General features: G+C 44.6%; 2 protein-coding genes across 2 annotated transcripts; both read right to left on the bottom strand.

The window, feature by feature from the left end:
• Nucleotides 1–7,026: 7,026 nt before the first annotated feature.
• Nucleotides 7,027–8,597, bottom strand: LOC119657282 (COP9 signalosome complex subunit 6). Its single transcript, XM_038064129.1, has 6 exons — nt 8,263–8,597; nt 8,056–8,187; nt 7,845–7,996; nt 7,618–7,783; nt 7,356–7,549; nt 7,027–7,285 (listed from the first exon to the last, which is right to left on the bottom strand). The coding sequence occupies exons 1-6, from the start codon at nt 8,498–8,500 to the stop codon at nt 7,145–7,147; spliced, it is 1,023 nt and encodes a 340-aa protein (XP_037920057.1). The 5' UTR covers nt 8,501–8,597; the 3' UTR covers nt 7,027–7,144.
• A 12,030-nt stretch (nt 8,598–20,627) lies between these two features.
• On the bottom strand, nt 20,628–129,199 carry LOC119647224 (tyrosine-protein kinase receptor torso). The gene is made up of 16 exons (XM_038048056.1): nt 128,481–129,199; nt 73,802–74,110; nt 61,755–61,992; nt 61,619–61,686; nt 55,997–56,171; nt 55,653–55,822; nt 44,980–45,112; nt 37,076–37,215; nt 36,162–36,423; nt 35,867–36,038; nt 29,907–30,519; nt 21,605–21,699; nt 21,379–21,498; nt 21,175–21,312; nt 20,915–21,061; nt 20,628–20,855 (listed from the first exon to the last, which is right to left on the bottom strand). Exons 1-16 carry the CDS (start codon nt 128,637–128,639, stop codon nt 20,813–20,815), a joined length of 2,982 nt encoding a protein of 993 aa, XP_037903984.1. The 5' UTR covers nt 128,640–129,199; the 3' UTR covers nt 20,628–20,812.
• Between the last annotated feature and the right edge of the window lie 12,706 nt (nt 129,200–141,905).

Below are 141,905 nucleotides of genomic sequence, written 5' to 3'. Positions count from 1 at the left end.
GTGATTAACTTGGACCACCTCACTCACTGACGGCGTGATGGCCGACGGGGTAGAGCGTCAGCCTCTCAGTCTCGCTGCTCTTGGTTCAAATCCCAGTCAACAAGTCCGTCCTGTGACTGTCTCGCTGCTGTGAACTTGTCACTTGTCCAGCCTTAAGTGTAACGATAGCGAAACTAAAGCACAGCCTGACACTATGGATGCCTAATACTCCAGTAGAGAAGTGAACAAGAAACGCTAACTTCACTCACGGACAGGCGTTTAATGCACTGCTCCTTCAGCCTCTGCGACGCTGGCTTGAACGAATCATGCTTCAAGCTGGCGGAACCATGTTGCCGGGTTCAGATGCCAAAACGGCGCCACTCACACTGAGGCTTCTGCCACCATTCTGTTCGTGGACAGTTCTTCAGGCAAGGCGATGTAACCCGCAAGGACAACCGACACACGAGAGAAACAAAGACTGGAGAGAGTGAAGGAAACGATCCATTTCGCCGCCTCTTGCGGTGTTTTTTTTTAGTTAAACCATTCAAATGAACTCTGTCAACTTGTCCAAAAATGGAATGATCAGCTCATGTAACACGATCTCAGACGGAATCTGAATAAAACTGAATTTTTAACGACCGATCCCCATGAAACAGGCACAATCACTGTCAATGGCAATAACCTGCTCAGAGCTGAGCGATTTAAATATCTCGGATCAATGCTATCAACCAAAACTCCACCATACTATTAACATAGTATGCTAGCCCAAAACCCAGGTAAACGAGGAGGGTTTGGGGCAACGTACTTTGTACTATCCTCAGTAAAACAAAAATAAAATGCTGAAATCAGGGAAAGAGATAAATGAAGAATACCCGGACTTATTCCACTTTGCTAAATCCTACCTGATCTCTCTTGGTGACAGGTCACGCGATAGGCCGACCAAGAAAATGCATCCAATGTAGTTAGAAACAAAATGATCGGAACGAGTAACAAGCCTCTGAGAAGTGCTAGGACATCCACCTCAGTCGACGCGACAGAACGGACCCCGGTCCTGTCAAGAAATGGGCAAGGGTTCTTGACGTATGGACGGCGTCAGGATGTAGGTAAGTAAGTCCGAACAAAACAAATACGTGTCTGCACGCTAAATGTTGGCACCTTAACTGGAAAGACCGAACCCTTCAGAAAAGGCGCATTGATATATGCGCTCTAGAAGAAACTCGATGGTTTGGCGCCAAAAACTCCGACTTAGAACCCGAACGCGATAAAAATGGCTATAAACTTCTCTATTTGGTAGCCCACACACTCAATATGGTGTTGGCATTGCCATCTTAGAGGGTTGCCGTAATGCCATTAAAGAAGTTGAACGATTTGATGATCGGCTGATGAAGCTCTCCATTATATGAGCTGATCGCACTATTCGCTTCTTCGCCGCATACTCACCAGAGGCAGACCGACCTGATGCGGAGAAAGATGCGTTCTGGGAACTTCTCAATGAAAAGACCTGGAAGGGTTTTGGGGCGCATAATGAGGGTGGCGAGCGTATAATCGATTTTGCGGACACCCATGACCTTGCACTTATGATTCATCAAACGATTGTCCCATCTTCTTACATTTTATAGTGGGAACAGTAAAACGCAAATCGACAATATTCTCATTTTACCATCGTCACTGATTGCAAAGCCGTTCTCTATGAGACCATCGCACCTCAACATCGGCCATTGATTGTCGTCCTGCGAATGAAGCCACCGATAAAACAGGGTGAGGAACGCACTGGCGAGCCGGGCATTAAATGTTGGCGATTTCGTGAGAAGAAAGAAGATTATCAACCGTTGTGAATGTGGAAGAATCGTGGAACGAAATGAAAAGAACAAAGCCGCCTCTGCAACCCTCGGAGTCACCAAACCAGGTAAGCGGCACGTCAACCGAGATACTTGGCTTTGGAATGACGATGTTGAAATGAAGGTCCGTGAACAGAAACGCCTCTATCACAAATTTCTCGACGTTAAAATACTGGCCAACTGCCAAATTTATAAGAATGCCAACCGTGAAGCAAAGAAAGCGATCGCTGTTACCCGAGCGGACCATTACAAAAATCCTTACGATAAACTGGACAGTCGTCATGGCAAGAGAGATCTGTATCGACTTGCCAAAGCTGACACGGACGCATGCCGGATATCGAACACTTCTATTGCGTTAATGATAGTACTTTGCTTACTAACCGTCAAACTACGACGGATAAATGGCGAAAATATTTCCAGCAGATTTCAACTGAAGAATTTGCTCATCCTCCACTTCCACAATCATTGCCGACATTTGGAGTATTTCCACCTGTCAGCGGAACTGAGGTCGAGGAGGCAATAAAACCAATGAAATCGGGGAAAGCCACAAGACTTGACGACATTGCATCTTCTTTGACAAGGATCCGCTTTAGCTTTAAGGTTGACTCAAGAGAGTTGCTCTCTTCGTAAAAGCGTCTCCATGATTATTGTTTGGCCGACCTTATGTTCTTCTTTAGAGCTTTTTGGGCCTCTTTGTACCGAATCCAGCCAACGGCTACATCAGACTTTCGAATTCGGTTGAGGAGCACCCTTGTCGTTCTCCACTGTTACGCCAAATGCAAGTTTCACCATCATGTTTTACCCTTCTTTGGTATCATGAGTGGACAGTCTCCACGAAAGCTTCTTTCATGCTAGTTGTGATCATTTGGATTGTTTTCTCAATTCCAGCTATGGATTTGATGCGTCTCCGAGAGATCGTAACTCGGGCGCTGAGTTCTGTTTTGTACGTCGCCTAATCTGTCTTATGTGGATTCCAGAATGGAGTGAGTGGAGGTGGATCCACGCCCATTATTAAATCAATACGGTTCTTTTCGACTGGAGGGAAGGAGTTCAAAGTGAAACCCTACCATTTTTACATGAAAAATAGTCTCATTTTTAAATGGGGCCCCTTTTTATTGCATACTTTCTCCCCTTAACGGGGTAAGGTTGAAAATTCGAAATTCACCCTACTTTTTGCCAATTAAATGTTGATGATGATCCCAAAATACCTCCATATTTGGAGTGTCATAACTTTTTAAGGGGGAGGAGTGAACGCCGCGGTTTTCAACCGAAATTTAAGAGACAGAATCTCCTTATTTCCTTCTATACCCGCTGCTGGACTAGGGTTCAAAATTAAACTCGTCCGTTTTGACATGAAAATGGCGCCATTTTGAAGCAGCCTGGATTTTAAAGAGGGATTGAAAAGGCGGACTTCTTCTTTCTTCTACATATCCTCCCCATTTCCTCCCACTCACGAAATAGGTATGAAAATTCAAATTTTAACGATCATATCCATAGAATTGTAATGAACTTAACGGAAATAGGAGGACCAGACGATCATCCTATCCAAGAAACTTAAAAAGTTTGCGAAATTGAACGTGAAGGTCCGCCCGCAAAGACTGAAGCTCCATGAAAGTGCTCGGTCGACACGTTCTTGCACGCCTCTGTGCTAGCCAGGCCCAAGAATGTGGGGGGGGGGAGGGGGTCCTTTGAGCGCTTTGATCCCTCACGTATCATTAATACAAAATTAACGTGTCTATACCGATACATGGATCCGCGCTGGATTTCAAATAGACTACAAACAAAGAAATTCGCGACGGCCTAACGATGAAACCAGAACGCGAGCTAAAACTGGAAAATAAAAAAAACGGCTCTACCCCGCGCATGGAGCCGTAGCTTTCTGGACCCGAGTGTCGCGATCAAGAGGGAAGATCCACGACGGATCACAGTCCCGATTATGGTTTCTTCTGCCTCAGATATTTATTAAGGCGCGGCCCCTGAGGTTCCCTCCCATCTTTGGCATCTTCAGGCCATTATTTAAAGGATGTCCCTAAGAAGGTTTTGCGGGGTCAAGGAGGAAGAGAGAGGGAGGAAGTCCTCAAATCAAAAAAAAATTATTCACAATTCATGATATATTCATCCACTCTAAACAAAAAAAAAATATGTACATAAAAGTAAAAGGAAATTAAAAAGTAAAAATATATAAACGAAAAGAAAAATTTAATTAAATCAAAAAAAGAAAAGAAAAGGAATGAGATCCAAAACAAAAACAAAACACTTACGCGTTGATTCACTCCGAGCTCGGCATGGCGTGTATTTATGGTTGTCCTGTTTCTGTTTCTGGATAAAAATATTTAGACCATTAAAATACGAATTGCCTAGTTACATAATCTACTAATTTAGTTTCTTCGAGATACCAAAACTTGTTCGAATTTTCCTCTCAAAAACACTTTGAAAGTTCGTGGTTTCTTCTAAGATTGGTTTTCGATGCGTCGCGTTGCGTACGGTTAGTAATGAACCACGCTTTTTGCACTACCAAATTTTTAACTCTCCAAAACGAACACAAATCCACCTCTTTAGAATCACTGGCTGTTCCGCGGAACGAGCACAGATCAAAATCGCTTCAGCTCTCTTCTCGCTCCAGCCTTAGCCTTCACACCTGCTCTGCCAGCTTTTTGGATGCGCACTGTGATTTTCTCAAGATCGGGCTGCGAAAACGACACTTTTGGTTTGCATTGTGATATCACCTGAATAATTATAACCCGAGAATGTCCACCGATCACCGGAATATCAACGGTATTCATATCAGCTTTACATGAATCAGAAAGGAATTTACGAGCAAGGACAAAAATTGAAACACCGAAGAGACGGCAGGATAGTACAGGGTGCGGCAGTATAACTTCCTTTTTTCAAAACTCAATAAAAACTATTGTATGCATCGGAAAATATTTATTTATTTTTTAAAATGTAGGTACATGTCTAAAGTTTTTATTTACATTGTTTTGAAGATCAAATCTATGAGGAGACGTCCCCCATTCTCCATACATTGCGTAAACCGATTTCTGGCGTTTGTCATGACTCTTGTTAGCATAGCAGGTGTTATGTTGGCAATTTCTTCTTGGACGTTGGTCTTCAAATCTTGTAGGGTTCTTGGACGGTTCACATAAACACGGGATTTCAAAAAACCCCATAGAAAAAAATCACAAGGGGACAGATCGGGAGAGCGTGCCGGCTATTACAAATCGCCAAATGTTCCCTCAAAACAGCCATCGATGCTCTTGAAGTGTGTGCTGTTGCACCGTCTTGTTGGAACCAAGTGTCCCCCAAATCCAAATTTTCTAGTCGTGGGAAAAAAAAATTCTGTAGCATGTTTACATACCGGTCCGAATTCACTGTCACTGTAACCTCATTTTCCTCAAAAAACCAGGGACCAATAATTCCAGCTGAGGAAATTGCACACCACACTGTGACTTTGGGTGAATGCAAAGGCTTTTGATGCAATTCTCGAGGGTTGGTGTCAGCCCAGTAGTGCATGTTTTGTTTGTTAACCGACTCACACAAATGAAAATGGGCTTCATGGCTAAAAAAAATAATAGCACCCTCGGGAACGACATCAAGAAGAAGCTCACACGCGTTCATCCGAGAATTGAAGTCACGTTCTGAAAGTTCCTGCACTATCGCCATCTTATAGGGATGAAAATGAAGGTCATCACGAAGAATTTTTCTCACAAAACGATCGGATAGTCCAAGGGCAGAAGCGTGTTTGCGCGCAGAACGCCGCGGCGACGCTCTCACTGCTTCAATGTTCTCAGGTGATCTAACGGGCCGAGGGACTCCAGTTCTTCCTTCTGTCGCACTTGCAGTTTGTCTGAATGTAGTGACCCATGTAACAATTGATTTGCGGTCTGGGACGGGAGCCAACGGGGTTAAATTAAAGCGATTCCGAAATGCACGCTGTGTTGCAATAACCGAACATCCACTTGAAAAGTAAACCTCAACGGCAAAGGCACGCTCCTCACTATTCCAACGCATGATGGCGACTGAACCGTGTCGGGACAAAACTTTACAGTATCCCCTCTTGAACGAGACCACTAGCGCTCCGCTATGACATCAACTAACTGAGTGGCGCGCATTTTAAAAAAGGAAGTTATGCTGCCGCACCCTGTACTTTCCTTTGGATTTTAGAACCTCTGCGGCAATTGGTACATACGAGTTCACAGGATTTGTAATAATCACAATTAAAGCCTTTGGACAATTGTCCGCAATGGCAGAAATCAAATCGCGAACGATACCAGCATTGTGTTGAACAAATCATCTCGGGTCATTCGAGATTTACGTGCCACGCCCGCTGGGATAACAACCCAATCGGTGCCTTTAAAACAATCAGCAACTTGCTCTGCTCCAATGTATCCCTTTACACTCCTGGCTGTGTCAATGTCTATCCCAATCTTTTTCCTATTTCACCGGCCAGTCCAGCTGTTCACTCCCGAACCGGTTCCCATGCCGCTTCGCTCGCCTTGAACTCGATTGAACCCCGAGAGTTCATGTTGCAGGAACATGCGCGTGCGCCTATGGATGCGGCAAGTCATTTCCCTCTGTAAAGATCAATTCACGTATCCATTAACAATGTGAACATTAGGGTAATTGCACATTATAAATGTATTATTTCAGAAAGAGGCGAATGAGATTCTGCTCCCGTCGCGAAGCGGCGGTCACTACAGAACCCAAATTTTAGGGGCCATAACCTTTTTAAGGGAGAGCTGACCGCCACGAGTTTTTATCGGGGGTGAACAGAAGGGATCTTCTCTCCCCTCCGGGATGGAGTTGAAAATTGAACCTTTATCAAAAAAGTTGCAATGGTACAGGTTTGCCGAATGACAGCCCAAGTGCGGCTTGTACCCCCAGGAGAGCCTTAGACGAAATACGAGCTTTTACGGTAATGAGTAACGTTGCAGTAGGAATCATTAAGATGGCACCTGGAAACCATTGTAAGGGAAGTTAGTAGCAAATCTCATATGTGAAAACAGTTCGGCCCATCCACAGGATATTTGGTCTCAAAAAATGGACCCAGGGAAATCACTGAGACTAAATTTAATTATATCGAAGTCGCGATTACACAGGGTTATTTCAAGCGCCTGCACACGGTCGCACACCATGCTTAGGTGCTTAAGTTCTCCTACTTTTAGATAGGGTAAGCCTAGAGGCAGAGAAAAAACAACAAACGCCATCGTAAAGCAAAAATTAGAGTTTTATTTTTTTTATAGGAAATCCTCTTTTTTCCGGTTTATAACATTGCTTCCACAAACATCGCTCCTTCCTGCTCTACACTCCCGCTAACAATCCACACCCTAAAAGAACAATCCGCGCATTCTGCGGCCCATTCCTTGCCGATCGTAGAGAACATTGAATTTATTGACGAATTGATTCATATCGTTGCATCCCTTGGTTAACGCTCCCAAATACGTGATGAGGCCGACATCGTTCGATTGCTGAAACGAGGAGAAAACACCATGACCATGTCAAATCGAGCGAGAACTGATGCTCCCATTTGGAACTTACCGTGTAGAATTCTTCCCTAAATCTGGGGCCTTGGACGACAGGTAATCTATGACTAAGTGAGTAAGCGTCGCGCAGAATCTCCTGATTGGGAGGCAGCTGGCCAGCAGCGACTCCCTTGACATACGACAGAACCATTTTAACTCGAGAGTGCAACATTTTGATGGCACTGTGCTGAGCGATTAGATGTTCCGCCACTGGAAGGGATGCGTGAAATAGTTTTTATCTCTTTGCCTTCAGTTAACTGAGAAATTCAACGTCTTACCCACTGACTTCTCCCCCATGTCATTGGTGGACATGCGAGCTACGTGGTCCACTCCGATGCGCTCCGCCTCTTCCGTGGCTAGGGTGTACGTCAACGGCACGAACAGCATGGTAGCCTCTCCTTGCACGATATCGATGACGGATTCGAACAGTCTAACTGGCAATTGCTGCGGGAGAAACGAACCAATTAAAATCCAACCTATCGCCACCCTCGTCCTGGAAACTTACATCTACGTTTCTCGACAAAGCGTTCAGTTGCAGCATAATCGGACACTCGTTGATCTCGCAAATCTGCTTGTGTATTTTGATGTCCTTTTCGGTGGGGTTCTCGCCAGTCGTGTACCATCCAATAAAGTCCAAGTCGCTGAACACTTGCTTGTCTGGGGAAAGTCATTTTCCGATATAAAACTCTGTGGAAGGCCCCAAACCTCATACTCACATTGTTGTTCTTTGGCGTTGTAGTAATCTCGATTAATGACCACGTCGTCGTCCACCACCTCCGTCTTCAGCTCGAACGAATTCATGACTTCGATGTTGCGCCCCTTCTGCTTCCCAATCAGCGCGCCAAACACTAAACAATGAAAACCAATTAGTTCTGGTTAGACGGATCCTAACCCCTACGCAGATTGTTCTATCGACACCTTACCTTGTTTTATCACACCCGCCTGGGCGCGGATTCGTGTCCAGTGCTCGGAAATATTCATAATCACAAGCGGGTGCAAGGACACCGTCACAGAAGGAACCGTCGCTGACCCGGCCATCACATTTGTAGCGCTCGTCCCTGAAGCGCCCGCAACCGCCTTTTCGGGGGATTTGTCACTGGTGCTCGCTCCGGGCTGGTCGATATCCACGTCCATATTTTCAACTGGCTTGTTAGAACTCATTGTAGACGGTTTAGAATATTGAATTACACTAAGCTAAGAGAACGAAAACAAATCCCACTTTGTCAAACAAGCGGTATCACGAACTTCTTCTTCTTTGAAGTCTTTGTCAAGCACGGAATTGGAGAGAAGAGTGGCAGCTTTTTGGAATGGTATGCTTTCGTGGTGGGTGCGTTCGATGGAAGAAACGCACAACGTCGTAGGGCGGAATGAAGTGCTTTGATACTAATTAAAATACAGTTTCTTCGAATAAACCAATGTCCTGTTGATTTAATTAAAATATATTTGGTATAATAATATGCATTTTTTACACACCAGATTTCTAGTAGATGTTTTGAGGTTAAAATGAAGATCGCAACCGGGGAATTACCACTTTCGTTGAGGGGAAACCCCTTTGTTCTTCTATATCCTTAACTGGGAAACGGCATAGGAGGTTTTTGGGACCGATTTTTCTTTTATTGAATGGATTATTAAGTGGAGCTATACACTTAGAACTTTCCAGAAAATCATTTTTTTAATCGATAGTACTATAATCGAAGAATATTTCCGCACAATTTCAAAGCGAAATTCGTAAAATTATAAAAGTTACAGCTTTGTGAACACTGCGCCTCAATGCCCAAATTTAGACCGCTCCGGTCTCTGTAGAAAACGCAGGGAAACAGGTATACGGGGAAGTTTCTTTCTTATTTCACTGATCGGATTCTGAAAGCAGATATACACTCAGCCAGACATAAAATAGAGAGAGGAGGTGTACGTTATAGTGTAGCTACAACCGAAGTCAATAGAAAAAGAAAAGAACCGCGCGCTTCGAAAGACAGAAATAAGTCCGCCGGAGATACCGCAAATAATGCTACTTCCAGAAAACTATTCATCGCAAATAGTGAGGATATGCTGTGTAATCCTAATCCACACATGCCGGCTTATCAATTTTTCACGGTATTCACAGCACTCTCAAATCTTGTTATTTGTCGAGAGTGTAAACAGACAGTTAAATTTTTAGAGAGTGCAAATCGAGGCCTAGGATTTAAGCTTGTTTTGATGTGCCACTGCGGTCGCCGTGAAATAAATTCAGTTCCGTTTATAAACACTGGCTATGAAGTAAGCCGTAGAATAGTGTTTTTTATGCGTATGCCAGGTATTGGCATCTTCTTCTTTTTCTTTAGCCTTTGTCCCGTTCATAAGCGGGGTCGGCTCGTTGTGATCGGTTTCGCCATTTGACTCTATCGAATGCCTGATCTGGATGCAATCTCGAAGCTTATCAAGCGTATCAAGCCAAGCGAAGCGTTTACCATCGATTTTGATGTCCATATCAATCTTGACAGTTAAGTTAAGTCCTTGAGGGTTTAACGTGAGCACCTGTTTTGCGACTTAATCCCACGGTCTTCTTAAGACACGGATTGATTTTGGGACCACAATCAGAGCCCCACTGAGACAAGCAACAACGGTACCAGTCTATACCAAGTGCATGGCTTAGCATTCATACTGGTGGATGCAAGACATACCTAAATCTCTACCGAACTAAGGAGTACGGCACCCGTGTTGATACGCAACACCACGTCGAGGCCCGAAGGTCTCTTCTCGCTTGAGCACAACCACAACCACCATGAAACTCCCACTAGGGGGGCCAACCGCAAATAACCGAGCTGTCCTCACATACAACAGGAGTTCACCCGAAGTATGAGAGTCCAGGAGCTATCCCGGTTCCTATGGTACCAGTATACCCCTGGTAAGGTTTTGTGACCAAATTGCCACTTCAGATGAGTCCCCGTGCAGACTCGGGTCTGATTGCCCTGATTAGGTCTTTGGAGTATTCGTCTACTGCATCACGGCCGGGAAGTTAAAGTGAGTACAGCGTCTCCCAGTGCTACCACTATGGAGGTTCTCCTCGGCCACTTGGCTTTGGTTTGGCCGACAGGATTACCGCCCCGTCTTCCTCATAGCCACCTCTGAGCACCAGATCAATCTCGACAAGTGAATTCGCGTTGGGGCGAATTACGTGACCATACTATTGAAGACGCCTCATACCTCATTTCGGATCTGATCAAAACGTGTCACGCCACTCGTCTCGTGTTCGTCTCCATTATCGCAAGACGCCGTTCATTGTCTTTTACAGTCAGCCAATACTCAGAACCATAGAGAGCGGGAGGACGGAGGGCATTGTGGTAAATTTTAGATTTGAGACACTCGTTGTTACGTCGATCACAAAGAACACCAGTTGTGGACCACCACTTCATCCAGGCTGCGTTAATGCGTGAAGCAATTTTATAACGCAGTTCTCCATCGGCTGATAGCGTTGACCCGAGGTATTTAAATCGCTCAGTTCTGAGCAGGTCACTGCCGCTGACAGAGATTGTGTCTGTTCCACGGGGATTGGTCGTCAAAAATTCAGTTTTGTTTAGATTCAATCTGAGACCGTGTTGCATGAGGCGATCATTCCATTTTTGGACAAGTTGCTCGAGATCATTTTTGCTATAAGACGCTAGGAAAACATCATCTGCATAAGGTAGTGTATAGGGCGCTGGACGTTAGATGTTCCGTGTGACGGTGTCCATAACAAGAACAAAGAGGAGTGGTGAGAGGGCGCTTCCTTGATGAATACCAACAGAGACACGAAGCGGTTTTGATACACCCGCCATACTTTGAACTTTACTTCGCGGATCGTGGTAGAGCAATTGAACCCAGCGCACGAGTTCTTCCGGCACTAAGTGTTGTTGTAAAGCATGCCAGATAAGCTCGTGTGGCACACTGTCAAACGCTTTCTCTAGATCCAGAAATGTAATGTAAAGGAGGCGATGCTTCTCACGGTGTTTCTCCATGAGTAACCGTGCAGCGTGTATTGCGTCAGTAGTTCCGTAGTTCTTGACAAATCCGGGTTGATTCACAATTATTTCAATGATTTTGCGAATACGCAAGAATGCGTTCAAAAATCTTCATGGTATGCGACAGTAACTGGATCGGCATTTGTAGTATTTGAACAGATCCTGTTGCATTCCCTCATTTCATTCGTTTTATTGCTTTCTCGACTTTAGTCGCACAGACAGATGCTTGTGGAATTGGTAAAGCCAAGTATCTCCGTTGATGTATCACTTACCTGGCTTGGTGACCCCAAGGGTTGCAGAAGCCACTTTGTGGAACGTGTCTGTAATTTGGTTCCACGATTCTTTCACATTCGTAATGGTTGGTAATCGCGTAAGTCAGATGATTTCTTCTTTCTTCTCACGAAGTCCCCACTAATTAATGCGCGGCGGGCCAGTGCGTTTCACACGCAAGTTATGGCCCCTCAAAGGGGGTTGTTTTATATAATCATGGTTAAATTTGAATCTTCAACTCTACTCCGTCAAAAAGAGACCATGCGGTGGATACATAAACGAAATACTCGTATATGTAGGAGGAAGAAAAAGGTTCATCCTTATTAAAACCCGTAATGGTCGTCACACCTTAAGACGCTAGGATGCTCCGAAATGGGGCTACTTTCGTATCATTGATAAGCTCTCTGGCGAATCAAACTTTGTTATGATGGTATGAAAATATTCATGTTTTACAATGGTGATCTAAAAGGGTGTAGGCGACCTCTTGCTTTCATCAAGCAAATAGGATTGGTTGATAGACCAGTAGCTTATACCAAACTACAATTTTATTTTATTATGTATATATATATTTCGGGAGCAACTTACTCCCTTCATCAGTACAAAGCTAGCTAGCTCCCGAAATATATATATACATAATAAAATAAAATTATAGTTTGGAGCAAGCTACTGGTCTATCAACCTCGATATTCATCATTAATATAATTTGCAACATATTAGAGGGATGGGTTGAGTACTTTGATTAACTGCTTAACAATCAAAATATCAGCGTCTGATGACTGACAATTAGGTATTATCTACCTCAGACATAAAAAGGGACATGTCACGCAGTGTAGTAATTATAGAGAAGTACCATCTATAAGATATACTCCGCCATCTTTCTGGCTATGAGTAGCCTTCAAATTGCTTCGCTTGAGTACAGCTCAGCATCCTCGACATGCTTTACAACCACAACCTGTGCCATATCGCCGGCGTAACTCACCACCGTGGCCTCCTCCGGAACGGGAAGGTTAAGTACATCATTATGCATGATGCTCCACAGTAGTGGTCCCAGTACAGAGCCCTGTGGAACACCCGCAGAGATAATATACTCTTTGAGTCCATTATCGGTCTTATACCAGAGCATCCGCTCTGGCAAGTAGCTATCGATAATAGCGGCGAGGTAGGCGGGAACACCAATCGTCACCAGGGACTTTCGTATAAGGTCCTAATTGGCCGAGTTGAATGCATTCCTGACATCCAGGGTCACCCTCATACAATATTTGCTGGTACAACTCCTTCCGTGAATTCCATTTTCAGCTAAGCCAGTAATAATTTTGAAGGCCCCCCTTGGCTCTCGACGACTAAGAGTAATCTATTATAAATTACCCACTCTAACATTTTCCTCAAAGAAGACATATGGCTTTATAGGAGGACGGTTCCCCTGGAGGTTTCCCAGTCTGCCTGTTGCATGGTGCAGGGAAAATACCCTTGGATATGCAAGTTTCGAACAGTTCCGCGAACATATTCGGTCTACATTTAACGGCAAGTTTGAGGGCTTTATTCGGTATGCAGTCCAGACCCGGGGCTTTACTGTCGCCACTGGGCCTACTGAGCCGTGCGTCTGGCTCTGTGGCAAATCGATCGAAGGCTGACAAGTTCACTATTCCACCAATAATTCGGTCTTCTAGTGGGGAATGAGCATTTCTTAGGCATCGACTCGTCACATGCTTCAGAGTGTGATATGAAGAGTTCGATTCCTGGAAGTTCTTGCTTCGATAGGCAAGTCTAACCACATCAGCATGAATGTTTGCTCATCCATTGCTTTCGCAGACCATCCTGGTGTTCTGTGGATTTCGGCTTCCGGGGTGCGGGTCTCCTGCCTTGTGGCTCTGTTCTTATTTCAAAGGTGATTGCTTGGCAGCCACTCTATGCGAATTCTGCGTTAACTTGCAAGGACATATCACGTGTCAGCGCAGGGCTAACAAAAGTCAGATCTACAATTGAACCAGATCATCCTTTCCGATAAGTGTTTACATCACCTTCCTTGGCCAAAACTACATCCAACTGGGCGAATGCTTCTGATAAGCAACGTTGATCTCTTTACTGCCCCACACCTCATTTTTTCACTGCAGTTAACGCCTTGCTAAATTCCGGGCATTTACCACTTCTGGCAATATGCTAGTTATCCCGTCCCTCCTTTCCTCCGCACAAAATGCATTTGGGGTCTCTAGTGCACTTCTTGGCAATATGTCCTTTCTCCCCACACCTTCGACTAGCACTAGTGCATGCCTTCGCGAAGTGACCAAATCTATTCCCTTAATCGGTAATCAACCCATCCAACCAGAACCTTCCCCATGGCCAACAACTTCTGCGCTGCCTCCACTGGCAGTCGTATTGTGGTCGTTTAAGTACCACCATAGGCTTTTCCTAAGTTCACGATAAATGCTTCCCTGAATTCCTCCAACTTGAATTGTTGCTTCAAGGTAGTGAAGATCTCTTCTCTTGATGTTACCTCATCGAGATCCTTGCACTGTATATACATCTCATGTTTTTGGGAACGAACCGTGACATTCTCCCCAAGTTTATAACTTGGTTACGAAAGCCGTCAGTTTTTCCTACGCTGGATTTTTTTAGCTTAAACATGAGATCCCCTTTCTGGGTCCTCCGGATTTTGATGACATTTTCGTCTATATCTTTTAGATCCGGGTCAAATTTTACCTTTTTCAGTATCTCCGCATACGTTAGGTTTCCTTTGCTGAAGATTGCAATTGCTAATTCATGACCTTAGTCCAACCGCCGTTATCATTTTCCTTCGGTTTCATTTCGCTAGCCGACACTCCTACTTTGACCACTTTAGGTCCTTATGAGTTTTTCGTTCCGTTTGTTGGACTGGTCAAGAGACCTTTTTTTCTTTTTGGTAGCTGTTGATTCCCTAAAGCTTTCCCCTCTTTGCTTTGCACATTTTTACTTGAATGAAGGTCGATGACCTTGTGCTTTGGTGTCACTTGGGTCGCCTGTGAAACTGGTAGGATTGGGATGTCCGGCTTTTCCTTAGGCTTTCTTTCTTCTTCCTGGAACCTATTGTAAAGTACCCTGATGGCTCTCACCATGTTCTTAACGGCTTGGTGCATGTTGCGCTTTTCCTTGATGAATTCGGACAGCTCAAATATTTTAGTCTCAAGCTGCATAAAAGGTTGTTCTCCTGGGTCAGGGTTTGGTTATCGGTGAGTCTTGGCCAGATTAGTCCTTTTACAGACCCTTTCACCTTTTTCAATTGCTTTTTCTTTTGCCGGCTTTGACGTAGGAGGAGATCGTGAAATTGATGAGCTTCTCCTAAATGGATCTATTTACTGCAGCTGGAGGACCTGTTGATCAGGTCCAATGGGTGTCGAAATCGCCTTTTTGACCAGCTATCTCCTTTTAGCCCATCATTCTTTGGCTTTGTAATTGTTGTTGTTGGCAGAGCTGAGCCTCGTTTGAACAAATCCTTCTCCAAATCTAAAACATTTGTATCATTAGATACCGCGGTGACCAAGTTGTCCACCACTGCGGTCGAGGGATATCGACGACCGGGAGCCCACTAGTTCCCTCCCAAAAGCCGCCGGTACTGGGGTTCTGAGCCCCCGCACCGTAACTCCTTCTCAATTCGCCCATATTGGTTTTATTTTCTGGGTATCCTTCCCATAGCCATTTTGGTCCACGCATCAGAGATAAACAAACAGTAGCCCATGCGCAATCAGAAAATAAAATTGCATGAACACGTATTTACACATCAATAGGCATGTCCCAATTCACCAGCTGGAGCCACGCCACTCCCCATACATGCAAAAGGGTGGTGTAAATTTTTTTCACTAAATGTAGGCATGTGTGGTATTAAATGAAAGGTCTCAGTTAGTACTTTCCGAAATCGGTCTCAATTTTTACATTTGCTTGAAAGGTGGGGAGTACAGAGAGTCGAAAGTGATCATTTCTTTAACCGACCCATTCTCATAAACTACCCAGCCGAAAAATCTAAAAAAAATCAAGAGACGCCCACTATATGTTATGTCGCGTAGGCTCCGAAATACTTTCCATGCCGATATATGTTCAAATAAAGTTAATAATAGTAGATTAATATAATGTTTAGTACTTTTTTTTTATGGATGGAGGTGGAAATCTTAGAAAGACGCTGCTGCGCCAGGTTGCAGCAGTGTGTGGGATTCGCCTCCACTAAAACCACCCCCACTCTTCCGCCCCTCCCCGCGGGACCACCGTGAAGTATTACTTCGCGGGGGAGGTTCTGGTTCGCTATACCAGCTCGTCCATGTCGCGTCTCTGTCGCGCCGCCTTCCGAGCTCGATCCAACTCCAGGAGTTTTGTCTGCATCACGGCTACTGCCTCATTTACCGCCATCCAGTTTTCCTCCGACTTCAGCATCTCTTCCACCAGGTTGGAGGGCTCGATGTCCGCCCCAAAGATGCTGTTCAACCTCCTTTTCTGCTGCAGAAATCTGGGACAATGGAACATAACGTGCTCCGGGTCCTCGGGTGTAGCATCGCATTCAGGACAGTTGGGAGACTCGTCCAACTCGAAGCGATGCAAGTACTTCCTATAGCCACCGTGTCCCGTAAGGAACTGTATCAGGTGGTAATTCAATTCTCCGTGCTTTCGGTTGACCCATTTCTCGATACACGGGATCAATGTATGGGTCCACCTGCCTTGTCGGAGTTATCCCATCGTTGTTGCCACTTGCCACACAACTTTCTCCTGATGGCTTTCCGGAAATCCGCATTCACCTCGGCTGGATTTGCCTTCCGTTTTTCGTAGAGCCAGTGTGCCTCGCCCGCTAGAAGATCTATAGGGATCATTCCTGTGATGACACACACTGCCTCCGTCGACGCCGTCCTAAATGCGCTGCACACCGTTAGCGCAATTGGCCGGTATGCCGAACTTATCTTCCTCCGGTTGACAGCGTGGTTCAACGCTCTCGCCCAGGCAGGGGCCGCGTATAGCAGGATCGACCTCACCACTCCCGCGATGAGTAGCCTGCGACTATACTTCGGCCCTCCCACGTTAGGCATCATCCTTGCAAGGGATGAGCTGGCATTTGCTGCCTTCTCTCGCGCATAATCCAAGTGTCCCTTGAAACTCAGCTTGGCATCGATCATCACCCCCAGGTATTTGACAACCGATTTTGAGACGACCTCACGATTACCAACCTGGATGCTAACCGTGTTGTTCTTCCTACGGTCCTTTCGTCCGCCAGGTCCTGCTTGGCCATTCGTAACCATGACTTGATGGTATGAATGGCTTCATTTGCATAAAGCTCCACGTCCTCGGGATGCTTTGCAATTGCAACTACCACTAGGTCGTCCGCAAAACCAATCAGCGTTGTCTCCTCCGGCATGCGAAAACCAAGCACTCCGTCGTACATTGTGTTCCACAGCAGCAGTCCCAATACAGAACCTTGAGGCACACCTGCTGTCACAATGTACTCCTTCGGCCCGTCGTCCGTCTCGTACCAGAGAAGTCTGTCCGAAAAGTAACTCTCGATGAGCAGAACCAAGTAGCTAGGAACACCCAGTTTGGCCAAAGCGCCCTTAATCCAGCCCCAGTTGGCTGAGTTAAAAGCATTTTTGACGTCCAGCGTCACTAGAGCACAGCATTTGCCCATGGTCATTGCATTTCGAGCCAATTCCACGACCTTTGCTATTGCATCGACCGTTGAACGGGCTCGCCGAAACCCATATTGCCGCTTTGAAAGACCACCCGCAAGCTCGATGAACGGGAGCAGCCTGTTGTATATCACCCTCTCCAACATCTTCCCCCTGGTGTCTAAGAGACAAATAGCGCGATATGAAGAGGACACGCCGGGTGGTTTTCGGGGCTCCGGTAGCAACACCAGCTTCTGCCGCTTCCACTGCGCGGAAACACTCCTCCGCCATGCACGATTCGAATGTGCTTGTGAACCACCTTGGTCTGGCCTTGACCGCCACCTTCAGAGCCCTGCTTGGAATTCCATCCAATCCCGGAGCCTTGCTGTCGCCAATACGTCTGCAGATTTCCCAAAGTTTCTCTTCGGTAACATCAGGGATCGAGAAGACGTCCTGCTGAGCTGCCAGTTGGGGTTCTTTTTCGTCCTGATCCTGTTGCGGGAAAAGATCTGTAATTATTTGCAACAAGAGCCGTGGGCATGTTACTTGAGGTGATTTTCGCCCGCGGATCTTCTTCATTACAACTTGGTAGGCTGTACCCCACGGATTCGTATTAGCCTCCATGCAGAGCTTCTGTTAGCATTTCCGCTTGCTTCTCCGAATGGCCTTCTTAAGGTTGCTTCGCAGATCCCTGTATTCCTCCTCACGCTCCTGGTGCTCCGGCCTTCCCCTTGTCCTGTGGGAAAGTCTCTTCGCTCGGAGACAAGAGGATCTCAAGGCAGCGATCTCCGTGTTCCACCAGTAGTTTGGCCTCTAGCCGTGGTGCAAACGTCGTCGTGGCATCGTAGCGTCGCATGCTTCGGTTACACGGTGAGACAGCTGCGTGACCCTTTCCACCGCTGTTCCATCCGGATCATGGGCTCCCTCCAATGCGGCCAGGAATGTCTCCTCGTCGAAAGCTCCGATAGACCAGCCAACCGCCTTAGCCTTTCCACCTCCAGAGCGTCGTTGACTGCTTCCCCGGTTCCCAATGCGGAGGAAGATGGCCCGGTGGTCACTGTGGGTGTAGTGCTCACTCACTTGCCTAGCCATCTCTCTCACCAGTGAAGTGCTAACAAATGTCAGGTCAACGATCGAACCCGACCCTCTTCCTCGAAAGGTGGGCACGCATCCAACATTGGCCAGCACGATGTTCAGCTCCGCAAATGACTCCAACAGAATTTGACCTCTGGTGTTCGTCGATCGGCTTCCCCACTCTAGGGCCCACGCGTTGAAATCGCTCGCAATGATTTTAGGGCTGCGGTCTCTAGCGTTCAACACCAGACTGTCTAACATCTCCTCATATTGTGCTAAGGTTGCACTAGGAGGAGCGTAGCAGCTGTAAATATGGCCACCGGTGACCTTCGCCCTTATAAAACCGGCTGCCGGGGGGGCCATGACTTCTTGAATGGCCTGTCTTCCGCACGCCCAGATTGCGGCGTTGCCAGACGTATCCACCGCCCAAGTCGGACCGCCGTGGTTTCTGTACGGCTCGCAAATAACCGCGACATCGACATTCCACTCTCGAATGGTTTGCGAGAGCAGGTCCTGAGCTGCCTCATAGTGATTGAGATTGATTTGTATCAATCTCATTTGCCTGTGCGGTTCAGCTCCCTCCTATATACCGGACATCTGCTGGTTCCCGCAACATGCCAGTCGTCCAGGCGTTCTTTCCCACTACATAGCATACACCGTGGATCTTCGGTGCAATCTTTGATGAGGTAGCCCTCTTCCCCACACTTCCTGCAACTTCTCGACCTATCATGCTGGCTAGTGCATGCCGCCGCAAAATGGCCGAAATCGAGGCAACTGAAGCATCTCTTTAGAGATATTTGCTCTCTGAGCCTGCACACGACCCAACCTACTCTTACCTTGCCCGCGGTAATTAACTGAATGCCGCCATATGCCTTCTTCATCCTTTTTATGGCACTCTGGTCTATATCGCTAAGGGTGAACTGTTGCTTTAGCGCAGCACAGATGTCCTCCCGTGAGGTGACCTCATCTAGGTCCTTGCATTCAACCACTATCTCCTGTTTCCGAGCTCTTACCTCAGCTTCCTCTCCTAGTACACTTTCCAACTTCCCACGGAAGTTATCGGCCGACTTGTCGGCGGATCTACTTAACTCCAGCATCAGATCCCCTCTCTGTGTTCGCCTGATACGGCTCACACTATCCCCCAAATCATTCAATTCCGGGTCTGACTTCACCTTTCGGAAGATGTCGGCTTAGGACATATTTCCCTTCTTGGAAATAATTATTATTTCCGGGCGGAGCTTCTTTTTGTCCTTTTTCCTCTTGTTGCTCACCTTAGTCCATTGTTCGGGCCTCCGGGCGTTGGTTTCTTCCACTTTTGTAGGTGTTCTGGCTGCAATCGTGAGATTACCGACTTTCGCGGGTACTCTCGCCGGATCCGCCTTCTTTGGTGAAGAGGCTTTTTTCTTCTTCGGGACTTGCTGTGGTCCAAGAAGCTCGCTGGTACCGTCTCTAGCCCGTTTTCCTGTCTTCCCGCCTGCTTTATCACAGGGAGGTGTCACCTGCGTTTCCCTTGTGACCTTGCCAACTTGATATAAGACAATTTAATGCCTCTTATCAAGGCTCGAATATTTTGGTGGATATTCCGCCTCATCTTGATGAACTCGGACAGTTCATTTATTCGTTCCCCGAGTGTAACGAACGCCATTCCGGTATGTTCCCGTTTGCTTTCGCGCCTTGCGCCACAAGGAATGATGTCGATTAAGGGACTATTCGTGTTTTTTTCAGAGTCCCGCGACGAATCTCGACTACCAAAAAGAACCATTGTTCTCGGTGGTGATCTCCCAAGCTTCGAACTCCTCCTAAAAGGATCCGGTGTGGACCTAATTTTCACTCCACCATTATCTCTTGTAGCATTAGATGCCACAGTAGCCAAGTTTCCCACTACTGAGGCACTGCGATCGTTGGATATCGACGGCCGGGAGCCCGCTTGCTCACTTCCAAAAACCGCCGGCATCGGGGATTTCCGAAGCCCTGCACCGTAAACAAACTACTTTTCTCCATTTCCATATTTGGTTTAATTTCTGGGTGTCCTTCCCATAGCCAATTTTGATCCACGGGTGGGCGTTTACTTCCCACCTACCCGGCCTGCGCATAAGCATGCCCATGACACATTCGCCGAGCATTTCCTTATCCGCACGAAGGGACGCGCCTGATGGGAGATTTGGCAACTCCGCACAGGAATGTTTAGTACTTTACCCTTTACAAAACCACGGAATTTTGCAGTAATGTAGGGTAGACATAGACCATGATTCCATCAAGTTTGGTGGAAATCGCGCTATTGATAACAAAGTTAGTTTCCCCACTTGTTCTTATCTTCGCTTCCAATATTCTATGATGTACCAATAAAAATCCAAATTATTACAAGATCTTCCTTATTTTATTTAACTATTAAATAGGAAACAGGTAATTAGCCTTTTTGTCATTATTATAAAAATGATATTTTTCTTCCAAACAAAAAGTTTCGTAAAGGACACGTATAAAAACCTTAACTAAGCCTAAGAAATCAAATCAAGAAAATATAAAAAAAAAAACTCTTAATGCTAAATGGGCTTTAAATAAGATTCCTCGGACGATGATTTCGATCTGAAATTCGGAAATGAACTGAATTAAAAACTCCACAAACTTATTCCTTTCAGGACTACCTTTTGGCGACGTGTTCTGTTAGGCTAAGATTTATTGTTTCATCTTCGGGTGAATGCATAAGTAACTCGTCCAAACTTCGACAAACTTCAGTGAAAGTTGGTCTTTCCGTGGGTTTTGTACGCCAACACGAGCGCATAAGGTCATATCTGCGGAAAGGAAAGTAAAGTTCGGAACAATATCAATTGAGAATTCGCGGGAAGAATGTTTTTTGGAGCTAATTTTAGAGTTGCTGGTCTGATGTTGGCAAGGAGTTACTTACAGAGCTTCACTGCAGTTTTTGGGCTTTTCCATCCGGTAGCCAGCCTTCAGTAGTTTTAGGAGGCGATTAGTTGGTATGAGGGGGTATGGGGTACCGCCAAGGGTCACTATTTCGTATAATAGCACTCCATAGGACCATCTGGGAAAGAAAAGTTTAGTAAAGTTAGTGGGTGGTCAGTGGGGCCAAGGTCGTTTGTGGACTTACACATCACTTTGGCTAGTGTACACCTGATGGGTCATAGATTCCAGCGCCAGCCATTTGATAGGTAACTTCCCATTTCCAGTCTTCTTGTAGATGTTCTCCTGATATATGTCGCGGCTCAAGCTGGAGGTAGAGTCAAATTTGATGTTTATGAAGTCAAAAGTACTCAGCGAACAAGTGAAAGTACTCGGCGTACTACGCTTACTCACTCACATATTTGTGTACTCACCCGAAATCTGCGATTTTAACGCTTTTATCCTCGCTCACTAGCACGTTTCTGGCTGCCAGGTCCCTGTGTACAACTTTGTTCTTCGATAAGAATTCCTGGAAGAGAATCAAATATCCTTTGAATATAAATCCTCTCATCGCATGATACAATGGAATCTCTGCCTGGATCAAGTTGCGTGAATATAAGTGCCTAATCTACATTTTTTATTTCAATCTGCGACGAAAACTTTCGTTGTCGATACATCTTTAAATCCTTGAAATATTCTTCCTCAATTGAATATAACCAGAGGATTGAGGTTTGTTGATTTTCTAGGAATGGATATTCGTATCAGAAAAGGACTCGAAAAACGGATTGGCACATTGGCAGAATTATTTCGTTGCTATCCTGATTGCCTTCTTCCCAGAAATTATTTTGTGACATGCGTTAGGATACTTGGATGTTGATTTAATCCTTATCCAAACTCAAAAGAAGGTAAGGAAAGCACATTCTGGACAAGATACGAGGGTGAAGATAGGTCGAAAGATAAGTTCTGTGGTGTGGCGTTTAGCATGGATGAATGGTCATGATATGTCCTAGAATTGCAACCTTGAAGATAGGATGTGGCTGGATCCTACATCGATATCTATTTAAAAAAAATCTTATCACGCCTATGGATAGCTATTAAGAAAATGGTTTGTGGGTCAAGGTGGCTCTTAGCTGGGATTTGGCCTCAGTGCAGAATTGAAAGCTATTTATGATGATGGTGTTGGAGAAATCTCAGAACATATGAATTCCCTTTATATGTAGGTATTAGCTCAGCTTTAGTAAGAGTATAGTGGAAAAACCTGTAGTGGGCCATTGTGTAAACCTACAAAGGTCCAACAAAAATTACACAAATGTACTGTAGCAGAAAAGTCGATTATTAGGTATGACCGGATTAGTCAGGCAATAGTGGATTCACAAAAGAAAAGATACTTCCTATAAGAAACCGGACAAAAGGAAGAGAATTATCAAGTCCCTTAAGGAGCTTTCAACACTTTGAAACTGGGAAAATCTTGTTAAATTTAAAATAATAATAATAAACCGCCGTAGCCGGTCCCAAGCCCGGTTGTGAAAGGAGGAGGGATGGATAGCTTCAGTCTGAATGGCTTTACGCCACCGCAGCGTCTCAGGAGGTAGGTGAGAAAAGTGCAGGAATTTTGCAGTCTTGTAAATTACTCACTGAGCTATCCCCACACCTGGCAGTTAGGTATAAAATGCAAAATTCATATATGAGAAGAAGAAGACATTTGAGGTCCGGCATGGATAACCGGCGGGAGTCGTTTGACTTGGTGACTGGGTCAGGCTCCCGTAATGCCGCTAATTGCGGGGCGGTTCGGCGTCTAGGCGTCACGACGACCAGGAGCATTACTCTGCCTGCTGCAGTTGTTTCGTCACAATCTGTGGCGACTACTGCAGCAGGTTCGCGTAGGCAGCGGATGAAATGGACTGAAGAAATGAATGTCTTATCATCCGTTCCTACTACGAAATAACGTCGGGGGCGGGTAAAACATCTTGCCGCTCTTTGTTGCACCAGAGATTCGTCGAGCGTTTTCCGCAATTCGCGCACGTGACTGTGCAGCGAGTCGCGGACCAGTACCGCTTTATTACTCCCCGTGACACAATCCCGGCCACCATCAGGGAGAGTGTTCGACTTGAGGTCATCGGGGAAACTGGTGACCGAGAGTCAATGGCGAGAGCTGAGGTTTCCACTGAGGTGTATAGAATTCTTGGATATGGATCCTTTGCTTCTCTTTCTTCTTTTTCTTCAGCCTTTGTCCGGTTCACAAGCGGGGTTGGCTCGTCGTGATCGGTTTGGCTCTATCGAATGCCTGATCTGCGGGTAATTTCGAGGCTTTTAAATCCCCATCCAGCGTATCAAGCCACCGTTGTTTAGGCCTGCCTTTGGTCGTTTACCATCGAATTCAATGTTCAGACCAATCTTGGCAAGTGAATTCTCGTTGGCACGAATTGCGTGACCATACCATCGAAGGCGCCTCTCTCGCAAATTTTCCACGATCGGTGCAACCCCATAACGATCGCGGATGTCCTCATTTTGGATGCTATCAAAACGTGTCACGCCACTAGTCCAACGTAACATTTTCGTCTCCATTACCGCAAGACGCCGCTCATTGCCTTTTATAGTTGGCCAACACTCAGAGCCATAGAGAGCAACAGGACGGACAACATTGCGGTAAATTTTAGATTTGAGACGTTCGTTGATACGTCAATCACAAAGAACACCAGTTGTGGAACGCCACTTCATCCAGGTTGCGTTAATGCGTGAATCAATTTCATAACGCAGTTCTTCATTGGCTGATAGCGTCGACCCGAGATATTTAAATCGCTCAGTTCTGGACAGATCACTGCCGCTGACAGTGATTGTGCCTGTTTCATGGGGATCGGTCGTCAAAAATTCAGTTTTGTTTAGATTCAACCTGAGACCGTGTTGCATGAGGCGATCATTCCATTTTTGGACAAGTGCTCGAAATCTTTTTTGCTATCAGATGCGAGGAAAACATCATCTGTATAAAGCAGTGTGTAGGGCGCTGGACGTTGGATATCCCGTGTGACGGTGTCCATAACAAGAACAAAGAGGAGTAGTGAGAGGGCGCTTTCTTGATGAACACCAACAGAGATACGAAGAGATATTATAATTCCGCAGTTTTTGGCAAGTCCTGCTTGATTCACGGTTATTTCAACGATTCCGCGAATACGGTTGTCAAGAATGCGTTCAAAAATCTTCATGGTATGGGAAAGTAATCGGATCGGACGGTAATTTGAATATTTTGCTGGACTACCTTTCTTTTCCATATTGCAACAGTGGTACTTTCTTGCCAGTCAGATGGTGTTCTTCCTTCCTGAATAACCCGATTAAAGAATTCACTGAGCGACAATGTTGGCTCCCAGCTCTTCGCTTTCCAGAGTTCAGATGCGATGTCGTCAGGTCCTGTGGCTTTCCCCGATTTCATTCTTTTTATTGCCTCCTCGATTTCAGTTGCGCTGACAGGTGGAACTGGTCCAAATGTCGGCAATGATTGTGGAATTGGAGGATGAGCAAATTCCTTTGCATAGACCAGGTATTACCAGGCTCCATGCATCTCCAGCAACTCCGGGAATTCTATCTTAAATCAGTGATGAGATTGCATCTCGGCTGTGTGCTGATATGTCGCCGCTGCAACTACAATCACTTGTGTATTGTAGTGCAGTTGCGGCTATCAGATTGCACGGTCAGAAGATTCGCTTTCATCTGATTGGTTTGAGTGACCAAAGAGATCCACCATGGAAAATTCGTCTGGAACGTCGGCGGGATTCACTAAGGCAGGACATTGCTAGACTGATTCAGATCAGCACTGGCAATGCCAGCAGACGAGTGAAGAATAAAGTGCAGAGGGTTTACCGGAACTATGCCGTGCCCAGTGAGACACCTGTAGTTGAAATTCTGGACACACTAAAGCAGAAACTTTCTGTGATATGCAGTCGGTTACGACGGGGATGGCGAAAGTCATTCTAGACGTGTCCAGAATGCAACATACGCGAGGAACTAGCGGAACTTTTCCAGATCTCTCAACGAATCCTAATAGAGCGTCCAGACAGTGCAGTTTTCAGTAACGGAAGCGAAAGAATATTGTCGTGGACTTTCGGGGTTACTCACCCAGCATGCTGAGCATGCTGAGTGGATCACCGCCGAAGGTACCTACCATGTCAATACGCCTAGCATAAATTTTGCGGATGTTACTGAAGAGGAAATTCGTCGAGTCATAAACAGCTCGAAAAACTGGAGGGTCGAGGTCTGGATCGAGTGCAGAATTTCTGCTATAAGAAATTTATCAGCGTACACAGTCGGTTGGTATACAGCATAAATGACGTCATGAGTCGGCCGGAGGAATTTGCACCCTTCCTCACTGCGGGGATTACCTACCTTATCCCTAAGAAGGACACGGTGCAGGACCCCGCAGATACAAGACCGATTATTTGCTTACCAACCCTCTACAAATTCATAACGTCTATTATTAGTGGAAGGGTCAATGCGCACCCCGAGACCAATAACATTCTGTCCGAGGAGCAGAAGGGCTGCCGAGTTGGGTCAAGGGGTTGCAAAGAGCAACTCATTATCGACTTGGTAATTGTAGGACAAGCAACTAAAGGCTAAAGAAACCTCTTTAGTTGCTATATCGATTATGCCAAGGCTTTTGATAGTGTCCCGCATACCTGGCTAATCGATGTCCTACATCTGTATCGCATTGATCCGAAACTAATAAAGTTTTTGGCGACAGTCATGGAAGGGTGGCATACCTCCTTATCAGTGCGTATATCTGAGGGTGCTAATACCTCAGAGCTCATCCGTATACGGAGGGGTATCTTCCAGGGGGATTCATTGAGTCCCCTTTGTTTTTGTATGGCACTGAACCGCATTTCATGGTTACTGAATGAAGCTAGAGGGCCTGGTTTTGCAATATAGTATGGCCTAGGGGCTAAGTGCGAACTGACACACTTGATGTACTTAGATGACATCAAACTGTATGCTGGTACTGACGACCATCTTAGAAGTCTGTTGCGAATAATAGATATGTTCAGCCGTGATATTCGGATGGAGTTTGGATTAAACAAGTGTCGAATCCAAGCTATCCGCAAAGGTCACCACGAGCCGCATGCTGGACATAGCATTGGTGATCTCCACATCGAAGCTATGAGTGGGTCAGACTTCTACAAGTACCTAGGAATTCTGCAAGGAACCGATGCTTGAGTTGGTGATCTGAACGGTGCTCTGAAGGGTCAATCAGCGTACTGAGTGAAGTTAATCATTGTGATGTTGAACTTTAATAGATCGTGATGTGGCAATGCGCAATTTATAATTAATCCAATAACCGGCTACACAAGAGAGCGGGTCTAGTAAGGAATTAATTCCTGACGGGATTCTGACTGCAAAATTCCGCTCCAGGTTAAGGATCATCACAATTTTACAGCGCTATGAAACACAGGCACAAATATTAGTAGTTATAAAAGGACTCTTCACACAGAAGAGTGCACGACTGCAAGAAGCGATCTTGGTTGGATTATTGTCATAACAGCGAATCCGGTACTCTGGTACTCTAGGGACTCAGTAAGATGTAGGTTCAAGGGACATAGGAGCCCATCGTTTCCCAAGAAGTCGGAAGGTTCCTAGACGGAATTTTCTGGTGAGGCCTCGAAAACTGCTAGTTCAGACGCACTTCCCCGCCGGCGAGGAGGACTGTGAGTCGGAGCTTCGCTAGGAGAGTATACAGTCTCAATTGTGTGGACTTATCAAATCGGTGATTACCGAGGATAAAAGTAGCTGCGAATCTCCGGGTTCATAGATTTATCGGAGCTGCGTTATTTCGGGTACCTAACAAATTTTAGGAGAGGCGCGATTAAAGATGATTATGGAGAGAACGCCTGTCTCCAAGTGTACTCCTGCATTAAAGGCTAATCCACAGGAACCGCTATTCTTGAGGTAATTAGCACGGTTGAGCGGTCGCTACACTACAAGCAGTATACTCTAGCTGTCTTCCTGGATATCGAGGGAGCATTCAACAACGTTAGTATCAAAGCCATCAAGGTAGCTCTAATCAAAATAGGATTGGACAGATGGCTTACGCAATGGATAGTATCCATGATAATAACTAGGATAATCTAGGATAGCAACTTGACCAGAGCCATGAGCGGAGGTACGCCTCAAGGTGGCGCCATTTCTTCGGTGCTCTGGTTAATGGTGATCAACGAAATCTTACGCATAATGGACAGGAACATGGTGAAGGTGGTGGCGTATGTCAGGACTTGGTGATATTGGTGTCAGAGATATTTCCCTCGGTTATGAATGAAATCGTAAAGGGGGCGTTGGGAAAAGTGTGCCTTCAGGTTGCAAGATGCAGAGTCGGCGTAAATCCGACCAAAACGGAGCTGACTATATTCACTACCACGACAAGGGTGCTCCAATTCCAACTCCCGCGGCTAAATAAGTAAAGATTGATTCCAACCTCCAAAGTAAAGTGTGATCCTGGATCTTAAGTTATATTCGAGACTGAAAATAGGACTGAGGGTTAAGAAGACCTTCATAGTCTTCAATGCCTGCACCTTTGTGAGGAAATGGAGTCCCCCTCCAAGGATGGTTCTCTGGATGTACACAGTCGTGATTCGTCCCACTCCATCGTATGGTTCTATTATGTAGCGTACAGTGCTGTTAGACTACGTGACTCCGCATGTTGGACAGCGAAGTCCTGTTGCCTATATTGCAGGTATTGAAGCCGGAGCGTATGGTCAGCCAACGTTGCAGTTTGTGACCGTTATTATTGAAGTAGTGTTCAACTAGGAGATGTGTCTGGGATCAGGATCGGATAGGATCAAAGTGTTGGTTGGAATAATAAAGGGAAAGGGTAGAGGGAGGGAACGGGCACAGGTAGTTTCGATTGAAGCAATGGTAACCTCTAGCGATTTTAGGGTTGCGAGAAATTTATGGTAAACCAGTGTTCCGGTGCCTCTGACGAGGTATGAAGGTGTTTGTTAGGATGGCATCCGTTTGTGTGGAAATTTGGAAAAGTGGGTTTGTACCGGTTTTGCAACCTGGGTTCAAATAGCTGGATTGGGTTGTAGCCCATAGAGCAGCGTTTCTATTCATTTCCTGGCGAACTCATCCGCTGCCCCATTGCCTTTTGATTTAGTACAGCGTATTATTGTATGAGCCAAATGTACTTAATTTTTACAGGCATTTCCAATCTATTCTTTAGTTCCAATGGGTGAAACTAAGTGCCATGATAACCACCTAGTTAGGGTTGTGAGGTTCTGTCTTCTAAAGTTCGCTTGTAGGTTAAAGTAGGTACAGCTATCTATGGCGTATAATTCCCACTGAAAAATATTGGTACGTTTACTCATTGGCCGAAAGTACTTTTTCTCGGACTATTGAATTTTGCCCCTGCTCCCTCTATTACGTGCGACCTGTCGGTGTACTAAGTAATCAGTTCTTGGTTCAAGCCGTAGGTCACTGCTTAGAATACGGCTGTCAATTTTTTTATCGAAATAAACCTTCATTGTCATGGAATCTTTCGATCCCAGTAATTTGGAACACTGCCTAGGAAGAAGGTCAACTTCCTTCCCATCCCATCCCATTTTCATTTAGTAATTATTCCATTACTTAAATTATTGACCGGAACATTTTTCTTCTAATTGCATTCCATCGGACGCATTTAGCGTAACGGCTCGATACAGGTAATAGAGAATTTTTTGCCTAAGCACGGGGAGAATGAAGTGGTCAGGGGAAAATGGTTCATGAAAAGGCTTCATGGCTCTGTATGGCTCTAATTCCGGTGTTTGAGAAGGGTTTTGACTTTTAGCACTTTTGCGGTCATGAAAACAGTTTTAAATATATGAGAATAATACTGTTATTCTATTGACAGTGAATTTTGTAGTTCTTTCGTAATTTTAGTGTCTTTCGGTATTTGAGTTTAGTTTTTCAATATGAAATTAAGCAAAATATGAAAAAAAAAAGTATAATCTCCAAGATTTGTCTGTGCTCTAGTGGAGTTCTTGGGGTTGTAGTGGATGACAAATGATGTTGAAATTGTTGAGGCGTGGGGTTGTTTTGCAGTCAGTTAATCAAGAGCTTATGAAGCATATCCAGAATTTTAAATCACAAATGGAGACACTCCTGGCTTCATGCGGGGAAGCCTAGGAAAGTAAAGAATAATCGACTATTTGTGTTAAAAAGCCGTGATTCGAATTCAATGCACGATTCATCTGGTCCGGTGATAGCAATTTGTTAGTGAAATGCCTTTACTTTGGTATTCCTGTAGTGAACGCCACATATTTGTTGATATTATTCTTTTCCTTTTTGAAGCAAAATATGAAAGGCGGAGTAGTCGGCATTGGGATCCTTAACTGATGATCCCTTTATAAAGCCCGAATATACATTATGCAATTGAAACATTTCTGATGTGAATGCTCTAAGGACAAGACGCACTTATTGCACGTTAATATATCAGAGTTCGAATTATTTCTGGAAGAAAAACCGGTACTCGTTTGATCACTGAAGTTAAGCACTATTGGGTGCAGTTAGTATTAAGATGGGGGACCAAATTATCTTTATTTCGATTTTTGAGCTAATTGTGGACTAGATTTAGATTTGTGTAAACTAAAAATTTTCATTGCGAATGTGATGATGAGAGTGATATCTCGAAGGTTTTAAAGATATTTCCCATACAGAGAGAGGTCGGTTGGAAAATTAGCTAAAAATAACAATAATAATAACTTCCTTCCAAATTAAACTTACCATTCCAAGTGCTATCTGTTTCGCCATCTGCAATAAATCACCACTAGTAAGTCGGTCATTTTTCCCCCCACCTCCCCCATCAACAATTGGCTTTCCTTCTTCCCCGGTATGTATATTGTCTAATATTTTCGGAGTAATTAATTTATAATATCCGTGATTTTCGATTGCAATTGGTGAGCCGCTTTCATTAACGGCCAGCATTCGAATTCTACATTTGCAGCCTTTTATCTCAATTTTATTATTGTATTTAGTCTCGAATTCATTCGTTTTAAGGCACTCATTTTTCGGTATGATATCGACTTGGCATTTACAAGAACTTGTGCATTTCGTAGTCAGTTCGTAGGCGTTATTTACAACAATATTTGTGGGGTAGGCGCTATCGTCATGATGTTCCTTTTCGCTGATTCCGGATGGGGATGCTAATATGTGAGGTGACGATTCGTTAGTGTTTTGGTTGCTGATATTTTTGTAGCTTATAGATATTTTATCGATGAAGGATGTATCGAAGTTGAAGATTGATTCGGGTTGTTTGTCATCCATTAATTTCGCTATGCAACAATCCTCAATATCGTTTTGCACAAGTTGTTTGCTTTGATGGTAGTGCCATTCGGATCTGTGAAATAATAGTGAAAAAAATCAGCTGCAGTAAATAGGATCTAAAAACATTTAAAGTGAGTTCACTGTATGGTTTCAAACAATTTAAATTTTAAGATTTGAAAAGAAAAGACTAGCGGCATGGTACTCTTCAGATTGTATTGATACACTTCCATCTAATCAGTTGGGTTTCCACCATGAATCCAAACAAGGATGAGAACCCCTATGGATTGTGTTGTCCTGTACCGAAAGGACAATAAATGCAAAAGCTTAAAAAACATGGTCAAAAGGGCTGAAGAAAGTACTGCCAGTTTCAATGAAGGGTGAATTTCAACTGGTGGGGAAAATCAGGTGTCGTTCGGCTTCAGGCGGAATGGAGTTCCAGATTGAGGTGTTGTATGTTTCGTCCATTGTCCGGGTAGCTTCGATGTTCCCAGTTCTACAGCGAGCGTCTACATGATCCAGCTGTCATTCTAAAGTGAAAAAAACTATTTTATTGATCGGACGTCGGATGCTGTGGATAGTCCGCTTGAGAATGTTGATGAATATGGGGGGGGGTCACTAAAAATTCTTTTCTCTTAGGTACTACTCAGGTAGTCCATACGTGCAGAACTGCTACTTCCATTTATATTAAAATAAAATGGCATATGGGTCGGCGGACCTAAAATTTGGGAAAATGGCTGGAAAATAAAAAATCTTTTGAAAAACTTTGAACGTTAGTTTCGAGGAGGAAAAGACCTGTATCGGTGTGTGGACTGGAGGGTCTGGAAGCTAGTAAATCGGTTGGGGGACCAAGAATCTGGGACAACGGCTCAAAAAATGAATCCGCCAGAGGTATATAAGCTGGTATTGCAACGTCAGCAAGACTTGCTGTTCAGCGCATTCAACGCTTGTCTGAAAGAGGACGTTTCTTATTGCTGCTAGAAGAGCGGGGAGGCTTGCGCTGATCAGGGGGGAAAGGCGACTTTGCAGTGTCATCTGCATACCGATTACTTTGGCCAAGAAAGTACTCAAAAAGCTCATCAGAAGTAGACTGCCGGAGATTTTTCTCCAAAATAGTTCGACTTCAGAGTAGGGAGACCCACAAGGGAAGACGAGCGGTCATTCTCGGGCTTAATGTCAGAAATGCCTTTAATTGCAGAAGATGGAAAGATATTCTAGGCACACTAGCCATTCTTACGGAATATCAGAGGAACCGCTCCTTGGTTTATGAGACCTATAGGGTTAGAGGAGGATAGGGATAACCATCCTAGGGCCAGACCTCCGCAACATTTCCAACGACAGTCTGCTGAGATTCAACATGCCAGAAGTGTCGGGCCTGGACGATTATGCAGGTGATGTGGGGGTACTTATTGTCAGATGCACTGTTGAACAAGTGAAAAGCAGATTTGGCATATTGATGTAACTGGTAAACGGATTGACGACTGTGATTGGTTTCAGCTTTCCGCTGGAAAAAAAACCAACGTAGTCATCCTGACTAAAAAGAGAATCTCCACCCTACGGGGCAAGTTGACAAGTCAATAATCGAGTCCAAAACCACCGGAGGTGTGGGCTGGTGGTTTTGGCTGGCAAGTATATCGAAAACGTCTTGCGCAAGTACAGAGGCGGAGAGCTTTGCGGGTGCGTTTGCCTATCCCAAAATCTCTGAACAGGCCATAATGATGATCGCGGGAGTGATTCCCGTTACCCTTCTTGTTAAGGAGTGTAAAAGCATATACGTCAGCAAGGGAGAAGGCTCAAGTGTGATGATTGCTACTGAAGAACGGCATAACAAGGAATTGAATGACTGGCAACACTCATTGCAAAACGAGATAAGATGTAGACGCAACATAGGTGCGTGGATGAATCGAAAGCATGATAAGACTCACTATTTCCGGTACGGTGGATATGGAAGATTTCAGCCTTATCTGCACAAGATTGGGAAGGCACCATCTCCTATGTACTTTATAATGGGGTTGTGGACGACGCCGATCACAGCTTTTTCTTGTGGGATTCGTCAATAACTTTATTTAAATACGGGGGAACTCTCTCCAGGCAACATTATCGAGGAGATGCTGAGGTGCTTTGTAAGGTGGAGCCGCGATTAGCATCACGTTCGGCTTCTCCTTGCTGTTAGGAAGATAGAGCTCGACTGGTGGAGGACCCGGATTGCTGGGGGTTCATTGAACTAACAGTTTCCTACTTCCCCTTCCTTCTCGTTGGGGAAAGGAATTCCTTGACTTGAAGGCTCCGCAAGATGGGAGGGCTAGCTGGAAGCAATGTGATAAACGGTTCCAGTCCAGTTCTCAGATGACGAGGAGGTGTTTAGTTGGAAGTCCGTGGGGTACCCTTGCGGGAGTCCAACACTCTATGCGTAAACGCCAGCACCTGCCTTATCACAAAGAGAAAACTTGCTTCAATCGCAGTTCCTTAATTATTTTCCTCCCCCATGTGTTGTTGATGTTCTTGGACTTGGCAATGTTATTTTCCCTGATGGCGTGTGCTGTTGCAGTCCTGATCCGTTTGTAGTATCCTCGGCTTTGCGACGTGGGCAGTATTTCATTAAAAAATTTTGAATGTTGCAAGCATAAAATTAAGAGAGCAAATCGTTCTTTGACCTTTCTGTCTGCTCATAAACTTGCCCTGATTATATATTATTAAATGCAGGGAAAGCGATTGTGCGAATGTGTATGCCGTTGGAAATGCAATTTGGTTTAATTCTTGCCTTTGCTGCACCGACTTTGAATTTTGAAGTTCAAGATCGTGGTCAGCAAGGGATTAGCGAAACCGAGACCGAGTGATAATGTTGGAGTTTTGATCAGCTGAATTCGGCGCGGAGATTCTTCTTGCCTATGGAGGAGTGGAGTTCTGGTGGCAGGGGTAGATTTCTGGTGGTTGGAGTGATTGTGTTATAGCTGTAGCAGCGACATATCGGCACTCAGCCGAGATTTAAGATAGAATTCTCGGAGTAACTGGAGATGTATAGAGGATAGGAATACCTGGTCTATGCATAGGATTCATTTCCGAGAATTCTATAAACGCTCTTTGGAATTCGTCCTGAATCTCAGCGGAGACTTCAACTGGACGGTGAAGGAGAATGCTTTACCGAGTACTGAAACTGTTGCCTGCAGTGTGGCGCGGTGTTGTTGATACGGTCGTCTCTGCTTCCATTGACTTTTGGTCATCAGTTTCCGCGGGGGGCGCTCAGAGGTGGCGGTGAGGAAAACGGGGCGGCAACCCTGTCGGTTGAGGAGAAGCTCCATAGTGGTGGCACCGAGAGCTGCTGTATTCACTTTGGCTTGCCGGCCGTGATGCAGTAGGTGAATGCTCCAAAGGCCTAATCAGGGCGATCAAACCCGAGTCTGCACGGGGACTCATCTGACGTGGCAATTTGGTCACGAAACCTCACCAGGGGTATACCGGTACCATGGGAATCGGGATAGCCTCTGGACTCTCATACTTCGGGTGAACTCCCGTTGTATGTGAGTACAGCTCGGTTGTTTGCGGTTGGCCCCCTAGTGGGAGCTTCATGGGGGTTGTTGGTTATGCTCAAGCGAAAAGAGATCTTCGGGCCTCGGCGTGGTGTTGCTTTTCAACACGGGTGCCGTATTTTTTAGGTCGGTAGAGATTTACGTATGTTTTGTGTCCACCAGTATGAATGCTAAGCCATGCACTTGGTATAGACTGGTACCGTTGTTGCTTGTCACAGCGGGGCTCTGATTGTGGTCACAAAATCAATCCGTGTCTTAAGAAAACCGTGGGATTAAGTCTCCACGACAGGTACCCACGTAAAACACTGAAGGACTCACCAGTTTCCGCGATGACCTAATGTCGAACACGTTCCCTGATGATGGCCGGGACTGTGTCGCTGCGAGCTATAAGGCGGTACTGATCTGTGACTGGTTGCACAGTCACGTGTGCGAATTGCGGGAAACGCTCGATGCATCTCTGGTGCAACAAGGGGAAGTAAGATGTTATACCTGCCCTTGCCGTTATTTCGTAGAAGGAGCGGATGATGAAGAGGTTCATCTCCTCAGTTCATTCCATCTGCTGCCTACGCGAACCGCTGAAGTGGTCGCCACAGATTGTGACGAAATAGCTGCAGCAGGCGGAGCAATACTCCTGGTTATGGTGGCACCTAGACGTCGAACCGCCCCATGATTAACGGTTTTGACACCGTGCTGTCCATTACGAGAGCTCGAATCAGTCACCAAGTCAGACGACTCCCGTCGGTTATCCGTACCGGACCTTAAGCAGGAATGAGAAACCATCTTCTCGTAGATTGACTTGCATTTTACATCTAACTGTCAAGCGTGATGATAGCTTTCTCAGTGAGTAATCTGCAAGACCACAAAGTGAAGGAAACTTTCCTCACCGACCCGTTGCGTACAGCCATTCGGAAGCTATCTATCCCTCCTCCTTCTCTCACAGCCGGACTTAGGACCGGCTATTTTATTTATAATTTAATATTTCAGCATTTCTTTTTCAATTACTATTGTATTTGTCGAGCCATTATTTTTTTATTTTCATCTTTCAGTTTTAGCTCGCGTTGGTAGGTTCGCGCGAATCCCCCTTTTTGAGGAATTTTCAGGATCTGGTGCGGACCTATGGACAGATTAAAAGGACAGGTGAATTTTTGTAAGATGACACGTGTGGGATCAAAGTGCTCAAGGGACACTCTCCATATTCCCGAGCCTGGCTAGCATAGGGATATGGCAACACGTGCCGATGGAACACTTCGATAGAGTTTCAAGATTTGCGGATGGACTTTCACTGTCAATTTCGCCAGCTTTTTAGGTTTTTGGGATAGTTCTCCTTCTTGGTCATCGCCGGCCACTCAAGATGGTCATCGGACCATCGCAATCTCATTTTGTCATTACAATGCTCTGTAGTCATAAGCAATATGGAGGTGAAAGCAATGATTCCCGCTTCCATGTTGGTTCCATCCGCGAGACGGGTACTTAGGGGGAAGATGTCAATATGGATTGGAGCACCCGTCCGATCTTATATTTCTTTCCTCATTCGAATCCTTAGGAGGGTGACCAATATTCGCCCAAATTGGCATCGTACGGACGATAGAAGGAAACTCACCGATGAAAAGCAAAAGATGAGAAATTATTTTCAGGTACGGAGAGTTGGGACTGTTCAATCTAGAGCTTTCCTTATTCATTCTCCAACGTTTATTAAGTCGATACTAATTAACCGCGCTCTAGAACTTGGCCTACATTTCTATTATTCTCTAGAACAACCTAGCAACAAGGAGCAATTCAATTAGTCCTAATAGTATCTAGTATTTTGCCCCCTCACAGTGGTGGCTTGAAATTTATTTTGGCATTTCCGTAATTGCCTCTTTTAGTTGTTCAAATCACGCTTCCTGCCACACTTACCTTAGGTAATCTAGCAAATTTCCTCGACTACAATACTCCGTGAGTAGGAGCATCTCCTTAATATTCTTCGTGCAATGGCCAATTATCCCGACAATATTTGGATGGTCGCCCACGAACTTCATCACATCGATTTCCCGCCGAAATTCTTTGATGTCTTCAATAGAAGGATTATCTGAAACATGAAGGATTGTATGCATATTTAACGAACGATTAGAGTCAATTAGATAGAATTTTCCGGGAATACTTTTAATAGCAAATTCAAAGATAGCTTTGGACCAATATACGAGTAACATACCTTTCAGCATTTTCACAGCGACGTCGCACTCTTTGCCAGTGTTGAGTTTTGCAATGCCTTTCCGCACTAGACCAAACGCTCCTTCGCCAAGGACCTCGTCAAGGAGCACAACATTGTCCCGGTCGATTTCCATAACATCATTGATGTAGAGCTTGTTCTCGAGTTGTTGTTGCAAAAGGTTGAGACGTTCGTTTGACGGCATAGTTTTCACAGGAAACTCAAAATTTGAGTTGGGATCAACAGGTGCTTTCTTCTCCAGCTCCTGTTCATGGAGAAAATCAATAGATTTGATTTAGGGATGCCAACGAATGGAAAGAGGAAGCAATTCTGAGTACGAAAGTAGCAGATTCTTTCGTCGACGAAGAGTTACTAAGCAATCGATTTTCCATTTGGAATTTTCCGTACAACTGAGGAACAGGGGAACTATTTCAAAAGGAACTTCATCAAGTCGTTGAAAGGGGATCTTTGAAAAAATGCGCATAGATTGTTTTACAGCTTCAGCGAAGAGTTTATGTTGTTCGATAGTAGACAAAGTTCAACAAGGATGGAAGAAAGGAACATAGGTACTGGGAAATATTTCTCTTTTTGTTTACGCTGAAACTTCATCAACGTAACTTGCTTCGTCTGAGTTTCAAGCAAGGGTGCTGAAAAAACAACTGTTGCCACTTGGTTTTCCCTCTAAAATAAACTAAGGGTAATGTATAGCATCAGGAAATTTCCTTTGGAATTCTAAAGTATGTAATTCGAAGAACTTTTGATACCGGAATGGTACTAAACAATGATCCAACTTCGATCCTTGGGCCAAGCACATGTACAAAGGGTTGTTCATTATGGGTAAAGAGGGTGCTAGCTCAGTTAACTTGGAACACTTTGGATATATTAAATGGCTGGTTACTGGCACACAATACACTTACCTCAAAGTACTTACAACGCTCCTGGTAGCGTTTCAGCTTGGCTCGTCGATTGCATACCAATATCATCACAAGAGCAGCAAATATTATGAACAGGATGGGAATCATGATGCTCGAGACTAGCTTCAAAGCGTAACTCTTTCCTGTAATGGATTCTGGATATGTTATAATTAAAACGCGGCGCAAATTAATTTCATCTTCAAACAAGTAATTAGAGTTCATTGTTTTGTTAATGATGGGGTTTGTCTGAGGGTACAGTCATTTCTGGGTCTTGGTCTAGACGGAAGCCATGCATTCTTCTTCTCAACGGAAGGCATTCATGAATCTCTAATTTGTATGGATAAAGATAGTAAGATTTGAAATCCGGAATCACCGCATGGAAACGGAAAAATTGATGAATGAGATGTGAAAAAACCGCAAAAAAAAAAAACGAAGGGTTGGAGAGCTTTCTGCAAGGCAAATTGTTAACCATAATATGTTTAGTCCAACGGGTTTAAGTTATAGAGCTGGTGGTTTCCACCCCATTATACCAAAGTTGGAAAGGGACTTTCATACAATCAAAAGTGAATCTTAAAGGATCAATAGAAACGACCCGGAAATAAATTTTGGGATATTTGGTTTAATCCTGAAATGTATCGTCTTTATGCATGGAAGATTCTGCTAAATCAGGTCATACAACAGGAACAAAAAACAAGTTTGGAACGGAAGGGCCAGTTTTTCAGGTACAAAAGATTTGTGGCTTTTTTATGAGAGAAGCATTTGGCGCACAATTTGTACGTATCTAGAAATTCGATTTCGTCCTCTTTTCCGCTCCAACTTCTTACAGCTCCTAAGCAGGAGTCAACTGTCAAAATTTGACTAGGAATAGTGCGATTTCCACTAAACTTGGAAGTATCATGCTCTACATTGTGTTTCAATGGTGAACTTAAGGGGATTTTTAAGATAATTTCTAAAAGCAATAGCCATCATCACCATCATCAACGGCGCAACAACCGGTATCCGGTCTAGGCCTGCCTTAATAAGGAACCCCAGACATCCCGGTTTTGCGCCGAGGTCCACCAATTCGATATCCCTAAAATCTATCTGGCATCCTGATCTACACCATCGCTCTATCTCAGGCAAGGTCTGCCTCGTCTTCTTTTTCTACCATAGATATTACCCTTATGTAAGACTTTCCGGGCTGGATCATCCTCATCCTTACGGATTAAGTGATCCGCCCACCGTAACCTATTGAGCCGGATTTTATCCACAACCGGACGGTCATGGTATCGTTCATAGATTTCGTCGTTATGTAGGCTACGGAACCGTTCATCCTCATGTAGGAGGCTAACAATTCTTCGAAGGATTCTTTTCTCGAACACGGCCAAGAGTTCGTAATTTTTCTAGCTAAGAACCCAAGTCTCCGAGGAATACATAAGGACCGGCAAGTAAGAACTTTGACCCTATGGTGAGACGTTTTGAACGGAACAGTCTTTGTAAGCTGAAATAGGCTCTGTTGGCTGCCAACAACCGTACGCGGATTTCATCATCGTAGCTGTTGTCGGTTGTGATTTTCGACCCTAAATAGAAGAAATTATCAATGGTCTCAAAGTTGTAGTCTCCTATCTTTATTCTTCCCGTTTGACCAGCGCAGTTTGATGTTGTTGGTTGGTTGGTTTTTGGTGCTGACGTTGCCACCATGTATTTTGTCTTGCCTTCATCGATGTCCAGCCCAAGATCTCCCGCCGCCTGCTCGATCTGGATGAAGGCAGTTTGTACGTCTTGGATTGTTCTTCCCATGATGTCGATATCGTCAGCATAGGCATTGGTAGTTGGGTGGACTTAAAGAGGATCTTGCATTTACCTCAGCATCATGGATCACTTTCTCCAGGGTCAGATTAAACAGGACGCATGATAGGGCATCCCCTCGTCGTATGCCCTTGTTGATGTCGAATGGTCTTGAGAATGATCCTGCTGCTTTTATCTGGCCTCGCACATTGGTTAGGGTCAGCCTACTTAGTCTTATCAATTTCGTCGGGATACCGAATTCTCTCATGGCCGTGTACAATTTTACCCTGGCTATGCTATCATAGGCGGCTTTAAAGTCGATGAATAGATGGTGCAACATATTTCAACAATTTTTCCATCGCTTGCCGCACAGAGAAAATTTGATCTATTGCTGATTTGCCTGGAGCGAAGTCTCTTTGGTATGGCCCAATGTAGTTGACATATGGGCCTATCCGGCCTAGCAGGATAGCGGAGAATATCTTATAGACGGTGCTCAGCAATGTGATACCTCTATAATTACTGCACTGTGTGATATCTCCCTTTTTATGTATGAGACAGATAATGTCTCTTTACCAGTCGTCAGGCATTGATTCGCTGTCCCACACCTTGAACTCAAGTTGATGAACCACTTGGTATAATTGGTCGCCTCCATATTTAACTAATTTGGCTGTAATTCCATTGGCTCCTGGCGACTTAGGTGATTGTGATTCTTTGAGAGCCAACGTATCGCCTGGATATGGGTTCCTTCCCTACTTGGTTGTTTAAATCCCCAAGTAAGGTTTTGATATCATATCTGGGACAGGCTTCCAGGGTTCGTTCTACTGTTTCGTAGAAAATATCCGTCTCCGACTCTGCAGTCTCCTCTGTAGGGGCGTGAACGCTTCTGAGGCTTATATTTCTAAATTTTCCTCAGAAGCGCAGGATGCATAGCCATCCGCTTATGTTTTCAAAGCCGATAACAGCAGGTTTCATTTTTTGGCTGACTAAGAAACGTACTCCTATAGTAATTTACCATTACTAATTTTATTTGAGCGGATATCGATATGGAAGGTATTTCGAATCCTAGACATTATATGTATAGTGGCAGCTTTGCGATTTTTTGTTAGATCTTTTTCCGGTTGGGTAGCTTGTGAGAATGGAATAATCACTTTCCAGCCCCTACAACCCTCCCTTTTGCGTAAAATATCAGAACTAAAGCCAGCTTTGGAAAATACTAATCGAGACTTTTCATGTAGGGTCATCGTTTGTACCATTGTAAGTTGATCATGTCAGATAGTATCGATGTCGTCGTAGGCTTCCTCGTTAACTCCAAATACAGATGTCAGTACCTTCCCCAGTAATCTTCTTTGGAACCTAGTTGGTATACTCAGAAGCTTGTCAATCTTGCGAGAAAGATCTCTTTGCTTGAAGGACGGGTTGTCTGACTTAACGCTTCAGTGTCGGAACACATCTTTCTTGTCATGTCAAGCACTTCTATATCCTGATGGTCTTTCAACATAGCATTAATTGTAAAGCTGACCTGACTTCCTTTGATTCGGCTTCAAGTTGAACCTGCCAGCTTTCAGAAGATTAATCATTTGGTCGATAAACATAGCCTTTGTCTCAGCTCCGTTTAATAAATTATCAACCAAAAAATCTTTCATCCATTTTTTCACTTCACTGCCTATCCCCTTCATCTATTGCCAGCTAATACATAGCCCTTACTGAGAGGAATGTGGCAGAAGTTAAGTTTCACCAAATGAAACTGTTGTGAGAACGTACTCCAGAACCGATCTAGCCTCTGATGATCTATTTAGTATCCGGTGGAAATTCCAATGACATGGCTTCATGTTAATCCAGTGGAACATCTTCACGATATCCGATGAAAATCCATCCTTGTATTTCCTTCACCTCAACATTATCTCCCCACGTACTCGAGGAGGGCGATCAGACCCGAGTCTGCAAGGGACTCATCTGAAGTGGCTCTGCCACGAAGCCTCACCCGAGGTTATCTGGTACCATGGGTACCGGGATGGCCTTCTGAGAGCATATGCTCCAGGAGAATTCCTGGAGGATGTGTTCTCGGCCCGGTTATTTGCGGTTGGCCGCCTGGTGGGAGTTTCATGGTGGTTGTGGTTATTCCTACATCGCGCTCCTCGGAGCTCAAGCGTGGAGTTGCGCTGTACAACTCGGGTGCCATACCCCTTAGTTGACTTTCATCTCAACATTATCGTGGCCAAGTAATCTTGCAGCTTGGGCCCTGTATGAAGTCAAAATGATTTCAGAAGAAGTCTTCATCAGAGCATCGAACACTGTTCGGACCTTGGGTGTAGTACTTTCCTTTTTGACGACTGGGTGATGGGCAAGCTAGTATACATCCTTATCCTCTCCTATGAAGGGGCTTGCCGATTTCATATGTCCTAAGTCTAGGTATTCTTACATCGCCTTGTCGTATGCTATTTGCAACTCCTCGTCCTTATCAAGCCGTTTCTCTAGGTGTCTAAAACGTATCAGCACCCCATTTGTAGAGTTTCTTAGTGGAGGAATGCTAGCATCCTTGCATCGTAGATTAGCCGTATATCTTTCATCTGTTTCACGGCTAACCGTAATTTCATAAATGATCTCGCACTTGTTAGGAGACAGCGTATCATTTGGAACTTGTTCCGATTCGAAGAAACGTTTAAGGGCGGAATGGAATTCTACCGTAGATATGCTGGAGACTGACGTTGAATTTTCCCTTCCCTTAATAGAAACCAGTCCAATGTTGCCTTCTACGCAAGTAAAGGTCTTCTTGAAGGCTTCAGCACCTAAAATTAGATCTACGCCCGATTTGATGTTATAAGTGGGGTCTGCAAGTTGTAACCTCTTCGTCCATTCAGGTTGGTAAATTGGCTTAGATTCTCACTTGGTAGGAATGTTGTCAGCGCTTCTAAAATGAATGCCTCGATAGTAAGTCCGGATGGTAGTAGCAGGAACGTTACTGAAGCCTGATATCGAAGCCAAGATATTCCTTTTTTCAAGGCCCAACTTATACGTGTGCGAGGAACCAACATTTTTCCCGACGGACCTATGCCTTGACAAGTGCTGTTCCAAGTAAAACAGTATGCAGATTAGACATTCCGTGTTGACTGGCAGTATTAGTGGTTAATTCCTTTTGGAAATCGAGCAGTCATTATCCTTCAATATCGTGAAACAGGTTTGAGGTTGAATTGTCAAAAACAGCTTGAATCTCTTTAGAGGTAAGTCACAAAATTTGTCGGCGAAATATAGAGGAAACTGGATACTACAAACTGATCCTCCTCCCTCCGTTGTGTTGTGGAATCCGAGGTATCTCATAGAAGGAATTTACCTTTGATAGTATTTCGTTGATGGTGCTAACGATTACCTCCACTGTCGCCGTCAAATATGTAGATACGATCCGAACGATCAGCGATTCTGCCGGAATTACTAAGGTTGTGGTCAAGGAACATTGGGGCCCAACCCGTTCTTAAAAAGTTGGAGAGCCTTGTAATCTTCTGGTGAGACCCTGGCACTATTAATTTGGGCCCGCCAGTGAGGAGGATTGCAGGTCAGAACCCCGCTTGGAGCGTACGCAGTCCTAGTCGTTATCCTGAGGATAACATCAGCTAAGCTATAACATAACAGCTTCCCCGTTTACAAAGCTTCGAGCCTGGGCGCAATAGTGTCAGTCATGTTTCAAAAGCAACAAGAAAGGATTTTGTTATGGCTTATAGAAATTTATGGAGCTGTATTTCATTTGGGCACGTGCGACTTGAGGACTTTCGCACGTGATTGTTGTACCAATAGTGTGTCGGGGTCATGAATTCATAAAGGACTCTCGCCCAATGAGCCTCAACTCTTTAGTGTTGCCTACCCAAAGAGAAATCCACAGAGACCACTCTTCACAAAGTAATTAGCGCTTTTGGGCGGTCGTTACACTACAAGCAGCACATCTAGCTGCCCTTTTAGATATAGAGGGAACAAGAACTTGAGTACAAAAGCCATCGAAGAGGCTCTAATCAGAATAGGAATTGAGGAATCGTTTTGTAATGAATAGCATCCATGCTGTAGGTCAGGATGATCCAGTCTGATGTGGAAGGTTACCGCTTGACCCCAGGATGACGCCATCTCTCCGGCGTTTTGGCTGATAATGATGGAATAAATTTTATGGGTATTGGACATGAGCGGGCTGAAGATGGTGGCGTATGCTAACAACTTGGCGTTATCAGTGTAAGAGATGTTTCCTTCCGTTATGGGTGAAATTATAGTGGGCGCTGCAAGATGCAGACTCGGCATTAATCTAACCAAAATGGAGCTAACCCTACTTAAAACCAATACAAGGGTACTAGTATTCTATCTATCTACCGGGGTTAAATAGAGAAAGATCGGTTATTTCTTCCAATGTAAAATGCAAGGTATCTGGGTGTAATCCTGGGTCTAGAATTAAATGCATGTATGATTTTTGAGGGAGGGTTTGGTATGCTTGTGGCGCGGCAGGATCCGCAGCATTTGAAATTTATTTCAGATGTTGCCGATGCGGACGGGTAGATGGCGCACTCACTTTAGAACCCGCCACTCATTTAGAACACGAGGGTGGAGGATTAGCGGTGAGAAAGTGCCGTTGGTTGGGACAGAAAGGACCGCATGGAAATAAGCCGGTCTCTTCTGCCTCCAATCGTGACATAGAACACATCGGGCCTGTGTGAATTCATTTTGTTTCAAGTAATTTAGCGTCTTATAATTTGTGTTAATAGGCTTATTGACGCAGTGAGTGTAATTTGTAATAAGAAACTGTGATTGAACAAACCGAACGATAAAGAATAATTAAGGAAAGTCATAAAGAATTGATCATTCCAAAATTGTTGTAAATGGAGTGAAATATTCCGCATGGAAAATACAGCAGGCTCTAGTCCGGCTCCGGTAATTGCTGGGAGAATAGTAGACTATCCGACCTTTGGTCGGCGGGCTACTGCGCCAAACAAGATACTCAGAGAATAGAAGAAGAGCTTATCATGTGGTGAACCTTAAACTAGATGTTGAGTGAAGCAATAGGAACTGCTTCCGATAACTCTATGTAGAAGCGGGAAAGTGTCTATATGGATTTAATAGCGAAATTTAGAGGTAATGCATCTCCTCGAATCTCTCTCGATGACCATTCAAGGGCTATTTTCCAAGGGTGGCAGTTTGAAGTACACCCGCCCAGAACCGCTTGTTCATGTTGCGTACCTATAGGTAATTCATCTGTTATGGGGTTCCCCGCCGTCGAGACGTTATTTCGCTGTTCTCTAGGGAGTTGGCAGATGTGGGATGGGACGCTATAGTTCCAGTTTAGTTCCCTTACTTTAAGGGTGTGACAGTGCTCTAGACTGACTTCCTTGTCACTTTTGGACTTAAGCGCAAAGGACCTATCATTGTTTGGCTGGACAAGAATGGTATCCCTATGACTTGTCGGACTTCACTGACGGATGGTGGTAAATTTTATCTTATTTAAGGCCGTTATGTCCTTGTTGGGCAGTCTCTCTTCCTCCACCTTCGTCTTCCGGATTTATGCGGACACGGCAATGTTTGATGAATAATTTAAGGCATGATTTTATAGAAAAGCACCATCATGATTTTGGGTCCTAATTCTCTTACCCTCCAGCTGATATTGATAGTTTAACATGTATGGGGAATTGTTTCCGAGTAAACTGGGTGTGACAGACAGACAAACAGACATTGATACGATTGTAATAAGCTTCTGTTTTGCAAACAACCTTAAAAAAACATTAAGATAATTTATGGAGAGCACGGGAGCACGGACTAGTTATGGCCAATTTGGAAAAGCAGTTCACATATAGGAAAAATCTGATGAACGCAGATGTCAGACTGAAACAGGGGGATATGCTGCCTTGTTCAATATAGTGATGCAGCCCCTTATACTATATCCTGCTGCTTGAATGTGCGAAAGGGACAGTGTCATTTAAGGGCGAGACTATTGAAAGTAAACGGACTCGGAAGGGCGAAAATTAAAATGGGCTCCAGCAACGACAAGCCTTTTGCGAAGGTCTGAAATAGGTTATAGCATCTCGATGACAACAAAGCTTCAACAAGGACTTTTAAAATGTAAAAATAACTATTCAAAACAATGAATTCTATAGCGTTAGATGATCCATTTATATCACCTGCTATGTGTAGCACGTCGATTGTTTTCCCCAGCATAGTTGAAGACTTTCCTCCTTCTGAAACGGCGATTAGATGAACTTCATACTCAAAACCATTTATAGTTATGCTTGGAATGTACTGAGAAGTTTGATCCTGAAAAAAATAAGAAAAGACATCATAAAATTTATCTATTTGCGTAAATCAACACATTTAACATTAATCTTGACTGTGACAAAGGGGGCGTACGCCATTATTTCATCAGGAAGATATCTTTGTTGAGGATGCTGGGAGTCCTGAGCCCGCATCCACTTTATGACAGACCGGACCACTTGGGAAGCAACTAACTTCCTCTCTTGTGGTCCACGGACTCCTTTTTTTTGAGTTTAACATCCAAGTGTGTCAGAAAAAGCGACTGAAGGTTTCGTTTCTTTGGTTTCTTTGATCTTTTACTGCATTTTGTATTTACTATTATTAATCCTCTCTTTATCGGTGACATCATTCATTCTGTCTTAGCTGGAGAACATGGACTAGTTCAATGGGCTACCTTTCCTTTCTTCAATCCATCGGGCCATTGATTTTGGTCGAATGGCTCCAGATTGAGTGAGTGAGGCCTGCAGAGTTTGATTGAACATAAAAACCAACAAAACCCAGGGGTTTTATACAGTGGACTGTAGGTTAAATTGGTGCAGAACATAACTCCCTGGCCGGCAAAACTTATCCCTCTCAAAGGAAGGGAGAGGGGTTGAGATGTGGCCTCCAAGACTAAGCCCCCGGTTGCATAGATTGTCAGTGCATGATGGTAGGCACATCCTTCACGAGGGGCTGTCAACAAAAAGATGCGGATCTAGACTGCGAAACTGAAGAACACCCCCCTCAATGTAGAGCGTGAACTTTGCTCATTGGATAGTTTACAGTCAGTTACCACTGCAACGAAAAAGAGAATTGGGTTCACTGGATTGTGGCGCGTCTAGTAAAAGCGTTGCACATACTACGCGTTGAGGGCGGTATGCATCCTACAAATTAACATACCGGAACAAAGGCTCAGCTTCATGGCATTCCGACTTACGGGCCGATATTCGACTTCGGTTCCTGCCCAAGGCTGAGGGAATGGCTTTATCTGGACTTGGTCTTTAGGGAAAAAGTTTTTTAACCTTTACCTAACGCAAAATGAGACGATGCAGGCTCGATGCTCTGCAGGTCGCTGTTTTGGGAACGGAGGGTGACTTTAATGCTAGGACCCTTGACTAGAGCATGCTCCACCCAGACTCTAGGGTGAAACGGATCCTGAAAATCGCGGAGAGAACCGGGCTTGTAGTTGTAAACACCGAATCCACGGCGGGGTTCCGGTGCCCAGGCAACGAAGAAGCATCCCTGACATAACTTTGCATCGGAATCACTGGCAATGTCGGTGGACGAGTAGCGAATTATAGCAGAATTCTTGGCAAGTGATCATCAGTAAATAGCTTTCGAAATGGTGCTCTCCGGGTGAGTGGGAGATTAGTCGACGCTCTTGGAACCGGCAGAGTGGCGCTGAAGGGTACTTTGGGGGGTGGTATCGTTGGAGCTGACATTGTTATAAAGTAAATGATGAACCTGGTAGCGGCACCCTGTGAAGTTTCCATGTCTTGAATGGGCTCCAGCCGTGACGAACTTTCTAAGTACTAGCGGACGGTGGTAATTATTGACCTACGGGAGGAGTCCCATAAGCTCCGCTGTTTGGCACAACGTTTACATACACGAGAGGAGGCATGCGCTAAAATCGCTGAATGCAGATCAGCTGAAAGCAAAACACGCGGCATGTAGAAACTTTTCAACGAGGTAAGTGGGGATCCGTGGGAAAGTTAATGGCAAAAGAGCGGAAGCCGTCGAGTACTGCCCCCTTATCAATTTGAAAAAGCTCCAAGTGGCAGTTCTCACTATGAAATACAAAAAGACACAAGGTCCTGATGGTATCCTAACGGAAGTTTAAAAACTGGTGTTTCGCCAACGGCCAGACCTACTGATCGGGGAATTTTTCCTTGTCGCTGGAAGGTGACGAGGCTCACGCTAATCAGCAAAGGAAATGGAAACTATGAGTTGTTGTGAGCTACCGACCGCTGTGTATACACGGCCAGGAAAGTGCTCGAAAAGCTCATCAGTAGTAGACTCACTGAAGCGATATGTGCGACAAAGACCTCAAGGATCCTCAGGGTAGTTCGGATTCAAAACAGGGCGATCCAAGGTGGATTGGTCATTGAGGTCGTGGATGCAGTTCATCGAGCCAAGGCACACACCGGCCTTTCTCGACGGATAGAACTCCTCACAACGCTTGTTATCAGAAATGCCAGGTACATTAGAAAACTTATTCCACGTGCCGAGCTATCTCTTGCGGATATTTATGGATTAGAGAGGGAGACCACTTCATGCTCTATAAGACGGTAGACGAAGATGGAGATCATGTCGGAAATAGCACAGGGATCCATTCTAGGATTGGACCTCTGAAATGCTTCCTACGATAGTTTGCTACGATCAACATGTCAGAAGCGTCGCACCTGGTGGGTTATGCAGACGACGTGACGGCACTTGTTGTTTGATACATTGTTGAACAGGTGTAAAATAGAGATTGCATACTGATGCGACGGATGCGCGATTCCAAGATGAGTTCCTTCGAGCAAATCAAAGCAGCAGCGGACGGGGCTGTAGCGGGAGTCCCGGTCTTGAGTCGGCTAATGACGAATGTTGGGGCTCCTATATCTACTAGGAGACGTTTGCTTGTAGGAGTAAAACAGATGGTTCTGCTCTATGGCACAGAGATATGGGCTGATGCCTTTGGCAAGAATGTGTATCGTAAGCGCCTTGTCCAAGTGCAGAGATGAGGAGTAATGCGAGTGGGGTATGCCGCTTGCACTGCTATGGTGCAGGTCCTGATGGTGGACGCGGAGGATCACCCCCGCTGTCCTTCCTGCTAAGGAACGTAAACCCATATACAGCCACAGGGACGAAGACTTGAGAGAGGTGGTTGCCGGTGTAGAACCACAGCGTGCACCAACCGATTGGAAACTCTCTTTGCAAAATCGGTCAAGAGGCATACGGACTGTGCGGCTCACTGGCGATTTAGATCCGTGGCTGAATCGAAAGCATGGTCAAGTTGACTGTTTTCTTGCCCAACTTTTAAGCTAGCATGATGGTCTTCAGTCTTACTGCACAAGATTGGAAACGAAGGATCTCCTGATTGTTTGTTTGTTTCTTGTAGAAAGTGGGACGAGCTCTCTCCAGACAACCTTTTCAGAGAGATGATGGGGAGCATTGCTAACTGGAGTCATGTTGGGCATTACGTTTGGGTTCTTCTTGTTGCAAAAAAGATTGGGCTCGATCGGTGGAGGGACAGGATGCCAGGGGATTCGTTGAACTAACAACTCTCTTCCTCCTGTGCCCTCGAGTTGGTGAAAGGACTTGAAGTTCCATAAACCGGGAGTGCGAGTAGGCTAGTCCGAAATAATGTGGAAAATGGTTTCAAGATAGTTCTCTGATGACGGAGAGGTCTTTAGTTGGTGATCCGACCACGGTTCCATCCAAAAAAGGGGGGGGGGGGGGTAATCTGGACATACAGAACCGAAATTGGTTGATCAGTCAGGAAGTTGTGTAAATTCAAAGACTGGTTTGAACGTTGGGGCTTTGAGAACATGCTCAGTGGCGTCCTTTTCGGACTTTCTGGAATCGACTCTTTTTTATCTTTACATAAAAATACAGGGGAGGAGGGCCATCTTCAGAATGTCCCGAGTTATCAATAAGGCACGGAGCTGCTTAAATCGAAGAAGATTGACATTTTTGCTAGGCTATATGCTTAATTACCGAAAACCGGGGAGAGTGTGACAATGAAGTTTCATTTACGATTTTTGCCTTTTCATTTGAGGGTCATTGGTTCAAGGAAAATGTGCTTCAAACCAATGGGGAAGTGGACGGTATATTTCAGGCAGATACTACTTTAACCTTGAAGGGAACTGTAGGGACAGAATATAACATCAAATGACGTTGATTTTCTCTCCAATTAATTAGCGCTCCACCAAGGAGATTAGTCGTAAAATCAGAATACAGAAGAATCATCCAAGGGTATTTTTTAATCAAATTTTCATTAAGTTGGAATTTTTCGTTCCGTTCCTAGAAAATGCAACGTTAAATGGAACAACCTTTAGTTGCAAATATGAACTCCACTCCCTTTATAGAAACTACGTCAATATTGTACGTTAGTGTCGTACTTTTTCAGGCTATTTCTAAACTATCCTGGGCCTCATCGTTCATCTTCTTGTTTACTATAAAGTGGGAAGGCGTAAGTGTAATATTGAATATGCGAGAAGGATCTACTGCAGGAAATCATTTCAAGTATTTCAAAGAAATCCCCCCCCAGTGAAATAAGGTTTCCTGTTACAGTCCTATCGGTAAGTTGCTGTTAAGAATGCCTTCCAGACGTATCTTATCTTTTATATTAAGTGGAATTTCAGGCTTCAGTTTCAAGTATTCTTTTACTGAATTCCACCTAAAGATACTACATGTGCGAGAGTGGAAAGGTTCCATTTTATTTCAATTAGAGTCCTTGGAAGAAACATACTTATTAAATTCTCTAGGAAGTTGCCAATAATAGGCCAACAAATTTATAAAGATGTGCAGCATTATTTGGAGAGGCTTTCATGACTTTAAAATGATTGATGGATTTAACTTCGCTTTGTATCAAGAGTTGCTCCGTTTATTAGTCTCTCGTAATAAATATAGTTAATAAATTTAGCAAAAGAGGTTGAAATTAGAATAAACCGAAACCACGGTTTGACTGGCAGTGAAGCTTCTAGGTCTACTTAGAAGTAGCCGATCATCCTCTCTTAGAGGAAACAAAATTGTAGCCCAAAAAAGAAACCCCTCCTATTTCTTGTCACGTAAAAGGCTCTCTCCAAAACTCACTCAAAAAATGTTAAATGCTAAAATTGATTGCCTCAAAGGGCTTCCTTCATTGGACCTTGGCATTGTTGTTCTCCTAGCGCTCCTACTCTTACCCTGTGAGTTGGGGCTTAAGAATACACTCAATACTTGCTTGTCGTTAGAGGCGACCAAAGAGGGATTGAAATTTGTGGGAGCACGCTCCTCGACAACGGTAGCGAGGGTCAGGATGCTTGTTTTTTTCAACTTGGGCGGGAATTCCAGCGATATAAACTGGACATTCTGGGTCTAACCGAAGTAAGACGGTGGGACTCTGGAAAGTACTCCTCTCCCTTTTGCGACAATATGCTTTTGTACTCTGGAAAGGCAAGTGGAAGCAGACGCGAATCCGGAGTCGGGCTGCTTTTGACGGCTATCGCGGCTCTCTTAACTTGGGAGCCGATTTCTGACAGACTTCGAATCATCACAATTGTATAATGTCACGCATCAATGGAGACTTCCAGTGTAGTCGAGAAGGATGCTTTCTACCAGGAATTAAACGCGGTTCAACTAAAAGGGACACTGTGATCATGGTAGGTGATCTGAATGCCAAGGTGGGATCTGAAAATAACTTGTTCGGTGATTGGGAAGCACGGTCCTGGCGACCGTAATGGTAATTGTGGGAGGTTCGTGAATTTCTCCAACTTCCACCGCCTAGTCATTGGTGGCGCATCGTTCGAGCACAGAGCAAACAGATCGACCACTTCGTGGGCAGCAGTAGATTTAGGAGTTGTCTTCGGGATGTGTGTAACAAAAGAGACCCTGATATCGACCTCAAAACGGATCACCACGGGATGGTCGCTTACGTTCGCTTCAGTGTTGCTTGCGCTACTTTGCGTAGAGTTAGTTCAACCTTCGGCCGCTTGTACGACTCAGCTGTCGCTCGATAATGGGAGAGCTATTTTTCTGATCGAGCGGCAGATTTACTGAATAATGCGCCTGAGAATATCGATGAGCATTGGGCATTGGGTAGCTGAGTGGTTAGAGCACTAGGCTACCGTACGGAAGGTCGCGGTTCAAATCTCACTGGTGACAGTGGAATTTGTATCGTGATTTGACGTCGGATACCAGTCGACTCAGCTGTGAGTGAGTACCTGAGTCAAATCAGGGTAATAATCTCGGACGAGCGCAATGCTGACCACATTGCCTCCTACAGTCTACTGTAGTGTACCGTTACGGTCTTGAATGAAGTGCTCTAACACACTTCAAGGCCTAGATCCAATATGGATTGTTGCGCCAACGATTATTATTATTATTATTGGGCCGCTATCAAAAATGCTCTTTTCTCGGGTGCTAACTGGGTGGTCGAACACTTCCCGAAAGGGCGTCATAAGATCTGGTTGACTGAGTCGTGGAAGCGGATCGATTAACGGAAGGGGTTGGAGGCTCTATTGACCGCTGCAAGTGATAGTAGGCGTGGAGCGCTCGAACTCCGATATCCAGGGAAATTCCGTGAAGTTCAGCGTAATGTACGCCGCGACAAGAGAGAATTTGCTATTGCGCTAGTCAGTAAAGTATACCGCAGATTGCAATGAATTTAGAAGTGTATACTGCATCACGAAAGAGTTTGTGTGGCCGCAAATCGCTCGATGGTCCTGTGAAGAACGTCGACGATGATAAACTACTGAAGAGATGGAAAGAATACTTCACCACGGTTATTAATCACATCACATCCGGTGAAGTTCCTTCTCTTGTGGATAAAGTGGTTACTCACTGTAACATGTGGATAAAGACTGTTCCTCCAAGCAGAAGAGAAATCATTTCGGCCATCAATGCACTCAAACGGAGTAACCTGCTGGGCTTTACTGTACCAGAAGTTACTCCAAATCTGCTACTTCCACTCGTACGGAAATCTTGGGAATCCGAGACCTTTCCCAGACAGTGGAGGAAGGGGATGATCGTCAAGGTCCCAAAGGAGGGGACCCGTTTTGAGTGTGACAATTGGGGGGTTATCTGTGTGCTCCCTTCGTAAAGATAGTAGCTGAAATAATCCTGGAACGCATCAAAGAATATATGGAAAGCTTGATGGACGGGGAGTAGGCCATTTTCCTCTCCGGATCTTTCCATACTGACCACATCAACAGACTAGGGATCATTTTGGAACAGTGCGCCGAGCTTTCATATTCGCTTCATCCCCTCTTCATCGAATTCCAGGAAACTTTTGATAGTATGAGCAGGGAGTGTATCTGGAGTGCTCTATACAGGAGAGCATTCCGAAAATCGTAATATCTATTATTAGAGTGACATATGATGGTGAAAAATGTTACGTGCTGCGCCGAGGTAAAATCTCAGAGTCATTTGAGGTCAAAAAAGAAGTCCGTCAGGGGTACAGTTTGCCACCTATATTACTTTTTCTAGTTATCGGTCACGTTCTTTATGCAGGACAACACCAAAAACTGCCTTGAAGTTTTCCATCTTTTATATAGAGCCATCCTGCCTCGAATTGGCAACATTACAAAAACCCGGCATAATTTGCATTCGCATGCCTTTTGTCTTAGTCAGAAACAAAATCTATGCGCAAAACAACAATAAAAAAGGTTAATGATCGGTTTTGAAATTTTAGAAAATGTATATATTAACCTTCAAAATATTTAAAGTTTTTTTTGGTTTTTATGGGAAGCTGGAATCTGAGAGAGTTAAATACAAATAAGAATAAAAATCATCACTTTAACGTAATTGGGTGTTAGGACAAAGAATATGAAGATGCCAGGGGTGTAATGGAGATACTAAGGGGGCTAAACTTAAAAAAAATTATGCTGCATTTCAGTAATTTACTGGACAAAGCAAACAAAGTAATGTGGATTTTGGGGACTTCCAACCCCCCGTAGGACATTCTAGATACCCGCTCGTATTTACATGTGAAGGTAGCTTGCCATATCTTCTATAAAAGATGAAATTTACCGGATGTCATACGATTGAGAGTTGTGGTGGATGCCCCTTCCCCTTCGTTAACTGCTTATGATCGTCAATTAGGAGATGTCCATTGACATCCCCTACAGGGTCAGTGAAAGGCTTTTCACAACACACAACCGTCAAGAAATTGTTGCTATTTGTGGCCGCTGCTGTTTCCCTTACCAGCGTAAAGGCGCATTTTTTTTTCTTTTTTATAACGCACATTGCGCTGCACTTCTTATATTTTTTCACAGTAACAGAGTTACTGCGGTGCGCGCTCATACTCACTGGTAGCCGTCTTAAATCTTTACGTTCATCGATTCGTCTCCGCATTTCTGCAGTCACTCCGGTCGTGCAACGTCTTTTTGGAAGCTGGCCGACAACTTCATAGGCATCAGAGACAAAGGCACTTTTGATGGTACTCAATGCTAGTTAAAACCCAACTGACCTTATGAAAGCTGCTCGAATAGGGTGCCACCCGGCTTTGGGAACCTTTAAGTCAGGGAATCCCTTTTACCAACGGGAGGGGAGAGAAGGAAGAGAGTTGTTAGATCAGGGAACTTCTTGCAATCCGGTCCCCCAGCCGGCCGAGTTCAATATTCTTCGCAATAAGAAAAGCCCGAACATAATGCGTAAAACAACTCCAGCTGCCAGCTGGATGTTGTCTGGAGCTGATGAGTCGCGCAGTCAATCTGCTTTCGGCAAGGGTGCGTTGACATTTTTTACGGGCAATCATCTCTCTTAAGTTTTCGCCCTTGCGGCGGTAGATAGCTTTACATTCCTTGGTAAGGAGAGCAATGGGGATCACCGTCACGGCCGGTTCAGAGACAGTACGATAAGGAGACGCTACTCGCATAGCTTCACGTCTCTGCACTTGAGCAAGGCGCTTACGATGCACCTCCTTGTCAAAGGCATCAGTCCATACCTTCGAACTATAAAGCAAAACCGACTGCGTTGCTCCCATTAGAAGACGTCTCCTAGTGGATATAAGGTTGCCTACATTCGGCATAAGCCGACGCAAGGTCGAGACTCCAGCGCAGGCTTGTCCGCTGCTATTTTGATTTGCTCGAAGAAGCTTATCTGCGAGTCGAGCATTAAGTCAAGGTATTTAAATGCTGGTTTTGACTTCATAGTCATAGATTCTCTTTCTGGTCAAGATGACCGCTTCGGTTTTTTTCCAGCACAAGGTTGAAACCATGAACAGTCATCCATCCGTTTACTCGTCGCATCAATATGCACAGTCTGCTTTGCGCTTGTTGCGTCCGGCAACAAGTGCCGCAACGTCGTCTGTATAACCGACCAGGCAGAGTATCGTAGGAAGCGTTCCAGAGGTCCAGCCTGTGCTACTCCCGACATGATTTCCATTCTCTTCTGGTCCTCTAGCGTCTCATAGAGCTGGGAGCGATCTTTTAAATAATCCCTCAATATCCGCAAGAGATAGCTTGGTACATGGTATGAATTTTCTAATGTGCTTAACATATCTGTCCATCTTACGGAATTGAAGGCATTTCTGACATTAAGCGTTATGAAGAGCACTCTGCGTCGAGATCGGCGTATGCCTCGGCTCGATGAACCGTATCCATGACCTTAATAACAGCATCCACTGTGGATCTTCCTGTTCTGAACCGGAAATGCCTTGGGGATAAACCCCCGACAGCGCGGATCGCTTTAACACCTGATGAGCTTTTCGAGCACTTTTCCGGCCATGTCAAGCATACACAGCGGTCGGTATGCACATGGCAGCTCCGAGTCTCCTCTTCCCTTGCTGATCAGCGCAAGTCTGGCCACCCTAAAGCGACAAGGAAAAATGTCTTCCTTCAAGCAAACGTTGAACACCCTAAGCGGCTCCTCTGGCTGTTGGCAGGACACTAGTTTGTAAACTTCCGCGGGGATACCATAAGGACTTTGCGCTTTCTTGTTTTCCAAGGTGAGAACCGCTTCTTTGAGCTCTCCCATTGTGAAAAGGGGGCAATCCTTTTTGTTGATCTATACTATGCCTTTATGGCGCATGCCTTCTCGTTGACGTGTAAATGTTGCACCAAACGGCGGAGCTTATGACACTCCCTCCGTAGGTCGGCAATTTCTGCCGTCCGCCAGTACATAGAAGGCTTGTCACGGCTGGGACCACTCTGGGACATGATAGCCTTACGCGCTGCCATTATCAGGTTCATCACTGATTTTACGACAGTGTCAGTTGCAACACTACTACCCCCGAAGCGCCCTCCAGCGCGACTCTGCCTCCTCAAAGAGCTTCGACGTGCTCCTTGAGCGTCAGATTGGTGCACGCCGGCAGGTAACGTCAACCACTTTAAACGGGTTGTACTGGTGATCACTAGCCGAGAAGTCTTCCAGCCGTCCACCGATAGTGCCAGAGATTCCGAAACTAAACTGATGTCAGGGATGCTTCTTTCGCACCTTTGGCGCCGGAACGTTGCGTGGATCCGGTGTTTAAAACTACGAGTCCAGTTCTCGCCGGAGTCTGGTTGAGGCGTGCCCCATTCAAGGGCCCTGTCATTAAAATCACCACCTACCACATCCCCCTTCGGGGACGCAGTCCCTACCCCAGTTCCCTGAGGCCTTACCTACGCTCAGCTGATCCCGGAATTCATGGACGGATCAGCGCTCGCTCGGGGCAACGCGGTCTACTAACACCGGTTCAATGCGCACTACTCGGCCAGGTGCTGAAGGGGCTGGCTCCTGATACACGTCACAACCACCTCAGCAGAGCTAGGCTCACATTACCCCATCGAAGTCGACAGAGATCTGGTGTCGGCTCTGGGGACTCCCAGGGAGGAGAACATTTACTATTTTACAACTTGATATATTTTTTTTTACAGCTTTTCAACTACTTACTTACCCCGGTAACATTTATTTTCGTTTCATTAGGTGTTTTCCTATCTAAATCCAAAATTTTGATGCCATAATAGTTCGGCATTTGCTTCGGTGTTTCCCATGATATGCTTATTGAATATTTGTTGGAGGAAAGATGAGTGTGATTAACTTGAAGACCTTTCGGTTTCTCAGGGGCTGTAAGGAAATAAAAATGTTAATTATTCAAAAAAGTTCATTTCATTTCAAGTTTTCGTTCGAATAAAGACTACATGAAAGGAAATACATAGTTCCCATTCTTGGGGGGAAATATTTCAGTGATGAAAGATATTCTAAGTAATATAAATTATGAATCTAATTTTATAGACTCACCGCAAACTGTTAAGTTGTTCCTATACCAATCTAAGCAAGCGGGTGCTTGGAATTCTTGCGATTGTAAGTCGCCCTCAAAGAGTTTATTGTTGTATTTATGAACACCTCTAACCCCCACTTGAAATGAACTTCCCACGGAAATATTGTGATGGGTCAGTGTGTATAATTCTTCGGGCTGAGAATAAAGTTGAACGAAAAATAATAATTAATTTTTAAAAACTAGTAAAAGAAAAATTATGTTAGGATGAAAATTGTAGTATTTGTGGTATCCGAATTTCCTATGTTAAGTATCTTTATTTCAAAGTCTTTAAAAGTTAAAATATCCATTCAGGTTTTTTTTTGTGTAAATAGCACCACAATGCTGTGTACTTTTGCACGCTAGCATGCAATCGGGTGCATTTCGATCTAACGAATTTATGTAGGCAATTGAGAAACATTTATTTATGTATTGTTGTGAAACTGCTGAATGCATGCTGTAGCATAGAATTGTTTTTGCTGCTCGTTGAACCTAAAATTTTCGATGACCGGCTATACGCAACAAAGGAGGCTGGTATACTCTTTGTTTTAGGCTATGGTGTTATCGCGTGGTGCAGACTATTTCGGGGGCTCAGTCGTGAGGAGTATTTTCGGAAAATTTGATGTCTACAAAACTTGAAAAAATCTGAAGAGATTAAAGCGAGTTGCGAAACGGACGAAGAAGTGAAAACCACTTTTAAGTTGTGCATTTTAGAGAAATCCTGGGCGGCACTTATAATTTTATGTCTTTATATTGAGCGTGTAAGAGACTTCGTGGAAAATTTGGCACTTTGTGGCGTGTAATTCCACCAGAGATGAAGATTGTAAAAGGGAGCCAGCTCCAAGCCAGTTGAAAAATCGCGACGGTAATCCTTCTTAAAAACTTATGCGGCTTTTAGTATCAACACTGTACGTTTTGATTTACCAACCCCTCCCAGGATTGAGGGGGTCAAGAGAGCCGTTTAATAGGAAGGTAAAGGCCCTCCTCTTTAGTTCGGTTGAAAAAATGCAGCGGTTGCCTTCTCTTGAAAAATTACGGTATTTCAGCGTTTCATATTATTTATATGATTGTTTTCAGCGCTGACGGGAGTGGGGATTTTCCATTGGTTCGAAGTTTTCTGGGGGGCGCGGAATAAAAATTTCAATTAAAAAGGGATAATAGGGGATCATTCATTCATTCATTCATCCCGAGTCCGGCTTTTCGGATGCCCCTCTCTCTAGTTCTCCTTGCAAATCACGGTGAGCTTATTAATGATATGAAAATTATGCCTTTTTGGAGCGTCGTAACTTTTTGAGGAGGGATTGGTTAGTTACTAATTTTAAGGGGGCCTAGAAAGAGCAGTCCTTCCTCTTTCCCTTCTCCTCTTTTACCCTCTTCTCTCCAGGAGTGGGTTTGACAAGTCAAATCTGACAATAACTTTTTAAGGAGAAAGGACCTCTTGTTCTTCCCTCCATACATCTTCTTTCGGGGATGGAATTCCCAAATGAAATCTACCATTATAACATCAAATAGCCTTATTTTGAGGGCTCGGAAATTTTTGAGTAGAAGTAAGTCATTCTCCTCTTCTATCTACATACCTTCCCATCCTCCTTCCTCATTGACGGACGCCCTACCTTTGTATGGGAGACTAGAGAGGTAACCACCACAAGTTTTTGTCGGGGTTGAAGAGAATGGGCTTCCCCTTTCCACACCATAATCACCCCACCCCTCCGAGGATGGGGTTGAAGATTCATCCTTTACTTTCCCTTGTTATCGATATTTTTTTTCTTCCTTATTGTGAAGAAAAGTAAGTGAAATGGACCGTAATTATATGATGAACTCTTGTAGCTAATACTTTGGTTTGAGGATACCTTTACCCCCTTCCTTATAGCTTGCCGTAGAACTTGCACCACATTTAAGGAGGATCATTAATTGACAGTGGTTAAAAAATGTCGAGATAGGGGCGGATTGCAAAGGCTACGCCTCATTACCATCAGAGAAACGAGAAACACTAATTGAGAATGCAATCCGTCGTGGCTTTCTTTCCTCATCGCGGATTTAGTTTCTTGTGCATTTTTACGTTTTTAAGTAGATATTCGTTTTCTCCTAGTTTGAAGTTTCAGGTTCTGGTGTGGTCCCATACCACACTCGAGTTTGGCTAGCACGAGTGTCAGCGGGATATTTTCGTAGACCGTCATTAAGTGCTGGCAGATTTGCACCGTCAACTCCGCTACTTTTTCGATTATTGGAATTGCTCTGCCCGCGTGGTTTACCAAAGTTAATCCAGATGATTACAAGGGAAGGAAAGGGAGGGCTATGCGGCGTGTTAAGTGGTTGATGAATGCTCATGTAGTTAGCACAAAAACGTCCGTAACCTGCAAAAGATATTCCAAAGGGGAAATTGTCAGTGTGTCTATCGATCCCTTTATAAATGTTGGCTAACCTAGGTTCGCCTAGGGGTGTTTTGTATTATAAGGGTTTTCTGAAGAGATGGAAGTAAGGGATTGAACGAGGAAACGGTCTACCAGATATGCAAAGGGAAATGGAATCACGGCATTATTTGTGCTCTGCTGGGTGAGTTTTTTCTGAAATTCGGGCCTTCAGTATCTTCTGGCGATCGCGCTGAAATAGTGGAAGGAACCTCTTATCTGCAGTGTTATCAGATCGAGGAGAATATCGCAAGGCGCAGATCACATGAGTGGAATGGTCTGACTGGTGCAAAGCCGTCTAGCGAGCCCAGATAACGTGACAACGTACTTTGGAAAACTCAGTAAAACAAGAATAAAATGTTGAGATAAGGGAAAGAGGTAAGTGAAGTATAGTTGGAGGTGCCCCACCATGTTAATCCAACCTCGTTTCTTTTGGTGGCAGGTCCTGCGACAGACCGACCATGGAAACGCATCCAATATCGTTATAAAACAAAGAGGACCCCAATTAGGTTATTGGAAAAGATAGAAGACCATCTGACTGGCAAGAGCACCAAAGTTCGAATATGGCAAAAGAAAGGAGAGCGATACCATCCGATCCGATTGCTGTCCCATACCATGAATGATCTGAAAAGTAAAGTTCGTGGGTGAATCACAACCGTTTTATGTCTCCCTCTCACGATTTCTAGTGGTATTCCACAATAGGTGTGATCGACGTATCAACAAATGTCTTAAATCAAAAATTTCCCGCAATGTCGTCCGCCTTGTCGCCCATTGAGTTTTGGCCGACTATAAAAGACAATGAACGGTGCCTCGCGGTAATGGAGACGAGCATTTTGCGTTAGATCAAGGGCGTAACATACCATGATTACATTGGAAATGAGGACATCCGTGATCGATTAAAAACGACCAAAAGGCCGGACGAAATAACGTTGGCTTGATATGCTAAATGGTGATTTGTGAGTCTCACGACTCATGACTCCATTAATCAAAACGAGACGACCTCGTTTCAGGACGGTACAAAGGCTGAAGAAGAAGAAGTGCGTGCGTGACTGCGGAAGGGATTGGAGATGGAAGGCGGTGACCACTATCTCCAACCCTCCTTGGGTATTGTTCCGATAATTATCCAACCAATAAAATTTTTAATGATTTGAAAATATATCCTTTCGGAGCGTCCAAATTATTTAAGGCGAGTGACGGGCTCGCTGCTAGTTTTAAGCAAGCCCAGAAAGGAGAAACTTTTTTCTTTATCTTGTATGCTTCCTTTACCGCCTTCTCTTCCAGGAGTGGGTTTGACAAAACTTTATAAAACTCTACTATGATGATATCAAAAAGATTTGTCTTTGAAGTGCACACTTTCCGCTGTGTGAGCTGGGACTTAAGAATTCACTCAACATGGTCTTTGCGGCCGCAAAAGTTATGATGGGAGGTTCATGGAGTTCTGCAATTTTCACCGCCTCGTCATTGGTGGCACATTGTTCGAGTGCAAAGTTTGCCATAAGGTCAGTTGAGTTTCAACTGACCGACACCGTACAAGCAATCAGATCAAGCACTTGGCGATCAGCAGTAGATTTAGAAGTTGTCTTCTGGATTGCATAATAATAGAGTCGCTGGCATCGGCCTTGAAAGGGGTCACCATTTGATCGTCGCTTTTATGCGCTTGCGTGCTTCGTTCGTGATTTCTCGCAGGGATGGAGAGCTGTGAACCCCAAAATTCAACCTCAACCTATATGATCCAGCTGTCGCTTGACAGTGGGAGAGCTATAGTTAGGACGTCAGACAACTTTTAGGGATATCGAATTGATGAACCTCGGCACAAAACCGGGATGTCTGGAGTTCCTTATTGAGGCAGGCCTAGACCGGATACCGGTTGTTGCGCCGTTGATGAAAATGATGATGATACTTATGGTTCATGATAAGATTGCTACTGATAAGAATACTAGTTATGGGTCTCCTCTATTCCTCGTCTTGTTTAGAAGTATTCCGGCGTGTCATGGTCTATAAGATCAGGTGGAACGCATATTTGCTGCGAAGTGATGTTATAAGCAGTGGCAAGGTGGAGGGGCTAGGATTGTTTGCGGTTGTCAGGTCGTTGGATGAGAGTGTTATTAGATGGAACGGAAGTAGAAAAGGCGGGGTCACGTATGAGAACGTCAGGCAAAGGGAGCCCTATCCTGGATTTTGGGCATGGTAGCTTGGATTATGTTCTTTCTCGAGGAAGCTTGCTTCCTGTCAGGGTTGTGTTCTGTGTGGGGCAGATTCATAGGACTAGTTACATGTCCTCTGTGTCTATTCGGCGTACTCTGACGTGCCAGCACTAGAGGACATGGGCGTTTACCTGCTAGCAGTTATAGGTTTCGTCGGAATTTCTCAAAGCTGCTTCCTTTGTAGTATGATAGGAGGATGGCCATAGTGGCCATGGTGGGTAACCACCAATTCCTTGTGGTTTGTGCTAGTGTTGTGCTGTGTGGAAAGAATTGGTCACTTTTTTGGTTTTAATGCATAGTGGAGTTACTCCAACTCTGGTGGAAAGGATTGGTCATAGCTCAATGATTCCATAGTGCCGTTCCCACGAACTTCAGTATGGTGAACAGACGCCAGTGTGCAACGGAATAAATCTGCCCATGAAGCTTCATCGAAGGTTACCTGGTATCATGGAATCGCGACCTTTGAGAGCATATATTGCAGTGCAAGGCCTGGAGGATGTGCATTTGATCTGGTTATTTACGGTTGGGCTTCGTTGAGTTTCATGGCGTATGCGGTTATGCCCATGTCATGGGCAGAGTTCCTTATGGGATTAATGCGGAGTCAAGGTAAGGTCACATCGATTCGTGTCCGAAAAGGACCATGAGATTATGTTTAATAGTGTAGGTAGTGTAGTATAGGTGCGGTGGAAAGATGGTGGATTCCCTTTGGGTCCGGACTTTTATCGGGGGCCCAAAATGGGAATTTCACGAAAAAAGGATAATAAGGGGTCCGGCATAATTTTTACCCCAGACCCGTACAATTTTTGCATATTTTGTACTCTGGGCCCGGATTTCCCCTCCATGGCCCTGGTCTACTGAGATGTGGAACCATTTATTCCCTCGTTTCATGTAGGATTTTTTGGAGGAAAGATATCTAGTTGCTGTAACGGAAAAATAATCTAATTGTTTCCATTTAAAATGTCTGGTCTTGTCATATATATTCTGAGTTAAATACCTGTCGAATTTCTTTAACAGCTGGTACGCCTGCATAGAACAAAACGACATCATAAAAACAAGTCATATCTGGAATATATGAGTTAAATTTATATTTTAAATTTCAGCTAAAAAGATTTTATGTTATTAATACTAACCGTCAGCAGGGAGCCATCCTATTTGTGCCTGTAACATGCCCTTCTTGTCCTTTTCAGCCTCAAATTTAATAAGGGTGATGTTCTTAACATCCGCCGGTTTGTAGACGTCTGGTAGTGTTGTGAATTCTGCATTTTCGACAATACGTGTTACTCTATTGTTGCTGGTCACCATTGTTAAGGATACCACATATGAAGAATTTTGGTTTAAGTCTCCTACGTTGACAATAGCACTGTTTGCCTGGGGATTAAAAAAGGGGGTGGGAAATTTTAATATGACAAAATGTAACAAAGAACATCAAAGTTTGGAAAGTACACCTGCTAAAATATATGGTTCAGAAGGTTGTAGGTAGTCTACATGAAACGAAGTGCAAGTTCAGAGTTCGAAACGTCAATTAGAACAAAGCAACAGTTGAAAGTCAAAGTGAAATTGGAATTAATTGAAAAAGTTATTCCATCAGCAGCAGTTGGATTAGTTGTAATTTTCAGCGTTTCAGATCCAACTCATACATTTTAATATGAAAATAATTATTGGAATTTTGTGAGAATTCCCTGGATTTCCTTCTATTTATAGACCCGTCGACGTACATACCTTTCTGTAATAATTCTCTTCGGGAAACTTGTGCTTCTCGATTATCATCCACATTTTGCAGAAGGAAGTATTAACGTACATCCAATAATTAAATGGGAAAATCGTGGAAGCCGAAATGAAAATTAAGCTGAGATTATCAAACCTACTACACTATTTTGGTCGAACTTTGGTTATTTTCCAGGGCTGTAGAAACAAAATCCGGGCAGAGGATAAAAGTGTTGCAGGAGTCTTTATTATCCTTTTTTTGCATTCAAATTTCTATTCCTGGTCCCAGAGGAAACTCTTGTTCCAGGAGGAATTCCCCCTTTCCCATCCCCCTCTTGTCAGTGTAAAACCTCTGGCTCATTACCGGGAGGCAAACATTGTCAGTTACGGAGCCTTATATTTTCAGTCATACAAAAAGTACCAGGGAGATTTTGCAGTATCTATTCATCATCCCTAACAACACAGTTTTGATTGCGGATTAAAGCTTCTAGAGGGGTTGTCTAGTGGCAGGAATGCTCAGATAACTTATGGGAATATGCTATTGATGATCTATGTCACCTGTCTGTCATCAACTTGTGCTCAAGGTATGGGACAGCGAATCAATCCCTGACGACTGGCAACGAGGCATTTTTGTCCCATACATAAAAAGGGAGATTTCAGATAGTGCAGCAATTATAGAGGTATCACGTTGCTGAGTACCACCTATTAGATATTCTCCGCTATCTTACGAGGTCGGACAGTCCCATATGCCCAGAACATCATTGGCCCATACCAAAGAGGCTTTACTCCCGGAAAATCAGCAACAGATCAGATTTTCTCTGTGTGGCAAGCAATGAAAAAACTGTTGGAATATGGACATTCGTTGTACCATCTTTTCATCGGCTTAAAACCGCCTATGATATAATAGCCAGGGTAAAACTGTACACGGCCATGAGAGAACTCGGTATCCCGACGAAATTAATAAGACTGACTAGGCTGATCCTGACCAATGTGGGAGGCCATATAAACGCAGCAGGATCACTCTCAAGACCATTCAACATCAACAACGGTCTACGACAAGGGGATGCCCTATCATCTGTCCTCTTTAATTTGGCCCTCGAGAAAGTGATCCGTGATGCTGAGGTAAATGCGAGAGGTACGATCCTCTTTAAGTCCACTCAACTACTGGCCTATGCTGACGATATCGTCATCATGGGAAGAATGACCCGAAACGTACAAACTGCCTTCATCCAGATCGAGCTGGCGGCAATTAGCGCGAGGTCTTGGGCTGCACATCAATGAAGACAAGACAAAATATATGATGGCAACGTCAGCACCAAAATCCAACCAACCAACAAAATCATACCGCACTGGTCGATCACACTCACAACCGATAACAGCTACGCTGATGAAATCCGCGCACAGTTGTTGGCAGCCAACAGAGCCAATTTCAGCTTACAAGAACTGTTCTGCTCGAAACGTCTCACCATAGGGTCAAAGCTCTTACTTGCCAGTTCTCATGTATTCCTCGGAGACTTCTTAGCAAGAAATATTGCGAACTCTTGGTCACGTTCAAGAGAAGAATCCTCTGAAGAATTTTTGGCCCCCTACATGTGGATGGACGATTCTGTAGCCTACATAACGACGAAATCTATGAGCGATACCATGACGGTCAGGTTGTCGATAAGGAGGATGATCCAGCCCGGAAAGTCTATAAGGGCAATATCAATGGCTAGAAAAAGAAGACGAGGCAGACCCTGTCTAAGATGTGATGGCGTAGATCAGGACGCCAGACAGCTTTTAGGGATATCGAATTGGTGGACCTCGGCGCAAAATCGGGATGTCTGGAGTTCCTTATTAAGGCAGGCCTAGACCGGATACCGGCTGTCACTTTGGGCCCTGTGACAGGTTGCTGCACCGCTGGGAGGACAGGTGGATGTTGCATTTCTGGGATTCGTGTCCATGTTCGTGTCCTTATCAAAGCAGATGGGTACACAACGTGTATACTTCTTGAGTTGTTGTATAAAAAACGCTTTTAGGACGATCGGGTTCACACTGAATGCAATCAAATCTGTTTTCTAAACTCTTGACCATTGCTGGTGGTCAAAGGGTAGTATAGGTCCCGGCGCGAAACGTGGATTGGTACCCACGATGGAGCATAAAACCTGGGAAATGACTGCTGAACCAACACCAACAGCTCTACTACCAAACCCTATCTCCACCTCCACGTGGTGACCGCTGGCGGAGAAGGATGAAGGCGAGTCTCCCGCGCCTAAAAACGGGACAAATTGTACCAACTGGTCCTCCAGGTTGGGGGTTGGGTAGGGCTGACAACCCTACACGGAAAACAACTTGTTACGAAGCCACAACAGGAGCCTCGGATAGGACGGATTTTAAAACGACGGACCCGGCAACGAAAAAGGAACAACGATTTGCGCATTTTCTCATGGAACGTGCGCTCCCTGTACAGAGATGAAGCTGATAAGCAGCTAGCCGATACCCTGTCCCAATATAGGGCTGATGTCACAGCGTTGCAAGAGATGCGATGGACAGGGACCGGTTTCCTGGAGAAGAGCCACTACACCATATATTATAGCGGTCATCCAGTAAACCATGTGCTCGGAGTAGGTTTCTTAGTCAGCCAAAAAATGAAACCTGCTGTTATCGGCTTTGAAAGCATAAGCGAACGGCTATGCACTCTGCGCTTGCGAGGCAAGTTTAGAAATATAAGCCTCATAAACGTTCACGCCCCTACAGAGGAGACTGCAGAGTCGGAGAAGGATACCTTCTACGAGGCAGTAGAAAGAACCCTCGAAGCCTGTCCCAGATATGATATCAAAATCATACTTGGGGATTTTAACAGCCAAGTAGGGAAGGAGCCCGTATTCAGGCGATACGTTGGCTCCCATAGCTTACACGAAAAAACAAATGATAACGGACTGCGGACTATTCAATTAGCAGGGTCACACGAAATGGTTGTTGGAAGTACCTGGTTTGCGCGGAAAGCGGTCCACAAACATACGTGGGCCTCTCCAGATGGGACCACTTTCAACCAAATTGACCACGTGTTGATCGAACGCCGCCACCTCTCAGCCTTGATGAATGTCAGAACATATAGGGGGGCCAATATAGACTCGGATCACTATCTCGTTGGCATGGTGCTCCGAGCTCGAATAACAATACCACCTAGAATCCCCTCTGACAATCAGGTGAGAGTGAACACTGAAGCCATCCACAACACAACCCTCCACGACACCTATAAGAGGGAAATGGATGCCGCAATAACCGCAGTCAACAGAGGACCTGGAGATGAAGCATCAACTAATGATCTTCACAACCACCTGAAGAACGTTAGCATGGATACGGCCACAAGTATACTTGGCCCCAGCCGCAAAAGGAGTCGGAACGGCTGGTTTGACGATGAATGTAAGCTAGCAACGGAACGGAAGAATGCCGCATACCGAGTAATGTTGCATTCTCAAAGAACGCGGGCACGCGCAGAGACTTATCACGAACTCCGTCGAGCGGAGAAGCGACTTCACAGACGGAAAAAGGAAGCCTGGGAGAACCAACAAGTCTGTGAACTAGAAAAGTACAGGGAGCAACCGCACCAGGCGCGGAAGTTTTACCAACAAGTCAGCAGGATGAAGCCTTATACACCTCGATGCTCATCCTGCCGAGACAAAGAGGGAAATCTGATTTCCGGCAGAATGGGCATATTGGAGCGATGGGTTGAGTACTTTGATGAGCTACTGAACAACCAGAACATCGGCGAGTTGGAGGTCCCGCCAACTGAAGACGACGGACAAATACTGCCACCACCAAGTTTACTCCGTCGAGCGGAGAAGCGACTTCACAGACGGAAAAAGGAAGCCTGGGAGAACCAACAAGTCTGTGAACTAGAAAAGTACAGGGAGCAACCGCACCAGGCGCGGAAGTTTTACCAACAAGTCAGCAGGATGAAGCCTTATGCACCTCGATGCTCATCCTGCCGAGACAAAGAGGGAAATCTGATTTCCGACAGAATGGGCATATTGGAGCGATGGGTTGAGTACTTTGATGAGCTACTGAACAACCAGAACATCGGCGAGTTGGAGGTCCCGCCAACTGAAGACGACGGACAAATACTGCCACCACCAAGTTTAGGAGAAACAGTCCGTGCAATTCATCGGCTAAAAAATCATAAGTCGCCAGGAGCCGATGGAATTACAGCCGAATTGGTTAAATATGGAGGCGACCAGTTACACCAAGTGGTTCATCAACTTGTGCTCAAGGTATGGGACAGCGAATCAATGCCTGACGATTGGCAACGAGGCATAATCTGTCTCATACATAAAAAGGGAGATATCACACAGTGCAGCAATTATAGAGGTATCACGTTGCTGAGTACCATCTATAAGATATTCTCCACTATCTTGCTAGGCCGGATAGCCCCATACGCCCAGAACATCATTGGCCCATACCAGAGAGGCTTCACTCCAGGCAAATCAGCGACAGATCAGATTTTCTCTCTGCGGCAGGCGATGGAAAAACTGTTGGAATATGGACAACAGTTGCACCATCTGTTCATCGACTTTAAAGCCGCGTATGATAGCATAGCCAGGGTAAAACTGTACACGGCCATGAGAGAATTCGGTATCCCAACGAAATTAATAAGACTGACTAGGCTGACCCTGACCAATGTGCGAGGCCAGATAAAAGCAGCAGGATCACCCTCAAGACCATTCGACATCAACAACGGTCTACGACAAGGGGATGCGCTATCATGCGTCCTCTTTAACCTGGCCCTAGAGAAAGTGATCCGTGATGCTGAGGTGAATGCGAGAGGTACGATCCTCTTCAAGTCCACCCAACTACTGGCCTATGCTGACGATATCGACATCATGGGAAGAACCACCCGAGACGTGCAAACTGCCTTCATCCAGATCGAGCAGGCGCTGATTGGCGCGAGATCTTGGGCTGCACATCAATGAAGGCAAGACAAAATATATGGTGGCAACGTCAGCACCGAAGACCAATCAACCAACAACATCAAACCGCACTGGTCAAACACAAACACGAACAAGAATAAGGATAGGAGAATACAACTTTGAGACCGTTGACAATTTCTCCTATCTAGGGTCAAAAATCACAACCGATAACAACTACGATGATGAAATCCGCGCACGGTTGTTGTCAGCCAACAGAGCCTATTTCAGCTTACAAGGACTGTTCCACTCGAAACGTCTCACCATAGGGTCAAAGCTCTTACTGTACAAGACTATGATCATGTATTCCTCGGAAACTTGGGTTCTTAGCAAGAAGAATTGCGAACTCTTGGCCGCGTTCGAGAGAAGAATCCTCCGAAGAATTTGTTGGCCCCCTACATGAGGATGGACGATTCCGTAGCCTACACAATGACGAAATCTATGAGCGATACCATGACCGTCCGGTTGTGGATAAAATCCGGCTCAATAGGTTACGGTGGGCGGGTCACTTAATCCGTATGGATGAAGATGATCCCACCCGGAAAGTCTATAAGGGCAATATCTATGGTAGGAAAAGAAGACGAGGCAGACCCTGCCTAAGATGGAGCGATGGCGTGGGCCAGGACGCCAGACAGCTTTTAGGGATATCGAATTGGTGGACCTCGGCGCAGAACCGGGATGTCTGGAGTTCCTTATTAAGGCAGGCCTAGACCGGATACCGGTTGTTGCGCCGTTGTTGATGATGATGATGATGACCATTGCTACGTTAGCAAGTCGGTTAATACACCAGGAATTTGTAATAGGTAGCTGAAGACAATTGCGGTCTAATTAACCCCAAGTCCTTCGTCTACCAAGGCTGTTAATATCTGGTATTAGTAACAGATCCTGCACTATTATAAAATCAGTGCAGATCTAGACTGAATAGTTAAAAAATTGGATAGTTTGTAGTTGGAGGTAGCACATATTTGTCCCTCGTCGTCTTGTGCTGTCAGGGGCTATGTTACTTACTCTCACGCTCGTAGGAATCAAATGAGAACTATTATAGAAGGATAAAAACAATAAAACTAATAAACAATCGGGACCCCATATTGCACGGAGACAGGTGTATCAAATGGATACACATCTCGGGAACACTGGACATCGGAGGTACCTTCAATAAAGCATCCGACGCGGAAAAATAGATTATCCTTACCCAGAAGGAAGTCAGAAACACGTTGGACTTTAGAGTGAACAAAACGATAGAAATGGACAAGTGGGGGTACCAATGGGTACCAGTTCTGCATTTCTGATGTTGTTCACAGGCTGTGGTACTAGCACGTATAGGAGTATAATAGTAAAATAACTCTTAGAGGAGATAACTAATGCTGGAATAATTTTATCAGGGTAGGAGGATTTCTATGAATAACACAATGCGGCTTTGCCCCTCCCCCAAAATGCGGTTCAGGGGAGTCCTCTGAACCCGGTTGTGATGGATGAAATGAGTTTGAACGTCGCTCTGGTAACAGTTGGCTCGAATATATGATAGGGAAACTTTGTTTGGGGACCATGGTGACCATTATGAGAGCTTTGTGGCCTTTTGCAACTTACGTCGCCTTATCGTTGGCGGTATATTGTTCGATCGCGGAGTCTGCCACAAGGTCATCTGTGTTACCTGTAACTTACATCTTATCAGATCGATCCAATCGTATTCAGATTTAGGCGTTGCCTTACGAATGTACATAATAAGCTGGGCGCTGATATCGGCTACGAGCGATATCATCACTTGGTGGTTTGCTTGTGTTTCTTTGCATATTACGTCCACGTCGACTTGCAAACGTGGGAGGCCTCGACCCTCAATCTCAACATGGTCCGCTTTTGTTATCCGGCTGTCACAGAGTATTGGTGAGCAAAATTATGCCGTCATGAAAAGTGCTCTTTTTGGATGTGTAAACACAAAACCTTATTAAAATCGGTTTACTGTCTGTCTGTCTGTCCGTCACACGCATTTTTCTCGGAGACGGTTATAGCGATTGACACCAAATTTGGTAGAAAGGTGGGAACTGTGAACGCTCACGCATACAGTGAATTACATCCTTTTACGTTGAATTTAAGGGGGGGTCCCCATACATGCAAAAGGGGGGTGTAAAATTTTTTTTCATCAAATATAGTCATATGGGGTATCAAATTAAAGGTCTCGATTAGTACTTTTCCAAGCCGATCTTAGTTTTGACATTCGTTGGAAGGGTGGGGAGCGCGGGGGGTTGAAAGTGATCACTTCTTTAAGGAGGCCATTCTCAGAAACTACCAAACCGAAAAATCTGAAAAAAAATCAGGAGGCTGCCACTATATGGTGTCTGGGCTCCGAAATACCTTCCATGCTGATATCTGTTTAAATAAAGTTAATAATAGTATATTACTACAATTTTTTGTAATTGGTTAGAAACCCCCCTTAAGTTCATCCTAGTACCATGAAATACCTCAAATTTGTTGCTTCTTTGAAAATTGAAGACTATGAATGTCAATATCACCCGAAAGTGGATACTCTCACATAATATATGGATATATTACGTGCTACGTACTAACCTTTCGTACCTGAAGCGCCCAGCTTCCAGTTTCCCGACTTGTTTCTAGTGCAAGTGAAATTATTCGGCTTATATATGATCTGGTCATTGCACCCTCACTATGCCCATTAATAGACAGGGCATCGATTGAGTTGATGAATTTGTATACCTCGGAAGCGTTGTTTCTGCCGACGGCATCACCGAATTTGATGTCGCTTTGATGGCTACGACCTTTGGTTATCGAAAATTGACTATGATTCGTTTTCGGAATGCGCACAAGTTCCTCAACGACGGTAGCGAGGGTACTCAGAATGCTCCCTTTCTCCAACTTGAGTGGAAATTCCACCGACATAAGCTGGAAATTCTGGGCCTTAGCGATGTAAGATTATGGGACTCTGGAAAGTACACTCTTTCTCTCTCTCTCTTGCCACACTAATGGCAATGTGGTTTTGTACCTTGGAAAGCCTCGTGGTAGCAGACGTGGATCCGGTGTCGGGCTGTTTTTGATGACTACCGCAAGGTGCGTTCTCTTGATCTGGAAGCCGCTTTCTGACAGATTTGTAGCTGCTAGATTTCGGTCCAGATTTAGGAACATCACAATTGTACAATGCTACACTCTAATGGAGACTTCCGATGTAGTGGAGAAGAATGCTTTCTACGAGTAATTAAACGCGATTCAGGGGAAACATCCTAAGGGTGACATTGTGATCGTGATGGGTGATTTGAATACCAAGGTGGGATCTAAAAACATCTTGCTGGACCTGTGGTAGGGAAACGCAGTCTTGGCGACCGCAGTTTCGTGGATTTCTGCAACATCCACTATTGTTCGAGCACATATTTTGTTATAAGGTCGGTTGGGTTTCAACTGATCGCTGCCGTTTGAGTGATCAGATCGATCATTTGGTGATCATGTAGCAGATTTAAGAGTTGTCTCCTGGATGTGCGTAAGAAGAGAGACACTGACATCGGCTTCGATGTTCGCTTACGATCACTTGCGTGCTGCTTCCGCTACTTCTCGCAGGTTTGAGAAGCTCCGATCCCTAAGTGCAACTTTCACCGCTTGTATCATCCAACCGTCGCTCGGCAGTGGGAAAGCTGCATATCTTGCTAACCAGATGGCAGATACACCGGGTTTGACGCGTTCGAACGCCAATATCGGGCGAAATCCCTAGAAGTTCAGTGTAGTGAATGCCGTGACAAGAGAGGATTTGCTATTGCATTAGCCAGGGAAGTGCAAAATGCTGTAGATTGCAATAATTTTTGAATTGTATACCGCATGACAAAGGAGCGTATATGTAATGGCAAATCTTTCGATAGTCCTGTGAAGGATGTCAACAGTCAACTTCTCATCCACGATGATGATCAACACTTCATCACGGTTCTTAATGGCAATTACTGCAGATGTACTGCTTCCACTCGTACAGAAATCTTGGGAATCCGAGACCTTTCCAACAGAGGGGAAGAATGGGATGGTCGTTAAGATCCCAAAGAAAGGCACCCGTTTTTGGTGTGAAACAAAGCAAACTTCCTTCTATTTAGGTTCATAATCGACAACAGCTATGATGATGAAATCCGCGAATGGTTGTTGACAATCAACAGGGGCTGTTCAATCAATTCTACCGATCCCTTAAAGTGGCCAAACCTCCTACTGCACAAGACAATGGTCTTTTCAGTTGCCAGACATACCTTGCAAATCCTGCTTTTAGTATTATTATTATTATTCTGTTAAGGGAAAGTCGCACAGCGCCCTTAAAGAAGTATTGTGCCCCTTTTACTGGAAATAGTGTACCTATTAAACATAGTATCTCAAGCAAGCCTATTACCGTCAGGAACTTTAATATATCCCCTACTTCCAGATCTTTCAGCTTTGCATCTGGTATTAATTGTTCTCCCAGATACCTCGACCTATTTTGCCGAACACTGTCCCAGGACGTGTATAGAGGTTTCGTCATCTGCAGGCAATGTCCGTATATATCCCTAGATTCCCTAGGTGGTAGTTCAGCCGACAGTGACCAGTGAGAATTCCCACTATGATTCGGAGGTTATTTTTGGTGAGGTTTAAGCAATCTTTGTGCGCATGGGTTTGTATCCCCCAATAAGCACCCTGGACTGTTTCATTCCTGGTAGGCCCGGCCAGTATAGTTCTCTCGACCGTTCTTGTTCATTTGTTAGTGTCATAGCCATGAAACCGTTTCCGATTCCGCAGAAGGGTACTGATCCATGTAAAGGGGTCCCTGCTCTCTTCTTGGCTAGTTCGTCCGCTGCCTCGTTGCCTCCCAACCCAGCATGCCCTGGAACCCAAAGTATCCAGACCTTGTTGAACGAGCCGAGTGTATTCAGTTACTTAAAGCACACCAGTTTAGAGTTCACCTGGTTGGACCTTAGTGCCTTGATAGCTGTTTGGCTATCGGTAAGAATAGCTATGTTCTGCCCCCTGTAGCTCCTTTGGAGATAAAAGGAGACACATCTGTCTATGGCGTTCCGTTTCGCTCATTGGATCAAAGTACATTTTCCTTGGACCAATGTCAACGGCACTCGCTCCCTCTGCTGTGAGGGAAGTGCTTTTATGATAGTAATACAATTTGTAAACTCAGGACGCTAGGCAGATGCTAGGGAGATCGGATTGATGGAACTTGGTGTGGAATGCCTTGGTCTAAATTAGAGAGTGATGAGAGAGGCTTTTTGGGTAAACAAGAAATAAGTGTCTCTCTGGCCATACTAATTTTTGGTTTCATCCTAGATTGAAGGTTCTCAACCAAATATATTTCTATTAAAATTTATAAAATAATGTTTGAAAGACTTAATTAACGTTGAGAAAACAACTTTTTTTCAGGAGCGTTTCGTTATGCAATTTTTTGAATATCCTTATTTTTGAGCTGCATCATTGTCGCCCAGAGCAGATTCATTCGTATAGAATAATTCGACCTACACGTGCTTATTCAAATCAACTAAAATCAAAATGAGATGAACATTTCAGAATAAGTGAAATGAATAAAACATTTTGTATATCACGACGTCAATCTGGCAAGCTGGTGGCTTTGCCTGCATCATGACGTGAATCAAAGGTCCCTCCAGGGAAAAACATTTTAATTATATGGAATTTGAAGGAAAAAAAAGTGAACATGAAATTTCCTAGCTTTTGCCAGAGGATACGACCAGCATAAGTTTCGAATTTCTATTCGAAGGTCCTGGTCCGATGTTTAATTTTTCTCTCAGGCGGAATACAAAAGGGACCGAAATTGTTTACTGCATGAAAGTCTGTCTAGAAAAAAACGGAATCCTAATTATAAGTTGCATCTTCTTGTTTAATGTATCTGTCTAGGAATCTGCATATTCGCTTTATTCTATCTACGTATTTTAATGTCTTTAGTCCACGCCTATTGCAATTGAATTTGTACGAAATTCTCACATTGGGACATCCGTTTGAAATTCGGTTGAAAAGGATGATCGCCTCTCAACAAACTAGGTCACTGAATCCCAGGATTGGCTGCCTAGATAACTGGAAACCTTTTTAACTTTTTATATAATACATAACTACACTAGAATGAGAGGTACTTGATATTTCCGATGAGTAAGGCAGGTCCTGTATGACCAGTTGCATGAGGATGATTGGATGGTAACAACTAAAGTATCACAGAACTACTTGGCCAGTTTGTTATCTGAATCGTTTAGTTCAATCGAGAGCAGGCACTAAAAACTTTTCATTCGGGATCAAACACTAAAAACTTTTCATTTGAGAGTCCTTAAATCTGTATTGGGAAATCTCGCTAATCGTTTATATTGTTCAACAAAGCGAACCGGCAGATTTCGTTCCCATGGTACTTCCCCCTAGAGAATGTGATATTAAAAAACTTGAATAGTAGGAATGGCAGTGAAAACTTTAATTTGTTTGTTATTGGTTCGATGGTAATCTACCCCCTAATTCCCCATATCCAGCTAGACATCTGATCTTCCCTAAAAGCAAGTGATTTTCTCTTCAAATCTTACCAAGAAAATTAATTGTTTGGAAAGTCCTTCGGTCGCTTTGTATATCCATAATATGAAGATATTGTCGTGGGAAGCTTCCTCATTGTTCGTTGGCCCTGATGGGTCCATGTCACTGTCATCTACGTCATTATCATAATCGCTCCCGTAGTAATCTGATGTGATGTTGTAATTGGTTTGATTGGAAATTCGGAAAACTAAATTCGTATTGTTTCGGCACAATAGCTCCATTGTCCAGATGTAGTTGCTTTCCCGTATTAGTGGTGGGAAATTTGTTTCCTCTGAACAGGTTTTGTAGCATCTTTTTAGACTCTGTGAAAGAAAGGAAACATATTTGGTTTAGCTACAATTCATTTTAAATAGGAATTATTCAATCTTTTAAAAGGGAAAATAAATTTGATTCCAAAATAATCAACAAGTCGAGAAATTAGAAGCTGGAAGCTTCGGATATGAAAGGTTTTGTGTATTTTTTTATAAGGTGGACATTTGTCCCATTAGTACCCAGCCTATAATGTCTATGCACAGGCCGTAAACGGTGAAATCTGGGTATCAGGCGACCACCAGTTTCAACTAGCCTTGTTTCGAAAAAAAAAGGGGCTCTGCCGAGATCGATCTACTTTTCCCGATAAAACTGGGGCCATAACAGGCAATTATGAGAAAACAAAACAGCAAGAATAAAAACCTTTAAAACAAATTCAATTAAACTCCGATCGTGACGATCCAACCCCGAGTGAAGGGCAATCATAAGCTCTAGACTCAGACTAGTCTAAATTCAGATTCTCCACTTACTCAGGTGGGAAACAATCTAATTGGGATCCAGTCCTCAACGGACGAGCCAAAGCTGGCCCCTTCTGTCAGCACTCCTGACTCCAGGCTCCAGTCGGCGCCACCTGCAGAGGCTAAAGTCTAGCCTATGGGTAAGCGGCTGTCCACGGACAGCAAACAGCCTTCGGACAAACCGTCTCCGAGCAAACCGCCTTCTGGCAAACCGACTTCGGGCGAACCGCCTCCGGGCCTTCGAGCACTTCGAAGTACTTGGCATGGATGACATCTTTCTAGTGAGACTAAAGAAAAGATTAAAGCACTTAAGTTATGTTAGTCTTCACCCTTAAGCCTCGGAAATATGACTATTCAAAACCAAAGAATTTCAGACGTACCTCTTCTCCGAAATGTCTGGAGAGACTGATTGAGAGTCACATTCACGAGCTGGTACTAAGGCCGCATTCAATAAATGAAAGCTAACATGCTTACCATCGTGGAAAATCCTATCAGACGCTCTCTTTTAGGTTGCGTCCTCAGAAGGCTTCCCAGGGGGCATCAACATCTGCTACAGGCGTATATACTAGTAGCCATACAAGGATTGCTTCAGAAGGTACAGGTCGGCCATCAAGACTACTAGTAAGCGGACTATTATCAGAACATTGAAAGTACCAGCGAGTCTGCAGACTCAGTAAGATTCTGGCTAAGGAACATAGGAGTCCATCCTTTCTTCAAAAGCCCATCTTTCCTTATGCCTTCTCCTTGGTGTGATATTTTGGTGACATCTTGGAGCTGCTAATCCGTACGCACTTCCCCGGCAGGGAGGGGGAATGTGAGTCAGAGCCTCGTGTGTGTTGGAAGTAGCCCGTCTGGTGACATGCCATGTGTCAGAAACAACAAGAAAGGGTTGTGTCGTGGTTTGTAGAGACTCCACACTCCACTCCACTCTCGCAAATGCGCATGCTTGGTTTTCAAACCGAAAGCGAACGGGCGAAGCCATGAGCCTGTGTAGGACTTTCGGCCAATAAACTTCACTTCTTCCGTGTTGAAAGCCCTAGAGCATGCCCTGAAGAACCATTTAAAGGTTATCATGGAGAGGACTCCCTTCTCCAAGTCTTAGCATACCCATCTCAAACACAAATTGAAAGAATCCACTTTTTGCGCAATATACCCTAGCTGTCTTCCTGGATATCCAGGGAGCACTTAACAACATTATTACCAAACCCATTAAGGAAGTTTCAAAGAATAGAATTGGAGGGGTGTCTTATCCATTGGATGGTATCCACGTACGAACCAGGATAATTCCATTTGATTTGGGAGCTAGTCATTTGGCCAGAGCTGTGACCAAAGGAACGCACCTGGGTGGCGTCATCACTTCGGTGCTCTGGTTGTTAGTGATGGATGAAATTCTAAGCATAGGACAGGAATGGAGTGAAGGTTGAGGCGTATGCCGCCGACTTATTGATGCTGGTGTCAGGAATGTGTGTTTGCCTTTGAGACTTAGCGTCTCGTAGGTGATTGATTGCCTTCAAGAAGTGTTTAGATCTACGGGCCTTTGCGGCTATATGCTGAAAGGTATAACCGTCCGAGCTTCTGAGGAGTGTCTTTCCCTACCATTTTGTGAAAGGGCTATCTCTTCGTTCAGTAATTGAAAAATTTAATATTCTTTCTTCTTCGTCGTAATGAAATGGCGGTTGAGATCAATCTTTGATGAAATATGGTGGAAGTCGGCTAAATACTGTACTATTCCGCCCTCAATGATTCTTCCTTTCTTTGGTCTCGGATTCCAAACGAAGAAGGTTCAATTCTCGCGATCCTTTTTGTTTGATTTTGGTTAGCTAATACTATCTACCGCTTTACGAGCTGAAGGCTTGGTTCGAGAGCAAATGGCTACGCTTCAATCCTTTAACTATAACACGCACTTAGTGCATCATGCCACACAACTACAACATCTCTCTACTGGTGCGGTACACTTTTATGACGAACGTGACCCATGGTCATATCTAAGAAATTTTGACAGACGGGATGATAGCTCCGAAAGCACGAACTTTCTCGGATATGACAACAGATTTGGACTTGACTACAGGTACAGTTATGACGAATCGGACGATGAAGATTCGCCTTACGGAAGCTAGACACGATTGGTTAATACTATCTTAATAGATCATGTCCACACAATTATAGCGACCTGGGAACAGCATCATTGCCCATCAACCAGTTCTAATTCCGCATGGAGGCTTTGACTCACTCAGCTCTACATGGGGATTTTGGTCTGCTCTGTACTTATGCACATACTCTTTTCAGAGATAGAGTAGCAGATTGGTACTTGGACTACCACCAGCCTGTCAGATAAATCGAGTGAACTTCCTTCCGTCAAGCTCTTCGCGAACAGCTTAAGGATTCACTAGAGGATTTGGATATCCTTGAACTGATGTGAGACCGCACCCGAGATCCATATGTCGATTTCGAGAGCTACTGTAAAGTTACGCGTTCATGTTGCTTAACGGAAATGAAATTGGTAGAGTTGCTTTGTCATGGACTGAGATCCGACGTTCACAGGCAACTTTTCTATTTTCCGGTTAGCTTTTAACTATTCTATTTTCTGGTTAGTACGGTTTGTTAGCTGCATAAATTAATGCAACAGAGCGAAGTTTTAGAGGAGGGTCTCTCAAACAGGCTGTCAATCAATTGCACAGCTATTCTGCTGAATCTGGAGAAGTGGTGAACATGAAGTATATGTCAGAAGATCCTCAGCTTGAAAATCAAGACTGTGGTTTTGATTTAATTTGCTGGAGTTTTCGGCAGACTGGAGAATTGTAAGAGAATTGTTGGGCGGAACCCAAAGCCTTCTGCTACGGCTATTGGCTTGCGAACCCGCGTAAGGGCTTGCGTTCAAATTCTCGAGTTCCTGAGCCCATTCATCAGGGCGTTCCTGTATCGGACACACGTGACTGCGTGGGTATTGCGACAACATTCCCCACAGTAACACCAATAGTTACCGTGTTGAAGTGATCCAAAAATTTAGCTACGACACGAAAAAAAGTTTGTAATGACAAAATAGGATTAGTGATGGTCAAATAACCATCCTTAATGGTTGGAGACGACCTAAAAAGACGGCGAAATTGACCGTGAAAGTCCGATTGCTAATATTGATGCTCCATCGAAGTGTCCCGTCAACACACGTTTACTTGCCTCTACGCTAGCCAGGCTAACTTCTCGAAAGATCAACACACAAGCTAAACCTGGAAAATGAGAAGAAAAAAAATCGGCTTGACCGCGTAAGTGAACCCGCAAAACTCCGGACCCAAGCGCCGAGATGGCTTGGGGATGCGGTCAGTCGTGGATCTTCCCTTACGATCGCGGCACTCGGGTCCGGAGTTCTACGCCACGGTTGAGCCGTTATTTTTTATATTCATTTTTTAGGGTTTTGTACAAAACAAAGTTTTATTAAAATTGGTTTACTGTGTATGTCTATCTGTCTGTCACACTAAAGTTCCCCAGAAACGCACCTCGCATGGATCTTGGGATACCAATTGACACCAAATATGTTGGGAAGGTAGGGGCTGTGAACGATCATGCATACAGTGAGTTCCATCATTCTACGTGGAATTTAAGGGGGGAGAGGGGCCTATACATGTAAAAGGGGGGTGTGAAATGTTTTTTCCAACGAATGTAGTCATGTGGGGTATCAAAATAATGCTCGGTTAGTTATTTTTAAAACTGGTTTCAGTTCTAACATTGCATTGCACAAGGAGGAGGCTGAAAAGGCTGAAAAATGATCATTTCATTCACGGATCCATTCTCAGAATCTACCCAACCGAAAAAATTTAAAAAATCACGAAGCTGCCACTACACCGAGTCTAGGCTTTGAAATACCCTCAGCGCAAATATCTGTTTAAATAAAGTTAATGATAGTATATTACCACAATTTTTAGTAACTGACTGGAACAGTCAGAAAAGTTCATTCTAGAATCATGAAACTGCAATCTTACGAAGTTTCGTGGAAGTTGCACCATTAATAACAAAGTTATAGCAGGTCAAATATGTTGCTCCAGTGTAAATTCTAAGACTTAGAATATTAGTATCACGCTAAAGTAGATATTCTCATATAATATATGCATATATCTTTCATTCCTGAATAGTCCGGCTTCTGGTTGTCCCTTGTTTTATCATGTGCTTCACTCCAGGTATTAGAATTGATAAAAAACATATCTCCAATAATATGAGTACATTATCTGCAATGTTTATTGCAATGTTTATTCAAATTCCCGTCAATGAGATGTAATAACATTGAACATATTGGCAAGCATCTCCAACTGTCCCAGAGGAGCTTTTTCCCTTGGATTGGTATCTCTATAGCATCAGTAGAGAATATCCTAGTTCGACCAATTATATTATCAGTGGTTATGTTGAGTGTTCACCCCACTTGTTGTAGCCTTGAGCAATGGGAATCATTGGAATTGTTTCATTGTCATTCTACGACGAATGCAAAGTAAATACCAATATCCGGGAATACCATCATCTTCTTATGGGCATGCTTTCCATAGCTGCACTTCGTGCTTCGTCAATTTAATAACCCATATATTGTGGTCGAGGTTGTCATGAAGTCCACTGTATGCTACCTGATAATGGTAGTGATTAATTGGAATTCATTTAACAGTTCAGAACCTTCACTTGGGGCCATTTACGGCTGAATTCTCCTTGAACTTGTTACACATGTTCGCTTTCATTCATCACAGGATCCTTCCCAATGGCATCTATTGAACCCATCAATACTGGATTATTTGAAACACATTTCCAAGAAGGTACTCGTATGTACATATGTCCTTGAAGTCGGAGCATATCTTTATACTTGTTGCTTTTGGTTGCCTTTGTTTTTAGACAATTTGTCAACTCTTAGGGATATGGAGGATTAAGACCCCCAATTCTAAGAATCAATATAATACTTACTGCAAACACTTCTCTTCCATTGATATTAGCATGTCAAATTGATTACCCTTCTTTGTGGAAAGTGTATGCCAATTTTTATGAAGGAAAGAAATAATAAATGTTTCATCCCTTAGAAGAATTTTTCTCAATCGGCAATAACTGAAGATTGGCGACTGATGGCAGGCTTTAGTAACTAACTAGCGAACTACGTTATAAATTTTTAGCGAACTACGTGTTTAGCAACTACTGGTCCTTACAGTGGGTGTGTACTTAAGTCCTTTTTTGGAATTCCAAAATTTTGAAGGTGAAGAATCGGTAGTGGCATTGGATGAGGTGGGTAAATAAGCTGTTGCTGTCACTTGTCAGAGAGGTTCACAGTACCAAAGTAGAAAGGCGATTCCGATTGCTGGGTAATATTTTAGAATTTGATTCTTGGTTTCCTCACGAGTGATCCTTCAGGAACAGGGGAGGAAGAACCGTTTACATCTACAACCACTAAACTGTGCATCTTTGAGAGGTATCGGCTCAGCACACCGAGTGAACCTCTCCGCGATTATGGGGGATACCAAAAACTGTGCGATTCTGTGGACCGAAGGAAGACGCCTACCTCTTTCTTCACTTGTTTTGTAGCCGGACAATGTATCGCATGCCAGAAGAAGTGGGGCATGTGATACACTGTTTGGCCCAAGAATTGATGTCCTTGTTTACGCACGGCCAAAAATACTGTACGGTGACTAGTCCATTGGTTGTGCGGATGCTTGGGTGCACTAAATCATGAAGGGCGTGACATTCGGGATATATCGCATTGGTTCCTTGCCTAAGGACGTTAAGCCAAAGATAGGAGACTCCATAAATGTGTATTTGGAGTTCCCCTTGACGCTGTGAAGAACGGCGTCGTCCTTTTGCGTCTCCGCGATACCGAAAAATAAACGATAGTTGGGATCTTGCCCGCTGCAGTGCATCTGCAACTACGTTATTTTTTCCAGAAACGTGTTGAATGTCGAAAGCAAACTGACCGGTAAAGCTGACGAGGGGATGCTTTGTTGGACTTTCATTTTAAAGTGAAGGTGAGTTACTTATAGTTTATGGATAATATAGACGGCCTGTCTTCAAAAGAATAGCGGAAGTATTTGATACTGAGATGTAGTTCCCTTGAGCGGGGTTAAACTGCTTCAAAAAAGGCTCACCGGCTGCCAGATTTGGTTCAGTTTTTAATGAAGCGCAGCACCTATGGTGATGTCTGAGGCGTCGGCGAACACACCTAGGGGCACATCTTGCTGAGGGATTGCCAGAAGTATGAGCCAATGTCTATGACTATCGACGCAACTCTCGAGATCGATGATCTCACTCCCATTAAGGCGATAAACCGCACTTTGGTTTGCTGCGAGCAAATCATGAATAAACAGAATCTACAGGACATGAGGAACCGAATTGCCATATTCTAAGTGTATCTGTTTCCTTTGCTGATGCGCTACGTAACGCAATCTTCTCGACCCCAAAAGCACCGGATCTTCGTACTTTTGCCGAGAAATCTCAGTAATTTCTACTTATATTCAACACAATGATCAATTTCTGGCATCCAAACATGGATATTAGAATTATTGAGTTTGCCAATTTTAACCTATTCCGTACTAACAAGCACCATCCTAATCAATCAACCACGCACTTTACCGAAGGCACTGCAATACTAGTCTTCGATAAGATCTTAGCCACATAACAATGCCCTTAAATGCCTCGAGTTTACTATTGCCTCAATACAAACCATGTCCAGCTTCGAATACATCGTTTCCCTATACTGCCTCAACTAACTCTTTGACCCGAACGGGCTGTCCAGTATTATATCCTTCTATGCGAACCAATCTCGCCCAGCTGCTAATTCATGATTTCTAGTTTCGGGAGGCGACTTAAATGCCAGACACACTTCCTGGTTTGACTCCTGTACAAAAGAATAACGGTCGTCAGCTACACAGCTGGCTTTTGCTGGACGAGGCACCTCCCACTTGACTCCAGCGTTCCCCAATTACAACATAGGGCACCGCCAACCTTACCTTGACCACTTCCTGGTCAGTAGCGCCATCAGCATGAGTGCGAACCTAAATACGTTCCCATTCCTGGATACCGTTTCGATGCTATTATTCTTGATATACACCAGCCCGATAGAGTCATGCGAGTCATACGCCTTTGACAGTACCTGATTTCAGGAACGCTAACTGGTGACTCATCAATCAATCTCTAAAATCTAGGCTATCCCAAATCCTACTTTCTCAAAGCAACCGCGTTTTAAACGATACTGTAGATAACACAGTTTATCAGCGCCCTGAAGCAATTCAGGAAGTATGCGATGAACTCGCGCGAACCTGGCTCTTCAATTTCCTTTACGTCTTCTCCATCCCGGACGAAATCCGCCAAGATATACACTATAAACACCTTACGGCGGGGATTATTTAAATGTAGATAGATAGATATTCTCCGCAGTTCCTAAAAACGAAATCCATCAGCTCGACAATTTTAGATTTCTCATTCTGTAGAGTGGAATCCAAATGTGTACAGGGAAAAATCTCTACGCGACTGGCCAAAGCTGCCAGTCGTAACGACATTCTATCCCAAAATAGTTCAGCTCTCGAAAAAGCAAATGGCGTTGCGAACCACTTCCTCAAAGCCCACTATTTCATACTCCACATGGGTGACCGTAGCTGCGAAGGCGAAGTTAACGCATTAACCCCCTCCCCCCCCCGCTTTAAATCTATGCCATCACATTCCCAAAAAGCAACCAATCCGGTCCATTCCAGTACCCACTTCCCCAGCCAGAGTTACTGACTTTATCGCACCAATTTATATCATCAAGCCCAAATCGGTCGCAAAGTCCATTAAGCAAAGTAAGTTGGGGTTTGCCAAAATCCCAACCATTATCCTTAAAAAATCCTCTGCTACCATTTGTCCCTTGCTGTCCCCTTTAGTTCATCATTGTCTGCTAAACCCTCACTTCTCTGCGAGCTGGAAATGTGTTCAAATTAATCCTATTCCTAAAAAGAACCAAAATCCTTCCTAACAGTTGCAAGCCTATCTCCATCCTTGCGACCTCCGCCAAAATCCTTGAGCACACCGTTAAACTAATCATTGACGAGCAATGTGATAGTAGAAATACTATCCCAGATTTCCAGTCGAACAGGTCATTCGGTCGAACACGCCCTTTTAATCTTTAAAACCGATATATGTATACATTAGCCTGCCTCATTGATATGACGAAAGCTTTTGACTCCGTACGGCAATCTGGATTAGTCTATTAGCTCAATAATATCCTGAATTTTCATCCGCACCTCTGGAAGTTAATTTTTAGCTTCTTGGATGGACGGCGATCTCAAGCGAAAGTGCAGCAGCAGCTCTCCTCTTCTGATACCAGATCCCCGGGAATCCTATAAGGAACCGTCCTTTCTGCAAACCTCTTTTCGTTTTTCACAGCAGAGAATCCCAAGTACGTTGCTAACCGCAATTCCATCAAGATTTTCCAATATGCCGATGACCTCATACTTTACACCTCCACTAAAGAAGTAGAATGCGGGCACGTCCGTCTAAATTTATATTTAGATGAGCTTTACGGACAAAACTAGCATAGTCAAACGATGGTTTTCCCATGATGTCCTTTATCAATTCAAGAAAAGTTTGCTAACAACATACCTTAGCGCTGCAACACTTGTGATGGCTCGACGCTATTGGATGCGATACAGCTACTTAATAAACAGTCTACGACCTTGGCAGCCGTTCAGCGCGCCGTTGAAGCTTCTACTTTGGTACCACAGTCAAATGGAGCCCCTCTGTCCGCGGTATCAATTGTATCTTTAGCTGTTTCTACATCTCCTTCTGCCAAGGATGACTTAGCCAAGCCCAGCGATGCAGCACAATCACTGAATTCCGCCGAATTCCACTGGTGCAGTATCAAAAATGCAACGATCTACTAAGTCGTCGCTATCTACGTGTTCCCGACGGCTTAGGAATTCGTTCGACGACTGAAAAGGTGGTTCCCACTGTAGTTAACAGTGTAGCCTTCTCAGAAGTGTATGCACCAGGCCTCTCAATCTGAGTTGGTTTCATCTGCAATGCCTTCCTATATTAGGGTTGCTTCAACTGACTCTAAATCCCTGATTCAGTGGCCCCTATGCGACGAATTTCAATACCACCAAAAACCTTCGGCACACTCTCGATCTCTTCCATTCCAACCTCGCCGAGCGCCACCTGTCTTTATTTCCTTGCACATCCCCGTATGTCAAAACTGACGCTCACCACCCCACGCTTGAATTTGAAGCCTAGTTCCCTCGTTCAAATTCCAAAAACGAATCGTTCAACTTCCGCAAAGGCAATTTTAATGGTCTAAACTCAGCTTTAGCGTCACCTGCACATCACGCCAGCTGGTTGGAATATAAGCATGTGCTAGGCAAGCGTGGTATATATTCCGAATGTATAAGCCCAAGGCATCCCCATTCCCTTTATTACTAGATCAGCAATAATGCTATCCGGACCTGCAGACTTGTATCTATGGAGCGAGTTAAATGTCCATTTCACTCGCTCCCGTGAAACTACTTTGCATGCCAGAGCCTAATCTTTCGATTAAGGGCTGTATGTATCTGTTGGCCCCGAGGTAAGATTTTGAATGCTGCCTGGGAAGTGTACTTCAAGCAAATGGTTCGCGTTTCATCATTGATTTCTGCATACCTTCCGCTCTGTAAACGTAGATAACCCAATTGTTGGTTACGTTCTTTTTTAAGCCCTTTGTACCGAGTCCAGCCAGCGGCTGAATTAGACTTTAGAGCCCGGTTGAGGAGCACCCTTGTCGTCCTCCTCTGTTTCGCCAAATTCGAGTTCCACCGTAGTACTTTACCCTTTTTTGGCATCATGAGTGGTCAGCTCTCTCTGAAGCTTCTTTCATGCTGGTAGTGACCAGCTGGGTTGTTTTCTCAATTCCAGCAATGGATTTGATGCGTCTCCCACCCGGAGATCGTAATTCGTGCGCTCAGTTCTGTTTTGTCCGTCGCCTAACCTGTCTTGAGTAGATTCCGAAATGGAGTAGGTGAAGGAGGATCCATACCCATTACGAAATCAATGCGCCTGTGATCCGAGAGCGTGATATCGTTGGATATTCTCCACTCTCCTACAAAAGCTGCAATGTCAGGGGATGCCACCGTGATGTCGATGAGCTCTCGCCTGACCACGTTGAAGAAAGCGGGGTCATTACCCAAATTGAGAATCTGCAATTCAGCTTCTAACAGAAACTCCAGTAGTCTCGATTCTCTCGCGTTGATGTTGGAACTTCCGCAGCATATATGGTGGGCATTAACATTACATCCTGCTATTATTCCCACGCCTTAACTTTTGGTGTATTGGTTGATGGTTGTTTTGTCGCCATCACATAGGTCGTTAACGAAGATAACTTGGAGGTCTTTTGAAACCACCATACAGGAGCGGGGTCTATTACTTGGCATACAGCAAAACAGAATGCTGGAAGTTTAAGCCCCTAATTTCCGTACCAACAACACATGGTTCTTGTATGTCAATAGCAGTAACCTGCCAAGAACTGAGCGAGGTAAATATCTTGGGTCAATGCTATCAGCCAATGGAGAACTGCGTTATCAAATTGCTTGATACTTCACGCATAAGCGGAGCCTCGATGAAGTGGCGTTCGACAACTTATTTTTTGTGATCCATGTATCAACGAATATCTTAAATGTAAAATTTGCCGCAACGTCGACTGTCCTGTCGCCCTCTATGGTTCTGAGTGTTGGTTGACTATAAAAGATAATGAACGGCACCTCGTGGTAATGGAGACGAACATGTTGCATTGGACTGGCGTGGCGTAGCACGCTTTAATCATATTCGAAATGAGAACATTAGCGATCGATATGGGGTTACACCAATTGTGGAAAAATTGCGGGGCGTCTTTGACGGTATGATCACGTAATTGGCGCAAAACGGAAATTCACTCGCCAAGATTGTTTGGAACATCGAAGCCGAGGGAAAAGTATGTACGAATGGAACCATTGTGAACCATTTCATATCTTATTCGCTGAGCTTCCGGTATCCCACTACTTTTCAAACACTGTTGATTGAGTAGTTTCTAAGAATGAATCTATTTTCTTGGTCCTCCTGACTTCCACTTGGCAACCATCTTTAAGGTGCGTTTCGAAGTCCTAATTATTCCATTCTATTTGTAGGGAGAAAAATTAGTTAGTGGGCCTATGAGCCAGTGCCCCGTGCAGACGGCCGTAATCTTGAACTCATTTGCACGCGTCTGGCACAGGAGCTCTCGTGATAGGGCAATGTTATAAGCAGGCCAAATTTTCCTTGACTTGGCACAGCTCGTAAGCCTTCACCATCTCAGGCCCGTGGCTGCTAGATAGTGCGAGTAGACTCGGCCCCCGACAGCCGCCGGCGGAACACCGACTGTATTCGCCGAAGAACTGTTAAGCGCAGAGCCTTGCCTGGCCAATCCGTCAGCCCGCTCATTCTCTTCTATGTTCCTATGCCCGGAAACCCAGAGGAGAGTGACCTTGGGCGTGCTGCCCAGACGGTTCAGCGCGTCTCTGCACTGCCCTACCAGCCTGGAAGATGTCGTCGCTGAGTACAAGGCCTTTATGGCCGCTTGTCTGTCGGTTAGAATAGCTACGTTACGCTCGCATCTCGCTCCAACCACCGACAGACTTCCCATATCGTCATTACTTCCGCCTGGAATACACTGGTGAAACCTGGGAGACCATACGACTTGGATACATTGTGTGTATTTGGGAAAACCCCCGCGCTGACTCCACAGGCCATATTTGATCCGTCCGGAATGAATACTGTGTCATAATCTTGTAACACGCCGCCGGTCTTCCACTTTGCCCTGGTTGAAAGGTCCACAGCAAAGTTTCTCGTGAATTTCAGCTTGAGTGTGGCATAGTTCGTGGGGGATGGCCAGATTTCCCGAGGTATTTTATCTAGGATGTTGCTGTGGCCGTAGGGCTTCGCTGTTCAGCATGCAGACTCAGGTAGTCTAACTGCACTGCATGCTGCAACGTATTTAATGTGGAGGTCTAGGGGAAAGAGATGCAGGAGTACATTGAGAAGATCTGCCGGGCAGGACTGCAGGGCCCCAGTAGCACCTGCGCACCCAGTTCTTTGAATCCTATTAAGCTTCATCCTATTGTATTTTTTGCTAAAAAGCCTGCCACCATACAATAGAGCCGTACGTTAGGATCGGACGTACTACAGCGGTGTACATCCAGAGAACCATCCTCGGCCGGAGACCCCATTTCTTTGCAAAGGTTCTCTTCTAGGCATAAAAGGCTATACAGGCCTTCTTAACCCTGAGTTCTATATTCAATCTCCAATTTAGCTTTGGATCCACGATTACACCCAGATACTTTGCATTAAAAAAAAAGAAACAATTTTTGTTCATTCAGCCGAGGTAGGTGGAATTCAGGTATCCTTGGCTTGGTGATGAATAGCATCAGTTGCGTTTTGGTTGGGTTTATGCTGAGTCCGCATTTTGGGGCCCACAGGCATATCTTTTGCAACGCCCCTTCCATGATGTCGCTCATAATGGACGGAAACATCCCTGATACTAACAGCACCAAGTCGTCGGCATACGCCGCCACCTTCACCCCGCTGCTGTCCAATGTATGTAAAATTTTGTCCATTACTATTAACCAGAGCATCGGTGAGATGGCGCCACCCTGGGACGTGTCTCTGATCACAGCTCTGGTCCAGTGGTTCCCTCCCAGATTCGACTGGATCATCCTGGTACTTAGCATGGATATAATCTAATGCGTAAGATAACCCTCCAATCCAATACTAGTCAAGGCTTCCTTGATGGCGTTGGTAGTGACGTTGTTAAAAGCTCCCTCTATATCCAAAAAGGGAGCTAGGGTATTCTGCTTGTAATGCAGTAACCGCTCAACCGTGTCAATTACCTCGTGGAGGCCGGTTTCAATGGATTTTCCTTTGAGGTAGGCATGCTGGGACTTAGAGAAAGGTATTCTCTTCTTCGCGGACTCATGACCGCGCCTGCCCGCTTTCGGTATGAAACCACTCGTGCGCACCTCCAGGACTGCGTTACGTATCCTAAGGAGATGCAGCTCCGATAAATCTCAACAAGCCACGGCATAACCCTTTTCTGCTGCTTCTATAGCATGACTGGCATTATGCCATCTGGACCTGGAGATTTATATGCGGAGAATCTGTTTATAGCCCAGCTGATCCTATACTCGGTAATTACCGACTTGATAGTCTCGCACAGCTGGGGTTGCCGCAAACCCTCCAAACAAGGTTCTGACTCATAGTCTTCCTCGCTGGCGGGAAGGTGGGTTTGAACTAGCAGCTCCAGGGTTTCGCTAGATGATTCCGTCCAGGCGCCTTCCAACTTTTTAAGAAAGGATGGGCTCTTATGTTACTTGGACAGAATCTTATTGAGCCTCGCGGATTCACTGGTGCTTTCGATGTTCTGACAATAGGCGACCTGATGTCCGACTTGTACTTCTTCAGGCAGTTCTTGTATGGCTGCCTATATTTTTGCCTGTAGCAGATGTTAAAGATTTCTCTGGTCAGCTTCCTGAGGCTAGAGAGATCTTTATTCTACCACGGTGGCAGGGTCTTTTTGCTGTACTTAGTAGGGCACGAGACTTTAAAGGCGGTATCGAATGCCTTTTCCAGAGCCCCGACCTTTGACTCCAGTTCGTCGGTCGTGTCAATCTTACCAATTTGCGCACCGGAGAGTTTGTTCTTAATTACCTGACCGAACTTTCTCCAGTCGATCCTCCTGGGGTTTCTAAAGGGTTTGGAGACCTCTGCGGCGAGATCTAGACTGAAGATTATCCAACTCTGATCAGGGAAGGATCTCTGGTGAGACACTCTTCAGTCCTCTACCCTAAGAATCCCATTGTCGGTTATTAGGGTGATATCAAGGACCTCCTCCCAACCGCCACAGTTCGCCGAGCAGAGGAAATGGAAGGTTGGTGTACTGCCCCTGTTACACACCGATAGGTTTGAAGTGATAATAAAATCCAAGAATGACTCACCTCTTTCGTTGATTTCGGAGCTATGGTTAAACTCTTGGCAACCTCGAAAGAATTTTGTGAGCTGATACCACTGAATACCAATTGTAGGCAAAATTCTGTTTCATTATTGACCTTTAAGACGTAGATGAAATAAAAGAGTTCATTTCCGCAGTTCAATTTTCCTCTAGAATTCCTTAGTCGATTCCTGTGGAATTTAAAGGGATAGTAGAAGATGCCTCCAATTATTATACCTTTCTCCATAACACAATATGATTTGAATCTTCAGACTTCTGCCCCATAATTACAAGGACATTTTCAAGTTGCTTTGTTACGTTTAATTTTAATTGCAGCACATCTACATTCATACGTACACGCGCTGTGTTTCCCTATCTCTGAGGGGGCTTTGATGTTTTATACATTATTGTACGTCGGTGGATCCACGTGCACATATTACTGAGGTAATTATAAAGCCGATTTCAACGTCACTTCATTCTGCTTATCATATTTGATTCCAATCCAAACCGCTAAAACCTTGAATAATCGCCCAGACCGTGAATTCATTTGAACCAAGGGTAGAGTGCCATAAAGACACAAAGGTCATCCTTGTTTTCGGATCAATGAGGTGGTCCGAGGAATTAATTGTGGGATTTTTCTGCTATTAGACTTGGGAGTTCAAGATAGCTGGATCTAATATGCTCTCCGTCAGGATTACACCAACAAACGGGCACATCGGATGGCTCGCCAGCACCCACATTTATCTATAACGAGGGCACTTCCGATCCAATAGAGACGCAATTGAAATGCAAAAAATCTTCCATCAGGATCTGAATAAATTTTTAGTGCTGACATAGGTGGCGGACAATTTACCCCATAATATGCATATAAGTCCAAGTGGACTTCTGAGAATTCCATTATTTTGGTTTTTGGTACAGTCTCCGTGCACCCAGACGTTGCCGCGAATGGTGCGCAATTTTCCTATATTATTCGTTTCATTTGATATTCATGAAATGAGAAATTGTTTTTCGTGGCTGGGGTATAGTCCACGATTTTCCATTGCTAATTCCTGGTACGTGCGCTTTGAATAAGTAAGAAATTAACACCTACAGTGTGTAGTTCTCATGTTATGGATGGCATTGACTTTTTTAGTCTCGAAACCCTCTCTATGAGAATCGATATTTAAAACACATTTAAATCTTGGGGAGCCTCTGAAGTTTGGAATATTAGATTACTGGCACTGGCAGCCTACCAAGTGTCTGTCAATATGACATGGCAGCATATTCAACACAAAAACAAGTCGGGAAACCGGAAGCTGGACGTTTCAGGTACGAAAGGTTTTGTGTATTTCTTAGTACGTAGCACGTAATATATGCATATATTATGTGAGAATATCCACTTTCGGATGATATTGACATTCATAGTCTTGAATTTGCAAGGAAGCGACAACTTTGACGTATGATAACTTTGTTAGTAATAGTGCTATTTCGACCAAACTTGGTGAAATCATGCTCAATGTTATACCCTATATTCATGGTGCTAACATGAACTTAAGGGGGGTTTTGCAGCCAATTACTAAAAATTATGGTAATATACTATTATTAACTTTATTTGTACAGATATCAGTATGAAAGGTATTTCGGAGCCCAGGCACCATATAGTGGCAGTCTCCCGATTTTTTTCAGATTTTTCGGTTGAGTAGTTTCTGAGAATGGCCCCCTTAAAGGAATGGTCACTTTCAACCCCCCGCACTCCCCATCTTCCCAACAAATGTCAAAACCAAGACCGGCTTCGAAAAGTACTAGCCGAGACCTTTAATTTGATACCCCACATGAGTATATTTGATGAAAAAAAAATTTACACCCCCCTTTTGCATGTATGGGGACCCCCCCCCTTAAATTCGATGTAAAAGGATGTAACTCACTATATACGTGAGCGTTCACAGTTTCCACCTTTCCACCAAATTTGGTGTCAATCGCTATAATCGTTTCTGAGAAAAATGCGTGTGACGGACAGACAGACAGACAGACAGAACCACCTCTGAATGTGACGGCAATCCCGCCAGTCGCCAGAGACGAGCTCCTGGAGATCTGCGGCAGAATAGGAGACAATAAAGCACCGCGTCTGGACGAAGTACCGAATAAGGCCCTTAAGCTTGCCGTGAAATCCAGGCCGGACATGTTCGCTGAGTTGTTCGAAGCGTGCATGTCCGAGGGAATATTTCCAGCGGTATGGAAGCGGCAGAAGTTGGTACTTCTGCCTAAGCCTGGTAAACCTCCAGGTGAACCATCCTCATACCGACCCATATGTCTTTTGGACACGGTGGGGAAAATGCTAGAGCGGGTAATCTATATTAGATTACTCCCGGCAGTTGAGAGCCAAGGCGGCCTTTCAGATCGGCAGTATGGGTTCCGTAAAGTCAGATCAACCATTGATGCCATCAAATTGGTTACTGGCTTGGCCGAAGATGCAATTCACGGAAAGGGTAGCACCAGCAAATATTGCGTGGTAGTAACCCTGGACGTGAAAAATGCATTCAATTCGGCCAATTGGAATCTAATCCGGAAATCCCTAGCGAAGGTTGGTATTCCCGCCTATCTCGCCGCAATTGTCGATAGTTATTCAACTGAAAGGAGGCTCTGGTACGATACTGATGACGGACCGGAGGAGTACGTCGTTTCCGCGGGTGTCCCAGAGGGCTCCCTATTGGGACCACTACTGTGGAACATCATATACAACGATGTACTTAATCTTCCCCTTCCGGAGGAAGCCACAGTGGTGGGTTACGCTGGCGACATTGCCCTGGTTGTTGTCGCAAAGCATCTCGAAGATGCTGAGTTATACTCAAGCGAGGCAATCAGTGCTGTCAAATGCTGGTTAGAGAGCTCTGGTCTGACGCTTGCGGAGGAAAAAACGGAAGCAGTCCTCATCACGACGCGCCGGAAGAGAAATTACGCCTGTGTTAGAGTCGGGAATCATATCATCACTTCCAAGCCGGCCATCAAATACTTGGGGATGGTGATAGACAGGACGCTCAGCTGTAAGCAATACGTACAGTATGTTTGTGATAAATCATCCAAAGCTAGTATGGCCCTGGCCAGGATGATGCCGAACGTGGGAGGGCCACGGCATACCTCTAGGTTGCTTATAGCCAGGGTGGTGACCTCAATCATGCTCTATGCGACCCCAGTTTGGAGCGACGCATTGCGGATGTCAGTTAACACTAGCAAACTGAATGCAGTCTACAGGAGGACAGCTCTGAGGGTATGCTCTGCCTTCAGGACTGTCTCAGATGATGCAGCATTCGTCATCTCTGGAATGATGCCGATTGACATCTTGGCAGATGAGATGGCGAATATATACAATGTGAAGCCAATCTCTCCCTTATTGCAGACGAAGAACGCTGAGAGTGAGAGATCCATAAATATATGGCAAGAGCGGTGGGAACGCTCAACTCCATGATCGCATCAATTCAAGATAAACCGCGAAAGGCAGAGGAAAGAAGAAAAACGCGGTCACGTGCGCTGCGTATAGAAGAAATGGGATTAAGCTAGAGTGAGCTGACTCCGCCCCGTGATGTAATACCTTATGGTGGTTCCGCGGGGCAGGGAGGGAGTCGGGGGTGGTTTTAGTAGGTAAAAATCCCACACGCTGGTGTGTCCAGACCAGTGTCTTTTGAAGATTCCCACCTCCTCAAAAAAAAAAGACAGACAGACAGACAGACGGTAAACCGATTTTAATAAGGTTTTGTGTTTACACAAAACCTTAATAAGCCGACAAGTTGATCAACGATCGCAATGTTATTATTGCAAATTCCGGGTTGCGGTCAATTTTTTGGAGGGTGAAGCTAATTAAAACCGAATTAAATACAAATATGCAACTAAAAAAGGATGTGAAAAGAAAAAACCGAAAAGCTGAGAATACCGCTCCATTCCAAGTGATGTTAGGTAAAAACTATCACAAAAAGAATGGTCTCAAAGGAGGAGTCGGAATGTCACACCATGCGTCGGAATCGTAGTTGGTAGTGACCGCAATTGTAAAATTCAAAACAGGCCATAATTCCGAAGGTAGAGTTAAAAGTGAGCCTGCCAACGTTCAAGCTCTTAAGAAGCAAAATATGAGTCAATTACCAAAACCATGTCCCTGAAGGATTTAGTCGGAGACTTTTCGTGCAATCGCATGTCTGCAGAACCAATACCATAATTCAGCCTCTGCCTATAACGTCGCGCTCATTAAAATTATGCAACAAACCCCGATGATAGCCAAGTGTCAACTTCCGCAACAGGCATCTCGGAAGAAACAGATGATGTCCAAAATATCACCTACCAGTATTTTCGAACCGGTGAAGAATTCCAGGACCTCATAAACTGAATCAGAAAACAATAACTTACCAAGTTCCCCTTAAAAAGAAAGAGGATTGCATCTCAATAAAAGTTTTTTACTTACACCCTAGACATATATATGTATGAGCGTTGGAATACTTTAGCGGGGTCAATGAGAGAGCTCTCCTTTTCTTTCGACATATCCCCCCCATCTCCTCGCTCTCCGGGTGGAGAGCTGAGAGTTCAAGGTTTACCATGACATCAGAAAATCTCACTATTGCTACCGTAACTTTTTGAGAGAGGGAGGGGGGATGATTGCCACAAGCTTTCATGGGAATTAAAGAGTGAGACTCCTCTTTTTCTCACCATTCCCCAAACCATACAATGTACTGGAAGTCAGACAGCTAGTGGCTATGTGTGGGCGAAAATAAACGGGGTACATATGCGCAGCTGTTACGCCCCACCAAGTCTGACACTGTCCGAATTCGCGGAAATGCTTCACAGTCTTATTTTTGACGCAGTCTGAGGGTGATTGCTGGTGACTTCAATGCTTGGCCCTTTGAGTGAGGTAGCAGAGAGACAAATGCAAGGGGCCTCAGTCTATTAGACACTTTTATAAAGTTGGGTATAATTCTGGCCAACGAAGGTTATGTAAACACCTCTCAGAAAGGGGGGTCTGCCTCAATCGTAGACCTAATCATGTCCGAAACCGAGAAAGATGTAAACTTGGTCTGCTAAAACTCTGTATGAGTAGGTCTTCATAGAGGTGTGGCTAGATCAACCTAGCAAAGCAGGCGCCTCTATGGAAAGAGCCGTCCATGTGGCACAATGCATTGCCATAGTATGGGATGCGTCCATGCCTAGAAGACGCTCATTCCCCAGTAGAAAACCAAATTACTGGTGGAATACTGAACTGGCTAGCCTTTGATCACCCTATCACCAAGCAAGAAGAGCGGCTCAGAGGGCGCTAGGCAGAATCGACCAAGCCTGCAAAACCCCCAGCACGCCTTCCAACGGAGCAAGAGGGAATGCTTTATGGAGCTCTATTCGGAAGCGGACATAAACCCATGGGGAGTGCCTATAAAATCGTGATGGGGCGATTCAGAGGCCGTTCATCTTCGCAGATCAGTCTTGCTAAAAATTATCCAGGGGTATTCCCCCAGTAAGAGGAGAGCACTGAGAGCTTGCAGCGATAAAAACGGAAGCGGTCCTCATCACCAAGCGCCGTAAAAGAAATTATGCCCGCCTTCAAGTTGGGAATCATGTCATTACTTCTAAGGCCGCCATCAAATACTTGGGAGTGATAGACGGGGAACTCAGCTATAAGCAACATATGCAGCATGTGACGGCAATACCGCCAGTCACCAGTGACAAGCTGCTGGAGATCTGCGCTAGAATAGGAGATAGCAAAGTTCCGGGACTGGATGGCGTGCCGAATAGGAGATTTAAGCTTGTTATGAAATCCAGACCGGACGTGTTCGCTGAGTTGTTCGAAGCGTACATGTTCGAGGATATATTTCCTGCATCATGGGAGCAACAGAAATTACTACTACTGCCTAAGGCTGGTAAACCTCCAGGTGAGCCAACTTCCTACAGACCTATTTGCCTTTTGGAGACTGTGGGGAAAATGCTAGAGCGATTAATCTACAATAGCGCTATCTATCTATCTACAATAGATTACTCCCGATTGTTGACAGCCAGGGAGGCCGCTCATATTGGCAGTATGGATTCCGTAAACCTAGATCAACTATTGATGCCCTCAAAAGGTGACCCTGGATGTGAGAAATGCATTCAATTCAGCTAATAGGAAGCTAATACGGGAATCCCTGGCAAAAATTGGTATTCCCGTCTACTTCGCAGCAATTGTCAATAGCTGCTATTTACAAGAACGGAGGCTTTGGTATGACACTGATGACGGCGTCTACGGGTGTCCCACAGGACTCCGTACTGGGCCCACTACTGTGGAACATCATGTGCAACGATGTACTTAATCTTCCCTTTCCGGAGGAAGTCACGGTGGTGAGTTACGCCGACGATACAGCACTGGTTGCAGTCGCAAAGGATCTTGGAGATGCTGAGTTATACTCATGCGAAGCGATCAGTGTTGTTAAGGGTTGGCTAGAGAGTTCTGGTTTGACATTTGCAGAGGGAAAAACGGAAGCAGTCTTCATTACTAACACCCATAAAAGAAACTATGTTCATATTCAAATTGGGAATCATATTACCACTTCTAAGCCTTCCATCGCGTGCAGTATGCTTACCACAAAGCATTCACCGCAATTGTGGCCTTGGCAAGGATGTTGCCAAACGTGGGAGGGCCACGGTATGCTTCCAGGTGGCTAATAGCTAGGGTAGTGAGCTCGACCCTGCTCTATGCAGCTCCAGTTTGGGGAAAGGCATTGCAGGTCACAATTAACGCTAACAAGCTGAGTGCAGTCTGTAGAAGAAGAGCGCTGAGGGTGTGCTCGGCATTCAGGACTGTCTCAGATGATGCAACATTCGTCAACTCGGGAATGATGCCCATTGACATCTTGACAGATGAGATGACGAACATATACAAGAGCATAGGGAACGTTCGGTTAAGAGTCGGTGGACACACAGCCTCATCCCGGCTATCAGGGAGTGATTGGATTAATTATAATCTTATCCAGTTTCTCACGGGGCATGGAGGATATCACCAGTACCTGTTCAGGTTTAAACTAGATACCTCAGCCGATTGTTCAGACTGCAATGGAGTCCCAGAGGGCCCAGAGCTTGTATTCTTCCACTGCCCAAGGTTTGTGGAGAAAAGGAAAAACTTAGAGGAGACTCTAGGAGAGGTACTCATATCAGAAAATCTGGCGCGAAGAATGTTAACATGTCAAGAAGACTGGAATGCGATCAACTGCAGGGTCGCATCTATCCAGAGCAAACTGCGAAAGGCAAAGGAGACTAGAAAAGCGCGGTTACGTACGCCACGTTGAGACGAAAGGGGACTAAGCCAAAGTGAGCTGACTCCGCCCCGTGATGGAATACTTTAGGGTGGTTTTAGTGGGTAAGAACACGGTGGCTGGTCCAGGCCAGTGTCTTTTGAAGATTTCCACCTCCTCAAAAAATAAAAAAAGAAAGACGGACAGAGGGCAGACGCGCGGCCTCAAGGCTAGAAGAAGCTCCCAGAGCCGAAGAAAAAATGCTGAATTCGTGAAGTTACACATGCGATACAAAAACGCGCGGAAAAATTTACAAGAAGCTATCACGAAGAGCAAATCCGAGCATTTCAAGCGAATGTGGTGTGGCGCCTAGAGGTCGGTAATGTCGTCACTGAAAGGCAAACGCTCCCCACTGATTGTTTATCCTAAATTATTACAAAACATCGTGGATACTATCTTCCCAGAGGATGTGGATTATATAATTCAGCCGGCACTCCCCTCACGACATTCCTGTAGTGGTAGAAGAGGAAGTTCTGGATGCAGCAAGGAAATTCGCTGAAAATAAGATCTCATGATTGGACCGAATTCCGAATATCGCCCTGAAAGTGGCAACCAGAACAGCACCAGGTATGCTCGTCCAAGTTTTTAGGGCATGCCTTAGAGAAGGAGATGGAGAATTGCCTGAGCAAGTTATAAAAACTGAAACCTATTCCGAAATTAGGTAAAGCATTGGATGACCCCTACCCACATATGATTGGCCAATACCGTTGGCAAACTATTTGAACAAGTAATATACAACAGATTGCTCGATCTTTTGGAAAAGGAAGGAGGCCTATCTGACAAGCAAGTTGGGTTTCGTAAGGGAGATCAACCCTTGATGCAATCAATATGGTGACTGGCCTGGCTCGGGTTGCAATACAAGATGACAAATGCTGTGCAGGGTGACTTTCGACTACAAGCCCCGAAGTACATTATATGTATCGTTGTTGCATCGGACGATGGACTGAAATTATTCCCGATAACGTGCGGGATACCTCAGGTTCTATGTTATCCTTGTCCCTTATTCTGGTTAATTATGTACGCTGGAGTGTTGACACTATGTCTTCCTAACAGCGTGACAATCATTGGCTTTGCGGATGATATCAGGATAATAGTAGTTGCAAAATGCTTAGACGAGGTCGGGATCTACGAAAATGAAGCCATATGAGAAAACGATTCCCAGTTGAAAAAGTCGGGCCTATCTGAACATACAACGAAAGTAGTGTTAATCAACAAAAGAAGAAAAAACAACCGTGAAAATTAAAGTTGGCGAACAACAAGCCATGCTTCAATAATTGGGAGAAATGATTGACAAGGGTTCAACTTCGCAGCTAAAACGCCTTCCATTGCTGTAGCGATCTCGATTATACTACCTAACATTGGTGGATCAAGGCAAAGTTGGCATCATTTTATTTCAAGGGAAGTTAGTTCCGTGCTGCTCTACGCAGCTCTGAATTGGGAAACCGTTCTGCAAAATAAATCAATTGAAGAAAGCTAGGAATGGCGTATCATTAAGTGCACTCCGGGTATGCAGTGCTTTCCGAACAATATCAGAACAAGCAGCATATATACTAGCAGGGATAATCCTCGGGGAGTATCTACTTCGACTATCCCTCACAGCAGAGGGAGCGGGTGCCGGTGTCATTGTTCTAAGGAAAATGTGCTTTGAGCCAATGGGCAGGTACACTAGCATATTCCAGGCGGAAATTTACGCCATAGACAAATGTGCCTCCTTTAATCTGCAAAGGAACTACAGGGGGCAGAACATAGCTATTCTCACCGATAGCCAAGCAGCGATCAAGGCACTTAGGTCCAACCAGGTGAACTCTAAACTGGTATTGGAATGTCTTGAGAGACTGAATACACTCGGCTCGTCCAACAAGGTCTGGGTACTTTGGGTTCCAGGCCACGCTGGGTTGGAAGGCAACGAGGCAGCGGATGAACTAGCCAAGAAGGGAGCAGGGATGCCTTAACACGGGCCAGAACCCTTCTGTGGAATCGGAAACGGTTTCATGGCTATGAATCTAAGAAACGAAGAGAAACGGTTGAGGGAACTATATTGGGCGGGCCTACCAGGGATGGAGCAGTCCGGGGTGCTTATTGGGGGATACGAACCCATGCGTACAAAGGATTGCTTAAACCTCACCAAAAAGAACCTCCGAATCATAGTGGGAATGCTCACTGGTCATTGTCGGCTGAACTATCACCTAGGGAAGCTAGGGATATCTACGGACACTGCCTGCAGGTTCTGTGAGGAGGAGGACGAAACCTCTTTGCACGTCCGGGGACAGTGTCCGGCACTTGTGCAAAGTAGGTCGATACATCTGGGAGAACACTTAATACCAGATGCAAAGCTGAAACTTCTGGCAGTGGAGAACATACTAAAGTTCCTAACGGTTACAGGCCTGCTTGAGATACTATGATCAACAGGTACACTATAACCAGTAAAAGGGGCACAATAGTTCTTCAAGGACACGATGCGACTTTCCCTTAACAGAATAATAATGTACTTCGATGGCAACAAACACGGCGGAATCCATCGCAGGATGGCAAATAGAACGGGGCACAAACTGGTCGTTGGATCTACTGCATCAGTTCGCACCTTCGAAGATGGTCTGAAAGAAGCCACCGGGAATTAAGCTACAAGCTAACTCAGTTGTTATCTACATGGATTTACCCAAGACGTGGTAGTGTGGCCGAGAATGTGGAGCACGTTGTATTTGATTGCTCTAGGTCCTAGGTCCCTACCGCGTACCAAACTAGGCTGGATCCCAAACAAGCGCTTAACACCGGAAATTATTATGGAGTTCATGCTGGAATCAACGGAGGCTTGGAATAAAGTTGTAAAGTATTTGGAAACTATTGATCTACAGCTTATACAAGAACAAGCGCGAGGAATATAAGAAAGGGGGGAACTCCAAGAGTTTCTTGTCACTCTCTTAAAATTCGTTCTTCTCATTATTGTTTCTTTCAGCTCGCAGGAATTATTCCAGAACTATTCACACCTGTTTGCTTGATGACGACTTGCTCAATATGTCCTCCTTTTATTAAGATCTCCAAATTTGATCAACTTGAATGAAAAAGTCCATCGAAAATGCGATAAGTTGAACGATTGTTATTTATGATTATTATTTTAGTTTTAGACGGTTCGCAACTTAATAATCATATTCAATTATTTTTTACAATCTAAATTAGTTGTCAAGGCCTACTACGCCACGGAGAATACCGGTAGTGGCATCTTTTAGTCGAATTAACAACATTTGAAATAAATTTCGAAACAAAATTCGAATGTTGGTAACCCTGCTGCGCCACACAACCATCATGAGCCGCAGTTAAGAACTGATTCAGCCCCGCCATGTATTGCTTTATAGCAGTCCCATGAAGAGAGTGGAAGAAGAAGTAGGTGGTTTTAGTGAGTAAGAGTCTCACATAACTGCATGGCTGAAGTCCGCCGTCGGCTTTGAATCTTTCCACAAAACCTTAAAAAGGGTCCATGTTAGCTGTATATGATTTACGGTTTCGGGAAATTTACAGGCTTGTGGACTTTAGGGAAAAACTTCCGACACAAGTTCATTTAATTATTTGATGCATAACTCGGTACCATTGAGATACTCTTTAGTTTAGACTGGAATCTCTCATTACGAATATAATACCACAGTATCATATGAGGAAGAAGGAAGCTCATCATTTTATAGGGAATATTTCGGCAAAGCCATTCGTTCCTTCCATCTCCCATTTTGGGGGCAGCTATAATTGTGATTAAAGGAAAAAGGAAATTCCTGGAAATAATATTCATCTTGTCTGCTTTCTGTATGATTCTGAAATAATGCCAAAGCTCACTTTTCATGAAAGGGTCATTTTCATGGAAAAATTTATTGATGGGTTTATTTAGAATATAAAGTTTGGGAGTCCACTCTACATTATTTTGTCACAATATTTTTAAATTTCGTCGAACTCCTGCGTAAAAGTCCATGAATAGGGCCGTGGAGAGAAAATTCAGATCCCGAGTTCGAAGAAAACCTCCCTTCTCTCCCCCTTCCTGACAGGCTAGTCCATGGGAGATGAAAATGTACCAAATTAAACATTTATCTGGTCATAAATAAGAGGCCTAACAGGATAACGAAATAATGAAGATATGCCAATAATTAGAGTCATCTTTCCATCGAAAAGACCAACTTTAGAATAACATTTTCAGAATTAATGGGTTTATGAATTAGAAAAGCAAATAAAAGGACATTCACGTAGTTTTCTTCAAAGATATCTCGGGAAAGTGCTATTCTCTTCCCCAATTCCAGGCATCTTTTTGATTTACGTGAAAGGTTTGGTCAAAAATTTAAATCTTTCAATCAATATTGGATCCTTCGATGAAAGCATACCCACAATGAATTTTTTATGTAAATCAATAATTTCTCATGAGTATTCGAAAGGCATAACACAGTGTGGGAGGTGATAAAGGTCTCGAAGGAAATGGGGATTACCGAAATAGAGGACCACAAGTGAGGTGGGATTATCAAATGCAAATAGGAGAATGACCGCGAGAGTGTCCATATTTTAAAATTTAAATTTAAATTTAAATTTAAAATCCAAACGCAATAGAAAATATCTTAGATTATTATTTTTTCTTTGACTTTTTCGTCGAAAAGGCTCTTTGGCTGACATTCATCCCCCTTCAATACATTTCGATCCGACATGCAGACCATGCTTCCATATTTAAACACAAAATGTTTTGTTTATAATCCACCCTTTACCTAGGAAAATGTAAATCCTGTTGTATCTTTATATATATAGTACATGTGCATATGTATCTGGATATATGCCACAGGACCTACTCTTGAATATCGGAAAAGGTGAAGGAATTTGAAATGGTCAATAGTAAGGCGTTGGCTTACCCCATACCAATATCAACATATTATGAATACCATCAATGCCCATAAAGTTATCTCTTGTATCTTGGAAATTCACATTCCTCCAGGTATAGTTCCATAAGTACATACATATCTTTGAGAGCAATGTATGCGGAACACCCACTGTTGCAGTCTGTTGTCTATAATTAGGATTTAGGAAGTTGGGCTTGATGCATTTCCTATTGAAATGAACATGTGGAAATATACAAATTTGAAGTGTTAGATACGGCATCGAGTATCTTTTGTGGAAACGTTTCGTTATATTAAGTTCCTCATCGGTACTTCTCCATGTACGCCTTACATTTAGTATGGTCTTTGATGCCGAAATAGTGTAGGGGTAGTCATACGATCAGGTGAAGCATGATCACCGTGACTCACACTTACATACGTCCGACATGCCAGTTGCTCGCTCTGCCACAACATTCCACCCCCAACTGAAACCAAAGGGGGTTTCAACGAGGAACCAGACGCACAGATCCCTTAACTCGACTCCTGCAAGTCAAAATGGACGGGTTGCGCGCCTCTCCTCCTTGTTGCGATTTCTTCTTGGAAGAAGGAGATTCGTTTGATCGTGCCTCCAACGCTGAGGCTATAAAGGTGTAGGTCTCCTTCGAGGACTTCGAATGGGCCATCGTAAGGTGTTTACAGCGGCTTCCGAGAGGCGTCCGCCCTAATTAGGACATGCGTGCAAGATTCGAGATCCCTGGGCACGTTAGCCACGGTTTTCGCAAGGTTGGCGAGTAATAGCGGCTTCTTCAACTTCGGCAGTGCATCCCTGAGGAGACGTAATAAACCGGTAGTGTTGAGTCCCGACCTGCCTGGGAGTCTCAGGTTCTCTCCGTATACCGGCTCCGCGGTAAAAAAATTCTTCGCGATTAGATATCCAGAAGCTAGGTAGAACGTGTGGCAGGATCTGCGACCAAGAAGGGTCGCCTTGGGTCATTACAGCAGCCTCCAGCGTCCTGTGCCACCTTCCGAGCATCCCATTGGACTGCGGGTGGTACGCGGTTTTCCGGTGGTGTTTGAAGCTGAGGTGTTCACCAAACTCTGAGAAAATGAAGGATTCCAACTACATTCCTTGGTCGGCGATTAAAATTACCGGCACACAAAAGTGTGCAATCTATTTTCGACAGAGGGCATCGATGATTATTAGGCAATACCTGAAACCATACGAGTCTCGTAAAGGGCCAATGATGTCGAGCTTGATTGTGTGGAAACGCTTGTTGGACCGCGAAAACACTCCTACCCCTTTCCTTAAATGCTTTGTAGTTTTGCACTTCTGGCATGCGATGCACTGTCTGGCCCAAGAATGAATGCCCTTGTTCATGGACGGAGAGAAATACTTTGCAGTGACTAAACGATTCGTTATTCGAATGCCTGGGTATGCTAGATCGTGAGCGACATAAATTACATCTTTTCAGAAATGGGCCAGAATATATGGGCTTAGTCCCTTCTCTGGAGATAGGAAACTCTCTAAATGTGTATTTGGAGTTGGTCCTCAAAGTCTGCCCCTCGTCGATTGCCGAGAAATCGACGGTGGCTGAATGTTGAATGTCGGAAGTGAACTGCCTGATAAAATCCAAGTGCCGAAGTTGTCAGGCAATAGTGAGTGGGCCTGCCTTCAAGGGAATACCGGAAGTATTTGGTTGCCATGTACGCGGCTAATAGCTCACGCTTGTAGGTGTTGTAGTGTTCCCTTAAGCAATATTTAATTGTTTCAAAAAGAAGCTCAACGGCTGCCAGATTTGGTTCACTTTTTGGTGAATAACAGCACCTACGCAATGTCTGAGGAATCGACGAATACGGCTAGGGGCGCATCTTGCTGAGGGAATGCCAGAAGTGTAGGACCCATCAGCTGCTGCTTGGTGGTCTCAAACGCTTGGACGGCTTTTGGGAACCACACAATCAGGCGAGATTCTTTAGTTTTTGGCCCAGACGAGAAGACGTTAAGGATCGCTTGATGACGGGCGTGCTTGGGCAAGAAATGATCATTGAAGTTTAACATGCCCAAGCATCTCTTCAGGTCCTTCACAGTTTTTGGAAGCGGCAAGCTCGAAATCGCTTGCACCTTGACTGGGGTCGGTTGGATACCTTCAGGGGTAATCAGATGGCCGAGGAATCTCACAAGCGATTGTAGGAATTTGTATTTCTCAACGTTAATTACTAGACCGGTCTCAAGGAGACGTTCAAAAATGCAGTCGGGATGTTTTACATGTTCGGACTCAGAGAAAGATGCAACCAGAACATCATCCAAATAAACGAAACAGAAGTGGGGGTTTCGGAGCACAGAATTTGATGAATCTGTGAAAGGTTTGCGTCGCGTTGCATAGTCTAAAAGTCTTTCTAGTGAACTTGAAGAGTCCAAAAGGTGTGAATATTGCCATTTTCGGAATGTGTACAAGGATTTGATATGCCTTGACTAAGTCAAACGTCGACAAAACACGGCAGTTACCACGGTTGTGCGCAAAGTCGTGGATGAGTGGGATGCAGTAGTGGTCTGGAATCGTCTGAGCATTTAGACATCTCTAGTCGCCACAAGATCTCCATCCGCCATTAGGTTTAGGGGCCCTTTGAAGTGGCGAAGACCAGTAATTGTCGGAAGGGCTGAAAATATCCTGCTTAAGAAGTTCTTGGAAATCTTTCCGCGCAACTGCGAGCTTTTGTGGTGGTAATGGACGCAACTTGCTGAACATCATGCTTAACCAGCACAGCGAGGCTGTGTTTGATAATGATTTTGCGGTATTTTTCAAGAAGTGCGCTAATACGTGCGTCGGTAATGTCTTCAAAGACGATGGAAAGAAAATGACCTAAGAGAAGTTGTATGTTCAATAACGGACCTGTAATGTAGATCCATTAGCAATCGATAGTGGCACTGGAAATCGGCGCCTAAGATGGTAATGCTGATGTCCGCGATAATGAAGCGCCAAGAAAAACACTCGTTGTCCTAAAGTCCTAAACTCAAGGCTACCTGCCTCCTGTGGTCGTACGTGCGAATCGACGAGGAATTTGCTACCGTGAGTTTCAACGATTGCGGTATTAACTTATGATACCGGAATACGGAAAGAACCGAGACTCCAGCGCCCATATCGACCAGATAAATCCGCCAGCTCAAGCGGTCGTAGATTGTGAGGTGAAGTGGCACTGCGTTTCGGGTAGCAGTCGCCAGAATTCCTGGCAAGTCTGATTTATTTGGTGCGAAATGGAAGAAAACAACGAATCAGTCTGCATAAGACGTCGTGCACAGCTATCCTAATGCCTGAGGTACTTGGCGAAGTTGACTGTGTAGGTCCGATAACACCTTAGGATCATATTACTAAAGTGTCGCATCAACGTGGTTTAGTATCGCTTTGTGCTAGATTTTCCAGAAATTACCTACGGCATCTCCCCCCCCCTCCCCCGAGTCAGTCTCATTATCTCCGCGAATCAGTGTTTATAAGACGTCAATATCGTGGTCCTCTCAATTTGCACCACTGGCGGAGAAGGTTAGGCTATAATTGCTAATACCGGACTTCGAGACTTGAATTTTGGTAGCCTTGGACGGTTTTACCTACAGTGATGGTCGGTGGTAAGTTAGTGGGAAGAGCGTCAGGCTTGTTGAGGGGAAACTGGCGATCAGTTAAAACTTGCTGACCCACACATGATAATAACCTGATTTATGTTAAGTGCTAACCGAATATGTGCGCCGGTAAATTTCTTATACCAGAAATTCTGCACCCGACCCAGGCCAGGGCTCCTCCAGTTCTTCGAGCTGTTTAAGCCTCGTCGAACTTCCTCTTCGATAACATCCGCAAAATTCATGCCAGCCGTATTGGTATGGCGGGTGCCTTTCGCACTGATCCACTTAGCATGCTGGGCGGGAAAACCCCAAAGTCCATCCCAATATTCTCTCTGATAGAATTCTCGGAGTTGCATAGAGCCTGGGAATACCAGGTCTAAGCAAAGGATCCATTTCCGAGAATTATATACACGCTCTTTGGAATTCGTCCCGAACCTCAGCGGAGACTTGAACTGGACTGTGGAGAAGAGTGCTTCGGCGAGAACTGAAACTGTTGTCTGCAGCGCGGTATGGTGTTGTTGGTGTCACCGCCTTTTCCCCCATTGATTCTTGGTCACCAGTTTCCGTGATGACTTCAAGTGACGTGCACTGATGATGGCCGAGATTGTGTCGCTGCGAGTAATAAAGCGATACTGGTCTGCGACTCACTGCACAATCACGTGCGCGAATTGTAGGAAACGCCCGACGAATCTCTGGTGCAACTGCTGCACCAGGCGGAGCAATGCTGCTGGTCCTCCACCCAGTCACGAAGTCAGGCGAGTCCCGGCGGTTATTCGCACCGGGTCTCAAATTTCTCCTTCTTATCATTTTTAGGTTTGCCTTTTATACCTAACTGCCAGGTGTGGCTATAGCTTCCTCAGTATGTAATTTGCAAGACTGCAAAGTTTCTGCACTTTTCTCACCTAGACCTTGAGATGCTGCGGTGGTGTACAGCCATTCCGAATGATGCTATCTATCACTCCTCCTTACACAGCCGGATTTGGGACCGGCTACGACGGAGTTTTATTATTATAATTTTTCCGAGTTTTCACAATCTCGTCAGATGTCGAATTTTACCTAATACTAGCGCTAAGTGCCAAGTATTTAGGCTGGGACGATCCTACCTACTTAAATTATAAAGGGGCGGTGCTGGTGGTGGCCGGGGTAGGTCAATGGAGAATCCGTCGAAAACTCCCTGCAACATCAAGCATGTATGCAGAATGGTATATTTCTGCATGGTTTGAACCAGACTGTGTGAGAGTCCCAGGACATCAAGGGAAGCCGTTAGGGATTTAGGTACAATACTTGTAGCTGACAATATTATGGGAACTACAACCACCCGCTCGAGACGCCAAATTTCTTTCTTTCACTAGCTTGGCAGTGGCTCATAGTTCATCTTCTTCTTCACGTACTTTCGTTCAATATTGCTATCTTGGGGGTAGCAACATTTATTTATTTATTTATTTAATGAGGATAATACATAGAGAGCAAATTTCTTATTACATATTGTCCTCAGAGGGAGCAGCAAGTAAATGGCATATTTTGCGCTTAAAGCTAGAGAGGGACATAGAGTCAAAGGAACCAAGCTGTAGGGCATTGTAGGACCGGCAAAACCTCGGGATCGGAGAGTGAAAGTAAATCTCGAGCTCCGCGAAGGGTACATCAAAAATGTCCGCATTACGTGTGTTATGAGACGAGGCGATACGGAAATTAATATCCGAGTTGGCGGAGCAGTCCATCAGACCATTGCAGAGTTTGAAAAGAGTACACATATCAAGGAAGATACGGCGTTGCTGTAGGGAGGGGAGATTGAGGGTGCGGAGCCGTGACGGATAATGAACCCGTGGGAGGTTCTTTTTATAAAAGAGGGACCGGGTGAATTTGCATTGTACAGCTTCAAGAGCGCGGCAGTCACGAATGCGGTAGGGGGACCAGACTACACAGCAATATTCAAGGATGTTTTTGACAAGGGAATTGAAGAGTGTTAAGGAGGGCTGGATTGAGGTAAAGTCGGACGAGAAACGTAGGATAAAACCAGACATTTTGAAAGCTCTATTGATGATGCCAACGAAGTGGGAATTGAAACGAAGTTTATCGTTGAATACACCCAGGCCTTTGAAGGAGGTCAGTAGTGAAAGGGGTTGACCACTGAGAGAATAGGAAAAGGATGATGGGGAGGGTTTAAGGGAATAGCGCATCCAGTGGCATTTGTTGACATTCAGTGTTAGCTTGTTGACCGAACACCAAGTGGCATTTGTTGACATTCAGTGTTAGCTTGTTGACCGAACACCAACGGGCTAAATTATCAAGGTTGGATTGTAAGAGAGCACAGTCCAATGGAGACGAAACAGAGGCAAACAATTTAAGGTCGTCTGCGTAAGGCAAATACGGACAGGTGAGAATGGAGGCGAGGTCATTGATAAAAAACAGGAAGAGTAGGGGGCCAAGTGTAGAGCCTTGGGGAACACCAGAGGAAGGAGAGAAGAAACCAGATGAGTGGCCGTGAAAAGAAACTTTGCAGGAACGGTATGAGAGATAGGAGGAAAGCCAGGAGATGACTGAGGGAGGGAAGTGTAGCGAAGAAAGTTTAAAGAGGAGAATGTTATGGTCAACGGTGTCAAAGGCTTTGGAGAAATCAGTATAAACAGCATGTACCTCCTGTCGTGAATTCAAGCGTTTAGCAACAAAGTTGGTAGAGACCAGAAGATTTGAAGCCGTTGATCTATGTTTCACGAAACCATAATATACGCCTCTAACAGCACGTAACGCTTGTTGTGCGGTATGTGGCGGTCAGTTAGGACTTGCTGGTCCCATAACATGCTGTAAGCAGAACTATCAAGTACTGTTTGCGGCTCATATCGGTAAACCGGACATGTTCCTGTGATCAGTCCATGCTTTGATGTAGGGTTTTGATGGATAACCTTATATACAGCATTATGGCTGGTGATGTATTGCACCGGTACCATAATAGTGCAGCTAGAAATGAGGTGGTCCAACGTCTCCAAAACCGAACCACACATTCTGCACTGGTCGTTCTCCACCCGCTCTTTCATGATGAGCTTTTTATAAGCTTGGGTGGCGACCATGCCTTCTTGACTGGCACATTATTTTTCATTTTATTTATTTTTATTGTTAAATCATTTTCTTGTTTTTTATTATCTTTATTTATGGCTTTTCTTTGAATTTAATATTGTGTTTCTCTGCATGACTTTTTCAATAAAGTAGGATTGATTGGAGCTAATTTTATTGGCTCTTTCCCTCCTGCTCTTTAGGCTTGCATAACTCACCTTAGACGCATCCTGCAATTTTTATATCCTGAAAATGCCAAGGCAGGAAGGAAACCTCAGATGACTTGCCTTATTGCACATCTGAGAAGAAGAGAAGGATCGATTGAGGATGCGTGAAATACTGAAGTGGTCAAAGGACCCCAGTCTGGCTAGCATGGATGTAAGCAGGCTTACGTCGATGGAATACTTCGATGAAACCTCAATATTTTCCTCGTTTCCTCGTTCTCTGTATCCGAAATCAGCGGTTGGGTGTACCATTTTGATCCGATACTTCTTAGTTTAAACCGGAATTTCAGAACCAGTGTCTCAATACGATAGCGGAGTGTCATATGGAGAACAGAAATGCTCACCAGGATTTTCCATCTTACTTTGCTTGAATTTCAAATCTTTTATTCGAAATTTTCGGAATTTTTATAGCTTTCATTTTCATGCAATACCCGACTTGAGACGCTGGAAAAAGTATCCCTTTCCGTGCTAAAATAGAGTTCAATTGGTTAGACTCTCGACTGGGAGTTTATATTTTCATGACGCCAAGTATGTTAGGTGGTGTAGCCTACATAAATAAATCTATGAGCGAAGGAAGCACGATCGTTTGGTTGTGGATTAAATTCAGCTCAATAGGTTCCGATGGACAAGTCATCTAGTCCGTATGGAAGAAAATGATCCACCCCTCAAAGTCAACCGGAGCAATATCTATCGTTGGAAAAAGACGTGACGTGAATTTATTGGCATCTTTTTTTCGGTTTCGAAGGCTGTCAGTCCACTCTAAGTCCCTTTGTCATACTAGTTTTAAATTGGTTTACATTCCTGCATATTAAAACTCCATGAATTGAGTTGCAGAGAGATAACGAGCCCAGGGGTGAAAATTATGCGGGCCCCTATCACTCCTTTTTTGTCATTAAAATCTCTATTCTGGCCCCAAGGGTAACGAAATAACGAAAATCTACTAATAATTAAAATCGAATGCTGGGATTTCTGATATAGTTTCCTTCAAAGATATTCCGGTAAAAAAATATTCCCTACCTCAGTTATCGGCGTCTGTTTGATTTAAGTGAAAAGGTTTTGCATGGTCAAAAATCTAAACCTTTCAATCAATATTGGAGCATACTGGCCACGAATTTTTTATGTAAATCAATAATTTTGAGTATTCTAAAGGGTTTACATCGCGTGGGAGGTGATATCGGTCGATGACGCCCCTGATCCTAGAGTGAAGAACCGAGCCCGGGGGAAAATAATGGTGGTTCACCTTTTATCCTTTTCCTATTTTCCTATTTCAATTTCGGACTCCCGGGAAAACTCTGAGCTCGGAGGAAATCCTCTCTTTTTTCAGACCTAATGACACTTGTCATGATACTTGACGTACCTTTGTCACAACATTTTTAAGTTGGTTCAAACGCTTTAATATTACAACTCCATGGAGGATGAAAATAAAAAGTATCAAATGAAACATTTATTCAGTCACAAATAAGAGGCCTAACAGAGTAAAGAAATAATGAAGATTTACCAATAATTAGAATCGTACGTTGGAAATCTTGACATGGGAAAAGGTCCATCACAGAATAGCATTTTCAGAATTAATAGGTTTAGGAATTAACAAAATAAAAAAAGTGACGTAGTTTCCTTCAAAGATATTCAGGAGCAACTTATTCTCTTCGTCAGGGCTGGGCGTGTGTTTAATCTATGAAGATGGAAGGCTTTTATGTGGTCAAGAATCTAATGCTTTCAATCGATGTTGAATGGTCAGATGAAAGCATACCCGCCAGGACTTTCCACTCAATCAATGATAATTTTTCATGGATATTCGGAGGCATTAGGAAGCGTGGTAGACGATAACGGCCTCTGGCAAAATTGAGGCTCTAAGAATAAAAATAGAACCAACGAGGTGCGATTATGGGATACAAATAGAAGAATGAACGTGAGGATGTTCACATTTTAAAATTAAAAATATTAAATTAAAATTAAAAGTATTAAAGGTACTAGAAAGTATCCTCCAGAATTATATCGTCGATATTTTTTAAAGGAACAACAGTACACCACGCTCACCGCTGCTGGCAGCTAAATTTGATGATCCCACTATAAATCTCTTTGCAAGAAGCGCCAAGTTGCGACGGTGACCTACTGAAAAAGTATAATATTAGGCCTACAAATAAGTTCTGTCGGTTTTCACAATAGATGGCGTAGCTTGTTTTTTATTCCATTGATCCACATTTCCAAACATCGGAAAGCTACTGTCAATAGGCACAAACGTCAGTATAAATTATTTAATTGAAGTGTAAACAACAATACTTTTTTCATCAACGAAAATGGCCAATTTTGTACCAAATAATGTGTTTTTGCGGGGAGTTCTACTTCATTATTTCAATATGAAGAAAAAAGCAACCGAAAGTCATCGCATTTTGGTGGAAGTTTATGGTGACCATGCTCTATCTGAACGAACGTGTCAGAGGTGGTTTGGACGGTTTAAAAGTGGCAATTTTGACTTGAAAGACGAAGAGCGCGCCGGACGGCCAACAATTTTTGAAGATGAAGAATTAGAGGCATTGCTCGACCAAGATCCATCGCAAACGGAAGAAGAACTTGGAAAAACACTTGGAGTCACTCAGCAAGCCATTTCCAACCGTTTAAAAGCAACGGGAATGATCCGAAAGGTCGAAAATTGGGTTCCGTATGAACTGAAGCCAAGAGACGACGAACGTCGTTTTTTCACGTGCGAACATCTGCTCCAACGACAAGAAAGGAAGGGTTTTTTGCATCGAATAGTTACTGGCGATGAAAAGTGGATCCATTACGATAATCCCAAGCGTCGGGCAACGTGGGGATACCCCGGCCATGCCTCATCATCAACGGCCAAAGCGAATATTCATGGTGAGAAGATCATGCTGTGTATATGGTGGGACCAGCTGGGTGTGGTATACTATGAGCTGCTAAAACCGAACGAAACGGTCGCGGGCAAACTCTACCGACGTCAAATGATGCGTTTGAGCCGCGAACTCAAGAAAAAACAGCCGCAATACCAGCAAAGGCATGATAAAGTTATTTTGCAACATGACAATGCTCGTCCACATGTTGCACAGCCCGTTAAAACATATCTAGAAACGTTGAAATGGGAAGTCCTACCCCACCTGCTGTACTCTGCAGACATTGCTCCTTCTGATTACCATTTGTTCCGGTCGATGCAGCATGGCTTGGCTGACCAGCACTTCTCCAATTACGACGAACTCAAAAAATGGCTCGATGAGTGGATAGCGGCCAAGCAGGCCAATTTTTGGCGCGATGGTATCTACGAATTGTCTGAAAGATGGAAGAAAGTTGTGGCTAGCGATGGGCTATACTTTGAACAATGAATGTATAACCAATTTTTCACAAGAAAGCTTCAAATTTAAAGAAAAAACCGACAGAACTTATTTGTAGGCCCTATAGAAAGGTCCACTGTCCCAACGGTGAAGACGATAAGAAGCGGAAAAGGGAGTGACACCGTAGAGGCTAAGAGTCCCGGCGACCAAAAAGAAGAAACACCATTGAATTCGAGTTCGTAAAAGGGGTCACGAGAGAAGATGATAAATTCCGAGCTGCGTGGTACCCCTTTGCCCGGAAAAAAAGGGTGACGAACCCTCTAATCTCCCTGCTGAGGATGGACCTCATCCCAAACACAAGAGTAGAGAAAGAAAAACTACCCCAGAAGTGCGGGGTGGTCCTACGGAAAATGAAGACTGCTACAATCGTTCAGCAAAACTTCTTTAGGGATGTCAAAAATGGCATGAAGGAAATGGAAAAACAGTCCAGAGCATTCTAGGCATGAAGGCACTGGTTTCCAAAGAGGGATCTGCATTGTCTCACTGATACGGAAGAGGTGGAGGAGGCGATAAAAAGGGATTACCTAGATATGGGCAACCTTAACCTAGGAATTCAAAAAAGGCCACGTTCGGCTTCGTGAATTGGAGCATAACAGTTGTACGCGAGGATTCCTTCCACCTTCACTCTGACAAATCTCCTATATGAGTATTACATTATTTCACGAAAAACGTATTCGCCGCGACACCTAAATACCATCAAAGTAGTCCCAACAGTTGGGTGGGTTGGGATGATAGCTGCTTTTGCATCTCCGGAAGCTTTTTTAGTAGCCACCTCATTCCTGGAGTTCAGAAAGGTCAAATTATTCTTCTTCGTGGTGCCCTGACAAACTATACTGGGAACAGCCTTAAATCTATTACATTATCCATTTTTTTAAAATTTTAACAGAGGTTACCTTTCGGGAAACGTTTGATGTGGGTAATATTTTCACCGAAATTGATTAGTTCTGGAGGCTCCTTATTAGGTTTTTGCTATGAATATAATACCTACTCATGTTGTATTTATGAATTGTATATAGGAAACATTACGGTCACTCTGGTCCTCGGCCAGAGATCCAATGAGTTAGTTGCCTTTGCCCTGGATGAAAACGCAGATCGTCTATATTTTTTCTCTGAATAAAGTTGCCAAATCTCCCATCAAGCGCGTCCCTTCGTGCGTTATGGGCATGCACATGCAAGCATCAGGACACTTGCGTGGGCATGCTTATGCGCAGGCCAGGTAGATGGGAAGCAAACGCCCAGACGGAGATAAAAATTGACTATGGCCAGGACATTCGGAAATCAAACCAAATATGGAGGACGAGAAAGGTACTTTTTTACGGTACAGGGTTTCGGAAATCCAGTACTGACGATTTTTGGGGACGACCGCAGTGCCTCAGTAGTGGGAAACCTTGGTTACTTTGGCATCTAATGCTACAAGAGATCTTAGCGGAGTGGAAATGGGATCTACACCGGATCTCTTTTGCAAAAGCTCAAAATTTGGGAGGTCACCACTGAGGGCATTGCCCCCAGGTAGTCGAGATTCGTCGCGTGACTCGGAAATGAACTTGGCTGTAAGAGACAAGCGTGGAAGGCAGCAAACTGGAACAGCGTTTGTTTCACTAGGGAAACGCATAAATGAACTCTCTCTCTCATCAACGAGGGGCGGAATATCCACCAAAATATCAGAGCTCTGATATGTGTTATTAAGTTGTCCTATATTAGGATGGTGGAGGAGAAAAACGCCCAAGCGTCAAGTGACAAAGTCCGGGAGACGCAGGTGACGGCTCCTCAACATGAGGTAGGTAAGAACGCGGGCAAATGGAGTAGGGATGGAATAAGTAAACCCCTTGGTGCCCAGCAAGCAGCCAAGAAGAAAAAGGCCTCTTCGCGGAAGAGACCCAATCCGCTGGGGACAAAAGGATAAGAGAATACAACTCGTAAACCCGAAGAATGGACAAAGGTGAGCGGCAAAAAGTGGCACAGAAAAAAAAGGAAATTCGTCCAGAGATAACCATTATTTTCGAGATAGGAGATATGTCCTACGCCGGTATACTTCGGAAAGTCAAAACTGATTCGGAATTGATAGAGCTGGCAATGTGAGTCGTATTAGGCGTCCGCAAAAGCGGGATCTGATGCTGAATCTAAACAAATCCAGCGAGAAGACAATGGATAACTTTCATGGCCAGGTGGAGAAGGTGCTAGGTTAGCAAGCTGAAGTAACAACTCAAAAGCAATAGTTAGTAATCGAGTGCAAAGACCTAGATGAGATGGAAATCCGCGACGCATGTTGTGCAAAGGAAAAAAGGGAGTGAACGGCCAGCACGATGCAGGTGGTGGCAGGTGTCCGGGATATAGGAGGGAACTGATTCGTAGGGTTAAATGAGGTTGATACAAGTTAACCTTAACCAATGTGAGGCAGCTCAAGACTTGCTCTCGCAAACCAGTCAAGATTCGAATGTGGACGAGGCAGTAATGTGTGAACCTTACCGAAGTTAGCGCTACTTTGGTGAAAAACTCATTTGGAAACGTGGCAATATGGGCATGTGAACGACAAGCCATTTAAGAAACAATATTATTCCCGGGAGCCGGTTTTGTCAGGGCAAAAGTCAAGGGTGTCGATATCTACAGCTGTTATGCTCGTGGAACGTTAGTGCAATATGAGGAGATGCTAGATGGTTTGGTGTTGGACGCTAGAGACTACAGTGCTACAATCATTGCCGGCCATTTTAACATGTGGGCCTTAGACTGGGGAAGTGAGTGATGAACACCAGGGGCGAAATCTTGCTTGAAACCCTCGCGGAGCTGGACACCGTACTAGTCAATGTTGGATGCCCACCTTACGAGGCAGAGGGCTAGACTTAATCGTTGATCTGACTAATCTCAGTACCTCGTTTGGCGAGGGGATGATCTGGTGGGTGAGTGAACACTACAACACAACGGAGGAGGCAAAAGTCAAGTGAGCAACCGAAGTGGAAAAACCAGGATAGCTGCACGGTCCATTGGAGCTTTCGAGAAAGAAATTTTCCTAGTGGCTTAAGAAGGAGGTCATGACTCGAAGGGAATGGCACTGGAAAAAGTGAACCAACTGCGAACGAAGTTCCACTATAGTAGCAAACCAGACTACTGGTGGTACCAACAAATCTCGCTGTTGAGAGCATCCTGTCTGCGAGCGAAGGGGCTTTGCCAAAGCACGAGAGGCAAACCAGAACAGTCGACCTACGAAGTAATCTCATGAAGGCTATAAGGGAAATTAAGCACTTGTGCCTTGAGGCAAATAAGAACCCGTAGGGCACTGGGTACAAAGTTGTAATGAACAAGATTTGTGGACAAAACTCATTCCAAGTGATGTCCTGCGACTCTTGTATAAAATAATCGCAATTCTTTTCCCCAAACAGCAAGAAAGTGGACCTCAGCCAATGGTTCAAAAGGACGTCTTCACAATCAGAGGACAGGGACAATAAGGCTCCAGGATTGGTTTTGATTCCGAACAAAGCCCTGAAGTTGGTTGCTAAAATCAAACCCGCATGGCTAGGCACACTTAAATCGTGTATGTTGAAAGCAGTGTTTTCTGCCCTGTAAAAAAGGCAGATGTTGGTTCTACTACCAAAGCCCCAAAAACCACCTGGCACTCCCATCTTCACATGGATCGATCTATCTTTTAGAAACTTTTTGTTACGAAACGGAGGATGGGCCGAAGGAATATGTTGTGACATAAGGTGTTCCCTAAGGCTCCGTATTGGGGCCCCTGCCGTGGAAAGTAATGTATGACGGAGTGCTCGGCCTTCGCTTGCCAAAATAGGCAACATTGATCGGTTTTACAGACGACCTCGCGGTAGTTGTAGTTGCAAAACTGCTCCAGGACGTGAAATTGGATGGAAATAAAACCATGCATTCCATCAAAGCATGGCTCCAAATGATGAAATTGGGCCTGACAGAAGTCAAGACGGAGGCGGTCTTTATTACCAACCGCAGGAAAAACAATACTGTCAAAATCCGGGTTAGTAACCACCAGGTCGTTTCTAAATCGATCATTAGATACCTGGGGGTAATGATTGATGCGAAGTTGAGCTTTAACGGGTACATGGATTATGCACGCGAAAAGGCAGTAAAGGCTTGCTCATCACTAGCAAGGGTGATGCCCAAGGATGATGCCTAATATTGGAGGGCCAAAATCGAGTCGCTCGTAACTTATCGCAGGGGTGGTGAAATCCATCCTGTTATTTGCGACTCTTGTCTGGGCGTGGTGTGAATCAGGAAGGGTAAGTTCGACATACCGGCCAATCACCCTGAGGGTGTGCAGCGCATACAGGACAGTATTCGATGAGGCAATGAGTATCAGGGTGGAGATGATTCCCTTGGATCTTCTACTGAATGAGGAACACTGTCTTCACCGAAGAAGAAGGGCGAATCCGGCCACATGACCGCGGGCCTCCAGAAAGCCACTAGGAAAGAGTTGAACAGGAGGTGGTAACAACGGTGGGGTAATTTCGAAAAAGGCCGCTGGACCCATACACTGATCCCGTGTGTTGAAAAATGGGTCGAGCGGATGTATAGAGAGTTGAATTACCACCTAACACAGTTCCTTATGGGATACGGTGGATACAGGAAGTACTTGCATTGCTTCGGATTGGATGAGTCCTCAGACTGTCCTCATTGTCGCAATTAAAAGGGGCAGGTTGAAGGATGCCCTCAACGATCGTTCGATGAAAGCATTCTCGCCGGGAGTTTCCAATTAATCAATAATAATTTCTCAGGCGCATGGTAGATGACAATGGTCTCGGAAAATATTTGAATTTTACAAATAAAAATAGAACCAACGAGGTGAGATTTTCAGATACAAATAGAAGAATGAACGCCAGAGTGTGTACATTTTAAAATTAAAAATATTAGAATCTTTCAGCGGTGTTAGAAAGTATCCTTCAGAATTACATCTTCGTTTGCTTTTTTCCATGAAAACCCTCTTTATCTGGCATTCAACCTCCTTGAATACCCTTTAATCCGACTAGTAGACGAAAGCTATCGCATTTAAACCCACCATTTTTGGTTTACAATTCATCCTTTACCTAAGGAAAATGTACATCAGATACATAGCTATGCATATGTATATACATATGCGTGGGTATGCAGTTGAATATATGCTAGGATATTGACTTTTGAATATCAGAAAAGGTGACCGAATTTGAAATGCTCGAAAGTAAGGCACTGGGATTACCTCGTACCAATATCTGCATATTTTGAATGCCAACAATGCCTTTAGAGCTTTCCCTTATTTCGTACTACCCTTAAATACTCGTATCTTGCGACTTGACATTTCAGGTGTATTTCGGTGAGTACCTTTCAGAATAATGTGTGGGAGGAGCTTACTTGTTTGATGCATTTCATATTGATGTGAGGATGAGGATTAAATTTGAACTTTAAACGCCTCATTGCATCGAGTACGTATGTTTTGGGGAAATGTTTCATTATTTCAAAGATGAATTACGTATACTATATTTAGCTATTATCAGCATCCACAGTCAGATGGATATGAGTAAGGATAGATTATAGAATCAGCAAGAAATGTCTTAATATTTACACTTCAAGCGAAGTTGATGGTTTGACCTTAGACATTTCCCCAAATAAGTTTCAAATTCGCCATGATATTGAGAGGAAGTATAGGTGCAAGTTTTTGTTAGTTACGGTCTATGAGAATAAGTTTTCTCACTTTATAGCTATCTCCGGAAGGAAGAAAGTATACAAACTATTTTCGCATTGTCACGAATGCTATAGAGAGAAAACCTGAGCTCGGGGTTAAAATTATGCGGGCACTTTATTATCCCTTTAGATTCAGCCATTTCGTCGTGACTTTATCCGGGCCCTATGGTAGGCTTAGTACAGAGACCTATTTGACACCGGTGGAGACAATATACTCCTTGGGTAAACCTTCGTTTCGAATTTGGTTGAAGTTGGTCTAAGCTAATGTATTCCTCATATCCAAACATCTTCAGCCAAGTTACCATAGAAACTAATTTGGTAATGGTATTAATATGTTGTAGTGAGCGCGGTATCTCGTTCACTTTTCCCAGGTTCCATCCGAACTTCCTTTGGATCCAACATTTACCACTTAGAATACTTAATTTTAATTATTTTTTAAAAAACCTAACAACTGGTTGCTTTCCCTTAAATTTAAAAATATCATTTCATTTGAACAAATTTCAATTTGCATTAACTAACAATTCTTGATTGTCGTCGAACATTGACCGGGGAAAATGTACGTTGGCCTTTTTGCTAGTACTTCAACTAGCCCCGGTTACGTCTTGTTGAATGCACATAGACGCATCGGTTTCCCTGGGCTAGAACGAATATGCATCAAAAAAATGTGAGTTGATTTTTGCTTCCACTGAGTCGACTTGAATTTGAAGTTGAAGGCCGGTGTCATTGGAATCAAAAATGAATGTGACTGGGACCGGCTGATCAGGAGGCAGCTGATAAACTGGACATGGGATAGAGGGGTCCTAGTAGGTGCTTCAAAGACGCAGGATAAACAGCTGTAGAGCAATTGATTAGAACTGTTTGGTTTTGTGTCATTAAGAGTAGAGAAGAATTCCTTAAATCGGGGAAAATAGGTGGTGCAGAAGAGGCTTTGAGAATTATTTAGTTTTGTATAATTTTGAAATGAATTTATCTGGGAAATCACCGACAGCGATTCCGGAGAGCCATCAAGTGAGCCAAAGAAGGAAAACCATGAAGATTGAGTGAATTTGTGGTGGCTGAAATGGGTCAAAGTGCTTCATTACCATAATCGGTCACCGAGGAGTGAAATAATTTCAACTGGCGATGCGGTTTTCACCTGAATTCCTGGTGCGGTGTCGGAGCTTCAAATATGTGTATGGGTGTGTATTATCCAATGCATGTTGGAAAATTCAATTTTAAATCTCTTTTGTGTACTCACATGTTTGACTACTTTATTAATTAAATGTTTGATTACTTTATTAATTAAAAAATTGGATATTTGGTGATGACTGGTGTGCTCCAGTGGCTAATGTTATTAAGGCTGTATAGGCTGATCGGATACTGTCGTGGAGTAGCAAAGAAGATTTAGAATTTTTTGGTTAGGACGCAACAGTTTGTGAAGCGTGTGGGTTATCGTTGGTCTCAATTAGCTATTTTTTTTTTAAGTTAGGCAGTCCTTTCGTCTCTCCTCTTCTTTAACCCCGCAAAACTCTTATTATCAAGGGAACATCCTCCAATAGAATAGCCTCAGCCTGTGGATGTCATGGTAAGTCGGGAAACTTAGAGGCTGCGTCCGACAAAACATCTGAGGTAGGTGAGACATCGATCGAAGATTCTCCGTTGTGGATCCTCCCCTTCGATCGCGACGCTCGGGTCCGGAGTTTTACGGCTCCACACGCGTGGTCGAGCCGTTTTTTTTCATTTTCAGGTTTAGCTCGCGCGTTGTTTATTTCGATAGGTGCTCCCGAATCCCGATGTTTGATTTCAGGACGATGGAGCTTCAATGTTTACGGGCGAACCTTCACGACCAATTTCCTCATCTTTTTAGGTTTTTGGGATAATTTGGTCGTCTTCGATCGCTCAGGATGATCTTTTGATCATCGCCAATTGCTTACAATCGTTAAAATGTTTTGATACAGGAACGTATTAGGCGTGGGAGCGACGTCCTGTATAGAGGACTATTTTACCTTCCTTGTCGAAACGGCGGTTATTACTTTTATAGGATATTTCTCGCTAACTCCCCGAATGCGGAACAGTGAAATGACGGCACCGGTTTAGAGCCTTATTGATGTAAGGGATGTTGGAAAGCTTTGAGTTGATAGTGACGCCAAGGTAACTTTGTTTCTGATAGCCACCATTTTTGGTGCCATCTTCATTTTTCCTTTAAAGATCGTTGTTTTGGGACATCTGTGGTAAAAATTGAGAAAACGTTTGCGGAGAAAACAGAGCCTTGTGAGATTGCAGCTGTATTAGCGTAAGGAGAGGACAGTTGAACTTTTACTCGAGATTTCCGCCCTTCTAGCAAGCTAAGGATTAGCTTGAAGAAGAGGGGATGGAAATGAATCATGTTGTTTAGCTAGACTTGCTGTCTTGCCACATGGAGTCGAAAGCTTTCCTAATGTCAAGGTAGCAGGCTATCGAAGGTGCCTTGCAATTAATTCCGAGCCGAACGTCGGTATTCGGGACTAAGAAGACATGCTCCGCTCCAAAATTTTGATGGAGGTTGAAAGGGAAGAGATAGGTCTGTAGGTATCCGGATGGAGCTGATTTTCGTTCTTTTTTTTAGAATGGGCGTGATCTGAGCACACTTAAAGCTCGAAGGGAAATGGGGGTTCAGAGGAAGTGATTGATGGATACAGACAAGATTGTGGTGGAAATTTTGTGAAGTCCGGTCGACCTTTTCTTTTCTTGTTTTTGATGAGCGTTGCAGCCATTTTGGGTTTGATGAAATTGATTTGCGGGATTGAACCAGAAATCTGGCAGGGAAGAGGGGATGGTGGAAAGGTCTAGTGGGGCTAGCTGTTTGGAGCTAGAGCAGTGCGGATCGTACAAAGTTAATTGATGCATTAACTTGAACTTCAAACTTTAGGCATATGAAGTGTGGAGTATGCGCTTTCATGAAATGGTTAGCAAATACGTTTACTTTCTCAGAAGGGGTTATGTTCTGTCGAAGAACGTCAATATGGTTGGCCACTTACCTAAGTTGCGGGGATATTTGCCTGAGGTCACTGTATGTGTTTGAGTTTAGCTCGATATTGGTGAGGCGGTTATGGAGGTGGTTAGTATGCAGGGTCAAAATCTTTTCACAGATTGAGGTATTGAGATCATGGCTCTCATTCTTTATTGACGAAGTAATGCAGAGAATATCTTTTTACTAAATAATCTCCACCGTAGGATTTTCTTGTAGTGGATGTCTTCTAGGATATTGATCGGGGTTCTGTTGGAGTTGGAACTGGAGTAATTTATCTTTTAGGGATGGGCTTATAAGCCGTGAGCTGGCGGTCCTGAAATCCTGGAAGCTGTAGCTCTAGGAAGCGGTGGTAGAGTGCCTCGTTCGGGAGTCAGATGCCGAGACGCCTCAGGTTTTCAGATCCACAAATAATGAGTGATGTGTTTTTTTTTCTGAAGGGAGGGTGGACGTGTAGAACTGCACCTTACGTTCCATGAGAAGATTTGTCCGTTGCATGGCCTTTGACCGCACCATCCGTGGCCTGCGTCAGATTCCCGGCCTCTCCATTTATTCAGGGGTTTACTTAAAGCTGTTTTTACGGCGCCGCTTTGCCGTTACCATTTGGAGTGTGCCCTCCATTTAGGGCAGCAAAACCACCTTTTTATTCTGGCTTTTAAGCATTTTCTTACACTGGCCCGTTTTTTTCCACGTGGTTGCCTTCTTTTCGTAATTTTATCAGGAGGCAACTGTTTACTGTTTTACGCACACTGGTGGCGACACTAGTCATGTTATAAAGAATTTTCAATAAGAGCAAATGCAGAAAAGTTAGTGAACATTTTAATTTTTAGCTTAAGCACTAAACTGGACGAAATTAATAGTAATTTTTTTGTTTGTTTGAGGGTTGAGGGTGTCCTAAGTCCATCATCCACTTGATGCCGGGATCAGGCCGATTGGGAAGTAACTTTTCTCCACCCTTAGTGGTCCACAAATTGCTCTGATTTGGGGTAGTACCTAATCTCTCAAAAGAGATGCGGTTTCGTCCAGGGTAGAGGCAACTCATAATCTATTTGCGAATTTATATAATGAAGCAGCGTTTAAGGAGTTGGCTGTGCCGAAAACGCAAGTCACCTCTCTTGGAACTAAGAGACAAAGATGGCAGGAATTGGAGGACGTGATCGAAGAATCAAGATTCGTTGAGACAGTTGTAGTGGCCGCGACAATGTTTTCTTTGGCTCGCCCAGGGACAAACTGACGGGGGAATGCATTTCGTAATATGGCGAAATTGCTTCATTTTTTGTCGTCCTAAAACTCCTTAGGCTCTCCCAATTTACTACTTTCAGTTTTCCAATTCCTATCCCCACATTTCAATTTTAACTTTCAACTTCAACACGCAACCTTCAAATTGAGAAACTTTATTTATTTTATAAAAAAACCAACAACTCCTTTCCTTTTGAAAAACCCGAAGAATTTATTTTCATTTGCATAATTCAAAATTTTACTTTAATTCCCAAAATAGTGCAAGGTAATATTGAACGGTGATAACTTACATTCACCTCGATTGCTGTACTTACATAATTTTGGAACGCTGTTGTTTTCGCAACACAATGTTCCATCATAGTTTCTGAACGGGGTATGAAGTGCTGTTGTTGTCGCTGAGCCGGCATATACTTCTAAGTTCAAGGCTAGGTATAGCGGGACCGGCTGATCCGAGAGACAGGTGATGAGCGGGAGACGGGATAGGAGATAGCTTTTTGTTTTTAAAGAGTTTGAATTGGAGTGCAGTTTTTGGACGAGTAACAAGTTTGCATTCTATTGCTAAGTTTTTTTTTTTCTATTGAAAGTTTTTGTTTAAAATTTCATTAATTTTCCGTCAATTATTGCTAAAAGGGACATCTTCCAAAAGGCTGGGTGAGAACCTCAATAAACAGCTGAGACAAGAGAAACAATGATTACGGCTCCACGCACGCGGCCGAACCGTCGTTTTTTGGTGTATTAATTTTCAGGATCCGGTGCGGATCCACGAACCTATATAGACACGTGAATGTTGTAATAGTGACACGTGAGGGATCGAAGCGCGCAAAAGACCACCCTACATTCGCGAGCCCGGCTAGCACAGAGGCGTGCAAGCACGTGCGTTTGGATAGGACTTCCGGCAGACCTTTACGGTCAATTAAGCCGATTTCTTTTAGATTTTGAGATAGCTCTTCATTCTAGGTCATCTCCAGCCACTCATGATGGTCGTCTGAGCATCGATAAGCGGTCTGATTCATTACCCAATGCATACTGAAGAACAAGGCTAGAAAAGGCTTCAGCAATGACGAAGGATGGAAGGTACGGAGTATGCATTAAAAACCGGTTGACTAGTAGTTTCCAAATGGAGTCAAGCCTACAGCAAGGGAATTGCCACGCCTTGGAGCAGTTGTCACAAGGATAACTTCAAAGGATATACTGTAAGAAGTATATGCAGACGGTGTTTACACTATGACTACGATTGGGTGTGAAAGCAGTGTCCTAAGGGCTGAAACCAACTGCTGAGAAAGGGCAACGTGTCAAAAATAAATTACACAATTCAGGAATTTTCAAAACCATGAACAAACCGAAGTTTGCAAAGAAGCATCAATAAAAGCTAATTTATCAGGGAAAATGGATGAAACGAACAATGGTAATGGCTGTTCTTATTTAAGTTCTCATCTCACCTGGATTATTCAGGTTATCGTGCTCATCCCTACTCATTATTAATAGGTTCAAGTTATTAGATTAACTCATGGAATTCATGATGGTCCTTGAACGTAAAAATTAACGATCACGTGGTGTTCCCTAATGAGTTTAACTCTTCGCGGGTGCCAAACGTGGTCAATATATATCCTCTAATTTGCACTATTATCTTACAAATTAAATTATTAAATGAATTTAATCCACTGACAAGTAGGAAACCATAGCTACGGCTACATATTGAAATATCTGTGGGTGAACAATTTTCCTGTCGTAACATACGAATCACAGATAAATTCTCAACGAAATTACTATCACTGGGATAATTTCGCGTATAATTGAATTGATTTTGCTTTTGGATGTGTCCTGGCTGCAATGCCATAATTTCGAGTGCACAAATCGAATCAGTCCCTGCACTTTGAGCAGCTAATTGGATTGTTACAAAAATCTGAAAAATTTTGATTTATTGTTAATTGTGGAGAGGTTTTCCTGTTTCTGGATTATCCGAATTGAAGCACGTACGGATCATGTTCAATGGGGGTGACCTGGATCGAATGTGGTTTTCATTTTGAAATTTCGTGTTGTTTATGTGCAGCTCGTTATAAAACTAATCAACCACATTAGGGAGACTCGTGCTTTCTGATAGAGTAATTCTAAATCGTATAGCGGCCATCCAGTAAACCACGTGCTCAGAGTAGGCTTCTTAGTCAACCAAAAAATGAAACCTGCTGTTATCGGCTTTGAAAATATAAGCGAAATTATGCACTCCGCATTTGCGAGGCAAGTTTAGAAATATAAGACTCATAAATGTTCACACCCTTACAGAGGAAACTGCAGAGTCGGAGAAGGATACCTTCTACGAGACAGTTGAGCGAACCCTTGAAGCCTGTCCCAAGTATGAAGTCAAAATCATACTTTCAACAGTCAAGTAGGGACCGAGTCCGTATTCAAGCGATACGTCGGCTCCCATAGCTTGCATAGGGACACAAATGGTAACGGCCTGCGGATTACTCAGTTAGGAGTATCGGATGACATGGTTGTTGGAAGTATCTGGTTTGCGCAGAAAGCGGTCAACAAACATACGTGGGCCCCTCCAGATGGGATCACTTTCAACTAAACTGACCAAGTGTTGATCGAACGCCACCACCTCTCACCCTTGATGAATGCCAGACCATATAGGGGGGGGGGAGGCAATATAGCCTCGGACCACTATCTCGTTCGCAAGGTGCTTCGAGCTCGACTGACGACACCACCTACAATCCCCTCTGACAATCAGGTGGGAGTGAATACTGAAGCCATCCACAACACAGCCCTCCGCAACACCTATAAGAGGGAAATGGATGCTGCAATAACCATAGTCAACAGAGATCTTGGATATGAAGCATCAACAATGCCGCATACCGAGGAATGTTGCATTCTCAAAGAACGCGGGCACGCGCAGGAAAAAGGAAGCTTGCGAGAACCAACAAGTCTGTGAACTAGAAAAGTACATGGAGCAACCGCACTAGGCGTGGAAGTTTTACCAACAAGTCAGCAGAATGAAGCCTTATACATCTCGATGTTCATCCTGTCGAGACAAAGAGGGAAATCTGATTTCCGATAGAACGAGCATATTTTTTTTTTTATATAGGGTAGGGGAATGCATTTACGCACACAGTGTTGGACTCCCGATTCGGTACGTCGTCGGACTACCAACTAAACACCTCCCCATCGTCAGAGAGCTAGCCTGGAACCGTTTGTCACATTACGTCGGGCTAGTCCCCGAACTCTCCCGTCTTGTGGAGCCTTCAAATCAGGGAATTCCTTTCACCAACGGGAGGGGAGGGGAGGAAGGAAACTGTCAGTTCAAGGAACCCCCTGCTATCCGACTCCTCCACCGGTCGAGTTCTATTTTCTTAGCAACGAAAAGGGCCCGAACGTAATGGGCAACACGGTTCCACCTGTCAGCAGTCCTCAGCATCTCTTCGACAATGTTGTCTGGAGAGAGATCCCCTGTGTTTAAATAGAGCTGCTGACGAACCCTATCCCACCTTCCACAAGAAAAAAAGGTGTGATGGGCGTCGTCCATAACTCCATTGCAAAACACACAATCCGGAGCCTTTCCAATGTTATGCAGGTAAGACTGAAAACTTCCATGTCCGCTTAAAAATTGGGTAAGGAAATAGTCAGTCTCACCATGCTCCCGATTCAGCCATGCACCTAAGTTGCCGATGAGCCGCGCAGTCCATATGCCTCTAGTTTCATTTTGCCAAGAGAGCTGCCACTCGTCCAGAGTGTGTTGCCGTTCTTCGCGAGCAACCACCTCCCTTGGCTCATCTCCCTTGCGCTTGTATATGGCCTGACGCTCCCTAGCAAGAAGGGCAACGGGGATCACTCCCGTGATCACCATTACGGCCGGTTCAGAGACAGTACGGTACGCAGACGCCACCCACAACGCTCCCCGTCTCTGTACTTGCGCGAGGCGATATGCCTCCTTGCTAAGAGCGCCAGCCCATACCTCTGCGCCGTAGAGCAGGACAGACTGCGTTGAACTCATCAGGAGACGTCGCCTACTAGACGTAGGACCCTCAATGTTTGCCATTAGCCTACTTAACGCCGAAACTCCAGCCGCAGCCTTGTTCGCTGCTGCTTTGATTTGCTCAGAAAAGCTCGATTATCGACTCGCCGAACGATATGGGACGCATGGTCGGAATTATCTTTTTAGTCAGGATGACTACTTCTGTTTTTTCTAGTGCAAGGTTGAAACCATGAGTAGCCATCCATCCGCTTACCCGTCGCATCAATATGCCGAGTCTGCTTTGCGCCTGTTCGACAGTGCGTCCAGCAACAAGCGCTGCGACATCATCTGCATAGCCAACCAGGCGCGACTCTTCTGGGATGTCGAGTTTAAGCAGCAGATAGGAAGCGTTCCAAACGTCCGGCCCTAGGATGGATCCCTGTGCAACGCCCGACGTGACCTCCATCCACCTTTGACCCTCTAGTGTTTCATAGAGCAGGGAGCGGTTCCTCAGATAGTCCCTCAAAATCCGTAAGAGATAGTTCGGCACGTTGAAGGTATTGTCTAGTGTGCCTAGAATGTCTTTCCATCTTACAGAATTAAAGGCGTTTCTGACGTCAAGTGTTACGAGGAGCACCACCCGTCGAGTTCGGCGGCTATGTGCCTCTGTTTGTCGAATGGCGTCCACGACTTGCATGACAGCATCAATTGTCGATCTCCCTGCTCTAAAACCAAACTGCCGGGGAGATAAATCTCCGGCAGCGCGTATCGCTTCAGCGAGTCTACTTCTGATGAGCTTTTCGAGCACTTTCCCAGCAGTGTCAAGCATACATAGTGGGCGGTATGAAGACGGCAATTCGGGGTCGCCTTTCCCTTTATGGATCAGCGCAAGCCTCGCAACTTTCCAACGAGTAGGGAAAGTGTCCTCTTTCAGGCAAGCGTTGAATGCGTCGAGCAGTAGATCTGGCCGGTGTTGGAATACCAGTTTGTATACCTCTGCTGGAATACCATCGGGTCCTGGCGCCTTCTTGTTTTTCGTAGAGAGGACTGCCTGTTCTAACTCTTTTATAGAGAAAAGTGGACAGTCCTCTGCGTTCTCCGCGCCGACGGCACCATCCCATACGGGGTGTGTAGGGAAGAGTGCCCTTATAATGGGGTCTATCTGCTCGGCCATGCCTCCTCCTGGTCGCCTAGTCGTTGTGTTAAGCGGCGAAGCCTGTGACACTACTTCCGGAGCTCTGCGATTTCCACTGTCCACCAATACATGGAAGGTTTGACGTGCCTCGATGTCTTCCTGGGCATGGAGGCTCCGCTGACCGTCGTTATCAGGTTCATAACTGAATTTACCACAGTGTCAGCTGCGGCACCACCGCCCCCAGGAGTACCCTCCAGCGTGGCCCCACCTGTTCCCAGAGTTTCGACAAATTTCCCGGTGTTCACTTTCACCCGGGGTTCACTGGGGTGGCGCACACCGAGAGTTTGTGTCCACCACTTCGAAAGCAATGTATTGGTGGTCACTTGCCGAGAAGTCTTCCAGAACTCGCCACCCGTCCACCAGCGACATCAGCGATTCCGACGCGAAGGTTATGTCTGGAATACTTCCTTCGCAGCCCGGGCGCCGGAATGTTGGGGTGGATCCGGTGTCTAGAACTACCAGTCCTGTTCTCGACGCCATTTCCAGAATTCGTTTCCTTATGGAATCTGTGTGAGGCATGCCCCATTCAAGTGCTCTAGCATTGAAGTCACCCCCGACTAGGATCCGCCCATCCGTGCTTAAGATAGCGTCCTCCAAAGCATCAAGCCTCCGACGAAAGTCCGGCATCGTTTCATTCGGCATAAGATAGAGACTAAAAAACGTTATCCCTGAACACCGAATCCCGGTAAAGCCGTCTCCTCGGCCTTGGGCAAGAACCCTAAGGAGGATGCTGTCCCGACCCCAGATGGCAGCGGTACCTGATATATCTGGATGCCATGAAACTGAGCCCTTGTTTCGGTACCGCTCACTGATAAGTACTAAATTAGCTTTGGTCTCCGCAGCGAACTGCGCTAACAACTCGTAAGCGGTTGCACTTTGGTGCATATTGGAGCGATGGGTTGAGTACTTTGATAAACTACTGAACAACTAGAACATCGGCGTGTTGGAGGTCCCGCTAACTGAAAACGACGGACAAATACTGCCACCACCAAGTATAGGAGGAACTTTCATCGGCTAACAAATCATAAGTCGCCAGGAGCCGATGGAATTACAGCCAAATTGGTTAAATTTGGAGGCGACCAGTTACACCAAGTGGTTTATCAATTTGTGCTCAAGGTATGGGACAAAGAATCAATGCCTAACGATTGGCAAAGCGGCATTATCTGCTTCATACATAAAAAGGGCAGCAATTATATACGTTGCTGAGTACTATCTATAAGATATTCTCTGCGATCTTGCTAGGTCGGATGGCCCCATACGCAGACAACATCATTGGCCCATACCAAAGAGGCTTCACTCCAGACAAATCAGTAACAGATCAGATTTCCTCTCTACGGCAAGCGATGGAAAAACTGTTGGAATATGGACAACAGTTGCACCATCTGTTTATCGACTTTAAAGCCGCCTATGATAGCATAGCCAGGGTAGAACTGTACACGGCCATGGGAGAATTCGGTATCCCGACGAAATTAATAAGACTGACTAGGCTGACCCTGACCAATGTGAAAGGTCAGATGAAAGCAGCAGGATCACTCTCAAGACCATTCGACATCAACAACGGTCTACGACAAGGGGATGCGCTATCATGCGTCCTCTTTAACCTGGCCCTAGAGAAAGTGATCCGTGATGCTGAGGTGAATGCAAGAGGTACGATCCTCTTCAAGTCCACCCAACTACTGGCCTATGCTGACGATATCGACATCATGGGAAGAACCACCCGAGACGTGCAAACTGCCTTCATCCAGATCGAGCAGGCGGCGCGAGATCTTGGGCTGCACATCAATGAAGGCAAGACAAAATATATGGTGGCAACGTCAGCACCGAAGACGAATCAACCAACAACATCAAACCGCACTGGTCAAACACAAACACGAAGAAGAATAAGGAGAGGAGAATACAACTTTGAGACCGTTGACAATTTCTCCTATCTAGGGTCGAAAATCACAACCGATAACAACTACGATGATGAAATCCGCGCACGGTTGTTGTCAGCCAACAGAGCCTATTTCAGCTTACAAAGACTGTTCCACTCGAAACGTCTCACCATAGGGTCAAAGCTCTTACTGTACAAGACTATGATCTTGCCAGTCCTCATGTATTCCTCGGAAACTTGGGTTCTTAGCAAGAAAAATTGCGAACTCTTGGCCGCGTTCGAGAGAAGAATCCTCCGAAGAATTTTTGGCCCCCTACATGGGGATGGACGATTCCGTAGCCTACACAATGACGAAATCTATGAGCGATACCATGACCGTCCGGTTGTGGATAAAATCCGGCTCAATAGGTTACGGTGGGCGGGTCACTTAATCGGTATGGATGAGGATGATCCAGCCCGAAAAGTCTATAAGGGCAATAGCTATGGTAGAAAAAGAAGACAGGGCAGACCCTGCCTGAGATGGAGCAATCACGTTGGTCAGGAGGCCAGACAGCTTTTAGGGATATCTAATTGGTGGACCTCGGCGCAAAAGCGGTATGTCTGGGACTCCTTATTAAGGCAGGCCTAGACCGGATACCAGCTGTTGCGCCGTTGATGATGACGATGAATTCTAAATCTAAATAGCTGTAGGAAAGATAGCTTTTACTTACCGAAATTTTCTTTTCACCCAAACATCTTGCTACACATGCTGATTCTTGTCGTATTCTGGAATCTGAACTGACCTCAACAAGGAGCTGATCACAATGATTATAACCGAAAAATAGCGTAAAGCAAAAAACGGAGATGTATTTGATAATGACCATTTGCATCTTCGTAAATTACGTATTCCTCCCGAAATCATAAGATATAAATTGGAAAACTCAAAAGTGACCACTAATCAATAAATATCTGGTGTCATTGGAATTCCAAATGAACAACTATGCAGGCGACGGCACTCATAGAACGGAGCGAATTATTTGGAAAACAACTAAATATTCAACTGGGCCTAGGCTGAATTTCAAAACAGTTTAACTATGGGAACGGCACTGTCGTAGGGTGTAATTGTTTGTTGCAATGTTTATAGGACTTTTCATTATGCACTGTAATTTCCACACTGCACCCACTACACTCTGATGCATCCACTTAACCGTTTTGCACAGCACTTCGGAATTTCTCGACCCCTTTCAGCTTTCCCTGATGGTGGTGATAGTGGCGATCCTACAGGTGACCCGGCTGGAACTGACCCTGATATTCGATGTCAATATTTCGTCAAATTGATTTCACTGATAAGCATCCCCGGACAGCATTGCGTGGTGGTGAGGTGCAATTTATACCTGTAATTGGAAAAGAAGTTTGACTGAGTTAGTGCCACATGAAACCATTATGTCTTTACGGACTCAAATAATGAACCTCGGTGGAGTGTATACCTGGACGGTGAAATGTGTTAAGAAGACTTTCAGCCAGACTAAATACTAATTAAATCGGTCGCGATAGGCACTCGGTTTAATTAAACAGTTTAACCTTTTAGTAATGACATGGCGGGTATTTGGGTGGCCCCCGGGAATGTTCCATGCAAATTCACTTAGCTTACCCTCATGGAAATTAGACTGGCTTCAATTACGACGCGACTTTTAGGGAGATTCTACTTGAGGAGAATTATATAAGAATTAGCCAAGCATTGTTTGTTTATTTATCTTTAATTTGTTGGTACCATGGAAGCATTCTAATCATGTATATACGCGGATATAAACCCAACTCTTCGGGCAGAAAATAAGTCCTGATCTCCATATGTCCTTGGAAGGTTTTACTAAACAGTGCGTATTTTGGTAAAAATAATTCCGGAAAACCAAAGTGTTTGTTAATCAAATGTAATGAAGAGAATAAACTGCGAACTTTTCAATACGGTTGGAGTGCATTTACTTAAAACGTGCCCGTCAGTAAACTTTCTAATCAACACAATTTGGACACAATAGGAGTTAATCACTTCCTAATTAATGCATTTTGGAAGTCTGTACGTTCAGCACATTTGAATGCTCTCTCGATAAGCACAGTATTCACTCAAGTAACTTTGAATTTAAAAGAGTTGCTGATGATCATGAAATGATATCGCTGGTAGTTGGTTAGCTTACATTAGTGGTGGGAGCCGCAGCTCCAAGTACTCACGCCTTGGTTGGGCTCATTACACTATCTTCAGAGATCGCTTATTCAATGGCCTTCCGGCTACGGCATTCTCCAGAGACTCCAGATAGAGAAAACGCAGACTTTTTTCCATGTAGATTAAAGAGCAGTGTCCCGTTAAAAGCCCCTGTCCTATTTCTTAACGGACAACAAAAATGCCGCTCTAGCATCCCAGAGGTCATTCGCAAAAGGTTTTCGCCTACCGGCAGAAGTTCAAATTTCTCCAATCATTATCATCATCAACGGCCTAACAACCAATATCCGGTCTAGTCTTGCCTTAATAAGGAACTTCAAACCGGTTTTGCGCAGAGGATCAAGAATTCGATATCCATAAAAGCTGTCTGGCGTCCTGGCCTACACCATTACTCCATCTCAGGCAGGGTCTGCCCCGTCTTATTCTTCTACTATGAATACTGCCCTTATAGACTTTCCGGACTGGATCATCCTCATCCATACAGATTAGGTGACCCGCTCATCGCAACAGGGTTTTATCCACAACCAGACGGTCGTGGTATCGCTCATAGATTTTGTTGTTATGTAGGCTATGGAATGGTCCATCCTCATGCAGGTTGTCAAAAATTCTTCGGAGGATTCTTCTCTCAAACGTGGCCGAGAGTTCGCAATTTTTTTTGCTAAGAACCCAACTCCCCTAGAATACATAAGGACTGGCTTCCTTTTTCCGTCTGTGAAGTCGCTTCACACGCAACTGTTCCGTTCGAAACGTCTCACCATAGGGTCAAATCTCTTACTGTACAAGACAATGATCTTGCCAGTTCTCATATATTCCTCGGAGACTTGGGTTGTTCGCAAGAAGAATTGCGAACTCTTGGCTGCGTTCGAGAGAAGAATCCTCCGAAGAATTTTTGGTCCCTTACATGAGGATGGACGATTCCGTAGCCTACATAACGATGAAATCTATGAGCGATACCATGACCGTCCGGTTGTGGATAAAATCCGGCTCAATAGGTTACGGTGGGCGGGTCATTTAATCCTTATGGATGAGGATGATCCACCCAGAAAGTTTATAAGGGCAATATCTATGGTAGAAAAAGAAGACGAGGTAGACCCTGCCTAAGATGGAGCAATGGCGTAGGCCAGGACGGCAGGCAGCTTTTAGGGATATCGAATTGGTGGACCTCGGCGCAAAACCGGGATGTCTGGGGTTCCTTATTAAGGCATGCCTACACCGGATAGCGGTTGTTGCGCCGTTGATGATGATGATGAAGTCGCTTCTCCTTCGCTCACTGCCCCAAAATTATATGCATGGTGTAGATATGGTCAATGCAAAAAGAACCAGGGTGGAAGCCATGTTTTTTTGATGCGTTTAATAATTATTTTAGCTATTATCGTTGCCACGGCAGGAAACACTCAAATACGGTGTCTTTTTTGGAATCTTAACGACCATCCCGTTCACTCAGGATTTTGATTTGAGTGGAAGGAGCAGATCTGCAGTAATTACAGTTGCAGTTATGAATTGTGCTGCGAGGAGATTGTCAAGTTCAACGACTTTATTCCGTTTGGGTGCAATGATTACCCAAATTATTTCTCTTCTATTTGGAGGAACAGTCCCAATCCGCATGTTATAGCGACTAGCCATTTCATACAGAGGAGGAGGAACTTCACAGCAGTTCAGAATTGTAATGAAGTGTTCTTTCTAACTCTTCAATTGCTCATCATCGTAGAGGTAGGGTCGACTGTTAACGTCTCTCGCGGGATAATTAGAAGACTGGTATCATGGCAACTTTTGCTTCCATAACCAGCTTATTAACAAATTCTCATTTGTCACGGTGTACACTATGCTGAACTTTTCGGAACTTCGCTCTGCATCGGAGTTCATCACCCGTAGCGGTCAATAGAGCTTTCAACCCTTTCTCTTCATTGATGGACTTCGACGACCGTGTTTCCTGATTACATGTCTGAATAAGGAGTTCTTAGAGCCTACTTTGGCGTTAAGATCACCCATCATCTAACATCGTGTAATTGCTCGTAGAAATCATTCTTCTTCCCTACATCGAAACTCTCTGAACAATTGTGATATTTCTTAACCTGGACTGGTATCTTATAGTCAGATTCCTGTCAGAAACCGGCTCCTAGGTCGATAGAGTGCACCTTGCGGTAGTTGACAGAAATAGTCCGACACCGGATTAACGTTAGCTTCCACTTGACTTTCCAGAGTACCAAAACACATTGTCATAAGTGTGGCCAGAAGGAAAGCCCATTTTCGATAGCCAAAGGTCATACGCGTCTTCATTCGTGGTATAGTTAACGTTTCGGTAAAGTTTCGAAATTTGCAGGTTGATAACCCATTTATTTTCATCTCTTTTAGTCGCCTTCTACATTAAGTAGGGAAGACATTGAATGTTTTCTTAAGCCTCAACGCTGAGGGCAGCGCTCTCTGACTAGGACTTAATATCATAAAACACAACCGTCACTCCAATGTAGTCCAGAAAGTCAATTGAAATCACACCAGTAGATAGATCTAGCGTCAATATTCCGCTATCCATAATGGATAGCGATAGCTTCTGGGTAATTTACGAGAGCGGATTTAAGACGGACCTTTGTGGGCCCATGTCATTCGATAAGATTTGGTTTTCGATCTTTCATGGAATCGTAGCCTATCGATTATCGAGTGTTATCATTGCCTAGCACAAGTACGACTCTAGCTATGTTAGCCTCCAGGTTAACGGCATCGATCGGCATCGGTAGCCAAAGAAGCGGCTTTCGTTTTTGGTAATCAGAAGTAATCTGTTCTAGATTATCCATTCGTATAATTTGCCAACATTATTTAGGGAACACATCGATCTATAGGACGAAGGTTTATCTAGATGTCTATTGGCTTTTCCAAATGTGTCTTTATTAAGAAATGCGGTAAATACCTCGGCAACTATATTTCAATGATTATTATTATTCTGTTAAGGGAAAGTTGCACCGCGTTCTTGAAGAACTATTGTGCCCCTTTTACTGGTTATAGTGTACCTATTGATCACAGTATCTCAAGCTGGCCTGTAACCGTTAGGAACTTTAGTATGTTCCCCACTTCCAGATGTTTCAGCTTTGCATCTGGTATTAAGTGTTCTCCCAGATGTATCGACCTACTTTGCCCAAGTGCCGGACACTGTCCCAGCACGTGCATAGAGGTTTCGTCCTCCTTCTCACAAAACCTGCAGGCAGTGTCCGTAGATATCCCTAGCTTCCCTAGGTGATAGTTCAGCCGACAATGACCAGTGAGAATTCCCACTATGATTCGGAGGTTCTTTTTGGTGAGGTTTAAGCAATCCTTTGTGCGCATGAGTTCGCATCCCCCAATAAGCACCCTGGACTGCTCCATCCCTGGTAGGCCCGCCCAATATAGTTCCCTCAACCGTTTCTCTTCGTTTCTTAGATTCATAGCCATGAAATCGTTTCCGATTCCACAGAAGGGTTCTGGCCCGTGTAAAGGCGTCCCTGCTTCCTTCTTGGCTAGTTCGTCCGCTGCCTCGTTACCTTTCAACCCAGCATGGCCTGGAACCCAAAGTATCCAGACCTTGTTGGACCAGCCGAGTGTATTCAGTCTCTCAAGGCATTCCCATACCAGTTTAGAGTTCACCTGGTTGGACCTAAGTGCCTTGATCGCTGCTTGGCTATCGGTAAGAATAGCTATGTTCTGCCCCCTGTAGTTCCTTTGCAGATTAAAGGAGGCACATTTGTCTATGGCGTAAATTTCCGCCTGGAATATGCTATTGTACCTGCCCATTGGCTCAAAGTACATTTTCCTTGGACCAATGACACCGGCACTCGCTCCCTCTGCTGTGAGGGATCCGTCAGTGTACCAAGTAATCAGTTGCTGGTTTAAGCCATATGTCCTAGCCACGCTCTCCCAGTTTGCCTTGTTACTCCAACGTGTTTCAAACTTCTTATCGAAGTGAAACCTCGTTGTCATGTTGTCCCTCGGTATCAGTAATTCGGGATACCGCCTAGAAAGGATAACAATCTTCCTTCGATTTAGGCAGCTCCCCGCCTCACTCATACTACCGGCCATCCTGAATATTGATCTCCTTGCCTGCATCTGTATGTGCAGATGGAGAGGGGTTAATCCCAGAAGGACCTCCAGGGATGCCGTTGGGCATGTTCTCATTTCCTCACTGATACACACGCAAGCCAGCCTTTGGAGCTTATGCAATTCCCTGGCTTGTGTGCTGAGTTGGGTTCTTTCTGCCTAGATTACCGCTCCATAGGTAATCATTGGCCTTACTATTGCAGTATATATCCAAAGTAGTATCTTCGGGCTGCAACCCCATTTTTTTCCTGCTATGGATCTGCAAGTCATCAGAGCCCTCGTGGCTTTCCGACAAGTGTCTCCGACATGTGTCTTCCAGAGTAATTTTTGGTCTAGCGTGATTCCCAAATATTTGACCTCTGTTTCTCGTTTCACCTCCATATCATGTAATGTTATAGCTTTCAGGTGATCCAGCTTACGCCTCCTAGTGAATGATTTCAATGATGCCTTAAGATCTTTGTTGGAGGTTCTATCCAAACCAGGCGCTTTATTTTCAACCACTTTCTTCGCAATTTCTAGGACTTCCTTCTCATTTATCTTTGGAATTTCGGTTGGGTGGGAAGGCTGGCGGTACACAGATTTTGTGGGAGAAGATTTGTCACTATTTCATATAGCAGGTTTGGGCAAGTAATCGATAGAGGGAATTTGCCTTTGACTTTTGATATTATTTTTTTGCAGACGCCACCCGGACACGTGGTCCGTGTCAGTTTCCTTACATAGTCGCTTAAAGTTCTTTCGGCGCCTCTTTGGATTGTTCACGTAGCCGCTCATATTCAGATCAGTTTTTGTTGAGCTGGTTGTGCTTTCTAGCCCAGCGGCAGGCCTTGCGATATTCCACCAAAAGTTCGGTATGCGTTTCTGGTATGCAATAGTCCTTGATATGGACGCGTCACATACCCGCCGTAAATTTTCGCCGATCTGTAAAGCCTTATCTTTTGTGTTTCCTTTGGGCGTTGTATTATTCTGCAAAGCTTCTTTTGAAAGTCTCCTCGTGTAACTTATTGGCTGTAAAATGACCAGCTGTCTTCCAGGTAAATTGGTCCTTGTATTTTGCATAATTTCAAAAATGATGGCTTGGTGTTCAGTCTCTACTGACGTACTACTAAAGATCCTAAGTTAAAATCATCATCATCAACGGCGCAACAACTGGTATCCGGTCTAGGCCTGCCTTAATAAGGAACTCCAGACATCCCGGTTTTGCGCCGAGGTCCACCAATTCGATATCCCTAAAAGCTGTCTGGCGTCCTGGCCCACGCCATCGCTCCATCTTAGGCAGGGTCTGCCTCGTCTTCTTTTCCTACCATAGATATTGCCCTTATAGACTTTCCGGGTGGGATCATCTTCATCCATACGGATTAAGTGACCCGCCCACCGTAACCTATTGAGCCGGATTTTATCCACAACCGGACGGTCATGGTATCGCTCATAGATTTCGTCATTGTGTAGGCTACGGAATCGTCCATCCTCATGTAGGGGGCCAAAAATTCTTCGGAGGATTCTTCTCTCGAACGCGGCCAAGAGTTCGCAATTTTTCTTGCTAAGAACCCAAGTTTCCGAGGAATACATGAGGACTGGCAAGATCATAGCCTTGTACAGTAAGAGCTTTGACCCTATGGTGAGACGTTTCGAGCGGAACAGTCTTTGTAAGCTGAAGTAGGCTCTGTTGGCTGACAACAACCGTGCGCGGATTTCATCATCGTAGTTGTTATCGGTTGTGATTTTCGACCCTAGATAGGAGAAATTGTCAACGGTCTCAAAGTTGTATTCTCCTATCCTTATTTTTGTTCGTGCTTGTGTTTGACCAGTGCGGTTTGATGTTGTTGGTTGATTCGTCTTCGGTGCTGACGTTGCCACCATGTATTTTGTCTTGCCTTCATTGATGTGCAGCCCAAGATCTCGCGCCGCCTGCTCGATCTGGATGAAGGCAGTTTGAACGTCTCGGGTGGTTCTTCCCATGATGTCGATATCGTCAGCATAGGCCAGTAGTTGGGTGGACTTGAAGAGGATCGTACCTCTTGCATTCACCTCAGCATCACGGATCACCTTCTCGAGGGCCAGGTTAAAGAGGACGCATGATAGCGCATCCCCTTGTCGTAGACCGTTGTTGATGTCGAATGGTCTTGAGAGTGATCCTGCTGCTTTTATCTGGCCTCGCACATTGGTCAGGGTCAGCCTAGTCAGTCTTATTAATTTCGTCGGGATACCGAATTCTCTCATGGCCGTGTACAGTTTTACCCTGGCTATGCTATCATAGGCGGCTTTAAAGTCGATGAATAGATGGTGCAACTGTTGTCCATATTCCGACAGTTTTTCCATCGCCTGCCGCAGAGAGAAAATCTGATCTGTTGCTGATTTGCCTGGAGTGAAGCCTCTTTGGTATGGGCCAATGATGTTCTGGGCGTATGGGGCTATCCGGCCTAGCAAGATAGTGGAGAATATCTTATAGATGGTACTCAGCAACGTGATACCTCTATAATTGCTGCACTGTGTGATATCTCCCTTTTTATGTATGAGACAGATTATGCCTCGCTGCCAATCGTCAGGCATTGATTCGCTGTCCCATACCTTGAGCACAAGTTGATGAACCACTTGGTGTAACTGGTCGCCTCCATATTTAACCAATTCGGCTGTAATTCCATCGGCTCCTGGCGACTTATGATTTTTTAGCCGATGAATTGCACGGACTGTTTCTCCTAAACTTGGTGGTGGCAGTATTTGTCCGTCGTCTTCAGTTGGCGGGACCTCCAACTCGCCGATGTTCTGGTTGTTCAGTAGCTCATCAAAGTACTCAACCCATCGCTCTAATATGCCCATTCTGTCGGAAATCAGATTTCCCTCTTTGTCTCGGCAGGATGAGCATCGAGGTGTATAAGGCTTCATCCTGCTGACTTGTTGGTAAAACTTCCGCGGCTGGTGCGGTTGCTCCCTGTACTTTTCTAGTTCACAGACTTGTTGGTTCTCCCAGGCTTCCTTTTTCCGTCTGTGAAGTCGCTTCTCCGCTCGACGGAGTTCGTGATAAGTCTCCGCGCGTGCCCGCGTTCTTTGAGAATGCAACATTACTCGGTATGCGGCATTCTTCCGTTCCGTTGCTAGCTTACATTCATCGTCAAACCAGCCGCTCCGACTCCTTTTGCGACTGGGGCCAAGTATATTTGTGGCCGTATCCATGATAACGTTCTTCAGGTGGTTGTGAAGATCATTAGTTGATGCTTCATCTCCAGGTCCTCTATTGACTGCGGTTATTGCGGCATCCATTTCCCTCTTATAGGTGTCGCGGAGGGTTGTGTTGTGGATGGCTTCAGTGTTCACTCTCACCTGATTGTCAGAGGGGATTCTAGGTGGTATTGTTATTCGAGCTCGGAGCACCATGCCAACGAGATAGTGATCCGAGTCTATATTGGCCCCCCTATATGTTCTGACATTCATCAAGGCTGAGAGGTGGCGGCGTTCGATCAACACGTGGTCAATTTGGTTGAAAGTGGTCCCATCTGGAGAGGCCCACGTATGTTTGTGGACCGCTTTCCGCGCAAACCAGGTACTTCCAACAACCATTTCGTGTGACCCTGCTAATTGAATAGTCCGCAGTCCGTTATCATTTGTTTTTTCGTGTAAGCTATGGGAGCCAACGTATCGCCTGAATACGGGCTCCTTCCCTACTTGGCTATTAAAATCCCCAAGTATGATTTTGATATCATATCTGGGACAGGCTTCGAGGGCTCTTTCTACTGCCTCGTAGAAGGTATCCTTCTCCGACTCTGCAGTCTCCTCTGTAGGGGCGTGAACGTTTATGAGGCTTATATTTCTAAACTTGCCTCGCAAGCGCAGAGTGCATAGCCGTTCGCTTATACTTTCAAAGCCGATAACAGCAGGTTTCATTTTTTGGCTGACTAAGAAACCTACTCCGAGCACATGGTTTACTGGATGGCCGCTATAATATATGGTGTAGTGGCTCTTCTCCAGGAAACCGGTCCCTGTCCATCGCATCTCTTGCAACGCTGTTACATCAGCCCTATATTGGGACAGGGTATCGGCTAGCTGCTTATCAGCTTCATCTCTGTACAGGGAGCGCACGTTCCATGAGAAAATGCGCAAATCGTTGTTCCTTTGGCGTTGCCGGGTCCGTCGTTTTAACATCCGTCCTATCCGAGGCTCCTGTTGTGGCTTCGTTACAGGTTGTTTTCCGTGTAGGGTTGTCAGCCCTACCCAACCCCCAACCTGGAGGACCAGTTGGTACAATTTGTCCCGTTTTTAGGCGCGGGAGACTCGCCTTCATCCTTCTCCGTCTGCAGCTTTTCGTCAAGAAAGAGCTCCCAGCGGTCACCACGTGGAGGTGGAGATAGGGTTTGGTAGTAGAGCTGTTGGTGTTGGTTCAGCAGGCATTTCCCAGGTTTAAGGTAAGTTAAAATAATGCTACCAAATGTGACATTTATCACAGACCCCTTTTCAATCTTTCAGAAAGAATTGGCGCATACAGTGTCTGCAAGTACGAAATTCAGGCGAACAAGAACTTCGAGAATGAGTACCTGAGTCAAATCAGGGTAATAATCTCGGGCGAGCGCAATGCCGACCACATTGCCTCCTAGTGTACCGTTACGGTCTTGAATGAAGTGCTCTAACACGCTTCAAGGCCCTGATCCAACATGGATTGTTGCGCCAACGATTATTATTATTAAGAACTTCGAGTGATATACGTCCTTTCGCCTCTGTTTTTCAGGTGCCTTATTCTGCATGCCTTTAATTTGTATAAATCCTTAACCTGTCCACCATAGATTGGAACTTTTTTTTTATAGAGTTTGGTACCCCATAGCAACTATAGATGGATGCACCACCTATTTTCGCTCTCATGAAGCCACTCTAGGAGGTCTTCGTTGTTCCTTTTATGACCCGATTTCCGCATTTCTATATCACTGCTTTCCCGCTATTATCCGGAACCGTAGATCCCCATCCTGTTCGCAGTTAAAGGTCACGTCGATTATATTTTCAAGTATCGTCTGGGAGATCAAGTCCTGAGCCGCTTGGCAATGGTTCAGGTTTAGCAGTAAAAACCTCATTTACTCATAGAGTTGATAGTCTTTCTAGACACCGGACATGTTCTATAATGTCAGTGCCAGTGTGATATCAGATCACAAGCTACCAAATATCACCAAGCCAGAATGTAATTTGTGATATATCACACAGTACAAGGGGCGGGCGAATATGATTTCCTGGTATTTTTGCAAATTTTGGTATGAAAAAATGATTTATGGTTTGTATGCGATAGCTTTGAACTGTGGGAATTCTTTGCAATGCCGAACGAAGCAATGACGGTAGCCTGATGTATTTGGCTAGAGGATTGTTTCTCATAGAAAAACTCACGAAGAGAATGCACTTGATTGTAGTGCAACGTTTTTAAATCAAGTACCCCCCTTCCTCCCTGATGACGTGGGATAGTGATCCTCAATTTTTCGGCAGCTCTGTTGTGCATGTTATTGTTTGCAAGAACTACCCTGTCCCGTCTATTGACAGATTCTAAATCCGTATTACTCCACTGTATCACACCGAAAGTGTATAGAAGGACGGGAATGGCGAAGGTGTTGATTGCCATGATTTTATTTTTCCCGTACAGCTCAGTTTTAAGGACGAGATCCAAACGCCGTTCAAATTCCCCCAGCAACTTAGATTTGATTATTGCCACAGCAGGTGTTGTTGCTTGCAATATGCCGAGGTATTTGTAGACGTCGTCCGAATCCATGCCCTCAATTCGGATGTTATTTTGGCTGTATCCTGCGTTGTCGGTGTGTTTTCCCCGAACAATTTCTTCATTACTGTTCTCAGAAGAAGAACGACACTCAGGTTGATTTTATACAAGCGTAACACTTGGAGTAACCACGAATGTGATATGGAGTCAAAGGCTGATTTATAATCGATGTAGGCTGTGGAGATATTTCGTTTCTGATGGACAGCCTGCTTTACAGCTACCGTATCGATTATAAGCTGTTCTTTGCAGCCTCGGGAGCCTTTTGCGCATCCTTTTTGCTCCTCAGCTATCAATTTATGAACATCAAGATGTTTCGAGATGTTCGCGCACAGAACTGAAGTGAAGACCTTGTAGATGGTAGGAAGACAAGTAATTGGTCGACATTTTGAAGGGCAAGAGGCACCCTGTTCCTTGGGGATGAGAAAAGTTATCCCCTTGGTGAAAAATGGTGGAACTAAATCAGGACTGACAATCATCTGATTAAATTAATTTGCCAATATCCTGTGAGTGCCCTTGAACCGCTTCAGTCAGAAGTTGTGAATCTTGTCAACTCCTGGCGCCTTCCAGTTACCTGCCTTGTCAAGGGCTGCTTCAACGTCGACTTCAGTTACGTCAGGCATGGTCAATTCGGGGAGGGCCTCGTATGAACGCATAAGGTGTGGGAACCACGCTGCTTCTAAATTGCAACGACTGGATTCGCTCCAAGCACTTCTCCAGAAGTCTTCCGCCCGATCCAGATCGAGGTTACTTTCCCTATCTGAGCTAGTGAGATTTTTGTAGAATCCCCGTTGGTTCTGGAAGAACAAGGTGTTGTCTGTCCTTCGCTGAAAGCTTTTCTGATACCTACGGATGCGATTGGAGCATACCGCAAGTTTCTGCTTCAGCACCTGGAGGATTTCTTCGATTGGCATATCATTGAACAGATGGTAGTTTCCAATGATGTTCGCAACGCATCTGTGCACCCTTGGTGATGGATTTCCAAGAAGTGCTTGCGTGACACGGCTAATCTCCTTTCTCAACTTTTCGACTCTTTTATTGAGTCGAACACCCAGAACGGTAAAGTCCTTCTGCGCATACCTCTGTTATTCGCTCTAAGATGTTGATTATGGAGACGAATAACCGCGGCAGCTGCAACGCAGATCAGGCTGTGAACCTCTGTAGCAGTAATCTCGCTAGCCAAACGATCAGCCAAAATTCTGTCAACGGCAGCAATGATGTTAGTAGTTGCCGAAGTAAACTTCAGTTTTGGGATCTTTGGCCTAGCGTCTGGGAGAATCTTAGCATACTCTGTGAATGCGACCTGGAATGCGGTCAAAGCCTCATTATAAATTGGGTCGACATCCCCAGTTACTAAGTTTCTCCTGACTACTGGATTCATGGAGTGCCTTACAGGTGGAGTACTTGTATTACTCCTTTGACTAGTCCGGTAATTTGATGACTCCAGCACGAGCTCAAGTGAAACCTCTTGGAAGATTTGTTGCCTAGTTGGTAAGGCAACTCGGTTGTTATTCACTATCACCCGGTATTGATTGACCACGTTCTGCTCCGGAACATGACTTAGTTCCGGGAAGCGGGTTATGAACGCGTCATGAAGTCGATGTCTGTACCCTGATGGATTCCGTTCCAAATCCGTGACACAGTAATAGGCGCGGACGATAAATTAAGTTGGTTCGTCCAAACCATACGACGCCTAGGTCTCCCGTCCCTGGTGGTTGACGGCATAACCGCCAAAACATCCAAGGGCGAAGAGCCGCTCTGGTGTTGTTGAACGACCCTTAACCGTGTTGGGTACTGTCTTCGTGTCCCTGGGGTCCCATTAAAAGAATTTGAAATATTTTCCCCAATTCTGTTCCCACGAGTGTTGGGGAGGCAGTCAACCGTGCAACAGAGCCCCAGTGTTGAAATGTCCCATGGTAACCTCCAAAGGTAGGAAAGGTATTTGGAGGGGAGCCGCTGAAATACAGTGAAACGTCACTGCAATTCATCCGATAGGCGCGTCGATCCCTTCACCCCGGATTACGGATTTGTTAAGGAAGTTTACTCCCCCTGAACGGGAAGAATCCGTAAGGGAGGACGAACACAAAGGGAAACGTTCTGCTTGTCCGCGGCTACTTATTTACAAGATTAACTTGCGATATTCGTAGC

This window comes from Hermetia illucens, chromosome 1 (assembly GCF_905115235.1).
Source record: "Hermetia illucens chromosome 1, iHerIll2.2.curated.20191125, whole genome shotgun sequence".
Classification (NCBI taxonomy): Eukaryota; Metazoa; Arthropoda; class Insecta; order Diptera; family Stratiomyidae; genus Hermetia; species Hermetia illucens.
The sequence above is the reverse complement of the archived record's forward strand: the minus strand, read 5'-3'. Positions and strand labels throughout refer to the sequence as shown.

Coding starts and splice junctions, on each gene's coding strand:
- LOC119657282 (XM_038064129.1), bottom strand. CDS start 8,500: ATGAGTTCTAACAAGCCAGTTGAAAATATGGACGTGGATATCGACCAG. Junction 8,188..8,262: donor GGCGGGTGTGATAAAACAAG/GTAAGGTGTCGA, acceptor TTCATTGTTTAG/TGTTTGGCGCGCTGATTGGG. Junction 7,997..8,055: donor CAACGCCAAAGAACAACAAT/GTGAGTATGAGG, acceptor GACTTTCCCCAG/ACAAGCAAGTGTTCAGCGAC.
- LOC119647224 (XM_038048056.1), bottom strand. CDS start 128,639: ATGCAAATGGTCATTATCAAATACATCTCCGTTTTTTGCTTTACGCTA. Junction 21,499..21,604: donor GTTAAAATCGCAGATTTCGG/GTGAGTACACAA, acceptor CTCTACCTCCAG/CTTGAGCCGCGACATATATC. Junction 21,313..21,378: donor TACACTAGCCAAAGTGATGT/GTAAGTCCACAA, acceptor TTTCTTTCCCAG/ATGGTCCTATGGAGTGCTAT.